Source organism: Cygnus olor, chromosome 6, assembly GCF_009769625.2.
Source record: "Cygnus olor isolate bCygOlo1 chromosome 6, bCygOlo1.pri.v2, whole genome shotgun sequence".
Lineage (NCBI taxonomy): Eukaryota > Metazoa > Chordata > Aves > Anseriformes > Anatidae > Cygnus > Cygnus olor.
The window spans coordinates 4,950,788-5,058,336 of record NC_049174.1 but is presented as its reverse complement, the minus strand read 5'-3'; the positions used below and the strand labels follow the sequence as shown (position 1 = coordinate 5,058,336).

Sequence of the window (107,549 nt, the reverse complement as noted above, 5' to 3'; positions counted from 1 at the left end):
GATCACTACCCTGCCTCAGGCATGGGCAATGACTCAATTGTAATGTGTTACACAAACTTGTCATTTCACATCATTCATTTATAATGAAAAGCAGAAAAATGAAAACCAAAACTTGGCCTAATACAGTAAATGCATTTATTGGAATAGTATTCATCTGTAATATTATATCCATCTATGTATAATCTATGACATTTCTGGCATAAGAGGCATCAAAATATATTTCCTTACTTCAACAAACTTTGGATCAGACTTGTTCTCAGCCAGAGATGTTGTCTTTGTAGCTAGTACCCTTTGATGCATGTTTCTCTTCCATGAATATTTAAACTGTTAAGGCTGTGCCCTGTGTAGCACACCTAAGACATTTTTCATAGTGTTCATTTATAATGATTGGCAATATCAGAACTACTTCAGCAGTGTAGCTGCACAGCAGATTTGTGTGGAGTCAGGTAGTAACTTTTTGAATAAGAGTCATATTATAAATTTGGGTACTACGTGGGCAGATGTCTTTCAGAAGCACCGATGCCTCTCTTACTTGAACATTTTTCAAATGCATGCCTTAGCTTCAGGGGCAGTTAAAGAAGACCTCCTATGTGAGCTGCAAACTCTGCAATTCAAGCAAATTCCCAATCATTGCCCCCAGCTGTCTGTTCCAATAATTCAGTAAGACTGAATGCAGACACAGATTCACACAGAAAGCTGTAAATAATTATCTTGGAAAGGGTTAACCTGAGAGCTCTCACAAAACTCAACAGCTGGCAGAAGATTCAAGAGAAAGAAAGGACCTTGCTTTCCTATTATTGTAACTGGAATATAAAAATCACAGAATATCTTCCCTTCCTTTGAAAAACTTACCAAATTAATGAAGCTATGATTACTTCCACGTATTCTACAGTTTTTTTCTTTACAGGTATTTTATCTTTTCCTTTAAAATGGATTCTTGTAAAAGTAAGTATGCCTCTCTCTTATGCAGAATGTGCTTATTAAAAATCAAGCTGTCTAAAATACCTACCTCAACATTTCCAAACATCCTACCTTTGCAAAGGTGCATTTATCAGAGCTGAATGCTCTGTTGACCCTTGTGCAGAAGATAGAAAGGAAATGAAATATTGGTGACTTGCAAACTGGAGTTGATCAACCTCATATATAATTGTACTTTGAAAAGAAAAATATGAAGAAAGTACCTTTGGATTGAGTTTTTGGACTATAAAGGGACTTAAAATGGAATTTTCTTTAGAAGTTAATTTTGTATGGTACAAAGAAGAACAAACATAATATATTGAGTCCTATTAGCTCCATACTCATCTCCCAAAGAACCATGGACCTCCCCAGGTAATGATCCTGTCTTGTTAATGAGCATCAACCTTCATTTGTTTAGGGTCTACCATTAGTTTGTTTCATTTCATGCCTCTTGTTTTTTGAATCTCAAAGCAAAGTAAGAGTTGATTCCTATCACTTTCTTATCTTTCTTTATTGCTAAAAGAGAAGAAAGTGCATCTGCTAACCAGGCTAATCCATCTTGGTAGTAGGAATTAATTTAATATAAAATTAATTTTAAATCTGTGGGTGCTGTTCCACAGTATAGTCATCTCCCTACTGCATGACTTTGTCCATGAAATACATAGAGAAAAGCTTACAGAAATTCATCAATGAGAAAAAGTTACAGTAATTCATTGCTAAGGTTACCTCATGTCATAGCTCATTCCTGTAAGACAAGTTTTGCTGTCTGTGATAATGAGAAAAGGAGTCTGCGGTTATAGGGAATACCATTTCCTTCAGCAGCTCACAAGAGTAGAGCTGTATTGAGGACAGGTAAAGCTCCTTCAACAGTTTCAGGTAACCTCAGGAGTTCTTGGTGGGGGAGAATATGGATTTTCTCACTTTCACTGGAGAAGAAGGGAAGGTTTCTCATCTTTTCAGTCTTTTTGTCAGAGATTAATGTGTGGAAGTAAGGAAAACAGATGAGCAAAGCCTGAGTCACACTAAGAGAGAGGTTTGCAAGGGAGCTGCAAGTAATCTCTAATTCCTAGTCTCCTTTGTCAGTTTTTACACAGATCCAGTATGAAACGGTACCTTCAGAAAGCATTAGGAGGGTTCACTCCCATGTACAGTTTTGCCATTTACGTGCATGACAATATGTATGGCAATACGTCACATATATGACACTTTATTTAAGTGCTTAAAGTTTTAGCTTATTCTAGACAGATAAACAACTCCACTAAATTCAGTGATAGCACTGTACACACCGTTGTATATTTGATGAATAGGAAGGCTTTACTGGAAAGAGAAAACTAAACTGGTTTCAAATGCTATTGTAATCGTTTATCTTCATCATAAATCATATTTCACAGACAGGAGAGGTGACAGGCAGGTCTCTTGTACCTAGGGACAGAAAAGAAATCAAAGGTCTATAATATGCAGGAATATTTTCAAAGATCTTGAAATTGGATACTTGAGAGAGCTATTTTTTACTTTTGTCTTTCAAAGTAGGTGAATATCTTATTTTCATTGCCACTGGGTATCCAAAAGGACATATGGTATGCTCAGGTGCCAATGCAATCAGATAGTGCTCCAAAAGAGAGATGCTAGCTGTCTTTTTCTGTTATATGGTATGAGAAATGGAAACAAACGTATTTTCTAATTCTTTTTAAAAACAACTCATTTTCTGATATGGTGTCAGAAGTATGATTTAAGACATCAACATCTTTATTCAGAACATAACCAAGTTAGTTTTATTAGCGATATATTCATATAAGTGTAAGGATTCAGCTTGGGAATTACACTATGTGTTACTTAATACCCATTTTATGCATTTAGATAGCATGGTAAAAGATTAGTGAAAGAGGATTGAGAAGAGGTTAATTTACTACATGCACAACTTGGATTGCTAGCAATAAAAATGATTGACGACAACCAACTCATGAAGAAGCAAAGCTACAGTCAGCATAGCCCTTGTGAATTAACTTTGTTTCTTCTAAGAGGGGAATAGCTTTTGTTTCCAATTTCAGCCAGTTAGACTCTGAAAGCATAATGATAAAAGTCTTTCATATACTGCCTTTATTTTTCTCCACATTTTTGTTGTGTCAACTCAAACAGCTGTTTGCAACACAAAACTAAACAAACAAAACAACTAAACTGAAAAGAAACTTGAATGCTTCCAAAGCATCTGACTTTGAATAACATTAGTGAATCAATACCCTGAATCTTGACTGCATTATGTGTACTAAAAGCAGGGGAAATACAAACACAGCACATAAATCCTCTGATTAACAACAAAAAAAATAAATAAAATCAGAGATTGAACCGATAAACTGATAGTCCCCCCCCCCCTTTTTTTTTTAAAGTAGCTTTTCTATTACTGTAACTTGATTTATGTTTTCCCTTCTAATTCCTACAATGTAACTTACAGTATTAAAATGATACTGCAGCACAAAGCCTCAGAGTAGTAAGTGATTTCAGCAGGTACAGCTACACGTTGAATTACAGGTATGTCAGAGCATAGTTGGTACAGACTCTATGTATGTGCCAATTAAATAACTGTCTCATTTTAGGGGCTCAGAGAAGTATCTAATACTAGCATTTTAAGTATTAGTATATGCAAACTGTTTGTGTGGTCCTGGGCTTCTGGGAAACATAGAAAAAAATTAAAATAAAATAAAATAAAAGCCTGAATTAAACCGTAAGAGGTCAGATTAACCTGCGACAAACATCACTATGAGTACTAAAAGTCCAAACTGAACTGACACATCGTCGCAACCATGTAATTCTTATGCATTTTCCAGCTTTGTTTACTTGCTTTAAAGCAGTCACAGGTTTAACCTGTAATTTCACCTAGTCATGCCATAGTCTATACCATTTCAGAGAAAATTGGATTCTTCTCTGGCACAAGAGCTGCAAAATTTTTAAAAATTTAAATTGCTTCTGCTATAAAGAGATATTACACCAGGTGAACTACAGACAGGGCATATTAAAATAAAACAAAACAAAACCACCACCACCACCACCACCACAACAAAAACACCTTCAACAACACGTAAGATTCTACTATGGGAATAAACTCCTGAAAAATGCACAGGAAGAACAGGGAACAAGACTATTGGTGAATATAACAAAAATACAATATGAATACATTAAATTCACCCATGTATCAATACAGCAACTGCTTTCCCGATAGATTTATATTATTTCTGGAAAAGTATCAGCCTATAATACTCATAAATGTATTTGCTGCTACATAGGCAGATATAGCATTCATTCCACTTTATCTGAAAATGGCATTAGAGTTAAAACAAAAAAATGAAACATATCTTCAGTCAAGAGTCAGAGAACAGTACTCACACACTGTTCAGACAAGAAAACAAATCTGAAAGGAAAAAAAAATAAATCCATCAATTCACAAGGGAATAATTCTGTTTACTAAAGTGGGAGTTGGACTAGAAAAATATAACAAAAATACTCCAATGTGCTCTCTTTATTCTTTCCTGTGATTGTGAAAACAGCCTTTTCAGGAGGTTACAAAAGGTTATGTTCACACTGTCTGTCTGAAGATCAAGGTTTGGTGTGTGAGCAAGCTGCCACTTTCAAGTTGGACTTTTCCCATGAAGCTAGTAAGAATTTGTGTACAAGTCTAGCCTAAGCACACAGAACAATACACAGCCTTCTGAGATTAAGATTTGCACATCAACTCAAACCTAAACAAAATGACAAAATACAAATCATTTGCATTTTTTACCTACATAATATAGACAAACACCTATGCACAGAAAACATACTATTTGTAGCATATAATACAATTTACAATAAAAAAATGCATTATCTCAAACTTTGTTGTTCACTTCCAATCACCTAAACTGGAAAAAAAAAAAAAAAAAAAAGTTGTATACAGGAGGCACAGATTGTTTTAAAATTATTTCAGTATAAGCAAAACGTATACTAGTTCAAATGCCAAAATCTTTGCTGTCTTGACCCTCTTAGCTCTAGAACTCTAGCCCTGTGGGGACTATACTGATTTTTTTGCTCCCATAATTTTTACAATTATTTTCAGTGTTCACTCTTAAAGTTAATTGGGAAAATGATCCATTTTATCTTGCTCATAACTCTGCAAAACCACTTAACTTTAACCATTTATATACAAAGATTAAACCCACTGTTTTTTATAGTAAAATTACATGATTCAGCCCTGCTTTGTGTGCAAGTGAATTTCTCCCTGAAGTCTCTCACTTTGGCAGCAAATGATAGACAGGATTATGCCCACATTGCTTTTGGAAATGATTCTGCAATCTTTCTGCAAGAAATAAATGAGAACTCAAACTTTTATGTTTATATTGGTCTATCTTTACTCACTTTTCCCACAAAGTAGTACATGCAGGCAAGTTGGATGACATAGTGCTGCATTTAGGCTTTCAAAGTCCTTCACATTTTTTTTCTTCCATCTTAAAGAGCAGATTTTTCTCCCAGATATGTTTTAGTAGCTTTCCTAGAAGTCATAAAAGTCACACATTTGTAATGGAGATAAAAAATGTTTGCTATACAGCATAAGCATATGGAAGAATTTGTGTGTGTTTTGGAAAGTTTAAATGCCTGTGTACGACTATAGTTTGTGACACTGGTGCAAAATACTTCTTGAAAATTCTGTGGTTAACTGTACCAAATATTGTAAAGTCAGTCTGAACTAATTCACAAAAAAATACACTCATTAGCTTAAAAAATATCCTCCTTTCCACTTGGAATATCAGGTTTCTATTCCAAGCAGTTTAGCAGAAAAATCACAGCCTTTCCACACAGCATTTTAACAGAAAGATTAAAAGCATGAACTGAGCAAAGACAGAGTTATTCACCAAACTTCAAGTTGGAAAATGAGACTATTTGTAAATAAAGCCCACAAAATTGACCCTTTTGACCTTAGATGGGCTCAAACCTAAGCTCTTTTTCTGCAACTTCGACAGCTAAGAAAAATCTTTAAGGTTTTTTACAATAATACCTTACAATAATAAATGCCTCTGCCCCAATCTTCTTTTCTAAGGAACTGCTGGCATGTCCCTCTGTTGTACTAGTTCCTTATCTCCTGAGTGCAATTTTCTGATATATATCTGCGGTTGGTCAAACAGTTCAGAAAGATGAAAATGAGAGAAGAACTTAATTTAATGTTCTTCTCATCACACTGAATCAGAAATGCCTCATAATGGAATAATTGCTATCATTTGATAGCAATAGCTATCATTTACTACCTATTCCCTAGCTCTTAGTTTCTGATGGCTGTTAAAAGTCAGCAAGAACCTGAAACTGGCATGTGTTATTTGGTGTCAGGTTTAATGTACCTGCAGTCACATTCCAAACAAATAGCTATACTCAAGAAAAAAGCTAATAATTCTTCAGAATAAAAGTGTCTGAATCTGTACTTACAGTCCACTTCAAGCCACAGAAAAGAGATACCTTGGAAAGATTCTCTGTACTGTCCATCACTTTCAGTTAGACATTCAACCTTTCGACAAAATTGTAGATCTTGCTCTGTGCTGGGAACTCTGCAATACAGAGGGTAAGATTCTTTTTATGGCTCTATTGCTGTACAGTAAACAAAACTAATGGTCCAAATTTTTTGATTAGTCTAACTACAATATGGCCACATTCTGACATAGCAATCAGATAAATCAGCAAGCAAGAAGAAGCTAGGTCAGATGCAAACCCAGTGCAAAAGAAACAGGGCAGGTTTGTTCAACAGAGTTTGAATCTCAGGCATATCTTTGACTATACTTTTTGTCAAATGCTGCATAACAGCTAAGAGATTTTGTGGGGGATATCTTCCCACAATGAATATGAAACCTCCAGTACATTCCTAGACAAACTAGAACAAAGAAATGAAACAAACCAACCAACAAACAAAGCCAACCTTCTGAAAACCAACCAATTGTCAACTAAAATTTAAATTAACTAAATTTAAACAAAAAACACGACTACTTGTTCCCTGTAAGGTAACCAGGAACCAGTGTCTGTGCTACTTTTGTGCATGTATTTTCTCAGTTTGTGTTGTTCATCGGGGAATACCTTGGAGAACTGGCAAATACCTAGCGGGAGATCACTAAAGAATTATTACAGAACATCCTCCCTATGTGATACTTTTCAAGTTGCACTAAATCTCAGGGTTGATTGCAAAACCTGAAAGATATTAAGGTTTTTTTTAGCAGCTTCAGGTAGATTGAAAGCTTTTAGGGCTGATAAGAGCTTTAGGAAGAAAACGAGCACAGCTCTATAATTTTTTTTTTTTTTTATCAAAGCAGGTCAGAGCTTTGCAGCTTTTCATTTCCACTCCATGGCTCAAAATATGATTTCTTACACATACAGCACAAAGAATACCTTTGAAACAAAAAGTTCCTGAGTAAGGTCTGATGCTTTCAGTACTAGGTAGCTCACAGACTGATTTTCAGTGGTACTCAACACATGAAGTTTTCAGTGTAATTGATATGAAAGCAAGACCAGTGAGGCAGATCAATAACTCTCATCAGTGAAAAGATAAGAAAATTTTAAACTAGTTCTCCTTAAGAAAAAAATAAAAATTAAAATTAAAAAAGAAAAAAAAAGCAAAGAAGCATCAGTTTTATACTGGCAGAATTCTGGCATTTAGGTAGCAAGGAGGAATGGAATGAGGAAAATACAAAACAACTTTTTTCCAATTTTTATGATATATCTAGAATTGTCCAGTCATTATTGCCATCTCAACTTGATTATCTATAAGTTAGTATATATTTTGCTATATAATATTTGAAGGGTCCATTTTGCCCCCCTGCTGTTTAGGCACTGAAAATATTAATCATATGTAAATGACTAAGGGAAAACATATCTTACCAGCACGACTTTTTATAGAGATACTGTGAACATCTCGGTTATTTGTCCCTCTGTACCTAAATATTACCAAACAAAAGATAAACTACTGTTTCTCACTTGATTCCTCTCTGTTAAAAAGAAATCAGTGAAGTGTAAATTTGTTTTTGTTTCAGGATGAAATTAAAAACAAACGTCCAGTTTTTAATTGCCTGGTCCTCCGCCATGTGTATGGTTTCTTCATCCTTTGCACACACTTTCTGCAGTCATGGTCTGTGAACACTGCTAATCAACACAATTACCATCTCCTATTGCATTTTCATCAGAAGGTTGGTATAGTGGGATTGTATAATCTTGATTATGTATTGATTTTTTTCAATGTTAACATCCTCCTCTGCAATGGATTCATGAACCTGACTTCAAATTTAAATAACTGTATTGTCATTAACGAAAAAGTAACACATCATAGTAATTTAAAGGGAGCACAAATGAATGTTTGAATATTTATCTACCTTTATGAACTAAGAGGTGATGATACAGCACTCATGCTGCCAGAGATTTTTTATTTAATTTAAGGATTTTTAATCTTCACCATGTTAGAAAACAACAGCAAGACACAAAATAAACAGCTGCAACTACAGTTGCAATTTTTGTAGCCACATCAGCTTGATTCTCCCTAACGTGTGTATGATCACATCCGTATCTTGAAATCACATATATCTCTCAGTCACATCACCATTAGAAAGACTGTGCTAATCATTTCTCCCCACTTCCAGAAGTCCTTTTCAGCAGTTTTAGAAAATATCTAAACATGGAGAGGAGTGAAATGTTGTGCAACTGTGGAGGGGGAAGAATTGAAAGAAAGACAGTGCTCAGGAGGACATGGATTGCTTCACAACAAATTTTTGTTTGAAAAACAGCAGGTGCCGAAGGGTAATAAAATTGAGTAGAAAGCTGAAATGAATACAAGTGTTGTGAATATAGTGAAAGTGTACGGCAGTGCTATTCTGCAATGAGTCTAACTTAATAGACATTGCTCTGCTGCTAGTTTACACTATTCATTGGAATTAAATATTTAATTCTGCCATATCTCAGTTACGGGCCTTTATGAATCCACCTTTTAGTAATTTGACAGTTTTAAAGCAATACCACAATATCATTAATCTTCTATGGACAGGTGGTGTCCCCATCACAATCTGAGCTTTGCATGGTGCAGTGGAGATGTATGTCCACAAGTTTTACAGTTTCAAGATTCAGGTTGTCTTTGAACTACATTATCACTGTTTACAATTAGAGATAAAATATGACATCTTTCAAAAAGCAAATTTTAAAGATGGATGCATTTTAAGGTCAACTGAAAGTGTTTCACTGCAGTGGCACATGTTTAAGCTTCTTAGCAACAGCTTAAAGCAAATATTATGGTTAAATGAATAGCTCTGGAATGAGATGCACTGCAGAACCTAAGGGAAGTATTCATATGGTGGGAGACATAGCACTCTCCATGTGTTTGATTCCATATACATCAAAGTAGGACACCAAATATGTCAAAGAACTTGGATAGCATGAAGCTCTGTAAGCAGAGAATTGCATACATAAAACTGCTAAGCAAACATTTTATTTTGAGAAAAAGTGAATGAATAATAGTCTCCATAAAACAGAAAGGTGTAATGTATAACTGAAGGAAAAAGAGCAAAATATTTGTAAGCTATGAGGGAAAAAACAACAGTAATATATTCACAAACAGGGCATTCCCATTTTCCTCTTTCTAAAGAAAATTAAAGCTCTCTACACAGAAAAGTGTGAGGCTTAGTCAAAAAATGAAGGAAACAAAAATGGAAAAGTATTTGCTAGAGTAACTTTCACATCAGTAAATTCAGCTATGTTCATTTTTAAAGGACCATGACTGACTTGCTCTCTGCTCAGTATTACAAGTATGTTAATTATTCCCTGTGTAATTGGAAAGGCCTTTTTTGAGGGGGGGGGAGTTAAAATCACTTTTGTGTGGTTTATACTACAGTTGCTCTAAAAAATCCCTAGCAAACTATTTCTGTTCTCGGTACTTTTACTCTCAATTGGCATGGAGATCCAAAGAAATATGCATATTACACCAATTAATATCTACAGACAATTCCATAAAAATACATGTCAGAACTGTGATTCTCTCAATGGAAGGAAAGGATATGAGTTAGGAATGAGAAAAAAAAAAATAATAATCAATTACAGTAGTAAATTGTAAAACTAAGTTATATTTTACAGTTACAAGCTAGAACAAGTTGTAAATGTACCTGTATTAATTCCCTATTTCTTTTTTAGTCTAAAATAGTTTAAAAGACATAGAAATAATTGCCTCAAGGAGAATGTGTGCATGAAAGAATGCATTACTTAGATCATGAAATATTTTCTAAGAAATTGCATGCTGATGACAGTAGATGTAAGAGTCATAGTCTCATATGGAAAATGTAGGTCAACCTTCTAGCATGGGTCTCATACTTTTAAAATTTCTTTTCCATTCTGTATACAAACAATAAGGTCTTGAACGATCAGTCTTAAATAATCCTATTTTCCCCTTTCCCTCAAAGCATTCAAATGTTTGTTTCCAGGAGTCTTGTTGTTTTTAAGTCAAAACAACAGATTAATAGTTTCCTACCCCAGTTCTGATTCTTAAAATAAGTACATTTGTTACATTTGTTACCTCCCTATCATATAAAACCACGTCCCGTTTGACAGAGTTTTTTTGTTGGTGGTGGTGGTGGTTTTTTTTTTTTTTGATGAAGTGCAACTTCATTGTAATTTCTGTATTCTGGAATGGAAATTGTCTATCTCCCCTTCATCCGTATTATGACTGAATTAATTTCCGTTTTCTTTGGATATGGTTATTTCCATTTCCACTAGTTATCTTGTTTCCATCCTCATGCTTCACCTTATCACTCTTACTGAAAACTTAGCTAATGTATTCCTTTAGTTCAGGGGTAATATCTTGATCAGCTCTAATCTCATCTTCATTGTCAAAGCATAAAGATCCCATTTTATTTTATGACTAAAGGACCATTTGTATCAGTTTTAATTTCCCTCCTAAAGTATAATTGTGTTTTTCGTTTGACAATTATTATTAGTTAGATCTGATGGTCCCTCACCTTCAAGATACAGCCTTCTGGGACATATAAATTCCACTGTTCTCTGTAGGCTGTGTGTTTTTTTCTAATATCCTTTCTTCCATTTAGGATTGCAACATTTCCCTTGAAGGGTTCCTTCCCACCCCCTCCTTGCCTATAACACAAGATGTGTTGTTACCAATGTTATGCTCCCATTACAAATACTTGCTAGGTGTCACTCATAGCAGTTGCCAGTCACTCACTTTAAATTTCTTGACTGAGTAATTGAATGAGTTTAAAACAGAAAAATTAGAAAGATGTAAAATGCCCTCCCTGAAACAAAGCAAAGCAAAACAAAACAAAACAAAACAAAACAAAGTAAAATAAAATAACAATATCACCCTATCATCCATCACAAAAATTATCATCATTCATGATGAAATTTTGCAAAGCTTTTTGGACCCATAGATATTTTTGAATGAATACAGAGGAATAAACCAACCAATACTCAGTTAACAATGGTGAGGTACATTTGACTGTTACTTGTCTTTCCTTTAGACATGAGACGTCAGGAAAAAAAAACAACACACACACACAAAACCAAAAAAAAAACAAACACCTGCTAAGTAAGAAATTGTTCATATAATAATTATACAATATTTACAGAATTTCACTTTGGGACTTTATGTTTTCTTCCAAAAGAAAGCACTTTTACAGTTCTTGTGCTACATCTGTGTTTAATCTGACTTTTATAAAAACAAAACAAAACAATACAAAACAAACAAACAAACAAAACCTACATGGGCAAGAAATTATGAAGAGATGCTAGGGACTGAGGAGCCCCTCTTTCTCCCTGCTTCAGGATAAAGACAGTATATTACACCAATCTAAGAAGAAGGAAACTTTTCTTTAATTTTCAGAAGCATTGCTGTCTTTTATTAAAAAGAAAAATTCCCTTTACAAAACATGAAACCTTCCATGGGAACTGTGTAGCTAAGATGTCCTTTAAAGAACACAAACAGCATCTCCTCACACTTGAAAGATAATGGAGATGTTGATATAACAGGTCTATTCCATGTAAAATAAAGAAAGTCTACTTCATATTGTGATGTATAATGGAATAGTCCCACTGACAGATCAGGAGCCATAACCATTCTGCAAAGCTCTATCTTCATAGTGACATCTTTGTCATTTCATATTGAACCAGCGCGTCTCACAACTCTATGAGAAGCCAATAACTATTTGCAATATCGTGCACCTGATATAGTGGCCAAATGCTTATCTGGCTGAAATCCTCTATTTTGCAAAGAACGTGCAGCTAATTCAATTTAACAGGTAGCTTTTCTTAAAATTGAACCAGCCTTAGCTTCTGCATAGAAGTTCATTTTTCATTCTTAACTGATGTCCTTTTTAACAGCTTTGTTGCTGAATACTCCAGATACCACTTGGATTCCCAAGACAAAATCAGTTAGAATACACAAAATATTTTACTCTGAAGAAGTAACAAGTTTAAATTTTACTATTTTCTTCTTTATGTCCTAGATCTCATTCCATAGACTATCTTCAGTTTTTGTTCCAGATTTGTCAGAGTAAAAACAAACAAAAAAAGAACTTCTAAAAATACACTAGTGTGGCTGTCAGTCAAAAAAAAAAAGATTCTTGGCATTGCTATTGTTTCTGATCTTTTGCTTCTGAGTTCTAAATGCAATTCTGTCAGCATTACAATGAAAGAAAACATTGCCCATGTATTTTTAAAATAAACATCTGTGGAGGTTACCTAAAAAAGCTTTTGCAAGCAAATAAATGTCATATGATGTACAGGAGGATTCCATGAATTTCTTTAGGTCCATCATGTTCTACAATGAGCTGCTAGGAGCAGTCAGTTCTGCTGGTCTCAAACCAAAATGTCTCCTCTCCCTCCTCTCCCCTGCCACCCACTGTCACTGCACTAATATGGAAGACCAGTTTTGAGAATATGCCTTTCCAAAATATTCTCTTTAAGGTATGTTATTAAGGTTTTGTCCCCTATTTATATTTTTGCCATAGTAAAACTTTATAACTTCAGATGGAAGCAGGGTTGCATTTACTAAGAGATTAATACTGTGGGAAATTGGATGTGAACTACCAATAGAAGATGTGTCTATGATGGCATTCGTTTCTTATACTTTGCAATCTTCTGTTACTAAATGAACATCTGAAAGTGAAACTAGTTAGAAACAGTTGAACTTATTATATTGTCTTTCAAGAGAGAAAATATGAACAAAAAGAGAACTGGGGGGATTATACAGAATACCTTTTTAAAAATTGTTGCACATTTCATCTTTGAAAGATCAGAATCTCTCTAAGTTTTTGATAGGTCCCTAGAGCAGCAAAGGCTGATTCTGGAAATTCAGAGAAGAGCAAGAAGCAGAGATATTTTTCCTAGGGACTCAGAAGGGATTTGAAGGTTTACTGTAATCCAGGAAGCAATTAAAAAGTTGTTAAACAGAGAAAAAATCTGAAGGTAAAGAAATGCCCTGAAAAGCCACATTAAGCATCAGGGAGAACTCATTTCAAATCTTTTATTTTTGTATAGTCTTTTTCAGAAATTTCTCTGTTTTAAGAAAATTCATTTTTCCAACAGTACTACTAATAAATCTTAGCTTGAGACTAGCACACAGAGAATCCCATGCCCCACCATATAAAGTTATATCACTATATATTGATACACATATGTATCTTCTACCTATATTTACAAAATATATAGCTTATATATATATATATATTTATTTGTTTGGAGAGGGGTGTGCTTTTCAGTGATATTTGTGTAACTGAAATGGACTTTGAAATGATGACTTTTTCCAAAGATATTGTAATCTTAGGACAGATTTTCCCAAAACAGTTTCTGTTATCTTAGTCTCTATAGACATTTTATGCACCATCTAGGTGGAAAAGACAAAATTTACTTGCACATCATTTACTTGCTCAGCAATCTGACAACATCCACAGATCAAGCATGCAATGGAAAACACAAGAGCACCACGATTATGCAAAATCTGGTTTAGTTTATATACCCCGCAACAGCAGTTTAAGTTAAGACAACTGATGTACCATACAGTTAAATCACATCTGCCTTCTGTTGAAGGAATTTGTCAACCTCTCCTAGATTCTTGAGTCATAACTTGAACCTAGAGAGGAAAACCGTGAGAAACAACCCCTCAACAAAAAAATAAAATAAATAAATAAATGATAAAAGAACATTCTAAGTCCAGATTTTGAACGTTTACTTTATACCACCTTCTCACAAATTACCTATTCCTTGCCATTCTACCCACAAGTGCTAAGAGCACATTGGGTGCTCAGACCTCATTATATTTGACATAACGTCTCTGCTAATAAAAGTTCTCCATCACTTGAAACCTGGTATTTTTTATAACAACTAAGCCCCAAAACATTGCTTAGACAATCAAAGACACCATGATCACAAGAGAGAGTGATTTAATGAAAGATTATAGAATGAAACTACAGTAATGGTGTATTTTTACATCTCTTTCACTAGAGGCTGAGACTGGGAACACTGCAGGCTAGATGCATTTTTTTTCAGAAGATCTTCCGGGATATGCTGCACAGGAATTGAATCCCCAACTGTGGCCAACTAAGGAGTTTTTATAAGATTTCACAGACTGAAACATGTATTTTTAATACTGGGATGATATAAATTCCTAAATGGCAAATTATCCAACTACACCTTGTTGGAAAGGCAAGACCATATCCTAGAACAGCTAAAATTGGTATCTTTTACTATCCATACCTCTTATTCTGCTGCAATAATCAGACACAAAGAATAAATTTTCAGTGGTTGTCATTCAATAAGAGATTTACACTGAAGACTTTTTTTTCCCCACCATAAAATTCATGAATAAAACACGAGTAGAATGATGAGCATGTTAAATCAATATTATAATTAGCAGAGGTCAATTAGAGAGTTCTTGGCTATCTGTTTCAAACATTTCTTCTCTCAAATAAAGACCTTCTCAACTGACAGCATATTCAATACCAAATATCTAAATGCAAAAATCCTTTAGAACAGAATTTTCCATGCTCTTAAAAGCTTTTTTTTTTTTTTTTGTATTTACAGTACATTACAGCTCAGACACTATAACACTTTTTCTTCACAATATTATGGAATTATTTTAAAAAGCTTTCAAACATTTTAAAAATATTTACTGATTTTTTTCATAGAATATGTAGATTTTATCCCCCCCCCAAAAAAAAAACACAAAACATTAAAACCCACTGATATAACCCAGAGTTAAGCAGCTGTATGAAATTCTAAAATGCTTATGTATGATATATATCAGATCTCCCATCCCTCAACCAGAGACTACAAATCCAAGTGATTGTGCATGCAAGAAACTAGCCTCACAACCATTTAAATGATTAGTATCATATGTTTATTTTAATATTTTAATTCTCTATTGTTGCATTTCCATTTCTTAAGACCATTACACCTCGTTACACCTACAATACAAGGGAAAAAGAGGAATCCAACATAGACATCTTTCCCAAAAGTTAAATTGTGATTGCATTCAGTTTTTTTTTTTTTTTTCTAAAAATGGGGATGGAAAGTGAAAGGGAAAGGGTAATGAAACTGAAAAAAGGAGGAGCCCATAAATTGAAATAAATCCCAATCTTCTTTTTAAATCTTGAAGGTATGTCTAGGAGCATAGAACTGATCTATTTTCAGGTTTAACATTTCATTTCTCACAATGTATTTTCCAAAAAGAATATTCTGTCAACTAGAATCATGTAACAGATCATCAGAAGATACAAACTGTTAAAGCTCCCTTTATAACAAAACTGTTTATATGGGTCATCCAAGACACTTCAAGTAGAAAAACACTGAATTTCCTTGCATTTCTCCTACAACTTGACCTTCAGTTGTTTTGCAGAGGGGCCAAAACCAAATAAATCACAATACCATATTATATTATATTCATATATATATTATATTCTCTCGTGTTTATAATTAAGCTACACTCTTGAAAGCCACTTAATTCTTTTGATTCATTTATGCCCCTGTGCTTCCTTCTAGAATACAATCATTTACGTTTTAGACTCTCCTGGTCTTTTCATCCCATTCCAGTGTTTATTGCAGCATCTTAACAGAATGATTGTTTTCCAGAGACCTTAACCAAAGACATTTATGGCTCATATTCTGATGACTAGCTCACTAATAGTTCAATGTCCTTCACAGAAAGTTGTTTTTATGTTCTAATCACCTTTCCAGAGGCCAGAAACATAAACCAGGTCATTATGAGTTAATTCAAATCAATGTCGAATGACTTCCTAATTTTCATTTCACACTTGATAGCTTTAGCTTCTGCTTTTGGCAACAGTTCTACTGAAGTACTCTTTAGTAGATATTCTTGGGGAGTTTTTTCATCTTTCTGAAAACATGTTTAATCAAAAGGGGAGTAGCATGAACACATACTACCATTTCTTGCTAAACTGCCCGGAAGTTGAAATTCTCTTTATTTAAACATTTCTGGTCTAAAACTTCTCTAGGATTGACACTGAATAAATGCAGGACAGAAAAAAAAAAAAAAAAAAAAAGAAACAATAAAAATTTAGGCTTAAGTTTCATTCCAAGCATGCGTTCAATTATATTTACTTGCTAGGTTATGCTAAGGAGCAAAATTATCAAGAAAAAAAATGGGGGTCCTGCTGGCCTTGGATAAAGGTGGTGCTCTCAGCTGGTGGATGTAAAACCTGACACATTTCTTTGAATGCTCAATCAGCTTTTGCTATTCTAAAGGAACCAGGTTGCAGTTGTCCTCTGATAGCTGCGTTGAAATCTGGTGGTTATTTCAAATAACCTCAACTCTTCTCATTCCTTTATTTATTCCTTATTGTGTAGCATACCTACCCAAGTCACTTCTCAAACACAGGAATGTAATTTGTTTTCCTTAATTTTATCCTTATAATTCTAAGTAAAACTTTAATTATTCAGTGATAGTCTGTCACTTCTGTTCTGTTTCAGACTCACCCAGTTAAGAATGGTAGCTTCATTCTGAGCTTCATTCTGAGGCTCCCTGAGGATTTAGTTTTCTCTGAACAGAAGAATGATAGTCTTTATTTAGATTCTGTTGGATCTAGAAATGATTATGTTATCTTAACAACAACAGAAATTCATGATTTAGGGCATAATGATACCCAAGTAGGCTGTTCACACATTTAATTAGTGCTTACAAGCATAAAATGAATCAGTATGTGTTGATTTATTATTGCGATCCTGTCTGCGGTTTTTCCTGTTTAAATACACATTACATTGCTGAATGTTTGACTGATGCTCTTGCATGTTAAATCTACACTTAAGCTCTATACAAATATTTCACTTTCAGTTCTACATTCAGTGTTTTTGTTTGTTTGTTTCCGGTTTTGTTAATTTCCTATTGTCAAACTATCCTTGCTTTCTAGATTGCTGTGTGATAACCACTCATAGTTTCTGTGGAAATAAATGGCTTTCAGCCTTTAAGCCTTTCCTCTATTCTATGTAATCCTTTCTTTTCTGCTGCTTGAAACAAGCAAATTGAAATAAGCAATTTGCCTGACAAAGATACACATCTCCTCAACTTTAAGCTAAAAAATAATTCAGCTTTATCGATTCATACAAGCTTTTCATAATTTAACCTCAATGGCTGGTGTATAAATGAGCAGTATTAACATGAATATTATTTGACAATGACGTTTAAGTTCTACCTATATATGTTCTTCACTGACTTTTGGTTTTGATTAAATGGCATATATGACATCTGTCTTGATTATTTGGAACACAATTACTTGGGCTTCCCCCCTCCCCATCATTTCTCAGGTTTTATCATAAAGCAGCTATTATTAGTTTCCTGCAAGTGTTGATATTGCATCTCGTACCTAGCGCAGACTTTCTAAGTATTTATTCCTAGTTTCACGATAATGCATATAGCCAAAAATACCCTCCCCCCCCCCCCCCCCCCCTTTTTTTTAGATATTGCTGTGCCTAATATTATATCTAACTGATGTACAGGAAAAAAATACCCATAAAGGAACAATACATTTTAGAAGCAATTGGAACCAAATGATATAAAAATAGATAAAAACTATTTTAATAGATTTAACTTTTTAAGATACTGCCAGTGAGCTTGACAGACAATAAAGCACTCCTATTAAATTTCATGTCTTGGAAAACCTTTCTGTTAAGGAAACATACTATATTGAATATTTCTCTGCATGTTGCTAATGAAGTGTGAGATTTTCTGCTGGCCTGTCTTCTTCTATCTAGTGATAACTGCACATTGGTTTCTTAAACTAAATAGAAGGTTGAGTTTCAGTCCCCCTATTAGGCTTCCCTGAGAATGATGATGCTGGAGCGCAACAGTGGAAGCTCTGGATTTCCATGAGGGAGATTTGAAGCAAGCAGCTTATCTTGTAGATGCAAAAGATTTACTTAAGTATAAATAGTTTTTAAATAATTTGGTGTACATAGAAGTTTTACTTACTATGATTTTTTTTTTATAATAAACACTCTTTCATGCCTCTAGAGTATGAAAACTCCCTGCCTTCTGAGAGAAAAAACTGTTGTCCAAGAATAAGTCACTTTCAGTGGTTTTCAATGTTGATATAATCCAGGCTGAGGGTGACTTAGATCTACTTACTCATACAAGTCTTAATTCTTTGCTGCTTACTACTTTTAGGTTTAGTACTGCAAGACCAGTACCATTAACTAGTACCAAAATGAGCAAGACTTGAGGACTGCTTTGCATCTTGCAGACTGAGTCTTACCATTGTGCTGCTAAAAAATTAATTAGAATTTTCAATAATTATAAGCCATGTCTACAGCAAGACTCTTTTAAACTACCATGACGATACAATAAAATACAAGACAAATAACAGCATAATACTGAATTTTAAAAATACCTATTTTGAGACTATGGTAGCAGGGGATGTAAACTGTGATTCAGTGAGCAGATTTGCCGTATGGTAAGCTTTTAGTGCCAGCATCAACTGAATCCCTGAAACCAAAATTTCTCTTCTCAAGTCAGAATAACAAAAAATAAAAACTACTTGTATGGAGAGGGGAAAAACAACATCAATTGATGGCAGGTCTAATTTCAGTCTAAATTACCTACACCAAATATTTTCTAAGGAAACTATCCTTGCAAATATTTTCTGGCATGAATATTAGATATGTACAGATGCTTCCAAGTAGTAGAGGAGCATTGCAATTCTATAGGCTCTGGTGCTTTTGCTTTCTAAAAGTTGCTGCTCCATCACTTTCTCTCAACCTAGCTAGCAAAACGGCTTCTCAGCAACTCTTCTGCAGAAGACTCCTGAGGGCTCTGACCTTCTCATTTCCCTCTGTCATGGGCATATTCTGAAAGGCCAGAAATAGAGACATCCAGTCTGTACCCCTACTATGTCACAATTATCAGATTTTTAGAAAAGTATCAACTACATCTATGCATATTGTGGAAAGCACTGATATCCTGGAATGAGCCAAGTGCCACATAACTTGCATGTCCCACTAGAACAGTAAATGTATGTAGTATGTGTCCTATACAAACATCTGACTACAACACAAGAGAACTAATCTTTGCTCCCTAAGTCTAACTAAGCAGACCAAGGTCTCTCTGAGATTTTCTTGGCATATAAGAAAATGAAGTGGTTCTGTGAAGGCCTGACTCTGATGTCCCAATGAGTTATATAGGAAAATTCTCCTGACTCCAATGGAGTTTTATCCAACTCTTGGAAAAAAAAAAAATATATATATATATATTTATATATTTTTGAAAGTCCATCTGTTCTAGGTACTATCCTTAAATATATCTGCTACTATACGTTTTGAACAACACTTGTAGTATTTCTTATTAAGCCTCAAAGTGGGCAACTGTATGTAATTTTCTCCATGCCAGAGTAGAATATAACAAAATATCTTCAATATTTTCAAGAGATGGACCAATATTGCACCACTAATTTTAGAGCACAGCTCCTCCCTGAAATGCCTGCTTTGGATAATTCAGGAAAGGAAACAGCTAGACTATCTTATTTTCCACAAATAAATGAAACACAGCAATTCATGTGAGAGGGAAAGGGAAAGGGAAAAGGAAAGGGAAAGGGATAATTTTGATTTGTATTAAAAATGCTACATAACAAAAAACTGAAAATACATACTACAGAATGACTTACACATACTGTACCAGTAAGATTATTATATATGGAGAACAAAGAAAGCATTATCTACCCTAAAGAACAAAACACTGAAGAGGAAACTCTCATAACACATTCAGCATACAACAGACACCATTAAGCAGTTTGCAGATTCATACATTTTAGTTAAGCAGAGAAAAGTTGGATACTCAACACTAGAAATTTCTTTCATCTGATTTTTATAAGATTTTGCATGCATGATCAAAATGAGGGGGAGCATACCAAAAAGGAAAATACTTCTCTTTGCAATCGTATTTCTTTTTTTTCTGAAAATAAGAAGAAAAAAAAAAAAAGGCTACGTAAGGCTCCTTGAATAAGTAAAAATCCAAAAAATGTAGGTCATGCCTTACTGAATCTTACAGAGACTTGAAACTTTTTGAGTACTTTTTCTGTAGCTGGAGTACTTGAATGTACTGAATTAAGGTTTAATTCAGATGCACATTAAAACACACAGATCTTATCAAGTTACATGAGTTTGCCAGACTGGAATATTAAATATCTTGAGAAAAGCCAGTCCAGTGGCATTTCTGTCTTGACCCCAGGCTGAGACAGAAACTAAAGAGAATTAAACTATTTAGTTGAATATTTCAGAATTTTAAAGGAGTGTTAGTCTGGCTGGAAAAAAGATGTCTGTTCCAGGCATGAGGGGATCCTATTTTACAGGAAATGTTTTATGCACCTTTATTCATTGCAAAGTTTCTTCTGTATAATACATCTGTCTTGCTAATGCAATGTCAGCCCTGGGAATGCCTGGAGATGCTGGCTTTTTTTTTTTTTTTTTTTTTTTTTTTTACATTACAAGAAAATAAGAAAAGAGAGAGAAAGCTTTAGAAATTCCATTGATGTGGAAAGGGGGCAAGAAATGTAGAAACACTACAAATATAGCCTACAAAGTGTAGAAAAAATTGGGTCCAGAAACTAGTTGGCCATTCATGAGAGAGTATTGTTTCTTTAACAAATCTCTTTTCCTTGACATAAAACCCAGTAACCATTAGAATAAATTGATCTTTCCCCAGATTTGTTTCCTTTTCTCAGCATGGATGTTTTTCTACATAGAGTTTTTTTCGAGGACATTTTCATTTTTGTGATCCCAGAGGGCTGTGACAGATGAACATAGCTAGCCCTAGGGTAAATACTCTGGTCCCACAGTGCCAAACAGTTGGAGTAAGGAGTATTTTTCACACTATCTCACAACCCCTTAGAGAATACAGAAAAATTCAAAGGGCATTGCAAAGCATTAGGAAAAAAAGAATCTAAATAAAAAGTAGAAAAAAAGGAAGCAGTGGCTCAGCTCTCTTGGGTTAGGACAAGGGGTTAGAAAGTGAAGTACTGCAGTTTCTGCGGTTGTGAGTGACTGCAAGTAAGCAGTTGCTCACTGCTTTTACTTGCCAGTAATTTTCTAGTTTTTGTTGTTGTTGTTGTTTTCCAAGGTCAGGGGATTAAGTATTCATTATAGTAGCCCAAGCTTATACCTGGTTCTGACTCCATTTTAACATACTTAAAAGTTAAAAAAAAAAAAAAAGTTATGTTAAAAGTGGAGTCAGAACCAGGTGTAAGCTTGTGCTACTACACTTACTTACTAAATTTAAAGTTCATGCAGTCAGAACATCTTCCTTGATTTTCCAGCCCCTTTTCCTGTCTGTTACTGCACACCCCCAGGGCTTGCCTGCTCGGTTCTGCAGACTCTCCATCAGCTGAGGAGCAGTGTTGACCTTTGAGACAACCAGGTCCAGCATCTTTCCTCGAGTTGAGGAACATCATCCAACAAGTTTGGGGGTCAGTTTGATCAAGAAACCACACTAAGAGGGAGCACAAGAAATAAATCAGCCAAAATGAAAATAAGAAATCAGGGCTATGAAAGAACATATCATGGAGGAATTTGGGGAGGAACAGAATTTATGAGTTTGGGAGTAGAAGTTATGGATTTTATCCATTTCTAATAATTTTTATTTTCAGAATTCATAATTCATGTGGGCTTTGAGGCAATGATGTAGAGAAGCAATTGTTAGGAAACAAAACTGAGGAAAGTTTTCTATAAACTCTTTAAACTGGAAGCTGCTGGGTGTAGGACCATTCTTATCTGAACTCTTTGAGGAATTTTATTTATTTATTGTAGGAAAACACACTGACATTCATAATATTTAAAACATTAAAACACAAAGGGCATATTTGTTCAACAAAAATTAACAACTGATAGAGGGAAATCCAGTCGTGTTCCAGCTTAGAATATTTTCGGTGTTCTGCAGTTGAAAGTAAAGGACTACTAGTTATTTTGATAGGACTTGTTTTTCTTTTGAGTGATCAGGAAAATATTTGTGTGTAGAGCAAGTCAGGAATACATTCTGGTAGCAGTATCCTTTGTGCCCTTATTGAACTTTATAAAAATAATTATGTTTACATACCTACTCTAGTATAAAGTTATACAGAACAATTTGATGTAAGGAACAGTTCTAAATGACCTGGTCTTTACTTTGTCTGAATGCGTGCATGCATACAGGTGTTTAAGCCTCAGATACATATTTATTTTTAATTACTTTGATGGGACTCTATTGTGTTGCAATAGATGGTTACAGGCTCTTCAGGAGGGACAGGCAGGGTAGGTGAGGTGGTGGGGTGGTGATGTATGTGAAGAATGGGCTGGACTGTGTGGAACTTCAAGTCGGTGATGGCAAAGTTGAGAGGTAAGGATTAAGGGACGAACAAATAAAGGGGATGTCGTTGTGGGAGTCTATTACAGACCACCTGGCCAGGATGACAACGCTGATGAATTATTCTTTGCAGAACTAGGATATGCCTCGAGATCGACTCCCCTCGTCCTAATGGGGGATTTTACCTTGCCAGATGTCAACTGGGATCACCACATGACTGACACGAGCAAGTCCAGGAGGTTCATAAAGCACCTAGATGATAACTTCTTGGTGCAGGTGCTAAGTGAGCCAACTAGGAAAGGCGCCCTCCTAGGTCTGTTGCTGGCGAACAGAGAGGGTCTTGTGGGAGACGTGGCAATTGGTGGCCGTCTCGGTCATAGTGACCATGAAGTGGTTGAGTTCAGAATCTATGGTGACAGAAGGAAAACAGCCACCAAAACTCCAGCCCTGGATGTGGGGAAAGCAGACTTCAGGCTGCTCAGGGAACTAGTCAGCAAGGTCCCCTGGGAAACTGCTTTTGAAGGCATTGGTGTCCATCAGTGCTGGTCCATCTTTAAGCACTGCCTCGTAAAAGCACAAGATCAGGCGATTCCAAAATATCGGAAGTCAGGCAAGCGGGGCAGAAGGCCGGCCTGGCTGACCAGGGATCTTCTACTGGAGCTAAGGCGAAAAAAGAAAGTGTACGGCTGCTGGAAGGAGGGTCAGGCGACGATGAAGGAATATAGGGATGTTGTTCGTGTTTGTAGGGAGAAAATTCATGTGGCCAAAGCCCAACTAGAGTTGAAGCTCGCCATGTCTGTGGGAGACAATAAAAAAGTTTTTTTTAGATATGTGAACAGAAAAAGGAGAACCAAAGAAAACATAGGTCCGCTACTAGATGGGGAAGGTCTCCTCACAGACAATGACACAGGCAAAGCAGAGACGTTTAATGCCTTCTTCACCTCTGTCTTCAACGTTGATGATGGGCTTCGGGACCCAGGGTACCCTGAGCTGGAGGACCATGACGGTGGGAATAACAAACTCCCAACCGACCCTGAACGTGTGCGGGATTTGCTGCTCCACCTGGATCCATACAAGTCCATGGGTCCGGATGGAATTCATCCCAGGGTGCTTAAAGAGCTGGCTGACATCATCGCGGGACCTCTCTCAATTATTTTTCAACGATCTTGGGAATCTGGAGAGGTCCCATTGGACTGGAAGCTGGCAAATGTTGTGCCAATTTTCAAGAAGGGTAAGAAAGAAGACCCTAGCAATTACAGGCCTGTCAGTCTCACGTCAGTGCCTGGTAAAATTATGGAGAGGATGATCCTTGAAGTTATTGAGGCGCACCTGGGGGACAATGCAGTCACTGGTCCCAGCCAACATGGGTTCATGAGGGGTAGGTCCTGCCTAACAAATTTGATTTCCTTTTATGATAAGATCACCCATCTAGTCGATCAAGGGAAACCATCTGATGTGATCTTTTTGGACTTCAGCAAAGCTTTTGACACGGTTTCCCATAGGATCCTACTGGACAAAATGTCCAGCATACAGCTAAACAAAACCATCATGTGATGGGTGAGCAATTGGCTGACGGGCAGGGCTCAAAATGTTGTGGTAAATGGGGCCACATCTGGCTGGTGGATGGTCACTAGTGGGGTCCCTCAAGGCTCCATTTTAGGGCCAGTCCTCTTCAATGTTTTTATAAATGATTTGGATGTGGGACTAGAAGGTGTTCTGAGCAAATTTGCTGACGACACCAAACTTGGAGGAGTTGTGGACTCGGATGAGGGTGGAAAGGCCTTGCAGAGAGATCTGGACAGTTTGGAGAGCTGGGCGATCACCAACCACATGAAGTTTAACAAAAGCAAGTGCCGGGTCCTGCACCTGGGGCGGGGCAACCCTGGCTATACGTACGGACTGGGCGATGAGACGCTGGAGAGCAGCCCTGCAGAGAGGGATCTGGGGGTTGTGGTCGACAGCAAGTTGAATATGAGCCAGCAGCGTGCCCTGGCAGCCAGGAGGGCCAACTGTATCCTGGGGTTCATCAAGCACGGCACTGCTAGTCAGTCGAGGGAAGTGATTGTCCGGCTCTACTCTGCGCTGGTGTGGCCTCACCTCGAGTACTGTGTGCAGTTCTGGGCACCACAGTATAAAAAGGACATTAAACTGTTGGAGAGTGTCCAGAGGAGGGCGACGAAGATGGTGAAGGGCCTAGAGGGGAAGACATATGAGGGGCGGCTGAGGTCACTGGGCCTGTTCAGCCTGGGGAAGAGGAGGCTGAGGGGGGACCTCATTGCAGTCTACAACTTCCTCGCGAGAGGGAGTGGAGAGGCAGGTGACCTATTCTCTGTTATCACCAGTGACAGGACCCATGGGAACGGTGTGAAGCTGAGGCAGGGGAAGTTTAGGCTGGACATCAGGAAGAGGTTCTTCACCGAGAGGGTGGTCGCACACTGGAACAGGCTCCCCAGTGAAGTAGTCACTGCACCAAGCCTGTCTGAATTTAAGAAGCAATTGGACTGTGCACTTAGTCACATGGTCTAAACTTTTGGGCAGACCTGTGCAGTGCCAGGAGTTGGACTTGATGATCCTTATGGGTCCCTTCCAACTTGGGATATTCTATGATTCTATGATTCTATATATTACAGAGTTGGATTAGAAATGGTAAATAAATCCCTGTGATTTCATCATAAAGTTCAATCTCTGAATTCAAGTGTAAGACTATAAACACATGAAGAGAAACAAGTTGTAACTCAATTTATACTGTACTTTGACTTTCTCAAAACTACACTTCATGGTTTAAAGTGGAAATTTTTGTCCTAATGATGATGTTTTTAGACGTTAAATCAAATCCCCATCTGGGATTGCTAGAAAACAAAAACATATACATAATCTTCTATTATTGATATTACTATTATTATTATTACTACTAGTTAAAGGACAGATCTATCATTTTTATGTATCAATAGAAAATTACTAAGGGAAAAAAGTAAAACAAAACAAAGTCATATTTCTGTCTAGTGTCAATGGGAACTACACCGCATGCCAAACAAGGGTAAAAAGTTGAGGGGAAAAAATCACCGTGAGTTCAAAGTTTGTGATTAATTGTGGAAAAAAAAAAAAAAAAAAAAAAAAAAAAAAAAAAAAAAAAAAACTCGTTTTTCTACATAATTCTACTGAAGTCATTGTGTCAATTTAGAAGCAAATGTTATAACAAGTTTTCCTGAAACTGCAGTCAGTGGCTAAACGCAAGGGCAAGACTGAAAGCAATTTTAAAAGTTCATTTGCTTTGTAAAATGCAAAGTTCAGTTCTTATAATTCAAATGGCTTCAGACAACGCTGATGCCTTGTGCTTTTTGCAGGCCAGGAAAAGATGAAAGATTCTGTGGGCTAACTCTATTAATCATAACTTCTAAAGAAATGAAAAATGAGCTCTTGAATATTCTACTCCTCTCCCATGCATTTATTCTTTTGACAAGTGTTTTTCTTGAGAAAATTTATAAAGTTCTGATTATTCACAGTTCCATTTATGAAGTGAGTGAGTCTCCAAATGGGCTAGGGCTTTTTATCATTTTATAACTGTACCATTTCACAAGGCATTATACAAACAAAAGCCGAAAAGACCTCTCTCCACAAAGCTACAAGGTAAATGTTCTCAACTCTGAAATATATAAAGCAGTTGAAGAACTGCTGCAAATAGTATCAAAATACTCTTTAAACAGCTCTGTGTACTGTTTCTTTTCTTGCTAGACAAATCAATCAGAGAGACACAGAGCAGTTTTAAGAGGCCACCCACCCACAAACTGACCAGTTCCTCCACCAATTTATTACTGAAAACTTATGCAGCAGTCAAATGCACTAGAGGCTTCAAATACCATCACACTGCAACCTGAACATGATAACTGTGACTCAGAAAAGCTTTTGCTCACTGTAACTGGGGGCAGGAAAGGTATTCAGCCCTGGAGAGCTGCCTTCAAATCTCTCCACAGTGCAGAGAATCACCAGGAACCCTACCACAACATTTCTGCAGGGTGAAGCAGTTTTCTGAAGAGTTTCTAAGTCAGTCTGTCACAATGCTGTCCCCTTGCTCTTAAAATCATTTGCAATATCATCTCTCTTCTTAAAAATGACTTATTGCAAAGCTAAGGCTCTGCAGTGTGCCTTCAGGCTATCTTCAGACTATATATATGTGTATTATATACATATATGAATGATTTGTATACTAATATATATGGAAGAAATGTTCCTATGATATAAATGCATAAAGAAAGCAAATGGCAATTTTATCGTAGCCCAGCATGGAGGCAGAATGTTTAGACCATCTTACTCAGCACAGTCCCTGGAGGCCAGGAAGTGTCTTTTGAGCACCAGTAGCAGGTATAGGAGTCAGGTCTCTTCCTCTCTGGAACAGTGTTTAAACCATGAATACACTGTTCTTTCTCCACCATCACCTTCTTCAGAAGCAAAGGGCTCAAGAACACCTTATTTGGAAGAAGGGATATAAACCTTCAGGGGCAAGACAGTCTTATGGGAGGTGCAGGCTTTTTTCCTGAACCTGGAGAAGAGCTGAAATCTTAGAGGGGCACTGGCTTCCACACACCTCCATATCCTCTCTGCTTACAAGACAGATAGCTCCAAGAAACCTTCTCTGGTCAGATTATTGGCATCTTCGGACTTTATTGTGAGGTGATTTGCACCTGCCACTGGCCACTGTGCAAGCACCTGGGGTTCGGCATACTATGTAAAGCAGGCTTTTTACTCATCCCATTTCAGTAAGGTCATTTTTGTATATTGAAATATTATTAGTATAGTATTTAAATACATCATCTTTTGGCAGTGTCTTTGAAAGGGAATGGTAAATGTGTGTGTATATATGAAGGGACTATTAACTCAGATTAAAGAGGGAAACTGGCAGGTCCAGTGCATACTCAGGATGAACCTTTATTTTGAAGTTAAGAGTGGCAGTCAAAATACTCATTTGCCCAAAGGTGAACATGTCAGATGATGTCATGCCAGACAGCATTAAAGAGCAACCAGCATTTTCTGACACTATTTTGCTGCACTTGTGTAGCAGCAACTGATATGAAAGAAACAGTCTTGAATAAAGGGAAACATACTCGAGTTATCTGAGAGTGAGCAGGTGTCCTTAAGTGTAATTAGCACTTCACAGTCCTTTTGTTCCTTTGGACAAATGGGCCCAGAATTATCTACTTATAGTGGCATACAGCTGCTGAATAGATGTCCCTACATCTGCCATAGCCATCAACCCCAAATCATTCTCAGTTTGTCAACAAGCCTGAATATGAAGAAAATACAAATTCACACAGGAGAACATGCACTTCAAATATGCATTAACTTTGTTACTTTCCTCTAACATGCTACCTGACAAGTTAGGCTGTTTTTTTCTAATGCTCTCTACTTCTCAGCATTTCAGAAATACTTAGGAATACATTTCGTATCCCTTTCTCCCCAACATTCATTTTAACCTATTTTTGAAACTATATATTGAAACTATATATTGAAACTATTTTTGAAACTGAGTAAGCAAAGCCTCAGGTAGCAGATATAGTTGAATATTCAGTGTCTGGAACAGAGGAAGAGGAGCAGAAAATGTTGATTTATGGTCAAAATCTGGTTTTCCATCTATACTAAATTCTTTTCCCATTTCAAGCCCAACAAGGGGATAGGGCTCAATTTAAAATATTATTTAAAAAGAGAAAGACACAGGCTTCTGGATTTCTTCCTGACTTCAATTCTGATAAACACATTCTGCATTGTCAACTAAAGGTCAAACCTTAATTCCAATACTCCTTTTAAAACTACAGATAATGTGTTTCCATTTAAATCTCTAGGTTAAGGTTCCTTTAAAACCAAACATCCAGCAGGAGATAATATTTAAGCTTTTGCTTCCATGTCTTCCCCCCCCCCCCCCCCCCCCCAATAAAAGACAGGAAAATAAATAAATAAAACAGATGAAAGAAGGATTGATTTTTAAATTGGCTTTAGTCAACCTCAATCAATCTATTTTCAAAAGAAAAAAGCGTATACATTCTGTTACAAGGAGAGATCTGTCAGTGAAGAGACAAGAGTCTTGCTCTACCACAAAATGAGCTAAAGGAGAGGTTAAAATTAGAAATACAGGGCCACATTTTCCAGTAAGTATTACAGAGGAAAAACAAGATTAAGAAAGTTACAAAAATGAGTTACCAGAGTTACCAAAAATATGCAAACAAAAATTACCAGAAACACCCCATATTGTTTTTCTGTCAGACTTAGGTCAATATTGCTAGTGTTGAAAATAGAAATATTTGCTTCAATTTTTTGTTTCAAAATATTCTGTTATTAAATTTACTTCTATTTAAATTTAACACACCAGTAAAAGGATACTGAAGAGTTGGCTTTTTTCTCTGTGCTGTGACCAAAGTTTTGATTAGAGGGAATTTGCCATGAAGCTATCAGGAAATTCAGAGCAAACTCTCCAGCTGTTGTGGCAGCACACATTGCCAAGCTAAACCTGCAGGGCTTGAGAAATGGAAAGCAGATTTCAAGTCTGCTAGGTTCTATCAAGAGAAGTGTGTAAAGCAGGTCCAATTAATCTATGCAGACTAAACCCTTCATCCTGCTTGAAGAACTTGCATTTTCTGATGCTGCAGTTCCATGGGACATGGCACCCTATTCATAGCTCTGGTTGTTAAACCCTGAGTTCCACAAAAGAAAACAATTGTAATCCATCCCATAAAGAAGCAGGCAAATCATGTACTGCTTTCAAGTAGCTATAAAGCAGTGTGTATTATCAACTTAGTAAGCCATTAAATAATCTTGTTCCTGGGCTTTAACTCCCTAGGGTACAATTTAAAAGAAATCAGGAGACTTTTATATGTAGAAAACTCTGCATATAAAAGTGCACGCTAAAATAATGTGCTAAAATTTATATACATTTCAAAGTGGTTGGTGACTAAAACAGCTTTGCAAACAATGCATTTGTAAATGTATTTGTTGTTAATAGAAAATACTGGAGCTATTACAGAAGTAGGTGAATGCATTAATAAATCATAGAAATTACGCTACATTTTACATCTTTAAAGTGCTGTGCAGAAGTGCAGTACATGAATATCTTTCATGATTAGACCTTTATTGTTTGGCTAGATGCTTTTTCTACTACTGCTTGTGGCAAACCTCAATAGCAGCTATTCCTTCAGATTGATCCACACACCTTTTTGCAGCTGTCCCTCACGTTAAAGCCACTCCTCCTCATTTAACCTTCAGTACCTTCTTTTTTGTTGCCTCAGCCAACAAATTCACCATACCTACTGTATTGCAATCTCCCATGAAAACTCTCAAGATAAGAATATAGAGTTCTTGGGAATTCTCTTTGTAAGAGAAAACATTCATTAATCAAATCAATTTCCAGAGCATACAAGTAAAATTGGAAAGATTTTTCCAGGCTAGGATAGAATCTTTTGGTCAGACATATTTATCCTTCAAATTAAGACAGACGAAAAGCTTAAACCATTTCCTGAATTTTACAATACACAGGTTCAAGTCAAATGGAGCCATGGACTGCAAGTTATTCGTCTTAATCAGTTTATCACAAGGCAATAATTATAGACATGTATCTCAGCTAACAACTGAAAAAGGCTCAAGTTTCTTTGTAAAACAAAGTAGAGAACTCAAAAGTTTTCCTTATGAATCTATTTGAAGTCACAAACTCAAGCTTTCTTTAAAAAAAAATGTTCAACAGATGCCTAGAATAATACAGTTCTTTTTGCCTTCAAACTTTCTTTCAGACAAATATTGTGCTCAGGGCATGCAAGTCTTATCAAGCATTATTTTAACATAAAGGATGAAAAATAATAGGAAGGTATCTGTTAACAATAAAGAAAAAATAGATTATCTAGCCTTTATTTGCAATAGACTTTCTCTTGGGCAGACAAATAATACAGGTTACCGTTCACCCAAATAAGGCTTGTTTCAGTGAAAGAAATTTTCCTAGGACTCTCTAAGCAAGCACTAAGTTAGTACACATACACTGCTGAGATACTTTTCCTTCCAAATTGCTTTTGCAGAGTGGTCAAAGCTCCATACAAACAATCACATTTTGGAAAAGATAAACCGAGCCTTGTCCATGCTCTTCATCTGTTAAACAGAACAACACTTGTTTTCAAATTATTTCATGTGGGAAAAAACAACAGCAACAAAAATAAAGGTTAGATTTTGGAAAACTAATGATGATCAAAGGATCCTTGAATTAGTCTACATAGCAGACATTTGAATTAGCCTGCATGTGGGATTGCTCTATGTCAGCAAAGGAAAGACAATATAAACATCAAGGTAAGACCATTGGAGTTTCAAACCAGACATAGACAGAATAGGGTTGGTGCACAGACCTCTGACAAACTGAATTTGGCTAAGAAAGTAGGAAGCCTCCTATGGGATCCGCATAAATAAATCTAACCAAATAAGTGGTTCTATTCAGTACTCAAATTCCATTCATGGCAACTAAGACAACAAGAGTACAAATGAAGGCATTTATGCACAACTGCAGTATTTCTTTACTTCTACCTAGGCTCGGGAAGTTGAAATACAAATCCTGTGCAGTATATAGCATGGCCGATATTAGACAAAATGCAGACAACAGAGGATTTCATAACCAATGGAGAAACAAAAAAATGAAGAAAAAAAAAAACAAACAGATCTTCTAAGTCTAACTACAATTTATGTAGTTTCACTGTTACCTCTAAATTGGTTACTGTGATCATGGAAGTAGCTCCAAATTTTTCAGTTAACTGACTTGGTATAAAAGGATTCAAGTATCTCTCTACATCAGAATTTCTTTGCATACAATCTACACAGACCATATGCACATTTGAAGTGTAAAAAACCCTGCAAATTGAAACATTAAGATAACCATAGATACCCATGATCATATATCACTTTTAAAATCTCTCCCTATGTCCTAAAATATAGACTCAAATTAGCTGTAAGCCTGAATTGGCACCAATTTCATCACAACTGCAAATTCCTTCTATTGTCTTCAACAGCAAGATACCTGTTAAGTATAATGGTCTCACGTCAAAGAATCTCAAAAATAGGATTCCGTATCCCATCTTTGCAATTTTAAATTGCCCCCGTGTAAACCTAGACCACATTCTCACAAGGAGTTCTATCTAGATCATTCCCTTTTGAATCTGTGAAAAGTAGATTGTAGGATTGCAGACTACTCAGCTATACAAAACTCCTGCAAAACCTTTCCCTGAGATTCTCCTGTAATAGATTGTAGAGAACTTTGTTTTCTTTCACCATTTTTGTTACATATATTTATTAGTTTGCCTTTGATAACCCAAATGCTACAAATCTTCCTGACACATACTGATAATAGCAGAACTACTTTTAAATAAATAAAACACTTTTTCTTTTTGCACAGCTACCACAGAATTATTATTTTTTAATGGTGGTAGATCCTGTTTCCTTTAAACCAGTAAGACCTATGGTTAATCTTTCCAGCCTTCCTCATCTTTGACCCAAAAGCAAACACTTGCATTACTCCACAGATTTGCTACTTCAAACAACAATTCCTCTCAGAGTTAATAAAGGTCAATATGATGAGAACCATCATCCTTTTATCTAACACAAAAAAATGACACTGAAGAAGGCAGGTGCCATTACTATAAAGTGCCCAAGTTCATAACTGTCAGACAATTTCCTGTCCTAATCGCTGTGATTAAGGTATCTACTTATTGCAATTCAAGTGAACTTGCTCTGTGCGCTGCTACATCTGTCTTCCAGTTAAATTATTCTTTCTCTTAATTTGAAGAACTCTGCTGACTTCAGGCGCTAGGGTAAGGAGCAGTTATTACTCCCAGAGATGAACACTGCCAGAGAAATGATAAAAGAGACAGGAATAGGTTAAATACAATTGACAATAAGGAGGAAAAAAAGACCGAAAAGTAAAAGGTGTTAGAAAATCAGACAAGGACTAGAGGACTGAAAAAGAGAAGTGGCATTCCTTACATCACTGGTTGGCCTGTGAGAAAGCAGCTGTTTGCTTCTATAAAATACTTTTCCCCAAACAATTCTATTTTTGAAAGGGACCAAATACCTTTCTGATGTACTCCATGCAGTGTTTCTCTTCTGAGGTCCAGCTACACAAAGCTTAATATTTAAGCAATACCAAGGCTCCTAAATATCATGTTAGATGCAGAAATGTAAAGGAAGTTGAAGAAGGGAGAGGAAATCAGTATCATAAAAAGTACATAACCTGCATCTCTAAGGGGATGGGACAACATAATTTACACTGCTGAACAACAGAATGTGCCTTTACTGCTCACAGTAGAAGACATACTTTCATCTCATATCAGGGTTTAGTTGCTGTAGTTTTAGGCATGCTAGACCATACATACTGATTTTGGATGGTTGCTTAGGTAGACAAAATTGCTGACAAACTGAATAAAAATCTACATAATTAAGTGACATATACGATGTGAACATGCAAGTCTGAATTGATAGGGCTCAGGTTGGATTTCTCTGATTTCAAAATGAATGCCGTAAGCTAAATAAATCATTTACATCTGTATTATTCACCATGAGAGACGTCAAATACGATTAATCCTAGTTAAGAAAAAAAACCCACAAGTTCAGTAAATGTGTTACTGAGCCCTTGAGCATTCATGTACCTGTGCAATAGACCTCAACAGGAATTTTTCCTTCATATTCCACATTCATAGTGACTTATGTGGCAGCTTGGGCTATGAAAAAAAAAAAAGGCAAAAAAAAAGGGCACACAAAAAATAATAAAAGGTACTTTATAAAACACTATTTTTTTTGTTTCTTTACAGATCAAACATTCTTATCTTGTTAATATTACCTTGATAATTCATAACTTACGTACTGTTCATGATTTTTGCAGCAGCGTTCTCTTAAACTCCTGTACATACACAATAAACATGTTTTGTTTGACAGAAAATCTGAGCTGAATGACTGGACTGGTGTTGGCCCCAATACCCAATCCAGAGGTTTTCCTTCATCCTCCTGAGTCCTGCTGCTTTTATATTTACCTTAGTAGAAAGAAAGTCTTGAACTGCATCTCAGCTGCCAGCAGCAACTGAATGCTGCAAGGCAGAAAAAAGCAGCCTCTTAAACTGCCTGTGGCTAGGTGACCTCTTATAACGCGAAGTTAAACTGGGTTTGCTTAAAGTGTTATTTGACAATGCAGCAGGGTAAAGGAAGAGTTTAGGTGAAACAAACTGTTCAACTTTGTGGTGAAGCAGAAGAGTATTGATAGATCACACAAAACTGGGAGTGGACAATGTCTCAGTGGAGACATCAAACACCACTGTGTGGGTGCTGTGTCAGCATTCTCACACAGTCACCATAAAGCAATGTTGCTTAACTTTGTACTAAGTAAGGCAGAGACACTCAGTGGATCGGTAAGTAACATTTAATAACGTAATGGCTTTCAGAAGCCAATATTTAGTGTTTTTCTTAGCCTGAATTTCTGATTATTTTATGTTGTTCCACCATTTTCTCTGACCTAGAAGGCTTTTGGCCATAACATAAAGTGTAAAATATTTCATACTAGTAACAGTGCAGAAAAGTGAGTGACACTGACATATGTTCAGATGTGAATTTAATTGACCATGAAGATGCAGCCTTGTCACCAGTATCTGTTTCCTGGAAGAAGTCAAAAGCAGAAGGTTTCTGATAGAGGATTCCATGTAACCAACAGAAACCTAAATAGTAGTACTTATTCAGCCCCAAAGTTAAGAACAGGTCAGCTTGACACAAATACTTGGTATGATAATACACTAGTAAAACAGAGAGATGAGAAAATGCAAAATGTCGACAGATTGTGTTATGAAATTATGAGCTTGTCTACTGCTCTTTCAACTACTTTTTCCACAAAAGTGGAAAGCTGTCTTAAAAAGCAGACTATCGCACAATTGCAGTAAGGCAGTATAGGAAGTTGTGATCTCCAAGGGACAGCAGAGGTTTGTAAAGGCTTGCAAACACACAGGCTGAGGTTATTAACAGAGCGAGCTGAAGAACACTGGTCAATGAAAGTACTTCTAAAAAAAAAAAAAAGGTGTTATTCTTTGTCACATTTAAGACAAGAAAAAGTGTGCATTTATTCAGAGTTGCTCAGCTGACAAGTTATAACTAGCTAAGCTTTGCAGTTCAGTTGTGCTTCATTGTGTCTGTACAATGCAGATATTCAATTCTACATTTGTGACTTTAATTAGAATACTTAAAAAGAAGAAATTTTGCAAGATCTATCTTTAACCCTTCTGTAACTAAGAGGAATTACAAAAGCACACACAAAGAACGAAGAGTGCAGCACCGCCTTGATGTATCAGTCTTCTTGTTATTACGTCTGAACAACAGTAAGGGGAAGAACAGAAACAATGCTGATAAGAAAGCATTGAAAACACTCAAGAGACTTAAATCTGCAGAGAAGAGTTAAACATTGGTCCTTAAAAGAAAAAAAAAACCCAAATTTACCAAAAAATCTTCGTAAGAGAAAAAAGTTAACGGAATGTGCTTATTAATGTTCACAAGGTTTACAATCACTTTTTTCATGGTTCCAACTTCTGATTTTTATTGCTACATATCTGTAAAAATAGTGACAGTTTGCTCTTAACAGGCATCCACAGAAACAATTGTACTCAGACTACTTTTTGCTGTTTTACAGTTTTTTTTCACAGAGTTCTCTGCTTCAAAATGAGGAAATATTTTAAAATATCATGGTTGCATCTATTGTCAGCTATTTTTCTCTCAATGACAGAAAATCAAGGCTGTATATGTGACTGACACATCTAGAAACAGAATAAGACAAAATGAAAGCTTCATTATGAAAAACTATAGGGGATGAGCATTCGGCCACCCATCTGGAAAGATATTCAATGCAATCAATTATTAGAAATAAAGACAGAATTTGAAATAAGGCTCATTTCTAAGTCAGTTCCTACCAAGAAATAGGAAAAAATATGAACATATTGAATTGAGAAAGAGCTGCTTATAACTTTAAACATGTTCTTATCTTCCTGAATTTTCATACATGATGTAACACCCATTGCATTGCTCTGATTTTGTGTGTGTGTGTGTGTGTGTGGTGTCTGTCCCTTAACAAAGCCATGAGCCTAATGAGATTGAATTTTTATAAATTATAACAGAGAGGTTGCTGAATATCAACATTCTTAAAGCAGAGGTTTTATGACAGAAGTGACAAGAATGACACTGACAAAGTGACAGGATAAAGCTAGGCAGTAACAACTGTTTCAGAAGTGTTTTCAGGTTCTTAATGCACAATTACTGACACAAGCACATGTGGCTATTTTTGTGAAAATGGAACCAGATAGTTCCCAGAGCTCTGAATTTAAGTTTATTCTCTTTTATGGTATCAAATATCCTTCACCATTCCTCTTTATTTTTAACCTTCTCTGAAGGAAACAGAGAGGAACTTTTCTCTATTTAGCCTCACTCTTACAGTCAAGGCTTTAATCAGCCCGTGAATCTGCTTAGTATGGTTAATGCTTCATTGGGAATAGAAAAGCAATTATTATCTGAGGTAAAGTGTAAAAAAAGTGCTAGTATGAACTGTAAAAATACTTTTTCTTGAAGGAGTCCTAGGAAGGCTCCAATATTTTCCAGTAGGTCCTGCAAGTCTGATGAACCATATCTGTTGATTTTAGGAGGTAAAGAAACTGCCAATGGCCTTGCTCTTGTGATCTGTGGAAATAACATTCCACCCAGCAAATTTCACTCCTACTGATTTCCTCATTTGTTTTACCAAACAAAACTAGTCAGAAGTGGTTTTTTATTTTTCTTCCTTTTTTTTTTTTTTTTTCCTGCCAACTCAGAAGATGACTGGCTATAGGCTCTTCAGAAGGGACAGGCAGCACAGAAGGGGTGGTGGTGTGGCTCTCTATATTAGAGAGTATTTTGATGTTGTGGATCTCGAGGCTGAGACTGGGAATGATAAGGTTGAGTCCCTATGGGTTAGGATCAGCGGGAAGGCCAACAAGGCAGGCATCCTGGTGGGTGTCTGTTATAGACCACCAAACCAGGATGAGGAGACGGATGAGGAATTCTACAGGCAGCTGGCAAAAGTTGCAAAATCATCGGCTCTTGTCCTCGTGGGGGACTTCAACTTCCCAGACATATCCTGGACATGCAATACAGCTCAGAGGAAGCAATCTAGGAGGTTTCTGGAGAGTGTGGAAGATAGTTTCCTGACACAGCTAGTTAGCGAGCGTACCAGGGGAGATGCCCCGCTGGACCTTGTGTTCACAAACAGAGAAGGACTGGTGGGAGATGTGGTGGTCGGGAGCTGTCTTGGGCACAGTGACCATGAAATGGTAGAGTTCTCTATTCTTGGTGAAGTCAGGAGGGGGACCAGTAAAACTGCTGTCTTGGACTTCCAGAGGGCAGACTTTGAGCTGTTCAGGACACTGGTTGGCAGAGTCCCTTGGGAGGCAGTCCTGAAGGGCAGAGGAGTCCAGGAAGGCTGGGCACTCCTCAAGAAGGAAATCTTAATGGCTCAGGAGCGGTCTGTCCCCACGTGCCCAAAGATGAGCCAGCATGGAAGAAGACCAGCCTGGCTGAACAGAGAGTTGTGCCTAGAGCTTAGGAAAAAAAACAAGAGGGTTTATGATCTTTGGAAAAGAGGGCGGGCCACTCAGAAGGATTATAAGGATGTTGTAAGGATGTGTAGGGACAAAATTAGAAAGGCCAAAGCTCATCTGGAGATCAATCTGGCTACTGCTGTTAAAGATAACACAAAATGTTTTTATAAATAACACAAAAAGGAGGACTAAGGAGAATCTCCATCCTTTACTGGATGGGGGGGGAAACTTAGTGACGAGAGACGAGGAAAAGGCTGAGGTGCTTAACGCCTTCTTTGCCTCAGTCTTTAGCGGCAAGACTAGTTGTTATCTGGATACCCAGTACCCTGAGCTGGTGGAAGGGGATGGGTAGCAGGATGTGGCCCTCACAATCCACAAGGAAATTGTTGGTGACCTGCTACAGCACTTAGATGTATGCAAGTCGATGGGGCCAGATGGGATCCACCCGAGGGTGCTGAGAGAACTGGCGGAAGAACTGGCCAAGCCACTTTCCATCATTTATCAGCAGTTCTGGCTATCAGGGGAGTTCCCAGTCGACTGGCGGCTTGCAAATATGATGCCCATGTACAAGAAGGGCCAGAAGGTTGACCCAGGAAACTATAGGCCTGTTAGTTTGACCTCAGTGCCAGGGAAGCTCATGGAGCAGATTATCTCGAATGTCATCACGCGGCACTTGAAGGGCAAGCAGGTGATCAGGCCCAGTCAGCATGGGTTTATGAAAGGCAGGTCCTGCTTGACTAACCTGATCTCCTTCTATGACACGCTTGTGGATGACGTGTGACGCGCTTGGTGGATGAGGGAAAGGCTGTGGATGTGGTCTACCTTTACTTCAGTAAGACTTTTGACACCGTTTCCCACAGCATTCTCCTTGAGAAACTGGCTGCTCAAGGCTTGGACTGGCATACGCTTTGTTGGGTTAGAAACTGGCTGGGTAGCCGGGCCCAAAGAGTCGTGGTGAATGGAGTTAAATTCAGTTGGAGGCAGGTTACTAGTGGAGTCCCCCAGGGCTCAGTACTGGGGCCAGTTCTCTTCAATATCTTTATCGATGATCTGGATGAGGGGATCGAGTGCACCCTCAGTAAGTTTGCAGATGACACCAAGTTAGGTGCGTGTGTCGATCTGCTCGAGGGTAGGAAGGCTCTGCAGGAGGATCTGGATAGGCTGGAGCGATGGGCTGAGGCCAACTGTATGAAGTTCAACAAGGCCAAGTGCCGGGTCCTGCACCTGGGGCACAACAACCCCAAGCAGCGCTACAGGCTGGGAGATGAGTGGTTGGAAAGCTGCCTGGCAGAGAAGGGCCTGGGAGTATTGGTTGATAAGTCGGCTGAATATGAGCCAGCAGTGTGCTCAAGTGGCCAAGAAGGCCAACAGCATCCTGGCTTGCATAAGAAACAGTGTGGCCAGCAGGGCTAGGGAAGTGATTGTCCCCCTGTACTCGGCTCTGGTGAGGCCGCACCTCGAGTACTGTGTTCAGTTTTGGGCCCCTCGCTACAAGAAGGACATGGAGGTGCTCGAGAGAGTCCAGAGAAGGACAACGAAGCTGGTGAGGGGTCTGGAGAACAAGTCTTATGAGGAGAGGCTGAGGGAGCTGGGGTTGTTCAGCCTGGAGAAGAGGAGGCTCAGGGGCGACCTTATCGCTCTCTATAGGTACCTTAAAGGAGGCTGTAGCAAGGTAGGGGTTGGTCTATTCTCCCACATGCCTGGTGACAGGATGAGGGGGAATGGGCTAAAGTTGCGCCAGGGGAGGTTTAGGTTGGATATTAGGAAGAACTTCTTTACTGAAAGGGTTGTTAGGCATTGGAATAGGCTGCCCAGAGAAGTGGTTGAGTAACCATCCCTGGAGGTCTTTAAGAAACGTTTAGATGTAGAGCTTAGTGATATGGTTTAGTGGAGGACTTGTTAGTGTTAGGTCAGAGGTTGGACTGGGTGATCTTGGAGGTCTCTTCCAACCTAGATGATTCTGTGATTTTTATCCATCTCTAATTTTTGCTTAACTAAAAGCATTTAAAAGGGATATTTTTTTTGTCCACCCCCCAAGGTATCAAAAATTGAAATAATGTTAGATTTAAACATTTTACTTTTTACCCAAGATATTTTACCCAAACAAAATGCAGATTCAGCCCCCACTCCCCTCAAACAGGAGTTTAGACACTGAAAGATTTTCTATTTTTCTGAAAAGTATGACAAAGTAAAATTCAACATCTATTCTTTCATGAAAGTCAGTAAAAGGGTGCAGAAACTGAGGAGACAAAATTATTTCCTGATCTCTGCTTATGTTGCCAATTAAAGCAAAGAATGATAAGTGCTTTCCTGAAAATCCCTTTCCGGAATACGAATTAAGTCAACAAAGTTGCTGGGATTACTTCATTAAGTCATGTAAGTGCATATGACTTGTTTTTTAGTTGAACTTTCTGATGATGCAAACAACTGCCTAGACCTCAAACCTCCAATAACTTTCTAAAAAAAATAGCGCTAAGTAGGAGGAAAAAATAAATGCTTTCAGCCTTCTGGTTCCCCTCCCTCCAATATCACTGACATTTACAATCATTTTAAAGGAAACACATAAGAATACGTTAGTGCCATTGCCTTTAATAACCTGGAAGGAAATAAGAATGTACTTTGCAAAACAGTCATACTACGCATGAACATAAGGCAGTGTGCTCTATTTGTGAATTATAGCAATTTATTTATTTATTTTTCCCCGTTTTGAATGACAGAGAAAGAAAGAATCTTCCCCAAATACCTAACTACAAGCAGTTATTCCACAGCTATAATTGAGGAGAAAACCTGTCCTCTAAACTGTTGTGCTCATACATATGCTAATCTTGCTATTGTTTTGCCTAAAATGGAAAAGGAAACATTCATTCCTTCACACAGCTTCTGAGGTGCTTTGATGTGCTGCCCATCTGGTTGTTTTCTAAAGTATTTTAAACCATAACATAAGAGCATCAACAGACAACACTATCACAGTCTTCAAAGTCTTCAAAAGCTTTTTTTTTCTTTTTTCTTTTTTTTTTTTTTTCCTCCAATAATGATGGTAAAGGAAGGAAGTCCAAAGACAGAAAAGTTGGGATCCCAGTAATATCTGGTGCCTTTTGCACAGATTACAAAAGTTAAATTGCATAGATCTTTGGTGAGCCACTTATATTTGCTTTAATATCCAAATACACTGCAAGCAACAGAGGAAGCTAGAAAGGTCAGGGACCTGACAAAATGCCTTTTTGGAAAAGGCTACCTTTTTCAATGCCACCAATCAAAAATTTACCAGAGACCTTGAGCCAAAAAATTAAGGCAGCTTTTCAACTCCAAGGATCATCTGGACTAAATGCCCTTGAAAAACAAAGCTATTCCAGCATACAAACATTTACAATGCCTGTTTGTTTGAAAGCAGCCAACCTTAAGAATGGGTAAGTAAATCTCTAGTAGATGGCAAAATGATATGGCTGGGAGATTTTTTATTTCTTCAGCAAGCACCAAATCTCATCTAGGGACTCCTGGAGATAATCAGATTCTTCTCTTTCCTTTAAGACCAGGAGTTTTGGATTAGGCTCTTGATTAAAATTTTAATTAGTCTTTTATTTATTTATTTAATAACATCCAGAATTTAGAATTTCCCATGATGCTTACAGCTACACAAGTATGATTCAAATGTGTCATAGGAAAAAGTCCCCTCCCTCCAGAACTAATGTTCAAAAATGAGAGAAAAACTTTTTCCAGTTATACATCCATTGCCAAAAACAACGGCCAACATGAATTGTAGCTCAGTCCACTTGATACCAACCTAGTATGTTTATCTATGTCTCTTAATTATACTTGGTGCTTTCTCTTTCTCCTGTTGTACTTTCCTGCCTCTTTCACTGTGGCAAGTCAGAGTTTGTAAGGGAAGCAAATGGCAAAGAAAGCAAGAAGTTCCTCATATTTCAAGTTTGAGAGTTTATTATTTCCATAAATGGGGAAGAAGGCTGTGTAGGCCTCATACAAGACGGTAAATTTGAACCTCAAACTCTCAGGCAGAACCAGAGAACAGGGATGTGGATGATTCTGAGTCTCAATCCTTTCTTGCCACAGACCAAGGCATGTTTATTGTTTAAATATTATTTTTACTAGCACTTGCATAGTACTGCATTTCTGTTTCATTCACTCTCACCTAGCACCAAGAAGAATACTTTTCCCAGCCACTTCAAAAGTTAAATCAATTATGCTCATCAGCCTCTCCAAATTAATCTGTTTAAGTCTAATTGATTGATTCTTTTGTTTTTGAACTTTCATCTATAGGGAGATTTAACTTCTGGTATTATTAATTTTATTTATTTATTTATTTATTTTTACCTGGATGAACCAAGCATTAATTTGTTTCTGGTTCTGGTTTTAAAACATCCACAGAAATTAGTCCTTCACAGGGCAATTCCTCCCTTAAAACACGGATCACTAAAAGTCACATGTTCTCACTGTGTCTTGACACTAGCAATCCTTAATCCTTTGAGATACTTATTTCTGTGTAACCAAAACCTGGTTAACCAGTTTTGTTTTGATTATAATTCTGGACTGAGAGCTTGTCTAGAATGAAACACTAAGAATAAGTCTTATGAACTAAAAACTTCAACTTTCTTATAACCTTTTAAACTGTAGTGTTCTATATAACATTGTTATAAAATATGAGTTACCATACTGATTGAGAACCAACATTAGAAATGGACCCATTCCAAATTCCTTTTTTTTTCCCCTTTTTTTTCCATTTTCAATCCCGTGACCCTAGAGTTATTGGAAAATAGAACTCATTTTGTTATTGCCAAAACTGCTACCTCAAACTTAAAAAAAAAAAACAAAAACAAAAAAACAGTACCAGCTATAATCTAGGTATTTCTCCTATTTTCATATAAATTTCATAGTAAAAAACTGAGAGGATCATCTGGTATGATTTTCTACACAGCAAATATGTTTCAAATGAAAACAACGTATTTAATTACTCAAGATGCTATCGACAGTCATGATTTCAAATACACAAAAGCTGTAAAATAACAATAATTAATTTTCTCAGTATAAAACCATCAATACTATATAAAAGTTTATCTTAATCTTCTGGAGTCAGTACAAGGGCACAAGCACTTTCAACTTGTAGTTCTTAGAACTCATAATATCCGCAGTTCCAGGGTAGTGCTGGGAACCTGCTGACATGCAGTCAAGGATTTATTCTCGCACGTACAAAGATACAAGCAGGGTAGGCATCATTCGAAAGAAAGAGATTCTACTTTATTTTATGCTTCCACCTGTTTTCACAAACAAACAGATGCTTTATATTTAAAATTATTTTAAATTGTCAAGGTTTTTTTATTGTTCTTTTGATGTTAATTGAAGTAAAATATAGAGTGTTTTGTTGTCTTTTTTTTTTTTTAATTTAGTTTTTCTTTACTGTTCCGGTTCAAAAAACTGCATTGCCACATTCACAGTAGCCTGTGAAGACTCTAACAGAAAGGGCAGAACAGGAGTTAAGAGAAAATTAACTTTGACCTTAACTGAATCAATGATTTATTCTATGAAATGAAGCCAAGACATATTCAGCTGAGCTGGAAAAACAAATCTCACAAAACAGCCCTAGTCTGGGTATTTCATCACTACAGAAAAGGGGTTGTAAAGATAAATAATTACTTTTTTTTTTTTTTTTAACACATATGAAAAGTAAGAATTTTTTCAAGTGAAGCCAGCATTCATTTACTTATTACAGCATTTATGTGTTTCAACTATATTGCTGTACAAGAATAGCTGCAGACTCTCTTTCTCCTTCCTTAATTCCCTCCTGTTATCCTTCCATATAATTTTACATTGATCCATGTAAGACATGGTGATGATCAAAGGCATCAGGATGCAAAATACAGACTTTATGGAAATCAAAAACTTTGTGGAGATGCCTTAAAAATGGTTATTAACATATCTTTCTCTAGATTCTTTCCAGTCTAGATTCACATATCTCTACAAATCTCTGAATTACCTTCACAGATCTCATTGACTTGAGAGACCACAACTTCAATCACTTTATCTTCTTTTGATTTATTGTGCAGAAATCTAAAACATCCTAGGTATCGAGAATCAGAGAAATCAGAGTAATTATGTCAGAAGTTTTCTTCATTTTGTTAGAATGATATACAGTATTATAGAATATGGGCATACCTCTGCAAGAATGAATGACTGAATTCAACAGAGTTCAACTGTTTTGCATGGCATTTGTATCTGGGAAGTTGAAAGCATGATAACTGTATAGTCATGTTCAGCAGAAGCAGACGTTCAGGATAGCTACATATTTAATTTTCTTTTGACTGTGATTTTTGTCTTTCAGAAATGTATTAGTTGGCTTTTTTGTCTATGAATAGCCATCTGACATTATAGTGGCATTTCGCCTGATCACAACGGAAGATGCCAATGACCCTAGATCATAATAAGAATAGTCAAAATTGTTGGTTACAGATGAAAAGCTAGAAGTCCCTTCTTTATAGCATCACTGTACTATTGTATGTATCAATTCGTTCACGTGCTTTAGAAGGTTACAGGGAAAAAAAGTAAAATGTGGGCAAATGATGAAGTGAAATGAGATCATTACGATAATTAAGACTTAAAAATAATAAAAGGCTGACCAGCTTTTTGCCCATCCTTGGGCAGAAAAGGTTTCAGCTTGGAAAAAAAAAAAAGAACAAAACACTTACACACTTAAGAAGAGACCAAAGGTTTCTATATTTTCAAGGGCTGAGGTAATACTACAGGCAAATACAATGCAAAACCTGTAGGTTTCACACATCTCACAAGTCTATTCAAAACCTTAGTTTGACAGTCCAAATACTGAGGTAATTTTCAGAAGTTTCACCGTTTATTCCTTAATATTAAGAGTTTCATAGTTTCCATCTTTCATTTAACCACGTATTAGGAAAAAGAAATGCAAACTGCCTGGTATACAATGGCAATGAACATCACAAAAAGATAAATCTAGAAAAATTACAAAACCTGAAAAAAAAAAAAAAAAAAAGACGACACACCCCTCCCCCCAAAAAGTAAGATCAAATCTCACCATGTCTGTTCTTCAAAGGACACAGAGAGGAATCCACCAGGAATTTTTGTCTCATTTGTACACAGTCCTATACAAACGGCTGGACATGTGCAACACTAACAATAAAGGCATGAAATACAACATTTGAGGATGAAAGGTCACAGCAATGAAAATTCCCTACTCTCTTCGTTATTATGTTGCTGAACACACACCATCTGTTATGAATATATTAGGTAATTCACCAAAAAACCCTGCAAACTCTCTTTGAAAGTTACAAAAGACATAGCTTTGGCCATCTTCTAGAAGAGTCCTGGAAGTTGTATAGGGCTCTGTTCATTGCTTCTACACATCCGATACAATGGGGTGAGATGGATTGGACACATTAGTTTGATCATATCTTAAAGCACACCAGGCAGTAATACCAGAGAATTTTTTTTTCTAAGAAAGTTTCAGAATAAAGCCGAGACCTTTACAAAATCGGATTTTAAACCCTTAGTGCAAATATATCTGCTGTCCAAAAAGAATATTACATGAATGAATAAACTATTACAGCCTGTTTATTGATACCAGATTTGCTTTAACAGTTAACCCCCCAAAAGGCTGTTGGAATGCTGTTAAAGACAAAATCATCTCTCCATATATAGTAATTGTTGGGATAATAGTACAAATTCAATTGATAAATGTGAACACTTAATGTGCTATTGTCTGCATCCAGAGAAGCTTAATTATATCTTCAAGTACCTGAAATAAATCAGCCTTTTAAATAGTACTGCTTCACATTTATAATGGTGATTTTTTTTCATTGCTTTTATTATTATTATTATTATAAGTCCCTCATTTTGTAGCTAAAAGATGAATCGGTGTTCACTGCAATCAACAGAAAATATGCCACTGTAATTTATCCGATATGAAAACAAGAGAGAGATTGCAACTCTGAAATTACATCATTGATCCTGAGACACTGTTCACTCCCTGTCCTTATGAAGTCCCTAATATCTCCTCCTGAGAGCAGCTGACACAGTTTCATAGTTTAGTTACTTTACTAGGTGCTTTCAAGCGTTAGGAGATGAAGATAAAAGTACAACTATGCAATTCTGCCAATTCTTCAAAAGTTTTTCCATAAATCGGAAAGAAATCAGGAATATGTGACCTGCAAACATTATTATTATTATTTACATTCCAATGTCATCATCTTTGGCAGAAAAAGACTAATAACAAACATTCATGTGAAACACTGATAAAGATGGAATGCGTAGGTTAACAGACAGATTAGCTAAAAAGCTAAAGAAATCAAAGTCTGCAGTCCATGTATTAATATATAAGTATAAGCATTAAAAGCACTGAATCATACAACTCAGATTTGATTCAATCATCTCACTACTCTTATCAATTTCAGTGCTTCTCTAATCAAAGAACTCAAAGATTATTCACCCTGCTTAATTCCTTAAGAGTTGCTTCTTGTCTGGCACACACCAGCCAAAGAGATTAAAAAATAAATTATATCATAGTTAAACGTTTCTAATTCTGAGCCTTGATCATTTAGGAGTTGAGGACAGCTCAGTGGACTCAGCTTATTTTCATTCTATAAATGTCGTAATATAGTCTAAATGGTAACAGTTCAATCAATCTAAATTGCTACTGAAAGGAGTGACAATGTAAAATGCTTTTATGACTGAAGAAAGCAGTAGAGATGCCAAGTGTCCATTTAGCTCATATATTGTCCAAAAAAAAATTTATATTGATTCCATGATTGAGAGCATTTCCTTAGAGTGACTTGACCGATTGATGGAATTATTTTTTAAATACTTCCTGATAGAAGATTTACAAAGTTAATAACAAAGAATCAGGCATATAACTTTAATAATTGGTCTAATGCTTCCCATTAATGGAGGAAATCAGTAAAAATAGAAGTAAAGGGATACTTTTAAAACTGACTACTGATTTCAGCAGTCTCAAAACTTGAGTTTTCTAACTGACTTTTCTAACAATGCTTCTGAGATGATGATTCAGCACACCTTTTTGTCTCCATTACCAAGTACAACAAAGCAAAATCATTCAGAAATAGACTGCCATGCTCTGCTTGATATTTTCAGAATATGAAACCTTCCTGATGGATTCTTTTTTACCTCATTTTTGCAGTCAAAGCAAAATTCAAAACATAGCTAAGTTTCAAAGGATAAAATCTGACTTCTACATTGTCAAAGGCTGAGGTGTTTTTCTCCAAGTTTTTCTTTCTGCATTGCATGTAGAACAGAAAGCCTTGACCAGCCTAACTCACCCATACTATTCAAGCCTCACTATTCAGACACCCAAGGTGCTCATCTATACCTTCTTACAGATACACTATAGAATGCAGTATATATGTCAAAAGTTTCTTAAATATCAGAAAAATCTGACTTTATTGCACCAAAAATATTTTACCAGAAACTTTAGGTTTCAGGTGAAAAAAAAAAAAAAGTAATATTCAAGCAGTGACATCTTCTATACCTGAACTGTGGTTATTGTACAAAGCTGATCTGCTTCTCTGTCTATATGTTATCAAGGATTATGCAGAGACAGATACGGATAAAATGCTGGTCCTGGTAAACTAGTTGGTGAAACCATCTTTCCTCCTGTTTGTCTGCATGGAAAGCAGGAAAATGCTAAGTGAATGTTTCCAGTAGATAAAAACCCACATATTACATCAATGTTTCCAACTGTATAAGGGTTATTATGCAAAGCAGCCTATTTCTGGCAATTCTAACTGTGAAAACACAATTTTCATCATTTGTGCTTAATAGCAGGGAACTTGAAGGTTAAAAGCTTAATCTCCAGTTAGATAATGTCTTTTTGGTCATTATTTATATACTGCATTCATGAAATTATACTCCATGAGTGTAAAACAAAGGAAAAAATATATTGCTTCTGTAAAGCAGGGGAGAAGAAAAAAAAAAAAAGGTGCAAATAGCAGTATATTGTCAGAATTCATTTCAGGGAAAGAAAAATGAGGTGACCTGGCATGATGGACCGGGAAATGATCTTTAGTTACGAGGGATGGTGAAAGAAATTATGGGGTTTGGTATAGACTGCAAACCACAGGGACATCTACCACAGGACCAATTGGCTGACTGTCATTTTTGCAAAAGAGCAACAAGTTGATCACACAACTCTTAAGGTGCCATATTTTTAGTTATTTTAATTCTGACAATCTGTGGTGATTAGCCAATCTGCTTTCTTATATCCAGTAATACAGGTTCAACTACTTATGTGGGTAGGAAAGTTTTGTTAATATAGTTGGTCACCGTACAAATAGGAATCAGTAGTTTTGTGCAAGAAAATAATTTCTTTCTGGAAAGAAGCAAGAATATTTTGTGAGATACTCGATGTCCTTCTCCTGTGTTTGTGTCTTTGCAAGAACTTCAGCTAAACAAAAATATAAGCCTTCAACAAAATTTTAGATCATATTGAGACATCACAATAAAAAGAGAAAGGAATGAGCAGAATTCCTAAACCAAAAAGAGCCACGCAGATGCATCACAGAATAAATTATCCAGCAGTGAGCTCAACCTACCGTATCCTATGTTTGGAACAAACTTTTCATTTGTTCTCCAGTTTTAGGGTAGGTAAATACAAGGAAAACCAACTTTCTAGAACTAGGAGTTTCAGATATATCCAGGATTTATTCAAAATATGTTTTATATCTGAGATGCACATACAAACAGTTTAACTATAAATACAAAAGGTATATTTATATATCTAAAAATGGACTCTAAATCAGCTAAAATTATTCAAGCAGGAGAGATTGCATGTTTCTGTGTAATTCTATGAAATTATCGGTACAGTCCTCAGTGGTGTTAAATATTAAACGTTTGCTATTGGGAAATACTTGGAGAAAAAACAGCTAACAAAAGAAAATACTGTGCAACTACATAAATACATAATATGCTGCATACTAAGTACGTTTTGAACAGTTTTGCTCCTGCTCTTCCAGCCTCCCAAAAACATAGAACTCTGCCATTCACAGTTACACTTTGTAATGTAGTATACACAAACAAAGTACAAAGAAGGGTGGCAAAGACCTGTGAATAACTCCTGCACAAGAAGAGATTAAATACACTTGGCTACACTATTTATTTTGGAAAAGAGATGACACTATAAAACATGAAAGGTTAAAAATAATAACAAAAAAAACTCCGATTTTCTGGTTATTAATAATTAAAAGAATATAAAATATTTATTTATGAAAATTAAAACAGGAAAGGAAATATGTATTATGGGGCAAATATACAGAATTGGAAATTTGTGCTACAAAATGTTGTGAAGGCCATTTGGCTTCAGAAAGTGAGTAGAAAACACTGACAGAACAAAAATCTACCAAGGACTTAGAGAGTTGTTTTGCAGGGGATGCTCTCCTTTGCAGAATAGTGGGGGAATCTGCAGAATTCAGAAGGGAATGCTCTCCTATGCCACCTGTTCTGCAAGCATCATTGTGTACCATCTATCCACCATTATCTGAGACAGCACACACTCAGCTCACTAATTGTTATATTCATGCAAAACCTGCCCCCATCTAAAACAGATGGATGGGTGTTGGGCTATGAAAGAGAATGGAATCTATAGAGACAGCCACTGAATAAATTTGCTCTCCTTACATGAGGCACTGAAATGTATAAACAATGTCAGCCTGCTGAGATTCCTTAGGTTTGGATGGACTTTGAACTAGATCTTAATGTTTATATAAAGAAATGTTCTGATCACATCTAGTTTACAGTCTAACAGAATAAGAGGAATAAGGAGTCTATTCATGATTTTGCTAACTTTCTAAATAGAAAATTATTCACAGCATGCTCTGAAAACTTGTATACAGGCATTATCAAATGACTACATTATATTACCATTTTAGCATGTTATCTGACTCTTTGCAGGTGGTGATTTCTCTTTGAAAAGGCATTTCTGCAATTAAAAATGGTGATTTTAGACCCTATATTCCATTTTTTCCCCCATAAACTCTGATATAGCAATTCATGGCCATGCAATCTTTACCAAAAAGCATAAGTTAAGGGAATTAAAGCAAGTTCTTGTATTTAATATAGATCTATACTCATGTATATATAGATCTTCCATCTAAAAAATAAAAAAATAAGAAAAATAATTGAGTGAGAGTGAGAACATATATATTAAAAACAAAAACAAACAAACAAAAAAAAACACAACACCAAAACATAAAAAAAGAACACATTTAACGATTTACCATGGTTATGAACAAGCAGAATCAGTGGAAATAGTGATATGATCTGGATCAGAATCACATGTTTTCTTTTTTTAAAGGGGAGAAAAGGTGCTTAGTACAGGAACCTTTTTTAAAGACTGCACAGTAAGCTAGTTTTGAGATGAATGACTTATGTTCTAGCTGTGGTCAATTACCACTGAAAGCTATTGCTGCCAACTGACTGCTTGATGGCTTCTGTGAGCAAGCCTGATAGCCTCATTCTTGATACTGATGGGCAGTAAATGCATGTGCATATCACAGCACTATCATTGCAAGTGCAATCATCTGGATCACTCGTTCCAGCAGAGAATCTAACACCAGGATGGACTCGGGCACTGACTCGTGTGTGATCTCGGGACTATTAAACACAGTGAGCTGTAGCATTGTTCCTCTGGGCTGAAGTATAATTGTGTAGAAAAGTGAGCCATGGGAGGCTAAGTGGAAATGGCAATGCTTCTGTAGCCACTGGCCATAGTGCATCTGTTCCCTTCTGCAGGCATTATAGCTTCCTTTTTGGCATAACTGAATTGCAGAAAACTTTAGGAGCAGATTCCTATTCTGCATTAAAATGGTAGTGCTCTGTGGCAACAGGAATAAGTATGCAGTTTATCAGTCAGATTGAAGCACCCATGTTTAAAATCGTTGGCTTAAAAGGGTATTGTATTTTAGCACCTTGCTGACTTTGAGAATAATCAGAACCATTCAGGAAGAAAGATACAAATGTGCAGACATACATAAAAGACTGACTGATGTGAAAGATTGATTTTATTTATTACCGCTGAGCATTCATTGTGGTAGGATAATTTCTTCTGCATAGAATGTAGTCATAGGCTTCCACAGTACAATTTTTTCAAACCACTTTCTTGTTCTAACAGCTCCTTTCTGTATTTGCCCCTCTCACATTTAAAAATACAGTTGTTTATTTCCATCTGAGGTAAGGAAAAAGCTGTAGCTACTTTGCCTAGTGCCCCCAACAAATTCTTCTGTTTCTTTGAGCAGCATCCTGATTCAACAGGAATTCTCCAGGCATAGCAATTTCACTGCAGTTCCACTGCACCAATATTTTCAGACAACATTTAATGTCAAGTGTTATTAAATACTGTCAGTCATATACCAGCCACCTGTATCTTATAACAATCATATATTAAGAAATGAACAGGTTGTGGGGGAATAAAAGACAAAAAATAACAGAAAAATACTGCTGAGAAGCCAAAAGAGTCTACAAACTGAATAAGGACATATATCTTTTTAAAATTATTACTATTAAAATGATGATGTGGTTAGTATTTATATTTGAGGCTTAATTTCTCAAATATACTTTTAAAAGTATTTTCTACAGTGACAAGCAGATAGTATTTGTTAATCTCAAAACCTTATAATTACAATACAAGATAAAGAATGAAAAGAAAAGGAAAAAAAAAAAAAAAAAAAAAGATTTCACTAAATTTATCCTGAGGAAAGCAGAAATATTATTGCCAAGTTGGAAAAGATCTATTGGGCACCCTTGTGAGAGAGATTTAATTGTATAATCCTATTAAGGGAAGAATTCAAGGCCAACTACTGCTTCTTTTAAGTCTAGTCCTCAACAAAAATGGTTTGTGGTAAATAACAAGCATGCTTTAAAAAATACCTTGGACATGATAAAAACATGGTTTGGATACTACAAGTTTTTCTGTGCCAAGTTTAATTTCTGATCTTGTTAAATACCTATCTTTTTGAATTCAACATTTATATATTTTGGTACAGGTTAAAAATAAAACAAAAAAAAAGTCTAAAAAAAACACCTAATAGTTCATGATGTGCACATAACATTTATGCTTTTTAGAAATTCTTTTAGAGTTTTTTGTAAAACCTTCACTTAATGTCAACATCTAATGAAAGTAGAACACCATTTTAATGCACAAGATTTTCTTCTCATGTCTTTGATTTAAAAAATGTTAAGATGAAATACAGCTTAAATTGGGTTTAAAATTCATTTTTGCTTAGATTGGAATAACATCATGCATAGCCTAAATAAAAATGAAATTCATACACGTGACTGATGTGTAGTGTGTGAAAACAGGGGAAAGATCTTTTTTTAAAAGAAAAAAATAATAAAATCACTTACTATTGCCGAGCTGTCTTTGTACCTGAAGCATAGTCATTTAATGACACCCTTCTTTCTTCCTCTCCACATGCCTTCACCCTACTCATGAAGCCATCCCACTAATTCAAGACTACCATTAGAACAAACAGACAAACAAACAAACAAAAACTTCCAATTCCCAATTTGTATAACTGACATTGAATTCTAGATCCAACCTATACTTTGACCACATATGTTTGAATGGCTGACATTTGCTTTTACGGGGTGTGTAAATACAAGCAATAAATGGTAAGGGAAAATTCTAGTTCCATCTACCTCTAAATTACAGTTATTTTCAAGAGTATCCATGAGGGTATTCTTATCTCTTTCTAGATGTACTAACTTGCATCACCAACATTACCAACATTCTTTATCAACTAATGAGAATAAACTCATTAACCAACTTCTTCTAACCAATTGGAATAGATATCATTTTCATGTTCCTTTGAAGCTTTGAGAATGTGACTGATAGAAATAGCTTTTAGTCCAGATTCATATTAAAACTCTTCAGCGAGAGAATCCAATATCATTGGTAGCAATACGATGATTACTTTGAACATCAGATGCTAATCCAAATTGTGCTCTCAAGGAAAACTATTTGCATGATACAGAAGTGCCCATACTTGAAAGAACTGGTGTCAGGATACTTTAGAATTAAATTGTCCTAATAAGTTATTGTCCTGGTTTCAGTTAGGACAGAGTTAATTTTCCTCCTAGTAGCTGGCAGGGTGCTATGTTTTGGATTAGAATGAGAAGAGCGCTGATAACATGCTGATGTTTTAATTGTTGTAGAGCAGTGCTTACACCAAGCCAAGGACTTTTCAGCTTCTCGCTCTGTCCTGCTAGCGAGCAGGCTAGGGATGCAGCAGGAGCTGGGAGGGGACAGACCCAGGACAGCTGACCCAAACTGGCCAAAGGGGTATTCCATACCATCTGACGTCATGCGGAACAATATATAGGGGTGGCTAGCCGGGGTGGGGGGGGCCGGCTGCTCGGGGATAGGCTGGGCATCGGTCAACGGGTGGTGAGCAATTGCATTGTGCATCACTTATTTCGTACACATTATTATTATTAATAATAATACTATTATTATTATTATTGTTGTTATTTTTCCTGTCTTAATAAACTGTCTTTATCTCAACTCACAGGCTTCACTTTCCCGTTTCTCTCCCCCATCCCCGAGAGGGAGGGGAGAGGGTGAGCGAACGGCTGTGTGGTGTTTAGCTGCCGGCCGGGCTAAACCACAACAGTTATTGGTATATCATAGCACTTATGTAGGGATTTATTATCAAAATGGTTTCTCTCAGAATGCTGAATCAAATATTGGTATATAGAGATTGCTAATTTCTCATTTGCATTTCCTGCCAAAGAAAAGGATTGAATTTTAATTTTCTCACCCCTGAGATAAACTCCCAAAGATAAGCGAGCTAGCTACACAATTTTTTTTGTAAGGCATAGGACTAAGCACAGCCCTACATATACATATATACAGGTAGTTTGCTGTTCTCTTCACTAAGACACACTTCTTTATTAGTGATAAATTGGCTGAATTTAGTGTCTTGTTTTTTAGATTAAAAATATTGCACTGAAAGTCCTCAGGACATTCTGAAAACCCTCCAGAGCTTTCTGTTCATACAACACACACATGCTCATGCTGGCACCGCCTGCTTCTTGGACTGTGCAGGACCCAGTTCTCCTCCCACTGCAGCCATTTCCAGTCCTCTGAGATTTAGGGGAGCTTTGGGACCATCAGTGTTTGTTGGCCTTTATGCTTTCTTCAGCATTCGCCGGCTGTCCTTGGCACTTTGAATTTTCTTTGCAGTAATCTCAGCTATTCCAGTACTCAAAACAGACAGCTAATATTAACAGAACTAAAATTTTAATTACATTTGACATTTCTACAGATTTATGTTAGCCCTAAATACGTATGTCAAAGAAAAAAAAACAACAGCTGTTAATGTCTGCAGACTCCATGTCTAGCTGTCAGAAGTAACCCTGAACTCTGTCATTCTCCATCTCAGGTATTCAAAAATATAATCCTTCAGCTTGCAGTACTGAAGTCAGAAAATAGTAAACAGCTGGATTTTTTTTTTTCCCCTATATGACTGCAGAGATAGTGTTATGGCCCCTGTCCATTTTGGTGGATGAGCCTGGTGTCTCGTATGTCATTCAACAGAAAATTGCCACAGGAGATAGCTCTCTAACAGAATTATTAAACTCACTGCTCCTCTGTATTAAGAACACTTGAGATACAGACTATACAGAGAGACAAAACCTTACAGGCTTGTATTCTCGTAAGAAGTACAAAACCGGTCATGCATTTTTTCTCTAAACACAAGCCTATAAAGCATTTTTTCTTCAAAATGTATGCCATGATGTAGCATACCAGGTCAGACAGTTCAAGCCTCTGAGCCATTTCAATATGCTGTTCTCAAATATGCCACATATGTAGAAACCTCCTAATGTATAAAAATCTGACTTCAAAATATCATTATTAATTAATGTTTTAGGATTAGATTAATTAGATTAATGCTTTTAATTAATGTCAAGAAAAAATATACAAAGCATGACTTTTTTTTAATCTTTCAAACAACATTACATTTTTTGTTCATTGTTACATTGTTTGGCAAAGAGGGGGGTTGAGAGCAAAAGATTTTGTGCATTTTATGGAATTATATTTTTATGCATGAATGTTTTCCTTTGTCATATCAAGGCATTAGGCTTCCAAGAACTATATGTTATTGTTTCAAGGACTGCTTCTAATTGCTGTTAGCTGGTGTTAACAATTCCTAGTACATACCTTTAATTCTATCTCCTTAAATTAATGTTTCTGTCTAATAGTTTCATTTATTCTGTATTTTTTTTTGGTAGTTTGTATGTACATATGTAAACGTGAAATGAAGTGAAGAGCACAAGACTCATCTCACTGCATTTCAGCAGCTGGGAAAAAATTCTTTCATAAAACTTCAAAATCATATGCTTTTACACAGGAATTTATGAACAGAAGAGTTGAAATTGATTATCTTATGTATCAGACCAATCTAAGTGTTGTAAATCTTACATAGGTGTATAGTATATATGAAGTCATACTAACTCTAACTAGAGTGCACATGACATACAAGTGACTAGTGTGAAGAAGATTTTGTGGTTTAGAAAAAAATTACTTTACCATCATTAAATTTAAAATCTTCCAAAGCCCTGTCACAGCATTCTTCTACACTATGATTTTGTGGCAAAAAAAAAAAAAAAAAAAAACACAAATCAAAACAAAAATATACCATGCCCCACATTTGGGCTCTAACATAAGGAAATGATAGCCAGTTTCTTTCAAAATCAGCTTGGAAGCTAAGAGCTATTATCTAAAGCAATAACCAAAATTAGGGACAGCTGTGTTAACTCTTGACAGGGAAGAAAAATAAGACATTCTCAATCAAATGCCTGCTAACAATTTTAGATTAAGTTCAGCTGGTAACTGTGGCAAAAATCAAAGTTTCTGCTTTTAGTCTGAGATAATTTTTTCTACCAGAATGTTTAGGAGACAAATCATGTCATGCTGTATATTAAGTCTGCAAACTGGTTAAAAATAATGTCATCCATAAGGAAGCATACTTTTGTCCATGGGGTTTAATTTCCTCCTTCTGTTAAACTGCAATTTAAGTGACATCTCTTTTTTTTTTTCTTTTTTTTTTTTTCTTTTTTCTCCAAGAGAGACCCATTCATTGGTATTCCTTACATGCTTAGGGAAAAGAAAAAGAAAATCTTCTAGATCAATAATCCCCCTCTTTTGTTTAAGGAATCTCAGGAGCTGATTTTCAATTTATTTTGACATTGTCCATGTGATGTTTGTCATTTCAGACATTTACAGGTTTTGAATACTGTAGACATGCCTTTCATATATATATAAATATATATCATAATGATCAGAATCAGTCTGCACAGTTTAATTCCTTTTGCACTGACAGTAAATTCTGTTTGCTGCTTTTCTAATGTATTTCCAACCACATAAAATAATCTTTGTGGAAAATGTTTCATTCGGAATTCTGTTTTCCCCAGACATGCTCTCTCTTTTTGCTTACTGCTGGTTATCTACTGATGCATTCTCCCCTGCAATGATGGACTGCTTAGACTCATCACTTACTTTACCATCAAAGCTATCAAGTGTGTACCACTGTCACTCAGAAAAGGGTTCAAACTTCCAGCCCTACGACAGTTTTCTTAAATAACTACAATAAGAGTATGCTAGCAAAGTATTTCATCATTTTGCAGGTAGAAGAGCTGAAGCTAAGTTTGAAATGCCCAGGTCACAATAAAGGCTCAAAACAAAAATTAAAAATTTGAGTCTGCCATCAAATCTAGTTGACAAACTAGATTTCATAATGTCAAATATTGAATGCATAGGTAGCAAACGGTTCCTTCTTTAAAGCAGGAAGGGAAACACTGTGTACTCAGTGCTACTGTAGTTTGCCTACTAATTCACTGAGTCCCCAGTAATCCGGAGAATGGGGATTCTCATTTATCAGCAGACTATTTGTAATTATTTAATCTTCTTTCCATATGATCCCAATCTGATGTCCACTGAATTCCAAGAAAACAGATCAATGACTTCTGGGGGCATTCAATCAGCTGCAGAACCAAGATAAGGCTCATTTCAAAGTATAGGGAAATGTCAAGAGTCTGGGAGTCAGACAGCATCACCATGGACCTTTGCATCACTAAGGAAGGAGGCACCAGGATGGATGGTCTGAATGGGGTCCTGTAATCTTCAGCCCTTAGAAAAATGTCAGCGTTCTCTCCTGCTGCCCTGACTGTTATGTATCAGGCTGTTTACATCCTTTGCCTGGCTCAAGTGGAAGGAAGCATTAATCTTTTTTCTGTATGCAACCTTAGACCCATTAGAATAATTTGCACAGTTAAATACTTCTTGTGGCAATTTTCCACAATTATTATTCTTTGTCTATTAGAAAGGGTATTTTTACTATGACATATAAGGGTATCACATATTGAATAGAAACCTTTTCATAGCAGTCTTATTCCAATTATCATATCTAAAACAGTGATACAGTGATATTAATAACCATAAAACAAATATATATATAATGAAATTGAAAAAGCTATTTCCTTCATGCAGTGCTAGCCAACAGAAATAATATACTAGTTCTATGCCTACATGCACTGTATAATTAAATGAATATTTTATCTAAAACATTTAAATCATGAAAGGGCAGATTTTAGACATAAACATCATAATAACTCTCCCCTGTTCTACCCCAGAGTGCTAAACAAAAAAAGTTGCAATACTTATTCATAGCAGTCAGGGATGGGCAATTCTTCCACTTAAATTGTAAACTTTCTTTTTGTACTTTTTGTTTGCAGCTGAGATAGAATAGTTTTTGTTTCCATGCAGATTATTTTTCTCTATTAAAAGATTTAAGAAACAAAAGATTTGGACAGAATTGCAGAGAAAGCTTAGCCATCACAGCCTAATGCTATACCAGAAAACAAGGTAGAAAACTTGTGTTGTATTCTGCAGAATTAAAACCCTGGTTGCATAAACATCTTTCATTCCTAGAGCAAATCACTGGAATTTCTAAGCTTATCAGTGCTGAACTTTGTGAATGATACTTTGCATTTCATTTGAAAGTGGATGTGAATTTCTTCAAAGATAGAAATATAAAAGGGAGTTTCATTTTTATTACATGAAAGAATTTCAGGGTTCAGTGAAGGTAACAAATCACAAGAATAATTTTCTTAATATACGATGGATTTCTGCAAATCATCATGGATTTTTAAAAAGATTTTGATAGCTAAAGCTGAATTCTTAGGCTTGACTGAGAAAGTATAAGAATTTATTGAATAGATTGACAGATAATGCTGGAACCTATCATCACAGAGCCTATGAATTTTGTTGAAATATTAAAACAGTTCTAATTCTGCATGTGTTTAAGAGAACTAGTCCATCAGAAATCACTGAGATCTAATTGTACAACAGTGATGTAGAAAATGACATTTATTTTAATCCCTCAAAGCATACTTCAAATTCAATTTAACCACAACTGCCTTAAAATTTTTCTTTGAAAAGTCTGAGAACTACTGTTAATTACTACTAATTAAACATTTAAAGCAAAGTAAAGCCTTATTAATATACATTAAAAGCATAAGTTTTAATTCACATTTGTTTCACAGCAATTTAACTTAACAGATTTCAGTGAAGCTACCTAGATTTACACTGTATAATTAAGATTAATTCTATATTCCAACTGGTGCCAAATTGGATTTGATCACTATTCTTCATTTTTGTCAAAGAAGAGACTTGCTCTAAAGACAGGGGATAAAATTACATCCTCACTGAAGTCAGTGAGGCCAGAATTTTACATGAACTGGTTTACTCTCTGGACCTAAGTGCCCAGGGATCGTGAAACTAATAAAGCTGCAGTTAGTTCCAACTGTACTTTTACTACTTCTGTCCACAACAATCTAAAAAGAAAAATGAAAAAAATTTTATAAATGCAATAACTCCCACTGAGAAACAGAATTTTTAACCTTATTCTGACATGAATCAAAAATAAATCCCGTAATGTAGTCAGGTCTGTTGTACTAACACAGTTTATTCTGTAACCTGCACAACATCAAAAGCCAGCCATCTTTTACTACAGACCTGGCTTAAATCTTTGTCATTTCCTCTTAATAAGACCTTACTATTCTCCTAAGAATTTTTCCATAGTCTCTTTGAATATCTTTAAAAAGATTTCTTGGTGTGACCTAGCATATTCAATATCCTAGCAGCGGAGTTCACAATTATTTAAATAACTTAAAATACTGTTTCAGAAGCACCTAACTAGGACAGGGGAAAACATTTGTATTCTGGAAGTGCCACCAAGAAACTTTTGGTACTTTTTCTTATAGTGACATTTGTGCAAAGGATGTAATTGACAATATTACTTTCTGGCTTCTTTACATTGTTGGAAATAATGTGACCTGATTGCTTTGCATTTGTTCCTTTGTTGGAGCTATGACAATATTGCTACTGCTGTGGGTGTAAATGAAGTAAACAAGGACAAAAAGCGTTACTTAAAAACCTCAATAACATCTTGACTATGGGCTGTCTGTCTTAAAAACTATGGACTGTCTGCCTTAAAAGTGAGTCAGACTAGTTAGAAAATGTAACCTGAGTGCAGCTGGAAAAAAAAGTTGACATGCTAACCAATATCTTCATGTATGTTGTGACAAAGGCATTGCTTCTTGGACAAAGATAAATGGAGTGAAAACCATAAATTTGAAAATTTAAAAGTATAGCCTATGTTATTGGCATTTCAATTACTTAAAGTTATCAATACAGGAAACTGAGGCACAAACTGCAGGACTCAGTTGAATTTAGCATTCCTAGTATGTTAGATACTGCATAGAAGAAAACTCAAGGGCAGAATATTCTACAAAGACCACCTAAATCTTACTGACAAAATATCAGATTTCATACTCTGCGCATACAAGAAGCATCTATAATCTCTAATCCAAGTAAAGGTCTTGGGGTGAAAGAGTTTTAGGCAGATGATTTTTTAAAAGCTAGGCTGTATAGCTTTTTTTTTTTTTTCTTTTAAGCCACATGGGAGTTATGCAATTTCGTGATTTCTATTTAGATAAATGATATCTCTCTACTATAGACAGTAAAGTTGCACATTACTACAAAACAACAACAACAAAAAAAACTATCTATATCAAGCAGTTATAACACGAGACAGGAAGAACTGTGGTCAAGCAACAGAAGGGCAACAGAAGACACAGCAGCAGAGCCTTCAGACAAGCTCTGGATGACAAAACACTAGTGACAGTATTTCTCACCCCAGATCAATGCTAGAGCTATGCTTTCTACCTTAAATTAGAAAATTAGATATATGACCTTGACAAAAAAAAAATAGCTAGAGCATAGAACAATGTTTCCTAGAATAACAAAAAAATTTAAAGAAACTGCCTGAGATGTGTTTCAGGAAGGAGACCCTGGCAGCCAGACCCAGGGTTGCAGCACAAGCAAACACCACCATGGAGATGGTGCAGCATCACGAAGCAGGAAAGATCACAGTAGAAAACATAAAAGCTAACAGGCTGGTTTCCTGTCGTTGCCAGTACACCAAGTACATGCTTATCCCCACAAATTGGTCCTTATGGTAAATACCAACATAGGATGAAAGATTTGGTAACTATCAGTCTTACAGTAAGACTTACAAACAATGAATAATGCTACATATGAAGATAACGGTAGAGAAGAGAGGTGCAAATCCAACTTTCCAGTCAACTTCTCAGGGCTACCAAAATGAGCTGCTCCACATACACTTATAGAGACTTGCCTTACCATGAAACTGCAAAATCGCTTTGGACCAAGAAAAGACTTGGAGACATGCTATCTCCACAACCAGAATGGCTCTGAGTTAAGCCACGTTATGTATTAAAAAATGCTTGTCACCTTTAGAACCAAAATGAAGCAGTAGACACCAGAATCTCCTGAAGGAAGCCCTTTTATGTTGTGAATTAATAGAAAGGATGAACAAACAGAACATTCAGACTACCTCTGCATTAGAAGCTGAGTAAACAGTGGCATGTGTAGACTTGTGCTCTGTGCACGTATACACATACATCTTTTCCCTTGTTTACTAAAATGCTTTATAAAAACTGATTATATTTTTTATTTCAAGCTTTCACCTGCTAGAGAAATGCTTATCATTTCAATGTTTATTTTCTAATTGAAGCCAGAAGTTGTGAAAGATTAAAGATTGATTACGCTATGTCTGCCAGCTGATGACAAGAGAGCAGGACTACAGCCAAACCAGAGAACTAATTCCACTGCTTATTACTGCAGCTAAACACCCAGAGTGCAGCCCTCTGCTATCCTGGCCATAAGTCAATCACAAGAGCCAAAAGACAGTTTACTTTTTACTAGGCTAATAGTCTAGCAATTACAAACTCACTCCATCTCTCTCTACACAACCTTTTTTTTTTTTTTTAACATTTTTCCCCCCCCCATCAATGCATCTTGTATAGTAGCAGCTTTCATATCTTCATTTCCATTCCCAGGAAGGCAAATATTTATCCTGGGAGACATTTTATTTCATGTTGTTCTTCAGTTTAAGGAAAACCTGCCTATTAGTGCCTTTGCAGACCTCTCTCATTTTTTAATGGGCTACATTAACATCATTTGCCTGCGTTGGGCACATACTTAACTGCTTACAGATTAAGTCACCTTAACAATAACTACAATGAAATGCCATGGTCATGAACAAATGCAGAACTTGATGTTTTAGGAACATGTACCTGCAGATATTTTTCTGCATGAACTTTGAACAAATGCAAAGATCACAGAATGATTCATCTCAGATGCATGCACCTAAGGTAGGATAAAAACTGATTTTATATTCAAGGACTTTTCAGGGGATTCTTGGTATTTATAGGGTGGTTCAGGAGATGAGCAAGTCACTGAAGAAATATCGCCTCACTGGCAGCCATTACTTTGGAAATCATTATTGTTGTGTTGTGACATATTTACAGTCAAGCTTACTGGACTGTATGGAAAACATTAGATCTATTTTGATGGAGTCTACAAGAGCTTTTTGTAGATTCAATAAAAGCAGGAAAATCTTTTTACAGAAGTAGAATATACAGAATTAAGAAGAAATTATAGGCAAACTAAAGAAAAACGTCAAAGAGAATTAAGTACATATAAAAAAGGAAATTATGTGCATAGAGTGCATAACCTATAAAAGAATGTGTGAAGAATGTAAAGGTATTTCCATAGTTTAGGAATGCAAAGGATTTAATAAAATTTTCTGAGTGTTCCTAGGTAAGAGTATCAATGAATTTTGTTGAAAGGGAAAATTTAAATTGCTGTACCTTTGTTAATTTGAACTATACAGCCACACATCTCCAATCCTTTCACTTCAAGACTAGTTCATCTTAACGCACCAGCTAACCAAGTATCATGAACTGTGGGCTGGCTGGCAAGAACCTGAACCTTTTTGCTTACTTTAGTCACATAAACTAGGTCAGTGGCTCATGAACAAAAGCAATATCACAAACCCTATAAGACTTCCACATCACTCCACTATATAAAATTGAAAACATTAAATTGATTTCTGAGTTTAAAATTACATATACAGATTGTCTTTCCCACAACAAAGAGCAAGAAACTTGTGCCATGCTCCACCCCCCCCCCCCCCCATATATCAGTCATCTACCACAAGCATCAGTGCTGGAAAGGGCAGAAGTCTAGCCTTGACAGATAACAGCAGTCACTATCAATACAGCTGTTAGCTTTACAGAGACATCCTGAAATTCTGTATCTGCACCCATCTAGAATATATGCTCCAACTGCACTAAATACCAGCAGGAAAGATCTTCCAGAACTTTTTCCATCTTTCCAACCTGGTTTAATAGTCATGTCAAAGAGTCATATCTGGCAAACATATCTGCCATCTTGCAAATGACTATTTTGAAGTAACATTTTTTTTTTTCCTGTTTACTAGTGAAGAAGCACACCTGCTTACAGGCATACAGCATTTATTTCATTTCTGTTGCTTCCCCTGATTTAATTTTATTTATTTTTTACACCTTTCAGTAGACAGAAAACAGGCTGAACTTAGGAGTTTTTATTTTTATTTTTATTTTTTTCTTTTCTTCCGTTGATGGTAAGATGATGAGATGCTTTGGCTAAAGGCAGATATTTTGAAGAAAAAAACATGTTGAAGCAGGTTCTCCTTTTGAGAGATTCTACTGAGTTGTTGATTTTATAGCTGCAGAAATGATAGCATCTATTTTTGTTCCTTACACAGTGCTTCCCAAAGCTTGGTGAGAAGTGAGTCCTGACAGGATGAAACTCAAAGCCTCCAACATTCAACATACTAAGAATGAAGCTAGATCCTCAACTTTGAGGGTGCAAGGGTTCAACGGGCTCCGCTAAAGGTCAGATGGATTATTATTGGAAATCATTTTGGCTAAAATGAGCCTGAGAACACTTGTTGGTGCTTGATTGCCTCCACAGTGTCAATCATAACACAGCACTGATAAATCCTGTACACAAACTGGCTTGAAATAACAGGACACAAAGAAATTGCCTAATGCAGGAGCATAAGTAGTCCAGGAAGAAATCAAAACAGGTTTAAGCAATTAGTGTGACATATTATTTAAATAAATTAGTAGACTCTTTAGATAGAAATATTCCTTGCCTACATTATTTTATGGTAACCCAAGGTGTGACTGCAGTTTTAGTTACAGAAATCTTTGTATCTTTATATTGATTTAAAAATACCCTGTCAGATATATTCTGGAAGGAAATCATTTAGCCTATATTGTCATGGGTGATCAAATACGATTAGTCTCAGGAATACATTATTACATTTGCACCAAACCTCTCCCTTTCCCTCCCACTCTCCCAGATGTATATCATCATCCCAGCAAGATACATTGAAATCACATTGTAATTCTGCCTTTACCTGTCTTCCTTGATGAATTTAAAAGTTACTGAAAGGAATTTGCTTGGTCACCTTACCAGAGGAAGAGGGAAAGTGTTAACTTCCTCTAAGCAGCTCTCATAATAAAATCACTTCAGAAAGTCTGACTAACTCTTCTCATAAAATGTATTTGGAGGTAACACAGTGACCTGTTTGGAAAGGTGATACTCTTTAAAGTATTAAGATTTAATATACAATTTATTTTTAGGGTAACTTGTTCAAGAGGAGGTAAAATGCCATTCTTCCATCTGTTTAACAGACATTTATGTGTGTTTTAAGTATCACCTATTTGAAAATGTCTTCCAAACTGAGCTGTGCTTTCCAATACTCAAAGATAATACTACGATCTCAATCAAAATAAACAATCATGCTATTACGTTGAATGACAACAGGCATTCATTTCAATTCTTACCTCAACCTTATCTACAGATAAGTTTTATACATATATGTATGTATTTCTCCAGCTTGCCTGATTTTAACGCACCATTAAGCCTTCAGTGCATTTTATTTACCATTTTGCTTTCCTGCATAAACGGATTTCTATTTAGAAAATTAAATTTTACCTTATCTTGCAAATAATCCACAATGTCTATTATTACAATACTAGACAACTAACAATTTAGGAGTACTAGAAAACTGGCAAAACCATATATTATAAAACAAAGAAAAAAGCCCCTGTATATAGAAACACGTACATCTATCTATACATATTTTCTCTGCCTGTTAGGCCATTGATCTGGTAAACTACTGAGTTTCATTTACATATCATGAGACAAAGTTGCCACTTAATGTCAGACAGTGTTCCAGCATCAGAGGGTAAAGCTAATAGCAAACCGAGAAAAAAATGTTTGTTACAAACACAACTGACAGGTCATGGAGGGTTTCATTTAATAATCCAGAACCAGAAAGAGCTTGTTGTGGTATCCCATTCCCCAGTCCAGCAGGAGTTTGATTAAAAACTTTCTCAGAGATCAACTCAAAGTTAAGATATTTCAACTAAAAGTTTTGGTAAAAGTTGCATTAATGCAAGTTAATGAAAAATGTCCTCCTAATTATTACCCAAATATCCAGCCTACAAGCACTTGCAAATAAGAGTGAGACCGATTTTGAAAGTAGGCATGGTGATGTGCTTATCAGGCTATCTTTATTTTAAGTAGCTAAATAATTTTTCAGCATCTTTCACATAAAAATACTATTTGATTTATGAATTATTTTCTGATTGAACATTCTCCTTTAATTGGCAAATATTTGCAGCAATTATCTCCTCCAGACCTCAGACAGCATGAGTCATGACCTTCTCTTTGGGATTTAACAATTACATAATTCAGTTTCTATCTACTATCACATACAACACCTGGATGTCAAGTTACTGAAAATGTTTCTATCCTTATAAATAATGCAACTTCCTAATGTAGCTAATTATGATGTGTACATAATTTATTGCTCCCTAGAGCCGACAAGTTTATCTCTTACAGAATGCATAACATTAGTTTTTGTAATGACAATAACTTTGAGGAAAATTATCTCGGGTGGAAAGGAGATAGAATTTTTTTTCTCTCCCCGCTTACATTACACTTCCATAAATACAATGGAAATTTTCTGTAAGTAGGCAACACATGATTTAGGACAGCAGACTTTAATGATAAAGATGTAAATAGGCATAAAGTAGGATTTTCAAAGAACTCAACTGTCAGTGATATCAAATTAGTCAGGTGCTTATTTGCATCTTTCACCACCTAACTACCCTTGAAAGTCTCATTTGTAAGTACTCATTCGCACTTCCAAGTGCATTTGTTCTCAAATAATTTTCAATGGCAATCTGCCTTTGGCATCCCAGACTGCCATTTATTCTACTCAAAACCTCTTGGGTAATGATTCCCTTCAGTCTACACTGAATCAGAGAACTGAAGTGGTATTTGAGAGATCTAGGTGGGAAAATGTTTAGCAGATTAACTACATGAAGAAAAAAAATAAAATCATATGAATGTAGTAGGCTTCCATTAGGTACTATACAGTAACTTTGGAAGGACTAGATATAGGAACTCTGGTGGAGCTGAGCAGTCCTAGATTTTCACTAGCAACTAAAAATTTGGGAGTATGGTTTTGAAAATACAGCCTGAGAATTGTGAAAGGCATCTTATTCTCTATAGGTAAAGAATTATTTCAAACTTATTTCTCATCCACTGCAAAAAGACTTTTCTAATTCTTGGTTGCTCTTGAATACCTTGACTGTAAATTACTGACTATTCTTACTTTCATTAAGAGGATTCATCTTGTTTACTGGGGAAGCAAGAGGTTTCATAGGTAATTATTTTGACTGTGAAGCTAAATTGCTAAGGTAACTTCACACTTCATCTGCAAAAACAACACAGTACTGGAACATTTCTTGCTCCCATAAGGTTCATAATCTATGTTATGTTGTTCTCCTTGAGCATCATATATTCAAGCATATTCAAAACTCTTACTACAATTCTTAGTTTTGGAGTGAAATTAGGTTTCTGTAGAAAGACAAATTATTCTGTGCAGAAGTGTCCTGTGGCTGAACTCACCAGAAAGTGACCAGCAGAGACCTTAAGCACAAGTTAGTTTTGACTTTTTAAAATTTTTTTTTGTATGTTTGTTTCATCATCTCAGTGAACACAATGTTCACATGTACTTCGTGTAACTTGAACAAAACTTTTCTTTTTCTTCCAAAAAACCTGTGGTTCCACCTTCATAATAGCAGAAAAAAAAATATTAAGTATTGACAGCTTAAAAAAAAAGATAAATCTTAAACTGGAAGTTTTATTTATGTTTACATGAAAAATTTATAGAATTCAAGTAGACATTTCCAGGAAGCTAAAATAATGATCTAGTACATCTCTGGTAAAGAGATCTACTGCAGTAGAAAGGTCTGCAGATGTTTCATGTTAGCATTTCCTTACAGAGTAGTGAGCAACCATGACAAACTAATGTTTGAAATTTTTTTCATGAAAAAAATGAAGCTTCTTAAAAATAGCCATCTTCTCAACAAGTTAATATCACCTCCTGTGAACCCTGACGAGTTTATTGAATATATGTTTTCTCTTGGAAAATGTCACTGCTACTGAATTTTGCTTTTTTTTTTTTTTTTTTAATCACAATCTCTAATATTTCATTTTTTAACAAAGCAATATGCTTTATTCCTTTATTTATTGAGAAATTCCTGAAGTACACTTTAGGATTGGGGGTGGTGAGGAAAGAGAAGGAAAGTAAAACGCAACATAATAGTCGTCCGTGCTTTTTAAAGAAAATCCCAGCATTTTGGATTTACTGAAAAACAATGACTGTTTAAAAGATTTTGTCACATGAATCTTGCAATATGTAGAGTTTGAAACTTCAAAATACAGATGGTATTTCAGCTTAGTTAAATTGCTTTTATATATCGTTTACACTTTCACGAAGGTTGTTGGTTACACTAATCTTATTTTACAGCAATAAAATACATGCATCAGAAAAGATGTTATTTGCAGGGCACAAAATACAGATTCAGCTTGGTCTTGGCAAATATTATTTCTAAGTAGGAATGATTTAAAAAATTTTAAAATGACTCTGCTGAGGTACCTATCAAGTGCCTGTTTGAATCTGTAAAGGTCTAGGCAATGTCAGAATGCACCTTCACAAATGTGGACTAGAGGTCAGTATTTAGATGGAGTATCATATTAATGCCTAATTATACAGGCAAGATCTGTTCCTAAGTAACATTAAATAAAACTAAGGATGAAAACCTGAAAATAATAATAATTAAAAAAATAATAATAAAAAAAAACAAAGAGAAAGGAAACATTACCACAAGTAGCAGTTTGAAGAAGCAGCTAAGTAGCAGCTTCCCAAACAATGGACCATTACGCACAAATTTTGTCTCTGGTACTTTTTTTTCCCCCTCCATTAACACTGGAAGCAAACCACATTCTCCATAGAGTTGATTACAGAATTTACAGAAGATACTCATCCTAGAAGAAATTAGACATGTAGAGTTATAAAATTACCTAGAGCTTCTAAGTTTTGAAAGGATGAGTATCCTGCCTCAGGATATAAACCAGCACATTAATGAGCTCTCTACAGGAGTTACCCTTTGAAATCCTGAGATCTGCTTCATTTGGGGCTCACAAAATTCCTGATGGAGGTGGATTTTTATGTAAGTTTGTATATTCAGTCGGTGCTAACGGTCAGGAAAAAATTCTGTACAGCTCCTAAGCGCACGATTTTCCTATCTTTAAACTGTCTTTAAGCATTTTTTTTTTTTTTTATCTGACAACTGACAGGAAAAGAGAGTCTCACCATAAATCTCGCAACAATTTTTACCCTCTTATTTTGCTCCTAATTTCTTCAAATGATGGGGGGAGGGGGGGCGGGGGGGGGGGCGGAACAGGAAAAATGTTCTTTGCAAAAGGGCATGAAGTCTTCTTCCGGGCTCTAAGGTAACTAGGAATTCTTAGTTTTGTTTGCGTAAATATTAGCAAAACAGCTTTACCAAAGCTTCTACATTAGGAGAGGGTTTTATTAGGCCAAAATGTACTGTGCTTTCCCTACGTGAAATCTGCATGCCTGCTTCCAGCAAGTAGACTGACAAATTTCATCAAATGATATGCTACTGATGCCCACAACAGAAGCACATTTCAAATATCAAGGAAGCTTTTCATGCAGCAGGTAGAATTGCACAGAAAAAAATATCAAAGGCTACAAAAAATGTAGCTTAGTTCTGTTTTTTGCTCAAAAGGGATCAGGCTTCAGTAAGATCTCTAAAACAGTTTTTTTTCTTTTTTCATATTATCATTATAAAGTAATTAGCCATAGACAATCCTGCAAATGAGATTGAAGTCACCTCATGGTTCAAGCAAAATTATTTCATAATGTTTAAAATCAAATTAATGCACTGTTCATTTATGGCTCATAAGTATAAAGACTTTGAAATAACCTCAATAAAGAAATTTCAATAGCAATCTTACTTAATTGTAAAATGTAACAAAAACAGATTTTCAAAGCAATGAGTTCAAAACAATTAAAGTGTCTAGACTTCTGTCAGCCTAATGCTACACAGAAATAAAATGATTGAGCATATCAATATTGCACTCTATAAATCCTTCTGCATACAAAGAGATCAAAACTTGCTTATGAAGTGTATCTTAAAACACATTCATGTGGCATTATCACCTACCATAACACTAACTATCCCTTTGGACAGCTTTTACCATCTCTTCAATGACATTTCCTTTCCCAGTGTATAATGTGATCAACTTTAGTTACTGTGCGAGACCTGATACCTGAGAAGCCTGAAGCCAGTATTGTCTCAGGCTAGGGAGACTGCTGCAAATCAAAATTTCTAAAGGGAAAATTATTCACTTCTGTGATTTGCCCAGCACTGCTCCAAATCATCTATTGACAAATCATTTATAAACACTTCCTTTTACAATTATATTCCCAACTTGTTCGGTGAAATTGATTTTAAACTAAATCATTATTTTAAACAAAATAATGGATTTATCTTCTGTGACTGATACTGTACTGAGAGAGCCAGCTGAATGGAAGGCATAAGTTATTTATGAACTTCTTTGAACAAGTTATATTTTTATATGGAAAATTTACAGCAATAGTAAATCTAATTAAGTGCTTCCTAAAGCAAAACATCAGGCAAATGTCAAACTGATAAAACACGTTTTGTTCTGTCACTGCCATGAATCCTTCCTTCTGTTAAGAAATCTTTTTGCCCCCGAGGATAATATTGAGATATTAGATGGCTTCTCTAACGTTTGAGGAAGATGAAAACTAAGTTCTCTCATTTTACCATTTTGTTTTAAGAAGTTCATTTAGACAGTTTTTAATTCAGAGGTAATGTTAGATAACTGTCTTTTTTCATGCTTCAGCTTGTACTATTCCATGCAGGAGCATGACATCCATCTGTATTCTAAAATCCCATTTGTGGTATACTGAGAATACTCACAAGCATAAACTTGTAATTAGAAATATAGATAAGTTAAAGACAAGACAAATTGCTAGACTTACGGTAAATCAATTTTTCTTTAAAATATTTTATCAATCACCGTGTCAGTGTCTTCACATTAGTGGAATTTAACATCTTAGTAGATATAGTTTTATACATCTATACAATATATCCACTCGCGTTAATATACTATGGATAGGTTCAGTAAGGCATTTCCAACTTTTTCCGTAACTACTTTCATGTTAAATTTTACAGAAATGTATACTGTCTGGGCAGCTTATTTGCTGAGCATGCCATATTAATATTACCATACTACAGCCTGATCTAGATGACAAATACATTGCTGAAATATATCACCAGTGGAAACTCAAAAGACCAGATCTGTAGAGTACATTAATCTAGTACCAGGTGGGCACCTGACAATGAAAATGTTCTTGGAACAAGAAAGAAATAAGAATATTACACACCCCTCATAACAACACTTTTTACCTAGAAAGACTACATAATTCTCACTGTCAGCTAGCTTAGTTCACTTGTAAGGGTAACGCTATTCTTTAATTGCACAATGACAAAGCTTTTTTTGTTGTTGTTGTTCTGAAATGATCTGTGGTAAAATTATCATCTAGTTTGTCTTGCATTTGCTTTTAAAATATGCCTCCTACTGCTTATGCTGTGACTTTCCATTCAGGAAGACCTTCAGGAGTCCTCAGGAAATATTTCTGACTCAGGAACAACAGGAAAAAAATTCAAGTGCATTCTTGATTCAAACAGTATTGCAAGGACAAGATCCTGTCTTCAAAGCAGCATTTTCTCTTAAAAGAGCAATGCCAACAGGACTACAAGCCTGTAACTAGTCCTTTTTGACACTGATTTGGCACAGCAGCTGAAAGAATAGGAAGCTTCTGAAAATCACCATAAAAGTACAAGTTAGCAGATCTTATCATTATCATCAATTTCCAAGTAGAATACCAGTGTTCTGTATCATTGATTTTTCTTTCAGCATCTGCATATCCCAAAGGATATTTCAAGTCATCAAAAAAAAAAAAAAAAAGCACAAGAGAAGAGAAAAAGATTTTTTAACCCCTACCATTTAACTGGAAAATAAAGCACAGTCACCTTGTTAATGTACATAAGAAAAATAAAGAGTTAGCTTTCAGAAGGCTGAAAGCTATATCCTCTTCATACTCTGGAGAACCATACAGGAACTAACTTAAGAACATCAAGGTTCTTAAATTATAAATAATCTAGCAATGTCAATGAGTCTGTAGTCTTTCACCTCTTGTCTATGCTGAGAGCAACACCGATACTTCCTACACCATGTAAACCTATTGGCAAAATATTGAACTGCCTTACATAAATGCATCATCCCTCTTGCTGCTAGCTTACATATCGATGCAAAGCATAGATATATGCACTGAGGCCTACTCTAGTCAACAAAGAGGCCCTAATTTTATACGGAGTCTGCATAATACATGGAAATCAATATGTACATTATTCAAAATTAATTATGTAGAATAAATGAAAACAGCTGAATTGCCACATGGGTAGCTATCCTGTCAGGCACTTCATCATCTATGACAGTAAAGTTGAGCTACGCGGACAGATGCAACTGCATACCTTGCATGTATGCAGCCATTTGTAACCTTGATTCACAGCACAGACAGCAGATGGAAGTTTAGCATTACATTTATATTTTATTAGCTAGGCTAAAGCTTTGATGGGGCTACAAGTAATAGGGAAACTAAGTAGTACTTGGATGAGAAAAGGGAACAAACGAAATGGTGTTTCATAGGTCTCTGTCTTCCATATCACATCTCACTGCTTTGCTTTCAGGTTGTGGTAGAACATTGTTCTTTTCTATCCTATTCCATCTTGGCTTTAAAGCCATAAAAACAGGCGGTAGTCCTACATGTTTTCTACATCAGCAAACCTTGTCTGGGCTTTTTCATCTTTGCATTCACCATGAAGCTGAATGAAGGGAATACATACATACTGCAGCCCTGACAGTAGAAATATACACAACCACAAACGTTCACTTATGTGCTTAACAACTTAATCAAAGGTAATATTTTTCCTCATTTAAAAACAGATGAATGGGCATAAGTTGGTTGTGATTTTATTCATCTCAAGCTGGCTCAAGCTAAAATTAATGTGTTTTTTTCATCATCATAAGTTATCAGTTTGATCTCAGAATACACTTACTAGATGAATAAAAGAAACAGACATAAACATTTCGAGCTTGTAAAGACAAGCTATTTAATATTCCCATTCCATAAAACTTAGTAAAGTTCAGAAAGATTGAAAAAGATACAGAAAGATTCCCTACTTTGCTTTAGTGTCTAAGAACTTTTGAATCAATACTTATATAACTTAAATCAATGAAAAATAAGTCCTTAATTCCAAAGAGTTTGGGATCAGGTCTGTTAAAAGAACAAAGGAAAAAAAAAAAAAAAAAAAGACTTTTAACTGCATGCAAATGTTAAGTAAGGAGAAATACTGTGAGCTGATATCAATAGCCACAGTTCAGGACATGGTCTCTTAACATACACCTGTACTGTCACACTTTTTTTAAAAAACAAAGCAGCATGGATCTGAGCATCTACAGTTTATAAGTAGAATAAGCAGTAAAAGAAAGAAAATTGAAATAAATAAATTCAAAACTGAAAAAAAAAATAAATGAAAGTAAAAGCCACATGACCCCAAAGCCCCAATGTCTGTGAAGGTCATTTGCCAGCTGATCACGTAGCCCTTTCTACAGCAAAATGAGAGCACTTATTTCAGAATCTAAGCTATGGTCACTACAGAGGCATCATCTTTAAGCACTTCAGCTGAAATCGAGATCAGAAGTGAAAATGATCTGAAAAGTAAAAAGAGAAGCATCCAAGGAAAGGTTAGGAAGAGCAGCATGGTGGTCTCTTACAAAATGCCCTCATAGCTGTAGATAATCACAAGGAAAGAGAAATGACTCTTTAAAATTCAAGTTAGAGGTAAATTTGAGTATATTCTTAATGACCACACTAGAAAAATCAAATGCTGCTCCCGTTTTCTCCTAACAGCAGCTGGTTGCCATTTTTAACAGCACTAGCAATAGGTCTTTCTACATGTCTCAAAGACAAGTACGACACTGTTCATATTCCCCAAATCCAGAAGTGCTGGAAGGTTCTCATTCCCCTCTTCATCATATCTGTGGCCACATACATATTGAGAAAAATTCTCTTGTAGAAACATCGGGAATAAAAAATGAAGTAGCCAAAGCAACTGTAGCTAAAAACATATAAAAATGCTTACTAATTCTGAAAACTAACTGGAAAGAACTTTCATTTTAAAATTAATTCCTAGATCTAGATTTAAACCCAGATAGCAAGTATTTAAAGATACTAAGATATTCAGTTGCTCAAGCATTTCATCTGTGAAAGGGATCAGAAAAGGAGAAAAATCACTAAGCACTTATGCACCTTCCCATTCGTTCCTCACCTCCCACTCAGTATAGCACAATGAATGGTCTGTGCTCATGGTGTCCATAAGCAGACACACAGCTCAAGACATGAGAAAGCTGAGCTTTGATTTGCAGTGTTTTGCAATTTAAGTTTCCTTTGGGGTGTTCAACTTGAAACGTCTTAAAAGGAGTGACTTTTTTCAGAGACTGAGTGTTAAACTTATCCCTTATTCAAGCATTTAGAAGATTTTATTTTAGTCAATTATAGGAAGCTACTTGTTTAGCATGTTCAGCTGTGTGCCTGTTTTCCAAGACTCAGTACTGTATTATGCCCTCTTTTTTTTTTTTCTTTTTCCATTCCTCCTTCTACCACTTTTAAATAGAATAAAAAAAAAAAAAAAAAAAGACAAAAAAAACTTGTTGGTCAGCTCTTCTTGTTGGCTCAGCATCTCTGATGTTCTAAATTTCTTGGCAGAACTGCTTGGAAATTACCCAGAAAAACAAGTTTTTATCAGAAACTGCAAGAGCACATAGCCTTTGATGCCATCTAAGAGCATGTAGGCAGAGTGCCAGCAACTCAGACTTTGCTACCTTATCCAGGGCGCTCCTGCAGAGCTTAGATTCTAAAGTACATACCATCTCTGAACTACTGAGCCTGGCAACCCAACAGGGGAGGCCCAGAGCTGTTGCGACTTTGTTTTTCCCCACAGTCAGGAAATCCGTGAGCTCCAACCCAAGCAGCAGTCTCTCACGTTAAGTAACTGGCCACAAACACAGTAGATTGGCAGTCCTGAGCTCTCAACAAAGCCTAGGGAGCTGGACTAATGCCCCAACTCCCACAGTTTCCATCCCAAAGCCAGCCAGCTCTTTTCTAACTCTGACTTTCAGATAGAAACCCTTAACTACCTTCTCAGATTCAGTCTGCAAGGGAAATTTTTGAAATCTATGTCTGGCATGGGGTTTGTTAAGTGCACAACCTCAACTTAACATAAAGGTCTTCAAATTGAACCAGTTAAATGTTTTCAAATTGAATTGATTTCCTATTCTTTTCTACAGCTATAAATCTGTATATAAAGCAGTAGTTTTGTTTCTGTCACTGAACTTTCCCTCTTGCTCTGGAGTGTCTCCAAAATACTCTGTCTTCCAGTAAGTTTTAATTTTTCCCTCCTCCTTTCTCTTCCTGTAGGTTTACACTCCACATTCTGCAGAAACATACAAGAAGCCTGAATTCATGTTATTCCCAAGAACAAGATGAGCTAGCACAGACAATGGCAAAGGAAAATATTTCGATATTTGGTTGTCTAGAGAAAAGACTTAGCCGCAGAACTGCTGAGGACTTTAGTTAGATGTACATATTAAAAAAAAAAATGTGTTTACCCCTTAATATCATGGTATTTCTAGGGATTTTTACTACATGTTGTAGAATTTAGAGAAAACAGCTTCCTCAGGAATTGAAACAATTTTAAATATAGCCATGATCTTCAAACATTCATCTACCTCATGACCTTGCAGGATTCAGTCTCATAGGTAAGCAATTACAGAAACAGCTTGTTCCTTTGATACTTCCATACTTTCTAGATATGCCTACAACACAAAAACAAAAGCAAAACAAAAACAAACAAACAAACAAACAAAAAGTTTTTGTGGTAACATGCAAACAAGCATCCAGCATTGTTTCTGTATTTTGCAGTTTTTATTTCTATTTTACACTAAAAACGAAGACCATGACAGCATTAAATGTAGACAGAGCCATTTATCCTAAATTTGAAAGATATAGCTGCCATTGGTAAAAGCTAAAAAGCTGCAACAGTATCACTCCTCCCCTGATTTTGAAGCTGACAAATCTGCTGACTTTCACAAATGCAAGGGGAAAAAAGCCTGAAAGTGACATTTGTTGGAAGCAGATGATAGCAGCACATATTTCTTTTAGTTAAAAGAGGGAAAAAAAATTGCAAGGCTTGTCATAACATTTTTTTTTAAGAACTTGTTAAAAATGAGAATGCTCATTTAGAATCAGAGTGAATCCTATATAGGAGCTTTACCAAGGCAAATACAGGTTTCCTGGAATTACATCTCCCACAACAGGTACAAAGTGTTCACCTGGTCCCATACACCTTTATGTTCTGAAAAGAGGTGCTCACATTACATGAGTCCTGAAAGGGCAAATGTTCATCTCATTTTACCTACTTTTTCACTCAGGAAATTACTTCTCTTTGGCAGTTGGGAGTGCCAGACAGATATGCATGACTAATGATGAAGGTCATTTGCTGAGCATTCTTCCTTTCTGAAAGAGATGCTCATTTCTTGTCTGTCATGTACAAAATTAGGAAAGTTGGCATAGCAGGCAGAATCTCAAGACATATAGTTTGTTTGTTTGTTTTTTTCTTTTTTTTTTTTTCCCCAAATGTTCTTTCCATTTGCAATTACAGACCAAAATACAATCACAAGCAGGTTTTGACCAATGTCAATCAGGAGGAATGCCTTCTCCTTCACCTTGGTGTATTATACTTTTCTTGCCAAGAAGCAGGGAGAGCTTTGTACAGGTGTTAAAGATCATTGCTAAAAGTCTACTGCAATTTCTATAACTGTAGGTTCACACACAATTGCACCTTTATTTAAGTGAACTTTTTAAAAATCTTTCTAAATACCTCAGGGAAATGTTGATTTTTAAGCATAACATGTCTACAGTCAAACGAGCAAGTATGCAAGATCTTAGTACAGGTATTTCCAAGTTGGAATATTGCTGTCAAAATGGCACACTGCAACGTTTGTAAGATAACACTATTTTTACACCCAGTCACAGAGACTGAAGAAAAAAAAAATTAACCATTCTACTTAAATATAAAGTTAATTTTCTTGAATGGTATGCTGTTCACAAATGCTTAATAGGAAGCTTTTGCTGCAAATTGTAAAGAATGCAATACACAAAGGAGTAGAACTTTTTTTTTTTCCCCTAAATAGGAAATACTTCCTGTTCCAATCATGCAAGAATTCTATGCTCTTTGTTAAAATGATTATTTTTTAACGAAAAGTGCTCTGACTGAAATATGTTCTCAAGTAGTCCATTGCAGTTGCTAGATACACTGTCTCTAACATAAAAATGTTCCCTGCACAAAGTCCAAGATTGACAAAGCACTTCAATACTCTGAGTTGGCATAGAGGCTAAACTGGGGTTTGCCCAAGCAGAGGAGTGCAGAGAAGCCCTGTTACACACACCTGCAATTTACTGGCACCTAGATTTATTCAGCATCCTGGTGATTCCATTTTCCCTGACTTCTGTACAGCTTTGTAGTTCCCCTTGCACAGAAATACAACTGGCGCTGCACAGCTGTGTGCAGATAGTTTTTACATGGCTGTAACCCCTATCCTGAGTAGGGCTACAACTGGAGGCTCTTCTCTGCCTCATCCAATGCAGAGAATAAAAAATCAGATTAAATATTTTTGATCACAAAGCAAACCTATTTCATCGTTATGATGAAATCAATGTTTTGTTACTTGTTTCAGTAGACTAGTAATAGATTATTTTCTTACGAGTAAAAGTAAAACAGAAAGAACCCATGAATTCATTTAGTCTCAAGTTATAGCTACGCTGTTCTTTCCTCAGAATGTACTGCAGTGCTGTAAGCTAACCCTTAAGCAAAAAAAAAATGATCACAGAGCTCTGTTTTCCATGGCTTGTACTTCTGCAAAACCATTCAGGTAGTAACATATTATCCCACATGAAAAAGATTAAAGATTAATAATACACCTAAGAAGAAAGTAGATTTCCAAATAAAGGCTGTCATGATTTACCAGTAACTATTTGTTGAGAAGGACACTCATCCTTTATTACCTTGAAGCAAAGTCACTTTTGAGCTTGTGTAATACCTTTAATTTCCCAGTTGCTGGCATAATATCACTAGACACAAAAAGTAAACTTCCCAACCACTACATAAAAAAAATGATTAAGGTTACCTTTTTTTTTTTTTTTTCATATTGTCCTGCTCGGGTTCATTCTAAAAATTCATAATTTACTTTATAAATAGTAGTAAGGAATATCTATTCCATAGAGTACATTTACCTTTTTCCATAAATACACTATTAAAATAGTCCTTTAACCACGTAATGTCAGTAACATTCCTGAGAAGAACTTCAGTTAAAAAAAAAAAAAGCTTGACATTTGAAAAATGCTTTTATTTTTCTGCATTTTGAATGATCTAACATGCTAGAAAAAAAGTCAGTAGGCAACCATAGGCTTACTCTCCAGGGTTGGCATTTCAACCAGAGAGAAGGAAGGAAAGAAAATTGTAGATTTTGAGGTATCCCAATTTGCTTTGACTGGATTCATGTTTAAATATGGTAAATTTGTATGGAACATTTTGACTTCGACTTGTATTTTAAGTATATTTTTCACTTTATTTGTAGGATTTCACAAATCCTGAGAACTCATTCTGGAATTAACAATTAGATCTAGCTTGCCTTGTGCTTTTTGCTTTGCTGAACTGACAGTTTTCTAACCAGCTCTGCAGAGTAGCTGGAGGCCTCAGAGAAGAGAATATAGACAAAGAAAAACAGTAGTAAAATAAGCGAAAAGGGTGAAAGAGATATAGGCATAGTCATAAGAACACTGGAAGAAAAGAAAATAAGTAATTCAATCAAATCAGGTGACTACCAATGTCATTTCACTTTACTGTAGGGGCCAGAAAGCACTTCCTGATGCCAATGTCCCTAAATGAATTTCAAATCCGCAGTAAAGCTTCCTCTTTGGTGGAAGTTATAAGTTCCTGCTTGCTGTACTGAAGTGCGAGTTTGAAGGAAGCAATTTGGTGCATATTTTGGTGATGTGGAAACTGGAATATTTGAATGCCATGAACCGCAGCAGTTATTTTCAGTTTCAACTAGATACTAGCTCTCACTAAAAAACAAGGTGAGAAAATAATTCAGTGCTGTTGAGACACAACGAGATTGAGGCTGAGAATGTTGGAACAGCTGCAGTAACTTAGCAGTAGAATTCACATCTAGATTTAAGGGGTCAAAGTACCTTTATTCTCTGAAAAAGGCAGAAAAGAATCTCAAAAGGAAAAATAATTTATTTTCAGAAACTCTTAACAAATTTAGATGAGAAAGATACGACACTGCTCCTGATATTCATAGTTTCACTCTTTAAGGTAACCTGCCACAACACTGTATTGGTTTCAGCCCCTGCCCATTTCTGGTGGGATTGGAATCACTACCTTACTGCCCAAGGACAGCATGCTGCCTGTGTAACATGAGCAAGATGCTACTAAACTCATTTAATTATTTCCTATTTTCACCATCTCATTGCGTATAAGTACCTGAATATTTATTGTAGTCAGAGTTAATATTCACGTATTAAATATTTGAGCAAAGTACACATGTTCACACTCCCTTTCTTTGGTTTAAATATCAGTGTATTTAATACAAAGTGGAGCAATGGGAGTTATTGGCAGTGTCCACTAGGATGCCTGAGCTGTGCCACCAGGACTACCTTCTGAGACAGAGACCAATAAGCCATCTCCAGCTCTCACTGAAGTTCACTGGCCTGTGCTCAGAACCAAATATTCAATTCATATTTACAGTGCCATTATTTACAGCACCCGTGTATCATACATATTTTTCTTCCAAAAAAAGCTGTCACAGTAAATCCATACCAAAGTAATTTGATTTTTTTTTAAAAAACATTCATTTTTCCCAAACCAGCTTTTACCTATCCTATTCAGATCCCACCTACTTTCAAGCTTCAGTATCACTGCTCTTATTAAGTAAGAAAAGATCTATCACCTGAAGCATAGATGCTTCTTTCATTTTGTTTGCAAAAAAAAAATAATTCAAAAACTTATAGTGGATCATAACAGAACTTTGGAGAACAGCATTTCATGAAACCACTAACTAATTCTTAATAGCAAATGTGTTTAGAAAATATTTCCTTTAGTTGTCCTCAGTATATACTAGTAATACATTTTAATAATCCTCTCTTCAATACCAATGACAGCTGACATTAAAAAGCGGAGACAAAATACATGTTCAGCACATGGTTCATTCAATATGCTGCCAAAGCAAAGTTTTAAGATCTTCACATGTCAGCATTACCAGGGCATCTACGCAGCTCTTTCAGTGAAAATGTTTGTGGCCTATATTTTACAGTCTGCATTTAGATTTTGTGAATAGTTTCACTGGTTTGACTTATGTGATCACTACAGGAACAGTGGAAAGACAGAAAGAATTACAACAAGGGAAACTACACATGTAAGAAAAAATGTGGATGCCTTTCAGAGTCCAGTCTCTGAAATTTTTTGATCTTATTTGCTAAACATCTATCTAGTTCTGTTATCATCATTATACTGTATCAGCAACTTAAATTTATCTCTGTCAGATTTTAAATAGCATCTGGAATGCAATTATGTATCTCATGATATGTTACCAGCACGAAGGGAATTAATTTGATATTCTGAAGTTACCCTTTGGGATATCACAAGGACAGGGTGCTACAAGAGGGGAAATCTAAAAAGAATACCTCGCTAGTTTTAATCTAAACCACAGAAATTAGAAATTCTCATGTTAAAGTTCAAGAGATTAACATAGTTCCTCATTAATACATAATCATACAATATCAACAATCGCATATTGTATAGCCCCAACTCTAGATAAAGTGTTTATCAAAAAAAACCAAATATTTTAATCTTGTTTATGCCACTGAATTTCTTTCTATAAACAAAGCCATGGAAAGGAAAACAACCCATTTACCTAGCTTCAGGAAACATCATGGATTATCAAACTCTCAGAAATCTTTAAGAAAAATGAAATTGCATCAACTGAAATCAATGTTTCTAAAACCCCACATATAATAAATAACTCTTGGTATTTATAGCATTTATTGGATGCTTTTTCCATTTTTCCTCCCTACCTCCTTTAGACAATTACACAAAGTCTTTCTATGATATTGATCGATAATACAATATCATCCTGGCTGCTCTAGTTAGATTCTAGCCACCCAAGGACAGAACTGAGCAGATTGAGAAAATCTTCAGGTGAAAACAAAAAAGCAACAAACACAACTATGGATCTAAAGAGGGGTCAGTGGAATGGCATATGACAATGATGCATGCAATGATTAGTTAATGAGACTAGTTAATAACAAGACTATATAACTCTGAATACCAGTTAAAAACAGCTGATAAAGCCATATCACAAAACAGCTTGTGTCATGGCAATGCAACAACAACAAAGCAATAAAAGCTTTTGGCTATAGTACCAAGAGAATCTTAACTGTTCTCATTACTGGTGGTGGTGGTGGTGGTTTTGCAGACATTTTAAGGAGGAGGAAAATTAATATCTAACAATCTAAACAAGAAGCTTTGGTGACATATTTCACTATAGCATAAACTAAACCTCAGCCAAACAATTCTGAAATTACTTTTGTTAATAATCAGTGCTGCATGGTTCACAAACACAAGAGACCCAAAGGCAGTGACCTAAATGTACAGTAGTCTAGAAGTTCCATGTAGAATAATATACCCAACTTCTTTCTGACAGATAAGCATGATTATATCACTTAAGATATCCCCTATAATATTGATAATATCCACTGCCAATATGACAGGACCCTTATTTTCCATCCTTAATTACATACTAAAATAAAAGTACACATCTGCTCTAGTAACATAGAATATGTATCATATCAAAAGGAGTAGGTTTGCTCTGTGAATCTTCAGTAGCCCAACTGTCAAACCCTGAAAAGTACCTTTCAGCAGTGTGATTAGCCATCTACCTTCACTGGTATCCTGGAAGTGAGAAGAAGGAATTTCCCTGCTACATACTGTAGTACCTTTGAGGGAACTGCGGCTGTAGAAGCCTTGGAGAACTCAAGAAGAATGACAACTCTGTGAGGTGTTTAATTCTGTGAGGTGTTATTAGTTAAACAGTTATATTAACAATACTAAGCTGACAAACCCATACTAACAATTGCATCATGTAATATATTATTATCTGTTCAAGGAAGAGCCCAGCTCCCACAGAAAACAACTGAATGACTTAGAAAACACCTACTGTTCAGTCAAGTTACATGAATTCCCCTTGTGGTAAAGAAGCAATGCTTTTGGCCACTTGTGCTGAATGCAGTGCTAGGTGCTTTGTAGAGGTTATAAAGCATCTCTGCCCTTTCTTATCCCTCACTCTAATTAATCTCAATGGGATTTTGTAAAAACACTAAGAATAGTAACTGTAAGATAGCCCATAGCATTCAACAGTCAGACATTTCTAAACCAGTATGAGTTACTTCTACAGGCACCGCAATTTCCAAAGTTTCAATCCCATTAAGAAACTATTAATGCAAAAGAATAACATTAAGATGTCACAGCACAGTAATGAAGTCTCTTTGAAAGCACAGGGTAGTTATAAGTAATGAGGTGGGGAGAACAAGTTTTTTTTTTTTTTTTGCCAGTCTGCTTTCAAACAAGGCTTTCATAGTCCAAATGCAGAGACAGTCATTTGGAAAACTGATTATCAGATGTCAACAAGCACTACAGATATGCACACTGGCTGTGAAAATAATTTTTCCTATGTACACTTATACACAAAACATGGTCAGATAGACAACTAAGGGATAAATGTGTTTTTGTTCATGTCACTTTCTGTTTGGTTTTGAAATGCAGCATTTTCAGAGGAGAATTGGATTTCATTTTCTGTGTTGAAGTAATTTTCAGGGGAAATTTAACTGGAAGATACCAAAAGCTTTATCTTTGTAAATAGTTATTTTCAGATCTCTTTCTTTAGGCCTCACACTAGTTTTTCTGGATATTATAATTCTTTGTTCCTATATCAATATCAGCCTATTTATTGCCAGGTCATGTCCATTGACATTTGTCAAGTTGGTTCAACACATCAGATGATCGTTTCTGTTTTGCTTTTGGTGGTGTTTAAAATTTCCTTTGGAAACAAAGCTATTGGAAGGGGGATATATCAGACTGCTATCCTTAGTCATACTCCTCCATGATTGCAGGAAAGAAAAAGACGAGACTTACACAGGTGTGAACCTCAGGAATGGACTGGCAAAACTGCAGATTAGGAAGATACAGGAATAATTTGTTTTAGGATTTTTCTCTGCCTTTTCTTCTCCCATTAAATCAGTTTTGTTCATCTTAATTCTAGATCTTGCAAAAGCTGATTTTTATGAACATTCAAGAAGTTTATACAATTATATACGCAATAATTATATACACAACTTTCAGAAATAATGATGGATGGGCACATAATTGCAGTTGTTTGTTTTTTAACTGACAATTTTCTTTCCTTTTTTTTTCCCTTTTTTTTTTTTTTAACAATTTCTTATAATGATTGTCATTAAAGCCATTAAGTCATTTCATGAGAATTCTTACTACCACAGCTAGGGGAAGTGCTAGTTCAGCAATCACTTTTCATTATTTACATCGTAGGCCAAACAACATTAATACATGAACACAAATACATAATTTTGTGTTTACACAAAAAGAAATTAAATTTCCTTCCAGCCTTTTTAGAGCTCATTATTCAATCAAATATATTACCTTTTGATAGAAATCACTGTTATTAAATTAAGAAACCTTTTTTTGCAGCATTTTTGTTAGTTCAAAACAGATGTTGGATCACACGAGTTCAGCCCAGTAAAACATGAAGTCACATCTGCAGTACTAATAGAAAAAAAAAAACTAAAAAGTTGCTGCAAAAAGACCTGAAACACTGAGAATATAACTTGATGAATTGCATAAAATCTCTTTTTACAGTCTCCTCATCCTTCAGTTTGACAGAGAATGTTGTATAGAAGCAAAAACATATGCAAAGATAAATACAGGGAAGGACTCTCACAAGCTTGTAAATAACAATATCTCAGGGGAAAGAGAAAAACAATTTACAACAGAATTCTCCTCTGCCATAATCTAAATTATAGTAGTGGATGAAACTGAAGTTTATTTAAACAGTGTAGGGGTTCAGTTGTGACTATAATAAAGGCTAAATCATATTTTTTGTTCCTGATAATGGTTTGTTATAACTTCAGATCTCTGTGGGGGCTAAAAATAGGTATCATGTATTACCTGAAACAGAAGGCAATACCTACCAAGAAAGCTGTGCAAAGTCTGTTTTAAACAACGGAACAATAAATCTTCGTGTAGGTTTAAATAAAAGGTCAAAACTTGCACTGCTCAAACCCTATTTAAAAACATACAACATGATTTTGATTTCATTTCCAACTGCCCTATTGCCTGTTTCAGTCAGTGACAAAACACTTTAGTCAGCTGGCAAACATTTAGGTAATACACACTATTTACTTACATTCCTAACTGTACTGTAGCCCTTTGGAATGCAACATTTATATATTATATACTTATATAAATAGAAATTGCAAAATACTGCAACATGTCTTTGAGCTTTTGATTTACTTTAAAAGCATTTTACTCCACCAACTGTAAGCAGCTTTGCCAGTTCTAACCAGCAGATTTCATGGCACCTACTCAATAGCTGAGCAGCAATTTGTTTTTCTTTAGTGAAACCAAAATCATGAGCTTCAAAACCTAAAACAGGAAATACCTTGGAAGTTCAGGATTCATCTTCTCTGTCCTTTCATTAACGTGGGATTTCAGCTGATCAGAAAAGTAAGGTTTAGGAGGAATGCTAGATTTTCTACTGAAATGCCAGCCTTCAACTCTCTGCTGCAATTTGCTGGTTGTGACAAGTCTACTAAAATAATAATGCTGCTTTTCATCAGCTTTGTTTTCACTGGTTACAGGGCAACTATATATTTTTAAAACAAAGGAAAAATACTAATCAATTAAAACTCCTTCATCTGTCCACACCCAAACTTGTATTCTTATCACTATGTTCAAAGCCTACTTCCTTTTTTGCAGTATTTTTGTTTGTGCAGAACCCAGGGCTCCTCTGACTCAGGTTTGTGGTCATAATAAGAAAATCTCCCTATTCCAGATCTTTACAATAAGACAAAGATCCCCCTCCCAAGCTTCATATCACAATTCTGTTGTGCTATACAGAGCTCTCAGTACTCCATCTCCTTCAACTATACTGTCAGAATCCAACTTTATTAGGTCTTATGATTGTATTAGTATCATGTTTAAATTAGCATCTGCTCCTAGCTAACCCAGACTGTAACTACTGAAGTGATGATAATCTTTTTGTTTTATGAGAAGAAAGCATGGCTGGCTGGGCTGTTTTGCCATTACAGATCTTTACTACTTCATGCCCATGTATTGTCAACGGGCAACACAAAAAAAATTGAACTGATCAAAATGCATTGATGTTGTAAATGCGTGGTCGTCTGTCCTGACAGCCTAATTACTCTAAGTGATAAAAAACAATCACATACAAATACAAATTTACAAGCTCTACAGGAGAAGCTCTAAACCTAAAACCAGTCCTAAGTCCTTGTGTTTGAGATAAGCACATCTATACTGAAAGAAAAATACAACATCTGTGGATATTTATCCCATCTTACCTGTGTGTTTTCAAGGAAGGAAACGGTTAAACAACTTCCTGAACCAGGGCCTGAAGACTGCATTTTCATACCTTTTTCAGCATAGCCGTTAGATTTATTAAGCAGGAGTTTGAATCCTTGGCAAGGATTCTGACCTTTACAGAGCTTATTTTTTTCCTCATCTTATAACAACAATTTTATAAAATAGTGCCATTTAAAAAGTTGCTATGGAAGCGACAGAAACACTTGACTTCCAGACCGATGCCATTTATTTGCTTAGAACTGAAATTGTATCTTCTATGGAACTGCAACAGTTCTTTTATCTCAAAGCTGTATATTTGTAGGTTAAGCTGCATATTGCTTCATTTAGCCAGCTTTCTTTTTTCTGATGGCAAGTTTTCTACTGCAATGCTCTTGCTTTTCCCTACCTTAAAAGGCATTCAATGCTTCTGATCTCTTTTCAGACTACCAGAAAAGCTAGAGACTTCAGAGACTAAAAATCCTGGAGTTTCTTGTAATCACATGATTCTCTAAGACTGAGGACATGAGCAGAGCTAAAGGTATTACACCAGTGAAACTAAATAGGCATAAAAAGGAGTGAAAAAGTTGTGAAGTCTCTGCCCCATATGCAGCTTACACCACTATCGGGATTTATTTATTTACCTTGAAATACTAACAGATGTTTCAAGATTTGGGCAACCCCAGTGCAATACAATTCACACTGAGTTATACTGAGCATTTAGAGAGAACTGCACTAGAAGTCTCCTTTCCTCATCAATAATGTATTCAGAGTTATTAATACAAGAGTTGCATCCTAAACTGCTGATCAGAAAAAAAAAACTGCATTGAAATTTGTCTTGACATTCCTTTGTACTTTCATTTTAAATAGCAAAGTAGACCCATAGTTAAGCATTCTGCCACAGTTCCATTGATTTAACCTAATAGTAGACCTTGCAAAAATTGCTAAGACCATAGAACAGTTATTGATACTACATAATATGAATATATTTCATATACTTTTCTATTACATAAAACTGACATTTGGAAAATATATATATAGATATGAGTTTTATAATAAGGCAATTGTGGCCAATGGATTTGACAAGTAACTATAACAAGTACAGTAAGCTCCAAACTGTTCTTTGAGTGTCATGCCCAGAGTAGCTCAAAGGATATTACTCAAAGGCTAGAACTTCTGTTAATGATAGAGATTTTATCTTATTTAATAATAATAAAAACAAAACATAACAAAAAAAAAAAAACACCACTGCGGCAAATTTAACAGGAACCTACTCTGCTACCACAGAGTAATTTCTGAATTTAATGAAGTTCTGTATTAGCATTCCAAGGCTTCACTTTAACACAATAATTTGCTGATTCCCTTCAGAAGCAATTGATGGGAGAGAAGAGGATCTAGTATTATCCTCTGCAAAAACCTCTTCAGTTTAATTTCAAAGACTGATTAGGTTTCTGGAAAGATAACTTTTAAAGTTTTTTTTTGTTTGAAAAGTCATGGCAATGAGGGGGATGTTCCTGAGGACTGGAAGGATTCAAATGATACTGTCTTCAAGAAGGGCAACATGGGAACTACAGACCAGTAAAAATGTGAAGTCCAGTACTTTGGGAAGAATAACTCCATGCACCAGCATATTGAGGGTGATCAATTTTGCATACAAGGCTACAAACTGGGGGTCCTGGTCGACCACGAGTTGAAAATTAGCCAGCGATGCACCCTTGTGGCAAAGAAGGCTGACAACATCTTGGCCTGCATTAGGAGGGGAACTGCCAGCAGGTTGATGGCCGTGGCCCTTCTCTGCTCAGCCTTGGTGAGACATCTGAAGTGCTGTGCCCCAGTACATAGACAGACCGGAGTCCAGTGAAGGGTCAAGAAAACGATTAAGGGGCTGGATCATCTGACATATAAAGAGAGGATGTGATTTTTTAGGCTGGAGAAGAAGGTTTGGGCAGAGATCTTACCAATGGGCCTAACACCAGAGGGGAGGCAATAAAGAACATGGAACTAGTCTGGTCTCCCAATGAAAGGGCAAGTCAATGGGCACAACTGAAATAAGGGAAAATCCATTTGATCCTAAAAAAAAGAACAATTCTTTTTTTCATTGCAAAGGTGGTCAAACAGTGGAATAGGACATCCAGAGAGGCTGAGTCTCCATCCTTGCAGGTCTTCCAAACCTGACTGAACACAGCCCTGAGCAACTTGCTCTAGCTGACCCTGCTTTGAGCAGGGGGGTTGAACTAGATGATCTCCAGAGACCCCTTCCAACCTCACTGATTCTGTGGCCAACCCCAATTGCTTTTCATCTGACTGCTTTGGTGGAGAGTCATCTTTCAATGGTTTTTATGTGTGTATAGTTATGAACCTGAGGAAAATACTCCCCAGACCAAATGTTTCCCACTTCAGGTGTTATAAATTGTCTATATTGTACATGCAGACTTACAATGATTTCCATACCACTTTACTGTGAACTTTCTCCACTTATTAATTTTCCTCTTAATCTTAGTAATGGTTAAAATGGTGAAGAGTGCATAGCATTAAAAAAAAAAAAAAAAAAAAAAAAAGGTTAATTCACACTGACTGGAGCACACTATAACAACAGCAAAAGAGGCTTGACAAGCTTTCAGTTAAATGACACAGGCTGCCTACAGGCATCTCATTCCTCTGGGCTTGCTATGACATCACTTGCAATTGCTCCATATTAATAACACACCTTCCTCGCGGCCTAATTTCTCTCCTAGCAGACTGACAAATTACGAATGTATAGAAATATTAAAAGCAGATCTACTTCTAACAGTCCCCAGCACCAATGATTATGACCAGATCACCTGAATGGACCTTAAAATAGGATGATAGGCAGCATAGAGTTCAGGTTCCACAGTAACTGCTAAGAAGACAAGCTTAATTGCACCCTGACCCATCACCATCAGTGGATAAAATGTGCAACCATAGTAAATATGTCCAAGCATTGAACGTGACTGGAAGCTGACAGCATATTTTACTTAAGTGAAATGGATTCATAAGCTTCAGAAAGCTTTAGAGATTATGGAAAGGTTGCAACTAATCTTCAATTACTGAAAAAAAAGGCTGAGATGAACATGAATAGCACTTTTTATTTTTATTTAAAAAAAAATAAAAATTCATCTAGCCCTTGAGAACCTGCATACTTTGACTGCTCTTTGCGGTACACTTTAATGAGCTCTTTGATTTGTTCTGTCACCCACGGATGCAGCAAGAAAAACAGAAATCCAGGGACAGACGCAGTGCACTTTCATTAATTCAGTGAGTACAGTAATTGGTAATCACTATAGTATGATCAGTGAAGTCTAGAATATATCTAAATTTGCACATATACAGGTTGATTTGCCTCCAGATAATTAGGTAAGAGTTTCCTCTATAGGTTAGATATTTTGTGGGGTGTCCTACAATTTTCTTGAAAAAAAATAAGCAAATAATCTATCCCATATCTTGCAATTAAAAGCTGTACTCTGAAATACCAACTGCTAGGTAGAGGTTTTTGTCAGCCATTGAGAAACATTGGATACCTCAAGAATGAAGGAACAAAGATTAGTATTTTTAAATCTTCCCTGAAACAAGGTATTGTACAATTCACACAGCTAAACAGAAGTTGAAAGATGGAATCTGATCCCCACCCAATAAATCAAAGCTCAAAGACCTATTGCCTCCACGATGTAAAGACAACTCCGATAATATTCAACATTCCCCCACCCCCTTTTTTTTGTCTCCTATTGAAATGTGTAACATTAAATGAAAACTTACAGCAACTTTAAGAGAGAATTCAGTGCTGAAGACAGAAAATGTTGGCTTCAATTAACTGAGAGTTTTTTCAACAGATCCAGGATATTTTATCTGATTTCCACACACATTAAGTTCTAGTCACGAGATTCAAAACTATGTTCTTTAACAAATACAGAAACCAAATTTTAAAGACAAAGGGAAGCAGTTCATTAGCAAACAGACTTGAATCACTCCTCCAAAACAATACCTTTTAAAACTTGGAATGAAGGAGCAATCAGTACATCAGCATTGACAGACAGGGTCTTCTACGTTAGAAATGAAATTTTGAAAATGAGCCTAAAAACCACTGAAGTTTTTTCCTAAGTGCACAAAGAGCAGTTGAACACTTGTCTCTGACTTTCCTATTAGCAAACTGATTCTGAAAATCCAGCAGGGACTACATGACCTTGATGATCACTTCCAGTTATTAGCAGAACAGAAGGTGGCTGCAAAGCAGTTTACACTTCACCTGCTTTAATTCACTTTAGCAGGTGGCAGACAGGTTGGCTAGCAAAAGAAAGGAACTTGGAAATTGTCATCTTATGGAAAACATAGCTGTGATGGAGCACTGTGTTACCAACAACCGGACAAAGCCAATACATATTAGCAGCAGCTCACTGTTGCTCCTCCCTCCCATACAATGAGAAAAAAAAAAAAAAAAAAAAAAACAAAAAAAAAAAAAAAAACCAAGGCTCATTGCATTTACCAAAAAGGTGACAAAATTTAGGCATCTCCTTTTGCTAACAGCCATTCCTGAATTTATATTTGAATTTTGTCATCCATTACAAGTATTATTCCATTAAAAAAAAATAAATGGAATACTAATTATCACAACATCTCTAGATATTGCAAATGTATTTGAGATAGACACTAGTAATTAGAACTGAAGGCGTATATACAAGCTAATATACTGGACAATTTAAAAATATTCAGTATTTTGCATTTAAGTACAGCTGCATTGCATTAGGAATGCAGCACAGTTCTAGGGAGGAATTTCTGCAGACTGTTCCTTAACTAATTCTGATTGGCTTCTAACAAAGTCATAAGACTGAATGTATTTGACAGTGCGATTAAATGGAGAAGTCAGTATATTGTCACAAATCAGCTCTGCCATGACACACTCTGACTCTACCAGTAAAGCCAACTAAATACTCTCTGGTACAGTATTTCAGGAAGAGAGGCACACATTTATTGTTAACTACAACACTATATGATACATAAACCATAGCACTACACAAAAAAAGACTGTCCACTTTGTCATCATACCATACCAGGTTACAGGCAGACCAATTCAGTCGATAGCAGTGCATGAAAGTTATAAAGCCTAAAATTATTTTTTTGTTCCTTGCTATAAATCTTATGGCTGTGAATGATAAAATACTGCAATTTTATGAAATTGGATCCTATCCTCTGGAACCAAGAAATTAAGAGAAATACAGACCTAGGCAAATGAAAAAATGTATATATGAGTCATAAGTCAAAGATGCAAAATATCTACCAGCAACTCAAACTTTTTTTCCTAACTTCTCAGATCTTATCCAGTTTCAATAGCCATTTAATATGATTATAAAATCAACAGTATTTACCCAAGCTATCTTATAAACAAAACTACATTGTATAGTATTTCTTGTATGCTTTATCTTCCCAGGCCAAAAAAGGCATCATGTATTATTTATATTATTCTCCTGAGTCCCCTTAGACTGTCATCACTGACATAAAACAAATGAAAATAAAGCTACATCAAAATCTATACTCAGTTCACTGAAGTAATAGAAAGGCTTTACATTCCTTTGGAGTTTTTTTTTTTTTTCATTACACCTACTGTTGGGGACAGTATATCATATAAATTTATGGGCACATTACTTATAATAATTTTATTTTGTATTTTTTTCTCTGCGGGAACAGTATTATAAGCTGTTCCAGTCATCTGAGTGCATTAAAAGTGTTATGCTTTCACAGCACATCTTATTTGTCTATTAATCATTTTTAGCAAGGTAACCACAGGTTCCTTTTTATCAGAATATTAACATTTAATGTGTGTTTGGACTCATGACCTGCATATTTGTTTTAACATGAGATTATGACAGTATTTGTGAAGAACTCCACACTGATGTCAGTGGGGAGTGCTTAAACATGAGTGAGGTAATGTGAATTCAGTCATAGTTTTGCCTAAGTTTACTTTTTGCACAAGTCATTCATTGAAAGACTCAAAATAGTTGCTTCTTGCTCACGCTTGCTCTCAACAAATTGTTTCCTAAAGCTGAAATCAAAAATTCTCCATCCATACTATGGATGTGCAAGCATCACCCTTTCCAGACTAGACATCAATGATAGCATCCTGGAAATTTTCTTTCATTTATTTCAGTCCACACAAACCAACAGCAAAGATGTACTGTTTACAGACTTCAAACTAGCTTCTGCCTGAAGTGAATCGTTACATGCCACAGTTTCAGTTGGCAGATCTGAGTTGTTAGCAGTCTTTCTATAGGGGAGTAGTTGTTAAAAGAGGAGTGGATCCCATTCTTCCACTAACAGTTATTGGTACAGTACATGTGCACACAGGGCAAGTAGATTCAGCCTACAAATTATCTACATAGAGAATCAAACTACTCTGACAAGTACACGCAGCAGCATGCAACTCCAGAGGGACAGCAGCAGTCAATGTATTCAAGACAGTAAAACATTTATAAGATAAGATATATAACATTTCTTGAACATGTCCAGGAAAATCAAAGTTGACTTCTAAGCACATAGGATGGAATTGTCAAGCCTACCGATAGAGCATTTCAGTCCTTTCAGAAGGAGGAAGTCTGGTTTTAAAATTACAGATGGTTAAGTCTAAATTATTAAAATTCAAATGCATTTTGCAAGAATTGACTGCATTTCTTTTCCATGGGCAATCACAATTTCTACCAATTGATTTTGAGTTCAAAATGTACACATAAAGGTGATTTTTGCTGAAAAAAGCCTTCATGTAAAACAGAACATGGAGAATGCATTCATATGTAATATAAACTTTGTGAATGTTGATTACGTTATGCATAACTGTACCATAAAATTGACTTTTTTTTTTTTTTTACATACTAGCTTTTTTCTCCCTGACATAGTACTATAGCATTACCTAAATAGAATATTTCAGCTAAAAAAGTCAGATTTGAAAAAATAAATCCAGTCAGCCAAAAGCATTTTGGCTAATACAGCTGTCCAAAAGTTCCACATACATTACCTGTTACAGATGTCAAACCTTAAAAACTTTAACTTCATTAATGTGAAGTTACAACTGTTTGCAAACAGACAGTAATGACAGACCTGTCAAACCAAGCTGTGACTTTTTTTTTTTTAATGGAAATAAGCTGTTCAGCCATTCTAATACTGATTTTGCTAGACATGTACAACATACCATAAAACATGACATCAGTAAAGTTCTGACCACGGAAAAATAGCTTAATACATCAGGGCAATTGAAAGCAATTTCATTAGAACTTCAAGCAATATTTTAAGTGCAAATTTGGATCTATATGAGAATTAAAATATGGGTGACACACTGCTCATTCCCTGTAGTCTTTTTTCTCCATATATGCGCACACCGATTAAAGTGAATATTTGGTGAAATTACTGCACCTGAACAAAAGACCAGCAATGTAACAGCACCAAATGTCATTCTAATCTGTTATATTTATAAAAGGCAAGTTTTTAAGATGTTACTGTAAAACTATAAAAGCTATCAAGTAAAGGTGATGAAAGAATATATATACTGGAAGTGTTCAATTATTCAATTCTTATTTTCTTCTATTTTATAAAGATCTTAGTGTTACAGCAGTGACAGTTACATTGAAGAAAAACTGATATTCCTCACAGAGGTTCATTTCTGGTATTTAGTAGAAGCTACTATTCTGATTAATATTGCATGAACATTTTATGAGCTCAAGCTGACTGAAATAACGTCTGCATCTGTTTTCAAGCTCAGTGTGCTTCCTTTGTCTTCCTATAAACAGCTTTCCTGTAATCATAAGATATCTGTGTTTGCCTTTTACAGTTTTCGGTAAAATACACTGAATCGCAATCCAGAATCCACATGGGAGCAAACCAATGCATATAGACATGCAAAGAAAAAGATTGCCAATTTCAACAGCTCTAAACAACTACATACAAGTAGTAGTTGGGACCTTTCAGAACAAATGCCTACCTCTCCAGTTTTCATAGCTGCTCTACATGCACCCGCACAAAGATGTTGAAATGTTCTCTTAGGCTTGGCCCCTTTGCACAGAAGAAACCCGGTATCCCTTCTGAGACGTAATAGGATTGGGTGCTACAACAACTCTGTTGCCTACTTTACTTCTCTCATTAATACTCACAGAATACTGACACCTTCCTCTTCGTCCAAAATTCATCTTTTTATCAACATCCATAGCTTTTCCTGTTCTTCAGACAATAAGTATATATCATTCCTGTGTTCAGATTTATTTCCTGTAATTTTCACCCTCATGTTTTACTCTCGATGTTACTGCCAAGTGTCAGTGTTTTTCTTTGCACTCTCAGGATCATCTACAGCATATATTCTGTAACTGTCACAAAACAGTTTTTTGTAATACTTCAAATGTCAATCTAACCTGTCTCAGTCATGATAACTGCTTCTACTTTAGTGCTTCGGAGAGCATGAATTATTCCGACAGCTCATCTATTTTGTTTAGTCCTTTTATTTCCCTGAACATTACAAGGATCTGAGCAACAGCAACATTCTGATACTCACCTCCAGAGTTAAAAAGCATTTCACTTCTCCTCCTTTCTATTATAGTCAAAATATACTTTTAACAGACATACTTCTGTAAGCATGTCTGTTACAAGTCATCTCCCTATGCATATTAATACTTCTTATTTTTGGGGTAATTTCCAGTTCACAAATTCATCATTTATGGATATAGTGACCCTTAAAATTCTCAGAAAACTGTCACTCAAATCTTTCAGTGCATCTTTTATACAAGATCTTCCTGAAGACAGGCTGTTACCAGCAGAGTCCTTTCTTTTCAGGCAACAGCTCTGTTCACTTATTGCTTCAAAGCAATGATAACCATAAGCACTGTACTAAGATCAAAAATCTTGAAGTGACCATCACATATGCCAGTTTTCACAGTCTAAGGTATTCAGAACTCTCATGGCTGTATCACATCCAGTTGAATCCCCATCCCTTACAACGATACTTTTATTTATAGTTAACGAAAGGCTTTTAGTACAAGCCATAATTGACCCTGAAGTCACAGGTCTCTCTCCTGAGGAAGAGACCTCACTGCATTTTACTTTTTTACTGAGATTTATGTTTTCTTCATTTTGAATCAGTATCACTTCAATTTGTATCACTGACATTTTCTAAGGTCCACTTGAACTCAAAACACTTCATTTTCCAAGTTTCCAGTCCATCTTCTATTACTATGGTCACTTAAAGCAGCTGCATTTTGCTGAGGCTTACTTAACCTTCTCAGCATTTGAGATTAACAGGTACTGGTTAACCCGATACCCCATTCTGACAGTGAAGGTTACTAAGTGTGGTTGAAGATTTACCGGGTTTAAAAGATTTTAAAAGACTTTAGCAGCAGAAAACACTTCCAGAGTCAACATCAGTCATAACTAGATAACTCACTCTCCTAATAGAGCTGAGTTATCTAATCTGGCCATGTTAAAATCATTCAGAAGCTGCCATTTCACCTCTTCCATTTAATGTTTCATGTAAAACAAAAACAAAACAACAACAACAACAAAAAACACACAGAGGTGCTCATTAACAATTGTTTTCTTTTCAAGTTGGGGTCGATATACATCACTCCCACCACAACTTTTCACCTCTGACACGTTTCAGGAAATTGGTATTGTTCCATACATTCATGTTCAGAACACGTCTACACCTGGGATGTCAACTCTGAGTCTGACATTATTTCCCCATTAACCTTCAACACTAATTTCTCTTTACCAGATTAGGTTTAAATGGTTTTACAGACATATAATGCATTTTTCAATTAAAAGCATTTCACATATAAAAAAAAAAAAAGTTTTTATTTTTTTTATGTTTAGTCTATCTGGATAAACCAGAGAAAGTTTAAAGATGGTCTCATATTCCACCTTAAAAGCAATAATACAGAGTTCCTTCCAAAACTTTCCTCTTTGGGATGTGTGGGGGAGAAGAGGATGTTAATAAGTGCTGAGTTTACAGATTTTCTTTTTTTTTAGAAAATAATCTATTTAGCATCATCTGGGATTCATCAAAGTAGCTGGGCTGATTTGTGTTGATACCATTGCTCTTCACCTTAGGTACTGACTAGTGCCAACACTTCATGCCCAATGATTTAATTCCTGGGTATCATACTGTTAAAACTGTGTTTCTTATCATCCATAAAAATAATGAAATACGTCTCAGTAATCATGTGTAAGAGATTATAAACACCAAAGAAAAAAGTGAAGTATTTTCTCTGCCAATCATAAACCATTTAAACTTGAAGGGGGCAAAAAACTACAACTTCATGAAAGTAGCAATAAATTAAGACAACTGACTTTATATCTGATATTCAAACACAAATAAACAAAACCAACAATACATAATGCATTAAGTACATACCTGTCTTTAAACACTAACTGTAATGAATTGCTTGCTCTTCAGACAGTTGCAGTGATTCATGTCAGAACAGAATAGTTTTACTGTGCAATTTATATCAAGTCTCAACCTGTTGGCAAATATCTTCCATTTCTCCTTTTCCGAACCAGTGCTTTCAAATTTTGAGCACCTTCTTCATAATTTATCCAGGAGTTATGGTCCTTATTAGGACTTAACCATAAGTATTTTTTAATTATTTTTTTCTGTTTAATCAAAAGATTTAATGCTTATCTGCATTATTGTGTAATTGAAAATAAAATGAGACCACTAGACTATTTTAAGTGCCCATAAATATAAATTCATGTCACAAGGAATTTTTTCTTTGAAACTAGCAGCTTTACAGTGCTAGAGGTCGGGCAGATCAGATAGATGTGGGACTCAGGGAATATAAGTAAATTTATTTTAAAAAGAGTACTTACCACTAACTTCTTATTCATTCTGATTTCAATTCAAGAAGTTGTAAAATACATGTCTTCAAAGAGTCCAAAGACATTCTATATATTGCAAAAAGAGATGAAGTCCCTTATAGGAATAAGGTTTAAATAGTCTCTTGGTTTATCCTTAAACAGGTGAAAAGTATTTCAAAAAGATCCCATGGGAAAGTACGACTATCTTTGTACTTCTGATAACTAAGCGTTTTCTACAGAATAATCTACAGCAATTATGTGAATTGGAACTTGTATTCATTCATCTTCTCATTAACTCATTTATCATTTACATTATAGAATTAGTCCTTTTTTTTTTTTTTTTTTTTTTAAACGCTGTTCCCAGAACTGGGAGAAATGAATAATTAGTCTTAAGGCAAGACTGGGAAATTAATACCTTCCTTACACACAAAATTATACTGTGTTCCTTAATACCTTTTTCCCCTTAAAAATAGAAAAGAAAAAGAATAAAATAATGAAAAAAATGAATACAATTCCCTTATTACTTAATAATTTTTTATCCTGGAGTTATATGAATAACTTAATTTTTACTGCACTTCTCAGTTTTATTATTTAACTTACTAATGCCCCAAAATGTCATTTTGAGGGTGGAAAAAACAATTTTACAAAAACACCACTCAACGCTTCTATGCTGTCTGATGCTTTTCATCTTTTCTTCTTTGACCATATTGGTTGTGATATTATTGTTTTTATTGGCTTTGTTTTTGTTTATTCCTGAAGATTTTGATTTTTCTTTTCCTACTTCAGGGAAATGAGATCACCTTTGTTTCCAAATCATGAAGTGATAATATTGCACATGGTAACCTTATTGAAGGAACATTGTCTCCTTACATTTGTAAGCATTGAAACCCCACCTTTACAATCTGCATGCAGCAGTATGGCAGCCATTTCACATGCAGAAGCTAGCAGGGCACCTGATTGGCTGTTTTATTTCACATTCTTTGACTTTTGAAAATTAGGTCTAAGCCTTTTTACCACAAACATGTCAATTTTCTGCTGCCTTTATTGACTTCAGTTTTAGAGATGCCAAACAGTGCAGGATTTTCTGACATTGATTGATGGAAGTGCTGAGCACCTCTGAGAGCCAGACTATGCCTATTAATTTTCTTTCTTTTTTTTTTTTTTTTCCATTACTATCCAATATTTTTATGGCTTTCATGTTTGCACAGCTCATCTCTATTCGGTTTAATGATGTATTGCCTGTATTTCTTATGAGAGTTATGGTTCAACATAGTAATCTCATTTTTTCTTTATCAAACATCCATCTGACTGGAGGTTCTCTACAGATTTTTCTACATTCTTACAAAATACTACTAGAGCTTCTACAGAAAATATTTTCACATTGAGATTTATAAACAGCAGCAGTAACAAGTGTGTACAAGTGGCAGTTCAATACAACCTCGCCCCACTAACAGTGAAAATCCCAGATGGCTCCCAAACCGCCTGCTGAGGTCCCAGGGCTGTCTCCCTCTCTGGTTCCCCTGCAGGTGGAGAACAAAAACGAGCTCCCTGAAAGGCTGCTGTACCAACTCTGCTGTTCCAAAGAGCCTAAATGCTTTTGCTACTGCACCTGCTGACCGAGGAAAATCCACTCCATAATTCTTCTTTTGCACTTCTAAGGCAGCTTTGAGAGGCCAAGTATTTGCTGTAATTAAAGACTGGAGAACCACTCTTTCCAGATGAAGAGAAATGTTCCAGCTGACATTACAAGATAGGTCCAAGTCTATCTCAGTCCACAGGCTGGCTCAGGTCAAGGAGAAGGAGGAGAGGCCTCTCAACTTGATAAATTCTTTTTGTAATAGTGATGCTTCTAGTTCATCTAAGCTGCTTCTGATAAGTACTATAGCTAAGACCACCCTGGCCTGAAGGACTTGCAATCTGAGCTGGCAAGGCATACACTGTGGGATCTTTCACTCCTCTTTTTTTGTTTGTAAGGAGGTAGTGGAAAAGCGACAGGTGGAAATCTGAGAGAGTGAGGCAGAATAAGGAATTTAAGGACAGCAAAACAAAGGATAGAAAGGAATAGCCAAAAAAGTGTTCCCTGTTCTTCCGAGAGGACAGAAGACAACTGGGGCAATACAGATGTGAAAAGAAACAGGAAAGGGCAGGTAGAAGCAGCAATAGATAAAGGTTCATCAAAACCACGGGAGTTTGAGTTCTGCTCTCAGTTCATGCTCACACTGCTCCTATACCTGCTGTGAAAGCTGCAGGGTCTATCCAGAAGCTAACCATCTTCTGTATAGGTGTTGCGTGCAGCCCCTCTATTCTGTCCTCAGTAGAAATGCAGTAGCCAATATTAGTTTATTTCAGTACTAAACAACAAGTTAGTGGAAAAAGAACTTCACCTTTAAGTATTATAAGTTTCACAAAGACCTCACTATTAAGAGATGAAAGAAAGAAGCATTATCAAATGGCATAAGCAGTTTTCAAGACTGGGGAATCATACAGATGAAGGCTGACGTATTTATTGTGGCATGAAACAAGCAACTTCAAACAGGCACATTCCAATCACATCATGGCCTGAAAGCATCAAACTGAACATGATTGGGAATTGAGCAAGTAACAGGCAGCATCATTTTCAGAGTATAAATCCAATTTTTTGGCATGAAATAATACTGAACTAGGAATAAAATTAACTCATGGTGGAATGAGCTCATTTGTAAAGCAATAATAGAGCTGGTGCATTTAAAGAAAACGTTTTAGTCAAAAAAACAAACACAAAATTAAGGAACAAATTAAATGCATCTGAATACATCTGAAGAATATTGTTAACATTTTGACAAGAGATGTTATAATATAAAATAATCTTGACAGACAGACCGAGATATTTTCCTGAGTCTCTGTATTTGTTTTGAGACTATGTTAAGATCTGTTGCACAGTACTGCTGCAATGCTGATACCATAAGGTTTACAAGTGATACAAAGATTTTGATTCTAATACTATCAATTCCAGTTTGTTATAAGCAATTTCAGAAGTATTTCCACTACTAAAAATTTCAACATATACATTGTCTTTTAATGGTATATTCTTTATAAACTTGTACACAGTTTAAGAAAAGATAGAAAATTACTTTCACCAGGTACTTGTTCATGTTGCACATTAACTCCTTATTAATTTACATAAGTAGCAAAACATCCTTCACACCTACAAATGCCTATATGCCCTTCCTAGATAGTGCTTTTGTACCACAGCACAACAGACTGTTTCCTCCCACACTGCCTTTTTTAATCACCCCTTTCCCCAAGCCCTCCAGCAGACACTGACCACTGAATGGTGCTGAATTCTGATGCTGTTACTATATTCCTACACAGCTTCCCCAACCCAGGGCTATCCTCCCAATACCCAAATTGAAAAAAAAATGGTATTTCACACTACCCCACAAAACCTGGAAATCCAGTAGCTACCATAAACCACTACTTTTCAATGCCAAGAAGCACCTAGAAATAGCCAATTGCACAACTTGCCTTAGAAATTATTTTGTATGCATGAAATATTGCAATCAGATCCTCAGATACCAAAGATGCTCTATCTCAAGTTACATAAATGTGCTGTAAATTGTCTTTTCACTGTCTTGGTTATGATGCTGTCTGCAGGCACTGCATTACAGACAGCAGTCTCGCAGGTACCTTGCTGGCACTGAAAGAACAAACTTTCAGTCATGATGAGGATGACAACTCGGTCTGACTTTTTGCAGTGTTGCTAACAGTATCGAGGACAAGATTATCAGTACATTAATTCTATAGAAACATTAGTTACCCCCAAACAATTTCTTCCTGACATATTTAGGCCCCTTTGAGAGTCAGAATGCTAGCAAGGAGACACAGAGCAGCTGCAACAGAAGAGCTGTTTCATGTGAATAACTAGGAGGATGTCAGGTAACATTAACTTAACCACTGTACTGAGTGGTTAAGTTGTCGAGTGATTATTGATCATCTGTTAATCAGCAACCCAATTAGATGAGTATCAATCAGCAAACATTCTAGCCACCCAACAATTAATAATTATTCATGTCTCTCAGCAAGTTCAAATAACACGTTGCAAGCTGCTTTGAAACAGTGCTGATGTACTTTATTTTAAAACCATTTTTCTAGTGTTTTACTCAGTTTTTAAAACTGAATGCTAACTGAAGCCAACAAGCAGAAATTTAACATTACCCAGATCATTTCTATAAAGCTATATTTCTCCATTCCATGCACAACAGTGCCCAAAGACATCTTACACCTAAAGGACTGTTGTAAATACTATTCCTTGGAAATAAGGAGCTAGCTTTGGGTCATTTGGATGCCAAATTACACTAGAAAAGAATCCATGGGCAAATGACTCCTATTCCTGCATGAACAGAGTAGTCATTGCAATACTCTCCTATTCATTTTTGGATAGATAAAATCCTAAGTCCTGAGCAGACATGCTCAGTGTGGCATCAAAATCAGAGACATACAGAGAGCTTCTGAATCACACTATATCTTCAGTGATTACTTATGATTGCTCTGTTTTACTGCCCAAGCACCCATTTGAAAAGCAACTTCTGTTGCTTTTGGTGCCCTCACGGTTACCATCGATCTCCAGCAATGGATCACTTTCAATTCACAAGCAGAAACAGGAAATACGTACCATGCAGGATGCTTCCTTTGCTTGTTACTTAAGGAAAACCCTCCATTTGTCTTATCCTGTTTATGAGTTCATAGAAATGACTGGTTCCACGCTTATTTGGGATGGGAAAGCTGAGCAATTGACAGATATCAGATTTATTTTGTGTTTCTGAAACTATTTCGGTATTTTGGAGCATGTAGTGAATTACTTCATTATGTCATTATAGTGTATAGAATGATCAGTATTAGAGTTAAAAGCAGCAGAGCACATATATACCAGCCAAATCATCCTGTGTTTTGAAAAATCATTTGGTAACAGAAGTGAAGCTATAAACTACAGTAAAACTATAAACTGTTCTTTGAAGCCGAACAGGAAGCTGTATGATAGAGCACAGAGTCCAAACAGCTTAAATTATTGGACTTACAGGGTAACGCCGGACATACAGATTTGCAAGGTTTGACAGTTTTAGAAACAAAGTATTTGGGAAATAGTCTGGAAGCTGAGGTTGAGGGATGAAATTAGGTAAGGAAAAGGAGAGAAAAAGGTGCAAGAAGTGTTCTTCCACACAAATTTTGAAGTACATCCTCCTTTACACTGTTTTTAGAAGGGGCAAAGATTAGAAGATTAACATCACATCAAAGTGAGTAATTATACATTTTACATCTAGACAAAGTGCCTGATCTTAACAGCACTTGTGTTGATTAACTGGTACGTATAATTGAAACTGAGCATCAGTGTTCCTCAGTCAGGTTCAATAAAATAGGTAAGGGAAAACTGCAGGCAAATGATCTGATTAATTACAAAATCAAGTCTGATCAGAGGCAAACCTGAGTAAATTTTCAGTTCTATTTTATACTAGTTCTTATGAAAGCAAAAAGTAATAGACATGAACTGAACATTTTCATTTCAGAGCAGTAAGCATTCACCCACCATCACCCATAAAGTTCATTCCTCATCCCCTGGGCTTCAGCTGCAGCGTTGCCTGGCTAATGAGTACTAATTATTCAAAATTATGAATGTAGTGCTCAGCATGTACTTCCTTTTCACATCTAATCAGACTGTATAACAACAGTCTGCAAAACAGAATATAAACGAAGAGGGCAATTATAACATACATAAACTTGGAAATAAACAATAATGCTACTAACTTTATCCATTGGACTGATTACACTGATTTTTCTCTGAGAAACAGCCACAGAGCTGGAAAAATATCATTGGAATTTATAGGACCAATAACTGCACTAATTTTTAAGCAAAATATTTTCAACTTTTCCATAAAAGATGAGGATATATATGCAAGGAATACATTTTTCACTTTTGGAACTACAAAGTGAACATTTGGAATTATTGCTATATTCCTACAGTATTTGTAAGCATGACTTAAAAACAACGTAGTTCAGTTACTGAGTTACTACAACACAGAATTCAGCACCATCTGACAAGTACCAGAACATACCTGCCCCAGCATGCTATGCACATGAAAATGAGGTGCTGAAAAGATGAAGTGTTTGTATCAGCACTAAGATTTTTTTCAACAATGAAGACCTTCCTGCTTTTGATTATTATATTCTAACACAGTACATTGCTATCACCAACTAACTTCACGAGGGCAAAACAAAATCCCAGAATTTTGCAAAACACAATGCCTTGATATATTTTCATCAACAACTCCCAGTATTTAAAGTATTAGATTTTTAAGGAAAGCAGTTTCTACATTTAAATAATATTTTCAAACAGCTCCAAGATAAATAGGTCTAGCATTAAATCATCATTTTATAAAAATAATTGCAAAAGTTGGTTTGGACTTGGAATTATTTTTTGTTTTAAATCATTGCTGACAATGGGTATCTCTGAAATTTCGTTAGCTGTTTTCTGTATTACCACTCATGACATGCATTTTTAACACATACCACAGTAGTAAAGTAACTATAATATGTGCAGTTTTTGAAAAACCCACAAATTTTACATTTTTTGTTTGCTTTACTGTGAGAAAAGATTGTGCAAGATAAGCTCTCTGCAACATTAAATAAATTGCAAAATTATCACAGAGAGTGGCAGGTTTTGGATTTAGTTTCAAAGCACTGCAGATCATGATTTATAGGCATGTTTGAAATGAAATGCCATAATAAAAGCTTTAGAAAACATTCAGTTCAATCTTAGAGTATCCCAGAGTGTGGTTCATAGGTTTTGGAAATAAATGTGTCTTAAATAGGAAAAACCATGTGTGACTGTACAGTTATGATATTTTAAGCAGGCAGAGGATGGAAGGATGGGGAAAAAAGTGTAACAAGGTAACTGATAAAGGCAGAACAGAAGTCAGGGCATTTAAAACTGATCTGAAGACTCATTAAAATCCAAGGCATACTGTTTCCTGCCCCAGACAGAACCATTTAAAAGCAGCTGGGTTTACAAATAAATTATAACATCTCTAACATCCACAGAAAATACAAAAAAAAAAAAAAAAAAAAGATACAAGAAAATGCATATTGATTGTATTGACTGTGAAATTAAATTCTTAGAGGATTTTCAGACAGATGGACAGGGCATGGTCACTTCTATTTAATCTTACATATAATCTGCAAATGTGTTAATAATCAAGGGACCATATGCCTGCTGGGACTTGTATAATACACATTTCAAACCAGTTACTTTCACTGCTATAATGATCAGAGTTGATATACATGTAATGCAATTCTTTTATTTTTATTTAAAACAACAACAAACTCTGCAGTTTTTATGCTTCCTCTGTAGTGTTTTTATCTCTGGAAAACTTTGCAGTTATCTTAAAACATTCCCAATTTTTATATCTAACAATTGCTCAATTGCTGATAGCTAATCTGAAACCAGACTGAATAAATGAAAATTTAAGATTTCAAATGGTCTCTCTCTTACTCAAGTTGAGCAGACACCTTTTCTAACAATGAATATAAAACATATGAATCTACTATGCTATTACACCTTCTGTAAGGAATAGTTTTGCCTCAGTTTTCCAAAATAGGGCTGGTTTTGGAGACAAAAAAAAAAAAAGGAACTGAAATACTTTTCCTTTTTTTTTTTTTTTTGACAAATGGAAAGCTTACTTGATGCATGCTTGTGCACTGAGTGAATATGAAGGCATTTCCTCTCCTCTTCTAGGCAGGTGGCTCATCTAACAAAACCAATCTGAGCCAATTTACAATAATTTACATACTCAAATTCCAGAGCATCTTGTTATTACCCCCTCACAAAGCAGTGACTAGTTACAGAGTGAAAAGTTCCTAAAACTGTATATCTTTTGAAGCTGTAAGCTTTTTTTCTCCCGGGAAGACTGGTAATGACTGTATTCTGCCTTTTCTCCAGACATCTGTTGTTGGCACCAGTCAGAGACTGGATATTGGGCAAAGTAGACCCAGTATGACCCTTGTCATGTTACTAATCCCTCAGCTAGATTTCTTTTGGCCATTAAATATTAATCTAAACTTTTCATTTTCAAGTGTCATTCATGACTAGAGTTGTGAAAGAGATTTCATTTTTACAATTTGACTGGAATTTTTGATGCCTTTTTGAGCTTACATATTTGCACAACTACAAGCACAAAACATTTTTTTTTTTAATTAAAAATACTAAGAGTGTCCAAATTTTATCTAACTTCACTCTGAAGAGGAACTTAACTTGTCCTTGTTGAGCAATCCTGGCACAATTTTATGACACTTGAGTTCATTTGAAGAACATTATCTCCAAAGCTTCTTCACTCAGCGTACTTTCTTTTTTAAAAAAAATAAATTGTTATTCATGTCATCAGTTTGGATAGTTCTCTCCTCCTGGAGTTCATTTCCCTTCTTTTCTTGCCTTTTTCCTTTTTCTTTCCTTTTTTACCAACTGTGTTTATGCCTAATAAACATTTGCAAAGCAGCTTTTCCTGGGTGAATCTCCGAAGTACTGCTGTGTATTAAAATACAAATAGCCCTCTGCTGAAAAATATAGAGATTGCTTTCTGATTTGAGGCATCCTCAGAAGGGTTGTACGCATGCAGCAGTAAATTCGGGCTTTAAAAGAAACTATACATCTCCATTTTCTCATTTCCTACAGCATGAATGTCATTATAGCCTAGCGTCTCACCACACAATCATGCCTAAGCAAAAGAGACAATACTGAACTGGATGAATTGCACACTGTAATCAAACACATCACTCCAGCTTTTTTCATCTCATAGCTAATAAATTCAACAGATCAGGCTTGGTTTAGTCCATAATCTGCATCGCTTTACCATGTTTTACATAGTCAAGTCCATTCAAAAACCTCTGACATGGTGTTTTGTTAGTTTTTTAATCTACCTTTCAACTATATCAATTCATCTATGGCATAAGATTAGCAGTTATCCTGCTACCAAGGCTTAATGGGATTTTTTCAGAACTCATTTGACCCTGACTACACATGCTAAAGCAGCATTATGAATTAGTATTAAGAAACATGTTACAGACTGAAAGCAAGAACAAACAGTACTATTCTGTATATCTGATTTTTCTGGGCACCGTTATGGTTTGTCTTGTTAAGAAGAGAAATCAATGAGAAATAATTAGACTGCTATTTGTAAGAGATTAAACAAATCTTTTTTTTTTTTTTTTTTTTCCTATCAGATATTTTAGAATTGGATCTGAAAGGGAAAACTGAAATCTGTCATCTACAGGGCAGGGTAAGTCTAAAGAAAATAAACAAAAGGAAAATTGTTTTCAAGGTAGCTATAGAAAGTGCGTATCTGACTGTTAGATATCACTGGACATCTTACTTATCAGGATGACGTTGGCTCAGAAATGACACCTGAGAGACATAACTACTGGTAATGTTTGAATTATTAGTCCTTACACCTCTGATGGTTCCACCGGTGTTTAAACTGTTATGCTCCCTGTAAGCTTTTTTGAATGCACAAAGCACGGTGTTCAGTACATAACATCTTGAGCACTTCAACCAGGACCAAGTATAACCTTTGCAACCCATAAAGACAGCTGACAGCAGTTACAGGAAGATAAAAATGGTAGCACAGAAAGGGAATGCTTTCTTCATGCATGTACATGTGACAGCCAAGAACACCACCTCCCATTTTCCTGGAACATTCACACTGACTTCTCCCATATGGTGTAATGGTACGCACAAGTACTTTTTAGTTTTCTTACACTGCTTTTCTATCCCCACTCCCAGGTTTTCTTTTATCTGACCAGAGATTACTTTAGTGCCCTCAACATACAGTAGGACGAGGAAAAAAATGACTTCTGTAGCAACAAACACCTGAAGACCTTAAAACTTACTCTTTAGTATTTTAAATTCAAAGGAACAGCTGGAAACCTTTTCTAAGTCACAAGCTGCCAAAATATGTTTTCCTCATTTAAGCATTTCTTCATACAACTGCTGAGGAGGCTCATCAGACAAGCGGCTACAACATAAATCCTATTGCTCTCAAGAGGACTGAAGCTTCATGACTAGTTTAGATGTCTCTTATAGTGATTAAAATTAGCATTTAAAATATACAACGGGGAATGCTTTCTGAAAACTAATGGTTATATTATGGCTTTGTCTTGATTTCAAAGTTTCACTGATGAAGCTGCATCCATTCAATTCAGATCACACATACTTCTCAGAAGGTTTTGAGTTCATCGGAATTTCAGATAGACAGATTTCCCTACAGAAGTGTTTTATCAATTTAATTTATAGGATTTGGGAGGTTCTGGTGACATTTACTGCATTGGCAATAGAAGGATATCAGGGTTTGGGTGCCCTCGCTTGCCCTGCAGCTGTGGTTGTCTGCACAAGACCATGCAGCCAATGCTCAGCAATGCTTTGGCGGCTAAAAGGTAATTAAATCATTTACAAATTCTTCCTAACCATCTAAAATTTATGCCCAGTTCAAGATTCATAAACGGGGTTAGACAATATAAGTTCAGGGAAACTTTTATGAGAATGACGTAACGGTTTAAAACAGGCCATGGAAGCCTGTCAGATGTCCTACATAATGCCTAAAATACCCTCTACTTGTACTTTCAGCAGTAGAAGTGGGGCTACATAACAGAACTCCAAAACATTAATGAAGTTCAGTCAGAGCCCCAAAAAACCCTGGCTGAGAAAATATTCCTAGTCTTCTTCATCTGGTGTAGCACAAGGCACAATGAGCTTGCTGTACTCCTGTCTTCTCAGTGACTGGAAATTCTGAAATATATCCCTTTAGCTATTACATTCTTGCCAAGGTGATCAGAAGATAGGGCTGCCCATGATCCCATGAACCCATTCTATGACTTGCTAATGTCCATGTATTCTGCACTTGCACACTTGTATTCATGTGACAATGTTGCCCTAAGTGGCAGCCTTACATTTATATTCATTTTTACCTTATCTTCCTCCATTGCAATGAGATTTCCTTCCCTCCATCAGATCTATTTTGGCCAATGCAAAAAACTATGAAAAAGAAAAAAAAAAAAAGCTTGACCAAGAAGTGGTATTAAGGAAAATCTTCTAGGAGACAATCTCGTGTCAGACTACAATGCAGTAATTTACCTTGTTAAAGAAAATTACCAAAAGAGATGAAGTATCAATTTAGACTTCAATAGTCACTATGCATGCTTTTTGAGAAAACAAACAAATGTCAAATATCTACATTCAGTGTAAAATGCCTTAAAATTAGATCAGATTTTGATATTTTTATATAAAAGATGTGAAACAATGTAAGACACTACCAAAAGAGTAGAAACCTCAGTGTGCAGAACATAAGTTTAAGACCTTTTAAGAAAGCAGACTCAGATATCAGATATTTCTTGAAATGTACTCCCAGCATTGCTTAGCTTTTTTTTTTTTTTTTAATCAGCAATGTAACCCTTACCCGAGGCTAGCAGAGACAACTAGCACGCAAGGAGGCCGAGACGACTGTAACTGGGTTTCTCTGAACCATGTTTCATCTTTGGGAAAGCAAGGACAGGGAAGGAAGAGGAAATTTAAAGTGTTACGCAGAAGCAAGCAAACAAACAAACAAAAAGTAGTTATTTTAAAGTGTTCTCCTTCCCAGGATTTAAGGCACCTTAATAATGTCAAACTGCCTTTTGGAGCTACTTTTGAGTAGAAGTGCTAACTGATCTAACAAAAGGACAAATCAAAATAATGAGAAATACCTCCTGCCTTCCCTGCCATTTTGAGTATCTTTTTATAATTTCTAAGTAACTTTTCAATAACAGTGAATAATTTGCAGTTTCACAAAGCTAGGGCAGCAGTCAGTACTTTTTCCCTGGCTCCCACATTATACATTTTACAGATCTGAGAAAGCAAATCAAAGATGTAATGTTACTGTCCCACAGTGTAGGACATCAGTACTGAACACAGCATGCAAAGCTGGAATGAGTTTGCTCTGTTCCCATTTTACGTCCCCTGTCCTCCACCTCTCCTGTCTCCCCCTTATTTTTGTCTCTGGCTGACAATAGAGAACAGCTCCTGTCAGAAGCCACAGCCTGAAGACGCCTTACAGAAAACAGAAGAGCTCTAAAAATTTTTACCGATGAAGTGGGAGATTTTTACTAAGATTGCCTGGTAATTTTAGATACCAGCCCCAAAATGCTGGCAAAATTAACAGGCAGCACACTGCTTTCTCCAGTTAAAAGCACTACTCACAGTCTTGCTCGCCTCTGGCAGACTTTTCCTTTGACTTGTTCCTAGCCTGAGTTAATGATCTGATCATACAGAGTAACTTTTATTTACATAATTTACTTATTTAAAGTGCTCTCAGAAACAAGGGGGTTGCGTTCCATCTAGGAACACAGCAGCATTCTTCAAAGGAAGAAGGGGGAGCAAGAAGGTGCTCATTTACAAGGAAAGAATAAAGAAGCATATAAATAAGAGGAAATAGAAGTGGAGAGCAGGACTGGTAATGAAGAAATCTGCCTGTGCTGTTCCTTCCCAGTATCCACGTCAGGCAGAG

General features: G+C 35.9%; 1 long non-coding RNA gene across 1 annotated transcript; it reads right to left on the bottom strand.

Annotated features, from left to right (window-relative positions):
- Positions 1-2,299: 2,299 nt before the first annotated feature.
- Positions 2,300-107,275, bottom strand: LOC121072013. Its single transcript, XR_005820935.1, has 3 exons — positions 107,243-107,275; positions 105,976-106,042; positions 2,300-2,379 (listed from the first exon to the last, which is right to left on the bottom strand). It is a non-coding gene; the product is annotated as an uncharacterized LOC121072013 (long non-coding RNA).
- Between the last annotated feature and the right edge of the window lie 274 nt (positions 107,276-107,549).